Consider the following 144,179-nt stretch of genomic DNA (forward strand, 5'->3'; position numbering starts at 1 on the left):
CAGTCCTTACTTTGACAAGGTTAGCTTTGGAGTGATTGAGGGAAGTGTAATAGGGAGTAGGTCAAGAGGGTGTCTAGGTATAAGTAGAAGCTATTTCTTTTAGTTTTAATTTGTATTTATAAACAGGAAAACACTGACAAAAACCTTAGGATAAGAGGGGCACAACTCCACACAAGTCTCACCACCAGAACTGCATTTTCCCTCCCCTCCCCTGATAGCTTTCCTATTCTTTAACCCTCTGGGAGTATGAACCTAGGGTAAGTATGGAGTGCAGAAGGTGGAAGGTCTGGCTTCTGTAATTGCTTCCCCACTGAAGATTGGCATTGACAGGTTGATCCATACTCCCAGCCTGCCTCTTTCTTTCCCTAGTGAGGCGGGGCTCTGGGGAAGTGAGGCTCCAGGACACATTGGTGGGGTCATATACCTAGGGAAGTCCAATTGGCATTATGATTGCATCTGGATCCTGGTGGCTGAAAGAAGAGTTAACATATAAAGCAAAAAAAAAAGTATTGACTAATCATGAACCTGATGGCTGAAATATTGCAGATGAAGATTTGGGGGTCTCCATTTTGTACATAGTTTGTAGGCCTATTTTAGTTATATTCCAGCCTCATTGATTCTATTCTCTCTGCCCTCTACTGCTTTCTGGAGTTCATCTATTTTGTTGCCCTGCTCTGATACTGTTTTAGCTTGTTCAGCTAGTTGCCTTCTTAGCTCAGCGATTTCAGCTTTCAGCTGTCTAATAACCATGAGATAATTAGAATTTTCTTCCATATTCTCATTTGTTGTTCCTGCATTTCTGATTATAATTTTTTCAAATTCTTTACTCACTCCTGTTATTATTTCCTTAGCTAATGTTTGGATGTTGAACTCATTGTTTTGTGCTTCACCCTCTGGAGGACTTTTAGCTGGACTCTTGTCCTGGTTCGAGTCTCCAATATTTTTTCTTGTTGTTTTAACCATTTTATATAAGTTAACAGTTTTTTCAATCCCTGAGTTGGAGTTCAGTGGTGTAAAAGCCCTTTTTTTTTTTCCCCTTGTAGGCTATGGGAGCCTGAGGGCTTTTAAACTATCAATAGGCTTCTTAGCTTAATCACTGACTCCTGACCAAGAGATAAAGCAGGGTGTGGCAGAGATAATCCAGTGGTTATGCAAAGAGACTTTCACAGCCCCTCAGCTATGCCACAGAGGTATAGGTCATCTGAGTTTCCCGGTTAGATCTCTGTACCCTGGTGTCCCTCCCTGTTGCTGCTCCAGATTCTGAGGGTAGTAGCAATGGAGACTCAGAGTTGCACTTGGTGAGTCTCTGGGGAGTCCTTTCCTCCCTTCAGCTGTCCCCTTGTTGGTGGAGCAGACTGGAGGTGATGTTTCCACTGACAAACTGTCGAACTGTTAGCAGTCACTTAATCTCTCCTTAGACCCCTCTCTCCTTTCTGTCACCAGCCACGCGTGTTTGTACTCACGGGTGATTTACTGGGTTTCTGTGGTCATTCCAGTCCTGTCTTGTTTCGGTCTGGGTGGTCTCCTTTGGTATTCCTAGTTGATCTGGGAGAGGAGAGGAGAGGAGAGAAAGCGATCTGCTGCTCGTAGCTCCGCCTCCGGAAGTCGAATCTATTTTAGTTATATTCCAAAGGGCCCATGACTATACTATTTTTTTTTCCTGATCCTGGCATCTGATATGCAGGTGGATCAAAGTTATTGTCAGGGGAGATGATGTCATGGTTGGAAAAAGGACCAGAAAGCTGGATCAGGGTAGAGAGTAGCTCCCAAATCTGGGAAAGGTGTATAAATATTATTGACTGTAAACCCCATTGATTTGATCTGATCTGGGGTCCATATTCAGCTTAGGAGCCTATGTGACCTCTGCATCCCTGTATATCTGAACTTACATTCTGTGGTCATGAGTAGGAACATTCCAAGCTGCCCCAGTTTCAGGACCCATCTTCCTCAGGTGGAACATAGAGTATATTGTCCAGCCTCCCTTTGGAGGATTGAACATTCTCTACTGCTGTTGGTCCACATTGAGGGCAAGGCCCTATGGAGGCCAACAAAGGGGTCTATTGTGTTGTTCCTGATGGAAATGACCGGTAACAATGGAGAGAAGATCTATTCGAGGTCTAGGCCCATCATATCTATTTGGGAATCTCAGGACTCCCTAACTAGGGCCCCAGCAGATGGGGTGGCCTGATAGTGACTAAAGAGTCATCATTAAAGTATACCAATCTCTCTCTTGCCCTTATTCAGCTTTTGTAGTCCTTACTTTGATAAGGTTAGCTTTGGAGTGACTGAGGGAAGTGTAATAGGAAATAGGTGAGGAGGGTATCTAAATTGAAGTAGACACTATTTCATTGGGAACTTTATGCTGTCCTTTTAGGTCTTTCTACTCTCTTGCTATATGTGTTGACTCACTGCAGACTAACTATTGCACACTTTTGCTTTCAGGTATATGTTTTGCCCTAATTTATGGGTAAATGTGAATATCTGCCCTATCTCATGGGACTTGGTCTATATCTAGGTTTTGGGACTTTGTTAGGAAGTGAACCACCTGAAATAGAATTAGGGAATCCTATGAAAGGAAAGGTCTTGTGTGAGTAATGAGGCTGAAGGGTTGATATTCCATGCCTGACACTTCTGGACACAGTCTGAAGTGAGGCATGCTGAGGTGGTACTCATTGCATTGATTACGTTGGGATCAGCAGATACAATATCATTTGGTATGAATTGAGAGAAACATGGAGGAAAGTGAGCCCTACCCTAGAGGTTCCAGGACTGGGAGAAATTTAGGTTTTTATAGAGGAAGCGGGAGGTTCCTGCTGTCTTAGAGTGTAAGAAGGCAATGGATAGTTATTGCTGTAATCAAATTATTTGGCAATCAGCTTAACTTTCAAAATCCCTTTGTTAGGATTTGCTGTATCATACACGACCTCACCATAATTTATGTCCTTTGACATTATTTGTATATAGTTGTGTCTTAAAGAGTAACACCACTAGTTGAGTAGAAGCTATTTTACTAGGTACTTTATGGTGTCTTTCTAGGTCTTTCTACTTGCTTGCTGCATGTATTGACTCACTGCACACTATTGTGCACTTTTGCTTTAGGTATTTTTCCCCTAATTTTTATCTTATTTTTAATTTTTTATTTATAAAAAGGAAACATTGACAAAACCATAGCATAAGAGGGGTACAACTCCACACAATTCCCACCACCAGATCTCCCTTCGTATCCCATCCCCTCCCTTGATAACTTTCCTATTCTTTAACCCTCTGGGAGTATGGACCCAAGGTCATTGTGGGGTGCAGAAGGTGGAAGGTCTGGCTTCTGTAATTGTTTCCCTGCTGAACATGGGCGTTGACAGGTCGATCCATACTCCCAGCCTGTCTCTCTCTTTCCCTAGTGGGGTGGGGCTCTGGGGAAGCAGAGCTCCAGGACACATTGGTGGGGATGTCTGTCCAGGGAAATCTGCTTTTCATCATGTTAGCATCTTGAACGTGGTTTTTGCCCTACTTTATGGATACATGAGTGCATATGCTCTATCTCATGGGACCTGGTCTATATCTAGGTTTGGGGGATTTGTTAGGAAGTGAAGCACCCGAAATATAATTAAAGAATCCTATGAAAGGAAAGGTCTCACCAGAGTAATGAGACTGAAGAGTTGAATCCATGCATGATGACTCTGGACACAGTCTGAAGTGAAGCTTGCTGAGGTGGCACACACTGCATTGATTAGGCTGGGATCAGCAGATGCAGTATCAGTTGGTATGAATTGAGAGGAGCATGCAGGAAAGTGAGCCCCACCCTAGAGATTCCAGGACCGAGGGAAATATGAGCTTTACAATGGAAGTGTGAGGTTCCTGTTGTCTTGGGATTTAATAAGGCAATAGATAGTCATTGCTATAATCAGATTATTTGGCAACTGGGTTAATTTTGAAAATCCCATTGTTAGGATTTACTGTATCATACTTGACCTCACCATAATTTATGTCCTTTGACTTTATTTATATATAGTTGTATCTTATAAAGTAACAGCACTGGTTGCTTCTTTTCTCCCTGGTCTAAGCTTTTAGGAGAGTCAATATTTCAAAAAACAAATCATTATTAGAAATGTATTAGCAATTTGAGTCCACTGTTATAATTCAGTTTGGTTACCAGTTTGAAGTCTTAAGTGCTTAGATTGAAGGAATCTTCAACTCAACTTATGGTCTGTGCATCAAAAAGTTTGAGACATTCAATCAATTTTCCCCTCTAATATTAAATAGTGATTTAATATTAAATATTAATTAAATAGTGATTTATGAGCCTACAAGTTCATGGGAGTGTATATCAATATGGTTACCACCACCTAAATTCTTTGTCTCCCACCCCGAAGCTGAACATCTACCCTCACCTCCACTCAGAGATTTTTTTACTTTGATGCCATGCTTCCCTTTTAGTGATGGAATAAGAACAAAGATTCCTGGTGAAAAAAAAAAAAAAAACAACTTAGAATCCCAGTGGAATTGAGGTTAAGAACCCTCTGGTCATCTTCTATTATCATTTCCACGCTCTGGGGGTGTGGACCAAATTCTTTCTGGGATGCAGAAGGTGGGATTTCTGGCTTCTATAATTGTTTATCAGCTGGGCATGGAGATTGTCGTCCGTATTTCCAGCTTATTTATATTGTTCCCTAATAGGGTAGGGCTGTGGAAACATGAGATTCTGGGTCACGATGGCAAGATTATCTGCCCTGGGAGATCATAATGTAATAGTTGTAGCATCTGCAACTTGGTTAGTGATGCTGTAAGGTGAAAGGCTGTAAGATATAAAGCAAGAAAAAATGTTTAATAATCAGGGACAAATGAGTAGGACTGGAGCCAATGAGAATAGGGACCCATGTGTGGAAAGAATCTAGATGTCTATCTTAGGTGTGTTCCTAGGAGCCCAGGACCTTAGTTATTTTTGTTCATGCTTGACAGCTAACTTGAAGGTGGGCTAGAGATATTATCTAGAAGGATGATGTCAGAGAGGAGAATAAAACTTAAAAGTTGTGTTAGGGCAGACAGTGGCTCCCAACTTGAAAAAAATGTATAAATACTAGTAACTGTTCACCACATCCATCTGACTGGGAGCCTTTGTATGTTCATATTTAACACAGGGGGTTATGTAACCTCAAAAGTGATCTTGGATGTATTCATATGTATCTTATGTTGTGTTGCTGCTGCATCTCTCTCTATTTACCATATATGATCATTCTCTTTCTTTGTTTTGATCATTGTAATTTAATTTTTTTTCACTTTACAAAATTACATGTCAACAGGGGATTAAATCCACACCATTCCCACCACCAGGGTTCTGAATCTTCAGTCTCCTCACTGCAAGCCACCATAGTTCCTCTAAGGTGTCGACATGGGCCAACCATCTTCCCTACAACTATCTGTCCACATTTATACCTAGTTGTCCCTTTTCCTTCCTGATCCTATCCTCTCTTCCCCTTCAAGACCCTCATGACAACATTACTACCTCCATATTTCCCTCTCCTTTCCCTTCTGTCTCTCTGGGTGCTGATGAAGCTGCAGTTCAGAGCCCTCTTACCTTCCTCCCATCACTTCTCAGCTGGGAGTATGATCAAGGTTGTTTTTGGGGGTGCAGAAGGTAGGAGTTCTGGCTTCTGTAATTGCTTCTTCCATGAATATGGACGTTGATGGGTCAATCCATACCGCCAGCATGTTTCTGTGTTCACAAGTTTCTGTCTTCACAAGCTCTGGAGAGGCACGATCTGGATGTCTCTGTGTGTCTCATGATGCACAGTGTTAATCACTAGATCATTCTGCCCCATGGTTAAGCACTTGAGTTGTCAGAGGTCAGTAATACACCAGGAATTGAATTTTCAACAACTTGTCATTCTCATGCACTGGGACTTCCAAAGTTTAGTTCTAGCCTTCTCCTCACCACCTTTCCCCTGAGTCTTTTGCTTTGGTGAAATACGGCAAACCCAGTGTAAGTTTCACCCTGTGTTTCCCTTTCCTTCTCTTGCTTCTTAAGTGCCACCTATAAGTGGTAGCAGGAGGGAGAACATACCAACGATTTTTATTTAGCTTTCCATTTATTATAGCTTATACCTCACAGGACAAGGGCTCATTCAGGATTTAGTTCAACTGCCAACTTCCTGGTTATACACTTTGAGACTGGGGCAGACCTCTGAGTGGGCCTGCAAGCTTGAATTTAGTCAGGATTGCATCAATTACCTGGTCCCTAGTTCTCAAGGGTTCTACTTTTTGTCCAGCTGTCCATGTCAAATCAAGCCTTGTGTGCAAGTTCTCAAGAAGTGTGATTGCTCCTCTTTCTTCTTGTATATGTATCTGAGTAAAAATCTCTAGGTTCTCTGGAAGCTTACAGTTCAGGTTTGCCATAGCACCATCTGGCCCTTAACCTTGGGTCTCAGTCACATTTTTAGTTATTAGATTTTGTTAAAGGAAGAGATTACTTCACAGATGACTTTAACTTTTTACCTTCTCCTTTTGTTTTCCTTTTGCCATTCACTGTGTGTATATTGGAAGCAGTGTTCCCATTGTCTGCATGTTTTTATTTGTTTGCATGTGGGGACATCAAGTTCTATCAGTAAGAACCTCCTTTACAATTCCCTATGTGTTAAGAAACCTTGACTGTGAGCCTGTGGTGTTTTTTGTTTTGTTTTGTTTTGTTTTTCCTCCAGGGTTATTGCTGAGGCTCGGTGCCTGTACTATGAATTCACTTCTCCTGGAGGCCATATGTCCCTCCATTTTTGTTGTCCTTGTTATTGCTATTGTTGTTGGATAGGACAGAGAGAAATTGAGAGATGTGGGGAAGAAAGAGTGGCAGAGAGAAAGATAGACACTTGCTTCACTGCTTGTGAAGCGACCTCCCTGTGGGTGGGGAGCTGGGGGCTTGAACCAGGATCCTTGTGCGGATCTGTGTGCTGCATGGTCATGTGTGCTAACCTGGTGTGCTACCACCAGGCCTACAGGTTGTTTTTCTTTCTTTTCCTTTCCTTTCCGTTCCTTTTTTTTTTTTTTAATTCTTGTTGTAGTTATTGTTGTTATTGGTGTCGTTGTTGTTGGATAGGACAGAGAGAAATGGAAAGACGATGGGAATATAGAAAGGGGGAGAGAAAGATAGACACCTGCAGACTAGCTTCACTGCTTGTGAAGCAACTCCCCTGCAGGTGGAGAGCCGGGGGCTCGAACCAGGATCCTTATGCCAGTCCTTGGACTTCGCACCACATGTGCAAAACCCTCTGTGCTTAACCTGCTGCGCTATAGCCTGACCCCCACCCCAGCCTGTTTTCCTTAGTAGGGTCACTAGTCCCGTGGCCTCTAGTGGGTGAATGCTGGCAGCTGGTGTTTCCTTAGCCTCACAGATATTAAGGAGCCCTGCTCTGATCACTGCTCTTACAATACCCCCGTGCTTTCCTATAAAATGCAAACTTCTAGAGTGTCTTCCTGACCTGCCTAACCACTGTAGCATGTCCATCACCACCTTTTCTATTAATAGATTTCTTTTATTATCTTATAAGACACTCAGACATCTCTACTTTGTTAAATGTGGAGTTTTAGTTTTTCTAAGCTTTTAAAATTATTTTTTATTTGTGATTCATATTGATTTACAAGATTGTAAGAGGACAGGGTTTAACTGCACACAGCAACCATCACCAAAGTTGTGTATCCCCATCCTCTCAGTGATAACCACCATAGTCCTCAGAGTCTTAGAGACAATGTGTTTGCTTCTTCTTCTCCTTCTACTTTTTTTAAATTCATGTGTATAGCAGTGAAGTTCTCTAATCCTGAGGTCCTTACCTAAGCAATAAACATGTCCTAAGAAGGTATTCTCTTAGTTTTTGTATACTCAATGTTACATTCTTACTTCTTAGATAATTCTCATTTCAGTCTACTTATAGGACCTCTTTCAGTTTCAGGAAAGGGAAAATGAGATTAGGGCCTAATCACTTCACCAATATTGTACCATAGTTGAGAGAATTTCACTGAGTAAAAGTCTGTTCATAAGAACAAAAAACAGTGAATCTTTCTCTTGCAAGATTGGACTTTATTTGTTTATTTATTTATTTTTACATCTTTTAAAAATCTTTTCAGTTAATTAATTTATTATTGAATAGAGACAAAGAGAGATACTGGGGAGATAGAGATGGAATGAGACAGGGAGAGACACTTGCAGCCTTGCTTCACCTCTTGTGAAGCTTTCCCCCTGCAGGTGGAGTTTATTTGGTTTTTAAATGATGATTTTTATTTAATTTTATTTTTAAAAATATTATTTATTTAATATTGGATAGATACAGAAAGCAACTAAGAAGGGAGAGAGAGGTTGAGAGGGAAAAGACAGAGAGACACCTGCCACCCTGCTTCATCACCTGTACAGCTTTCCCCCTGCTGGTGGGGACCAGGGGCTTCTTGTGCGCTGTAATATGTGTGCTTAACCAGGTGCACCACTGCCTGGCCCCTGGACTTGATTTAAAAAAGAGTTTGTAGAAAACTTTGGTGAAGAGTGTGGTGTTTGCTATACACTGTAATCTTACAATATTGTAACCCATTATTAATCACAAATAAACAATGCAAAGAGTGATTAGAAATTGAAGTTTTAGGGACCCTTGAAAGTAATAAAGAGTTTGCTGAAAATAATTAAGTGGAAACTGATAAGTGTATGAGGGTACCTTGCCAAACCACAGCCAGCTAATTGTGAGAAATCAATATGGGTAGATGAATTTAATAAAATTCATTCTGCATCAGATCAACCCTCAGTGACTGGACTGTAAAACCAGCCCTGTTCATAACTTTTCCCCTCCACTTTTATTTGTGATTGATAGTGGGTCACAAGATTTAGCAAAAAGTAAGGCATTAACACCTATAGTTATGAACCTATATAGTTCATATCAGTGATATTATTCAATCATTTCTGTCACCACTAGTAGGCACTAAACTTTTGCCAATTGTGTTTACTAGTCATTCTTCACCACCTTCACTGGAGTAAATTTCATTCTAGATATGAACATATGAATCCTCTTCTTCAGCAACATAGAACTGAGAATGATGCTCAACAAATTGTTTGGCTTTGTATGTTAACTCTCTTTTCAATCACCAGGTTCCAGATGCCACCAGGATGCTGGCTAGGCTTCCCTGGATTGAAGACCCCACCAATGTGTCCTGGAGCTCAGCTTCCCCAGAGACACACCTTACTAGGGAAAGAGAGAGGCAGACTGGGAGTATGGACCGACCAGTCAACGCCCATGTTCAGCGGGGAAGCAATTACAGAAGCCAGACCCTCTACCTTCTGCAACCCTCAACGACCCTGGGTCCATGCTCCCAGAGGGCTAGAGAATGGGAAGGCTATCATGGGAGAGGGTGGGTTATGGGGATTGGGTGGTGGGAATTGTGTGGAGTTGTACCCCTCCTACCTTATGCTTTTGTTCACTAATCCTTTCTTAAATTAAAAATTAAAAAAAAAAAAAAAAAAAGAACTGAGAATGAAGTGCAGTTATACTTCAGTATAATGGCAATGATAAATGTCCTATGGTTGAAGAATATGACAAGTTGATGGAGGGTGTGATGTGCTGATAGCTACAATGGGGTTGTAAGAACCTGTATGTAACTGACAGGAGCAGTATGATAAATTCAACATTTCCCCAATGAAGTGATTTTAAAATGACAACACCAATAATAATGCTAATTCCTACTATAATTCCTTCTATTAACAGAACTTAAATGTTTTTATTTGTGATTTAAAAATTATTAACAAGATTTTAAGGTAACGGGTATAATTCTATACATTTCCCGCCACCAGAGTTCCATGCCCCATCCCCTCCATTGGAAAATTTCCTATTCTTTATCTCTCTGGGAGTATGGACCAAAATTCATTATGGGGTGCAGAAGGTGGGAGGTCTGCCTTCTATAATTACTTCTCTGCTGGACATGGACATTGGTATGCTGATCCATACCCGCAGCCTGTTAGGGCTGTGGGGAGGTGTGGTTCCTGGACACATTGGCTCGGTCATCTGCTGGGGAGGTCAAGGTGACATCATGGTAGCATCTGCAACTTGGTGGCTGAAAGGTGACATGATATAAAGCAAATTGCTCAATAAACAGGAACCCAGTAGTAGGAATAGAGCAGGTGAAACTAGGGGGTCTTTGTGTGGGGGGAAAAAGCTAGGGAGTATATTTTAAGTATGTTCCATTTGGCCCATGACTTTGGCAATTTTTGCCCAACCCTGGTAGCTAACATGCAGGTGGACTAAAAGTATTGTCTGGGAAGATGGTGTCAGAATTGAGAATGCAACTAGAAAGCTGGATTAGGGCTCCCCAATATGAGGGAAGTGTGGAAATACCATTAACTGTTAACCACATCAATGTGATCTAGGGCCCTTGTCTATTCATATTTAGCATAGGAACCTGTGTAACCTCTGAGTACCTGTCAATCTAGGCTCACAGTCCATGGTCACAGCTAGAATAACATGACTTTTGATGTTCTCTCTGCTATTGCTACTACTCCCACCTAACATGACTGGAACACATAGACTATAAATATAGCTTCCACATATATATATAGTCTCACCTGATCTTCACAGCAGCATTATATTAAAGGTGAAAAATGTAGCACAGACAACTTGGAGAACTCATTGAAGACCACACAGCTAGTAAACAGTGATGGCCTTAGGCAAAGAGAAGCCATGGAACTTCTGAGTTTCTATTTTAACTAAAACTCTAGATTCCACATGTGAGTGAAACCATCTGGTCTTTCATCTCTTTACTTATTTCACAGAGCATAATCACCTCCAGTTCCATCCATTTTGTCCCAAAGGACACAGTGCCATCTTTCTTGATTGCAGAGTAGTATTCCATGAAATATATGTCCTATAACTTCTTTATCCAGTCATCTGATGATGGGTATTTAGGCTGCCTTCACTCTCTGGCTATTGTGAATAACGCCCCTATAAACATAGGGGTGCGTATGTCCCTTCTAATTAGTACTTGAGTCCACTGGATAAATGCCTAAGAATTACATGTTTTATACATAGCAGTTCATTAGCTTTTAACCAGTAGCAGTATGAAAAATGTAATTTACATAGAGGGCACCTAAGCAGTCATATTTTAATGACATTGAGTAAGTCTCACAGATATAACTCCTATGAAGATAGCATTAGTCATCATCATCATTTTAGTGATAGTAGGCACACTTTTTTGGTCCACTCCAGTAATACAGACACCACAATGCCGCTATACAGCATTGAGGGCCTTCTTCGGAACTTACTGAACTATTAACTTGATTAAGTGAATAACAATTTTGAGGGAAGAGGAAAAATAAAAACTTTATTTCCCAAGTTCACAGGAATAACATGTTAAGGCTTATGGGGCTAAGTTTCATAATATGCTGTCCTACTCAGTTCATGCAGACATAATAAAATACCACAGATTGACTTGGTGATTTAGATAATAGCAGGTTGTTTCTGACAGTTTTGTGGCATCAGAGAAGCAGGCTGCTTTTCTGGAACTTAGTGAGTGCTCTCTTTCTGACTTACTGCTTCTTCTTCTTTGCTGACATGATCTATAGCATTGCTTCACTGCCCAGAAAGCATCCTCTTTGCCAGTGGGGACTTGGGTGAGTGTGTATGAATATTTTTTTATTCATAGGTAGTAACTCTTATTCATATATGGAGAGGGTGGAAGATGTATATTATAAACAAGGTAATTTGTAGTTCCATCAGATAGATGTATATTGGTTGAAAATCTGTATGGTTTTTATGCACATTTGCAAAAGTCTGCAATAATTTTTATTTTGTTTATGAAAACAGTATTTTCTGTGAATTTATAGATCACTGCATGTATCAAAACAACATTCTGAATGATACTTTTGAATATGAAATGAGCATTTTAAATGAATTACTTGAATTTCAAATCTGATCTGTTTTATCATTGCTCATTGAAGATAGTACATTTTCAAACTCAGACTTTTAAAAATATTTTCTCTTAATTAATTTTATTTATAAAATGGAAATATTGACAAGACTATAAGATAAAAGGGATACATTTCCACATAATACCCACCCACAGAGCTCCATATCCACCCCCCTCCATTGATAAGTTCCCTATTCTTTATCCCTCTGGGAGTATGGACCCAGATTTATTGAGGAAAAGAAAAAATAAGAATCTCTTCAAAGAAAATCTTCACCTTGTGAAATGTTAATTGAATTGTTCTTATGTTTCATTTGGAATGGAAAAAATAAGATTACTTATTGTGAATGAAGTTATTTTATAATTGTTCAAGTACTTTCAACCTTGTGTTCAACTTTCGGGACACCTTTGTGGTCATTCCGTATTACTGCTTTTTCAAATCAGCAATCGCATCCTGCTTTGTGATTTTGTTCCACGCATCAGGGATTTGGCCCCTCCCTTGAAATTTTTTATGATGTGTATTCTCAAGCTGCGATCTGAAGTGACAGACAAACCATTTCCAGTATGGCTGGGTTGATATATCAGGGGTGATGCTCCATGTGGCATATTCTCCTCCAGCCAGTCGGTAGTTCTTATATGGGAATTTCCTGCCATCATCAAAAACAAAATAGCAGTCACTTGCTACAGAAGAAGTACAGAAATCAATGGAAAAGTTGTCTGTGTCGATCCATTTTATTCCATTGATTCCCTCTGGACGGTGGAAAGGAACACTGTGGTCTCCATCATGGTTAGGGATTGTGTTTGTACAAATGGCTCTGCAGAAGGGACACTGTTTCCAGCAGCCACTGAGATGTTCAGAGAGCATTTTCTCAACTTTTTGAACTGTTATCTCTGTATCTATACTCAAACAGTTCTGGCTTACTTCATCCATTGCAGGATCCAAAGCTTCAAACATGGTTTTCTTAAGAAACTCAATATCGTTTATCTCCTGGTGTTCAATGCCTATCAGGTCTTTCCGTGGGAAAATCAGGTTACTGCCCAGGTGATTGCAGAAGAAATCCAACCACCCAGACACAGTGCAGCTTTTATCTTTAGTTTCTGTTGTGGACTGTTCAATAGCATGGCTGAGAACAGTTTTTATGTCCTCTAGATTTAGTTTTAAGAAAGTTTTCATCCTTTCACTTCCTGTTCCTGAAAAATATCTTCTAATTAAGTTTCTGATATAATTACTAAAAAATGATTTTGGATTAAATATATACTGCTGGTAATTTTCAAAATTTTCTTCTTCTGCCAAAGAGATGAGAATGTGTTTCTCCAGGTTAGACCTATTTCCATTGAAAGCAGGGCAGGTTGCTCGCATGTCCCCAGCAATATTGGAGGCAGTTTTCTCCTCTATCATGGTAGAGACTGCCGGGGTGAGCTTCTGCCACAGGAAGTCAATAAACACTTTGACTGATGTTGCTCCTTGACATGAGATCTTAAAACTCATGAAGAAATAATTTTTCTTGCTTTCCAGGTAGTATTTAGGGTCATTTGCTCTCTTGAATGCCTCGTGCATCTCCTTAAACTTCTCTGATGCTCTTTGAAATAAACTCAGAGATAAGTCAATTTTATAGCTATTAGTAAATGTATATCTATCACCAGTGGATGCAGATTGCACTTCTTTTTCTACTATGTTATAGATCTCATGGAAATAACTTGAATTATAATCACACTTCTGTCCCAAAATATTATTAATAGTTTCATTAAAGCTAGAAACAATGCGGTCAGTAGTTACATTTATGGACTCTTTATCCTGGGCTTCTAATTGCTTTGTAATTTCAAAGAAGTACTTATTCAGTTTGGCATGTTTGTCATATATAATTTGAAACTTTTCTCCAGAATATTTCCTGATTGTATTTGCCATGTTTTTCTCCTTTTGGAAATATTGCAAAAGAACATTCTCAGCATCCTTATCAATTGTTGGTTCTGGAGCTGGTTGTAGAGCTGAGGTCACATCATACACCCATGTTTGCCAAAGTTGATTGAATGTCTTATATAGCTCCTCCTCACTCAGTTCTTTGCCTTTGACAGTTGAAGCCAAGTCTTGACTTCTTTTCAGTATTTCCTTTTCATAGCCTGTTTTTTTGCTCTCCAATTTTTCTTGACTTCTTTTAAAACTAATAAGTTCTCTGGCTTTTCTTTGACTGTCAGAAATAAGTGCTTCTTTAAGAGTTAGTAGCTTCATTTCAAAATTTGCTTTCCACTGAACAAGTATTTCATAATCTGGATTTTCACTGAAGTATTTTTCAAATTCTTTCTTAATGGCTTCATGCTTTTCTGTAACTGATGACTCAAATGTACTTTCTGTGAGTTTCCCATTTTGAATTTCATTGATCTGCTGGTTGTGCAAATCGAGGACATGACGCCTCAGCTCCCAGGTCCAGGAGTTATACCTGGTTTCTAGCTTGCTCATGGCCATGACCTCTTGGGTGTTCCTGAAGCTGAAAATGAAGTTCTCACTTACCAGGGCCCTCCACAAGTCTTGAACCCGGAGTTTTACATCTGATATCTTCATGATGCTCCCCCTAGATGTCTCTTTGGCAGTTGTAAGAATATTACTTTTTAGTTCCTGGATATTGTGGCTGTAGCGAGGATTGGGGGGGGCCATTGGGGGGTTACCATCCCAGAGGTGAGCAAAGTAGAAGACTTGAGTGCTGACATCAAACTTAATGACGTCACTGAAGCGTGTGATATCTGAGTACTGTTCTTGTTCAGCTGCTGTAGCTGCCATTTCATCTAACCTCTGCTCTAGCCGCCTTCGTCCTTCCATGGTTTGCTCCTTAGCTGTAACTTCCCCCACATTCTGATGGACAAAGAGACAACTTGGGGATATCTTCACTTGCTTCATTCTCAGAAAGGCTTGGACAACAATTTGTAGGATATCTTGCATTTCTGAAGGGTTTTCCCCAAAAATATTGATGAGAGTCAAGTTTCCAAGTCCAATGACAAAGGTGGCCAACTCATTGTCACGATTCTGGGATTTGCTGCTGAGTTCTGGGGCGCGGAGCCCTTCTGTGTCCACGACAAGTAAAAAGTCAAATCCAAGTTCCTCTGTGAATGTCTCCTCCACCTTGAGGAGCTGCATATATGCCCCCTGGGTGCACCTGCCAGCACTGACAGTGAACTGCAGCCCAAACAGGGCGTTCAGCAAGGTGGACTTCCCTGAGCTCTGCAGTCCCAGGACAGAGAGAACAAACAGTCGCTTGTTCCCCAGTTTCTCAGAGACTTTGTCAAAAACAGCTGCCACCCACTTTAGAGGCACATATGCAGCTTCCCCATCCATCAGCTCAATGGGAACCCCAGATATCATCAGATCTGCAGCAATCTCAGGCAGGTGGAGTAAAAGGTTATATTCTATGGAGGATGCTTCTTCCAGGCCTTCGTAGATCTGACTAATTTCTCTGAGAATGTGCTCAATTCCCAAGGTACAGCCAGTTATCTCCATGGAAATAGCTTCTATTTCCTTTTCCCTTAGTTTCAGGTTTTTGCTCTTTGATGTCTTTTTCTTTTCTGTTTGTACTAGTGTACACAGAGTATTTTTCTTTTCTTTTAGTTTTTCCAAGTGCCTTGCAGTCAGATCATCCAAAAACACACTCAGCCATTGCAGAAAGTAGTGTTTGTTGTGAGATTCAGCATAGTTTTGGAGAACCTCAAGGACAGATCTCATGAAATCATTGAGAGGAAAGGCTGTTATCAGTTGTTGTTTTCTTATGCGTTGTTTTTCTGCCTCTATCAGACACTTGTGTTGTTCAATGCTTCTATTTCCTTTTTCTTTCAAATGATAGAGTTCTTTGTCCTTCTTACACCAGGAATGCCATAGTAGCCCCTGAAGTGGCAGTACCTGTTGTTTCACATGAGATTTACTCACATCTCTAAGTAGTGCCACTAGAGTGTCTGCCTTTTCTTTGGCTTCCTTACACTCTGTGTGATCTTCATCAATAATAAATCCTTGACTGCGAGCAACCCTGGCACAGTCCTCTAAGCTGAGAGTAGTGTCAGAGAGCTCCAGGAGTCGCCTGATTGCCATTGTGAGCTCTTCTGTTAACTCTGCCTCATTTCTGTTCCTGATCCCAATACTCACCCTTTTTTCAGCTGTATTGACTACTTTTTCTCTGTCATCAATCAAGAAGACTATTGACTTTGGTGATGACTTACTCAGTTCTTGGATAAATTTTCGGTTTTCTTTATCATCACCTGAAGTTGACATCAGTAATACAATGATGGAGGAGATCTCGAGAAGAAAGTTGAGTTGCTGCTTGTATACTTTAGCATCTCCGTGAAGATTGGTGAAGGCCACACATTTGTCAAATTTGTCCTCCTCATCTCCCCCAGGACAGAACCAGCAGATTTCTACGACACCCCCCATTAAGACACAGTCTCTGGTGCTTCCTTTGCAATGCCGATGGAAAAAGACATCATGTTTCCGTTTACTGAGAAGACAATTCATGATCTGGGATTTTGAAGCAGAGAATCCATTTCCTACTCTAATAAAGGACACCACTGGGGCAGAGACACGGCACATCTGCTGATTCGTGTAGTTGTACTTCTCATTTGAGAGCTTACTTGCTTGTTGCCAATTTTTCCTAACCTGCCTGAGAGACCAGAGAGAGAATTCAATTTGAGAATTACAGGGATTAGGAATGAGGAGAGGGAGTGCATACTGACATATGGACAGTTTCCCCAAAATATACTGCCTGGCAAAATCATCTGCACAGTGAAGAATTGCCATCTGAATATCCATAGGGTGAATGTGGGGTCTGAGTGTAGAGGCTGAAAGATCACTGTCAGTGTCGCTGTTTTCAGAAAGATCTTCAAATGGATCAAATGTTTCATTTTCATGAGTGGAAGGGGTTGGATAGACTTGATTCCCTTTGTTATTATCATCACTGATAACCAGGTATCTCAAGCTATAATCCAGCATCTGCAGCTTCTGCAGATAATAGAATGGAAGCTCATGTCCAGATCTCGGCTGACTGTTGAATACAGAAGTCTTGTATATCAATTGGAAGTTCTTTCTCTTCATCCTTTTTGGGTAGTAACTTTCAAGGCCCAGATACTGTAGTAGTCCGAGGAAGATTCCATTTTGTAAGACTTGATCCTTGTTTTCTTCAGTATTATGTAGCTCCTGTGGCCTTTTCCTTTCATGGAAGATACTTTTTAGTAGTTTTGCTGCCTCCTCTATTTTCACTGAAGATACACTGACTTCATAATTCCCATCAGTGAGCAATCTCAAGTCTTTCTCCAGGTTTTCCCAGTCATGACCTATCCCATGTGAGGTGAGGACATGCATAACTTCACTGGACAGTAGCTGTCCTATGTGCTTTTTTATAAATTCCAGGCGTTCATTTTTTTCTTCTGGAGCAACAGCTGTGACACCGGCAGTGACTGTTAGACTTGTGAGCACTAGGAAGGCCTGTGCCCTGTTGCTGCAAATACTTTTGAGTTCCTGGTATTTATCATGGGCAGATTGCATTTCATGCACTAGGAATCCTAACTCATGATACTCCAGGAGATGCTGAAAAGTATAGTAGACCTTATGAAACCCCACAGCAGCTGCAATGGAAAGTAGCAAGAAGTGTATGTCTGACTGCTCTTGTTCTTGGAGGTGACTCAAGAAACAGTCAAGAGCCAGGCTAATCACACTTGTTGCCTCTTTTTGAGCTTCCTCCATGATTTCTAGGGATTCAGATTTGGCCTTCACATCCATGATATTATTCTGATTTTTCTTTAAAATTTTTATTAATTCAGAAAATTGGCAGATGTTGAGCTGTTCTTGCTGTGACTCTTTGTGGAAGATCCACTTCAGGATGGAGCGAGCTTTTGGGAAGCTTGTCACTTCATAGATGTGAGGATCCAAGAGGCTGCGCAACTGAGACTTAATCAAGGCAGTATTATGAGTGGGAGACACCTTGCAGTAGTTGACAGTGTTTATCAGGAAATTCTGCAGGCGTGAGTCTGTGAGATAGATGTTAATCCAAGTCTGATAACTTTTCATTTTCTTGCTTAACATTTGCATGAAGTTTACCATTTGATTAAGCTGTTTTCCAGGATCAGAAACCTGCCAGGATTTCACCTCTTCTAGGAATGCTCTAGCTTCTTCATCAGCATTTAGTAAATCCTTTCCTCTATGTATCATGGCGGTGAGGCCAGTCAGAGCTGTGTAGGCATCTTTCAGGCAGTCAGCTACTTTAAGAGGATCCTTAAACTCACTTCTGTGGTTGGAGAGGATGATGTCCCAAACAGGAACCAGCTGAAGTTCCTGGTCAATGACACACCAGGTTTTATTACTGGCAACTAGCCCAGCTTTCCACTGCAAAATGTCACTTGCTTCTGGTGGGCCACCTGTTTGGGCTGCAGATAGTTGGACTTTGGTTTGGTGATTTCTTAAGTGAAAGCTATGAGAATGTGCTTTTGATTGGGAGTTTGACACATCCACTTCTGCTGCAACATTGATCCCCAAACCAGCGTAACTGCCCTTTATGTAACTATCCAAGGCTTCTGCTGATAACTGTTTCACTTCTTCCAGCTGCTCACTTTGGAATCCCTCTGAAATGGCTTTCCACCAGTAGATTCCTCCAAGGTGCAGAGGGCCCTGGTTAGCATGAGAGCCAAACCTTTGGAAAAAGTCTTCAATACTGTATTTCACACTGTCTGCATCTGAAGTCTCACTGATCAGTTCTTCAATTTGTTTCAGTTTCTGGAAAGCAGCATTGGAGAGCTGGAGCTGATCAGCGAGAAAGTGGCAGGAGACCACTGGGACGTAGCATAATGTGGTGGCACAGTAGTATGAGTGCTGAGCATGTGACTGTCCAATTTCACTAGATTCTGAATGTTTGCTGCGATCCATACCAGCTTCCAGGCTACATCCCCAGCCTCCACCCTTGGTCCCAGCAATTGCACTGAAGCCCAGTTTCTCTATTGTCTTGGTGAAGATGGATTTCTGCTGGGAAGATGTAAATTCCTTTGTTTCCATTTGTGTTCCCTGTTCAGGACCAAAGAATGAGAATTTCTCAGGCACTCTGAGCAGCTCCTCTCTCTTCTCTAACAGGCTCTTTTGGGAGCTTGTCTTGAAAATTCCCTGCAGGGCTAGTCCTCCAGATGCCAATCTAATCAGCTCTTTATCAGGGAGATTTTGCCTTTGGGACAGTGTGTCCTCCATGAAGTTAAGTTGTCTCTGCATGATTTCTGTGACTTCTTTTAGGGACTTTTCTGGAGATGGCCAGTAATCCTTGGGAATATCCATTGCCTGCCTTAGCTCTGCCTCATTTTCCCTGACTGATTCTTCCTCTCGATTTCTTCCTTCTGATAGCTGACTTCTTAGCTTCTGCAGAAACTTCTCTGCTTTCTTCTGTGCTTTCTTTATCATTTCCATTGGAGACTCCTTCAGTGGTGAAAGTGTACTTAAATGAGATTGTTTTAGAAGCTTTTCCAGAGCTTTTTCCTCCCAGGGATATTGTGCCTGAGTTTTCAGTTTCTGTAGGTCTTTTTTCCCTAGATATTGTATGGCCTCAGCACAGGTGACACCCAGGTGTTCCTGCAGCTTTGGTAACCAGTACTCAACTGCCAGTCCCACATCTCTCAGCATCTCTTGGAGATTTGGTCTTGGTTTGCTGCTTATCAGGACCTCCTGGTCATTCTCTACTGTGGCCATGACTCTAGGAAGAAAAGACAGATAGTTACTGCATGTCATGAGTTTAGATTGTTAATCTATATTTGCCACATAGGGAAAACCCTCTCCAGGAAATTCAGAGAAACTATATCAATGAAAATAATTTTGACTAACTATCCTCAAATGTATGTGAACCAAAATTTCATAACAGAGGATAAAATGGCATGCACCATGTTGTGTTTTTTCACTGTCTTGATTGGAGAAACCACAATGGATCTCAGTTTTCATAGTAACAAACCTTAAAGACACTTTCTGAGTGCTTACCTCACCTATAGCTAAAAGTTAATTGAGCATAACAACAATAATAACTACAACAACAAGCAAATAAAAAAATTTTAAAAAAGTTAATTGAGCACCAGAATTTCTGTCACTGCCATTGTTCTGGACTATATACTATGTTATATCCATGACAAAGCAACTGTACTATCCATGTGAACTGTTTTGTTGATCCTTCACCATCAGCATTTAATAATAGTTTTGGAAGTTCTATCCATAGTATTATGTTAAAGGAAAAAAGCCAAACCAAACAAACGAAAAAAGTGGAAAAGAAGAAATAAAGCTTCAATCCAGTTTTCCCACCAACATTTGTTGAAGAGACTTTCATTTCTCTATTTAATATTTTGACACCTTATCAAAAATTAGATGTCTATAAGAATGGTGACAATTGCTCAAAATCACTGGTTATTAGAGAATGCGAATAATTACAGCCATGAGATGCCACTTCACTCCTGTCAGAATGCCATGCATCAGAAAGGACAGTAACAAAAAAAGCTAGAGAAGTTATGGGTAAAGGAACCTTCTTGCCTGCTGGCAGGAGTGTAAATTGGTGTTCTCTGTGTAGAGCAGTCTGGAGAGTTCTCAGGACTATAAATGGACCTACCAAATTCCTCTCCTGCCTAAGAAAACAAACACACCCATCTAAAGAGTTCTGTGTACTCTTATTCATGTTTTTTCCTTTATTGGGAGATTAATGCTTTACAGTCACCATTAAATCTGGTAATTTGGGGAATAAGGCAGTAGCGCAGCGGGTTAAGCACAGTAGGCACAAAGCGCAAAGACCTGCATAAGGATCCCGGTTCAAGCCCCTACCTCCTCACCTGCAGGGGAGTTGCTTCACAAGCCGTGAAGCAGGTCAGAGGTGTCTATCTGCATAACATTTATCAGTTTTCTACATAACAATATAACTTCCACTAGGCCCTCTGCCATCCTTTTCCAGGACCTCCACTCATCCCAGAGTCTTTTACTTTGATGCAGTACACAAACTCCAGTCCAGGTTTTGCTTAATGTTTTCTCTTCTGATATTGTTTTTAAACTTTGTATACTCCTATTCATAGCAGCATAATTTGTAATAGCTCCAACTGGAAGCAACCTAGGCTTCCAACAATAGATGAGTGGCTATGAAAGTTGTGATATATATATATATATATATATATATATATATATATATATAATGGAATACTACTCATTTATTAAGAATGATGAATTTGGGGGCCAGGCAGTGGCATACCCAGTTAAGTTCACATTTCACCATGCATAAGGATCTGGGCTTGAACTCTTGCTCCCCACTTATGGTGAAGCAGGTCTGCAGGTCTTCCTCACAAGTGGTGAAGCAGGTCTGCATGTGTCTTTCTGTCTCTTTACCTCTCTATCCTCCCTTCCCTCTCAATTCTATCTGACATGTTAAGTAAAAGTAAAATAGAATAAAAAAAAGAATGAAAAATGAAAGTAAGGTATGAAGAAAAAATGGCCCCTAGGAGCCATGGATTCATAGTACTTGTGCTGAGCCCCAGAGATTACCCTGGTAGCAAAATAAATAGATAAATAAATAAATATGAACTCACCTTCTTCACCTCATTTTGGATGGAGCTTGTAGGAATCATGTTAAATGAAATAAGTGAGAATGAGAAAGATGAATGTGGGATGATCTCACTCATGGGTCTATGATCAGAACTTAAGAAAGTGGAACAGGGTTTCTAGAGGCCTGGCTGTGGAGTAGGACCTGGTTTATATTGTTCCCCTGATAAACTTTAAAAAGTAATGAAAAGGTTAGTGGGAGATAATATAATAGTTATGCAAACAGACTTTCATGCCTGAGGCTCTGAAGTCCCAGGTTCAATCCCCTGCACCACCTTAAGCCAGAGCTGAGCAGTGCTCTGGTAAAAAATAAATAAATAAATAAATAAAGCAATAAAAAATTAAAAAGAAAAAGCAATGACATATCTTCTGAAAAGTCAACAAAAGGCAACTGGACTTCTTCAGACACTCACTAAGCCACAAGTTAGTACAGACACACATGTCACTGGGTAGAAAAGGGGTGAGGAAGAGATTCTTGGAACTCAGAAGCTTTACTTACTTAGTGATGGATAGCGCTGAACTGGAATTGAAACAGCAGAGCTGGTATCAGGATAGTAGATCTGGGTGCTTAACCTGTGAAATCAGGGGCAATACTACATTGAGTTACATACAAGGACTCACTAGTGGTAAAGTGGAAAATCTAGCTATAGTTAAAGTCATCTGACTTTCTCAGGTTCCCATGGCCAGCTAGAAATAAATCTCAGCCAATTTCTGGCCGGCATAGCAAGGGATTACCAGCTTCTATGCTTCAATTCAGAGATTGAGTTAAAGCATCAGCAACTGTTAAAAACAAACAAACAAGCAAACAAACAAAACCCACAAAAGTTCCTAATTCACAACTGTTACTTCTTAGGTAATTTACTTAGCCATAAGTGGATCCAGACTAGTATGATCTGCAAATTGAAAAGGAATGATGAGGGGACTCTGAAAAACTTTAGAAACTAACTCAGCATCAGTGGGGGCTATCTTGCTGTTCTAGTCATCTATTTCTCTCTTCAATTTGAACACAAGAGACCCTCCCTCTCACCCAAAGGGAATGGTGTCACTATTAAAATACAGCTCCACCCATTCCAAAGAAACACCAGGAGATGACTGGCTTTTATTGCACCAAAGTAAAAGACTCTGGGGTAAGGTGGGAGGGTTCAGATCTTGGAACATGGTAGCAGAGGAGGACCTAGTGGGGGTTGAAAACTAGAGAATGTTATGCATCTACAAATTATTGTATCAACTATAAATCATTATCCCCCAATAAAAAAAAAAAAAGGATGACTGGCATTAGGGGTTGAGGAACCAAAGGACCAGAAGCCACATCACACCATAACTGAACAGCAACATCCAGGGCAAAATTTCCAAAAAGAGCAAGTACAGAAATGAACCAGGACAGAATTCCAGAAAAAAAAAAATCCCAACAAGCTGAAGCAGATAAGAATGAGGAAAACAGAGGCGGGACTACAGAGTAGCAGCAGTTGTGTTTCTCTCCTCTCCTCTTCTATTCCCTCCCCTCTCTTCCCCTCATCTCCCCACCCCTCCACATCCCCTTTCCTTTCCTCTCCTCTTCCTGGTCAACTAGGACTATCAAAGTAGATCACCTGGGACCGCAACAAGACAAGATCAGAACCAATTTGGGAAACCACCAAATCACCAGTGAGTGCAAATGTTTGGCTCATGGACAGAGAGAGGAGTCTGAGGAGAGACTCCTGAGGCTAAAACCCATTATCTACTCCCGAGCTTCTGGTAACAGTATGGAAGTTTACCAGTTGAGCTGCCACCTCTAGTCTGTTTTACCAACAAAAATACTGCTGAAGGGAGAAGACTCCCCTAAGACTCACCAAATGCAACTGTGAGTATCCATTGCTACTGCCCTCAGAGGCTGGAGCAGAATACAGGAGGCCCCATGCTTATGTTGGGGGGCAGAGGACTGGCCAGAAAACTCAGGAGAAGATCTACACTCTGGAGAGCCAGAGGTGAGGCTGCATAATGTGAGCCTTTTGACATTATTCTCCTGATGAATTGGGGAGACGGGGTAATAACTGTCACAGAACCAACAGAGTATAATAGGACTTGTTTGGAAACTCACAGGGACAAGCAGTACTGCCAGCTTGGCTCTGGCGTCTGGAAGAGCAGCTGACTTGAGCTGGGGGCTTTGGTTCCTCAGGGTGTGGGAGTCTCTGACCACTGTGATATCTCTCCCTACCCTGATTTATCTCTTGGTCAGGAGTGAGTGATAAAGTGAAAAAGCCTACTTATAGTTAAAAAGCCCTCAGACTCCATAGTCTACATGGAAGAAAAAGAACAAAAGAGAACTTAACAGCCACTTTGCTTCAACTCAGAGACTGAGATAACATTGAAACAACTGCTAATTTCCATAACTGTGAACTCTTTAAGTACCTTACCTAGACACAAGTCAATCCAGGCAAGAGTGATCAGTAGATTGAAAAGTACAGAGAGAGTTAACTCTTAACACACAATATACAATGGATAAACCATGAAGAAACACTGGAGAAATGAACTGGGGCAAAAACCCAGATAAAACCCCTCCCCAAAAGTAGAAACACAGAAGAATGAAGTCAACATCCAAACGCTAATTGAGGAATTAGTCATAGGAGTGAGTAATGAGTTTGAAAGTAAAGTTATCAGAAATGGGGAAACAAGAAATGAGACTCTGAAACAAAACACTAACTGTCTTGAGGTAATTAGAGAACTGAAAGCTGAAATAGCTGAGCTAAGAGCACAACTAGCTGAACAAGCTAATACAGTATAAGAACAGGGTATCAAAATAGCTGAGCTATAGGACACAGCAGAGGAGAGAGAGAGAGTAGAATAAATGAGGGAGAAAACAGAATTATCAAGATTGAGGACAAATTAGAGAAAACTAAGAAAGAAGTAAGAGATTGCAAAGAGAGATTAAGAGATACTGAAAACAACAACAGAGAGATGTAGGATGACTTCAAAAGAAATAATATATGTGACCCCCCCCCCAACTCTTCATCTGCACAACTCCAGCCTTTAGGTTCATGATTAGTCAACAACTTGTTTGGCTTTATATGTTAACTCTTTTTTCAGCCACCAGGTTCCAGATGCTAACATGACACCAACCAGTCTTCCCTAGACAGACAACCCCACCAATGTGTCCTGGAGCTCTGATTTACCAGAACCCTGCCTCACTAGGGAGAGAGGCAGGCTGGGAGTATAGGTTGACCTGTTAATGCCCATTTTCAGTGGGGAAGCAATTACAGAAACCAGACCTTCCACCTTCTGCATTTCACAATGGCCTTGGGTTCATACTCCCAGAGAGTTAAAGAATAGGAAGGGGGGGGGAACCAAGGGGAGGGATGACCAAGGGAGGGGATGGGATAGGAAGTTCTGGAGGTGGGAATTGTGTGTTGTACCCCTCTTATCCTATGGTTTTGTCAGTGTTTATTTTTCATAAATAAATAAAAATTAAAAAAATAAAAAAAGAAATAACTTATGCATTATTGGTTTACCTGGGGAAGTAAGAGAGGGAGGGGAAGAAAGCATATTACAGGATATAATAGCTGAGAACTTCTCCAGTCTAGACAACATCAAAACATAAAGATTCAAGAAGCCAAGAGGGTCCCAAACAGAATTAACCCAGACTTAAAGACACAAAGACACACTATATTTAGAATGAAAAGGAATAAGAATAAAGAAAGGATCCTGAAGGCTGCAAGAGAAAAACAAAGAGTCACCTACAGAGGAAAACCCATAAGATTAGACTTCTCCACACAACACTACAGGCCAGAAGAGAATGTCAAGATGTCTATGGAGTGCTCAATAGGAAAGGCTTCTGACAAAGGCTACCATATCTTACTAGACTATCATTCAGACTAAATGGAGGCATTAAAAACCTTCTGAGACTAGCAAAAGTTGAAGGAATCAACTATCAATAATCCTTCCCTGAAAGAAGTTCTGAAAGGCTTCCTGTAAACAGTCAGATAAACATGCCATATATCAGAACACTCTAAAAACTACAATAATGGTGTTAAAACATCTTAAATCTATAATATCGATAAATGTCAATGGCTTGAATTCATCAGTTAAAAGGAACAGAGTAGGAAGATGGATCAGAAAACAACCCAATTATATGCTGTCTGCAGGAATCCCACCTAACTTAACATGACAAACACAGACTCAAAGTGAAAGGATGGAAAACTATCATACAAGCCAATGGACCACAAAAAAGGGCAGGAACAGCTATTCTCATATCTGATATTTTAGACCTTAAAATAATAAAATTTAAAAAGACATTACTTAATGTTCAGAGGATAAGTCAATCAATAGGACTTAAAAATTATTAGCATCTATGTGCCCAATGACAGTCCATCTAAATACATCAAACATCTACTGAAAGAGCTACAGGAATGTATTAACAGAAATACAGTAATATTAGGGGACTTCAACTCCCTACTATCAAATTGACAGATCATCCAGGCAGAAAATCAATAAAGAAATAAGGGAATTAAGTGAAGAGATAGATAAACTAGAATTATTGGACATTTTCAGAATTACCCCAAGAAACTGTAATACACATTCTATTCAAATCCACATCAGTCATTCTCAAGGATAGACCATATGTTAGGCCACAAAGGCAGCATCAGCAAATTCAAGAGCACTGAAATCAACCCAAGCGCATCTTCTCAGACCACAGTGGAATCAAACTAACACTTAGCAATAAACAAAAAATTAATGAAAGTCTCAAAACACAGAACATAACAGTACACTACTTAACAACTACTGGGTCAAAGAGGAAATTAAGGAAGACATCAAAATGTTTTGCAATTTCAATGAAAATTAGACATGAGCTATCAAAATATTAGGGACACAGCTAAGGCAGTACTGAGAGTGAAATCCATAGCCATTCAGGCACACATTTGGAAACAAGAAAAAAGCTCATGTAAACAACAATCTACACATTAAAGACTTAGAAGAAGAACAAAGAACCATAAAGCAACCAGAAGAACTGAAATAACTAAAGTTAGGGCAAAAATAAGTAACACTGAAAATAAGAAAACCGGACAAATAATCAAGGAAGCTAAACATTGGTTCTTCAAAAGAGTAAACAAAACTGACAAATGTCTAGCCAGACTCACAAAACAAAAAAGAGAGAAGACCCAAATAAATCTGATTGTAAATTAAAGAGGAGATATCACAACAGAAACCACAGAAATTCAACATATCATGTGAGGCTTCTATGAACAACTATATTCCACCAAGCGAGAGAACCTGAAAGAAATTAATGATTTCCTAGCTACCTACAAATTTCCAAAATTAAAGAGGAACTAGAAAATATGAACATCCAATCATAGCCAAAGAAATTGAAACAGTTATCAAAAACCTTCCCAAGAATAAAAGTCCTGGACCAGATGGTTTTACAAATGAATTACACAAAACCTTCAAGGAAAGGTTAATACCTCTACTTTTAAAACTCTTCCAAAAGATTGAAGACATAGGAATAGTCCCTTCCAACTTCTATGAAGCCATCATCACTCTGATACCAAAAGCAGACAGGGACACAACCAAAAAAGGAAACTACAGACCAATATCTCTGATGAACATAGATGCTAAAATATTGAACAATATTCTAGCCAACCGGATACAGCAGTATATTAAAAAGATTATTAATCATGACCAAGTGGAGTTTATCCTAAATATGCAAGGTTGGTTTAATATATGTAAATCAATCAATGTGATCCACCACATCAAAAAATTCAAGACCAAAAAACACATAGTTGTATAAATAGATGCAGAGAAAGCCTTTGACAAAATCCAACATCCCTTTAGGATCGAAACGCTATAAAATTGGGAATAGAGGGATAATCCTCAAGATAGTGGAGTCCACATATAGCATACCTACAGCCTTACTCAGAGGTGAAAAACTGCATGCATTTACCCTTAGATCAGGTACTAGACAGGACTGCCCACTATCACCATTACTATTCAGCATAGTGTTGGAATTTTTTGCCATAACTATCAGACAGGAACAAGGAATTAAAGGGATACAGATTAGGAGAGAAGAAGTCACACTCTTCCTATTTGCAAATAATATGATAGTATACATAGAAAAATCTAAGGAATCCAGCAAGAAGCTTTTGAAAATTATCAGGCAATATAGTAAGGTGTCAGGCTATAAAATTAACATACAAAAGTCAGTAGCATCCCTTTATTGAAATACTAAATTAGAACCAGAAGAAATCCAGAAATCAATTCCTTTTACTATAGCAACAAAACAATAAAATATCTAGGAATAAACCTAATAAAAAAAGTGAAAGACAAATTGATAGCAGCAACAAATGCTGGAGAGGTTGTGGGGACAAAGGAACCTGTACTGCTGGTGGAATGTCATTTGGTTCAACCCCTGTGGAAAGTAGTCTGGAGAACTCTCAAAAGGATGGATCTATGCTATGACCCTGCAGTTCTTCTCCTGGGGATATATCCTAAGGAACCCCCCACACACATCCAAAGAGATTTGTGTATACCTATGTTCATAGAAGCACAATTTTTAATAGCCAAAGCCTGGCAGCAAGCTAGGTGTCCAACAACAGATGAGTGGCTGAGAAAGTTGTGGTATATATACACAATGGAATACTACACAGGTTTTAAAAATGGTGATTTCACTGTTTTTAGCCCATCTTGGATGGAATTTGATGAAATCAAGTTGAGTGAAATAAGTCAGAAATAGAAGAGTAAATATTAGATGATTTTAATCACAGGCAGAAGCTGAAAAACAAGAGAAGACACAAAGCAGAAGTTGGAATGAATTGATGTATTTCAATAAGGTAAAAGTCTCTGATATGGGTGGCAGGAAGGTTCTGGTCCTGGAACATGATGGCAGAGGAGTAGTGGGGGTTATATTGTTTTGTGGAAAACTAGGAAATGTTATGCATGTACAAACTATTGTATTTACTGTTAATTGTAAAACATTAATCCCCCAAATAAAGAGACAAAAAAAGGAATGAGGAAAACATCAAAACATTAATTGTTGAGATGAACATAGGAGTGAGGATAGTTTTTGAGCAAACATATCAGAAACAGAGAAACAAGTGAGAATCTGAAAGAAAACACAAACTTTCTTGAGGTAATTAAGAAGCTAAAAGCTGACATAGCTAAGTTATAAGTCCAACTAGTTGAACAGCCTAATACTGTAACTGAGCATGGTAACAAAATAGCTGAACTAAGGAATGGAATTTTGGGAAGAACAACTGAGGCAAAAAGCAGATTTAGCAAGATTGAGAATGAATCAGAGAAAACTAAGAATGAAGTAAGGGGCAGTATGATTAACTTACAAAGGAAGAAAGCGAGGAAGGGAAAGAAAGCATAATAGAGGAGATAATAGAAGAAAACTTACACACTCTAAACAACAGAAAGGATATAAATAAGAAGCCAAGAGAATCCCCCCTCCCAAATTGACCCAGAGCAACATACATCAAGACACATCATAGTTAAAATGGAAATGAGTAAGGAAAAGGAAAGGATTCTGAAGGCTTCAAGAGAAAAATAAAGGTTAACATACAGGGAAAACCCCATAAAACTATCAGTAGATATCTGAGTGCAAACTCTAAAAGCCAGAAAAGAATGGCAAGAGAGACTGGGTGGTGGTGCACCTGATGAAGCACACATAATACCAGGTGCAAGGACCTGGGTTCATGCTCCTGCTCCCATCTGAAGGGGAGGCCACTTCATGAGCGGCGAAGCAGGTCTGCAGGTGTCTACTTTCTCTCTCTCTTTCTCTCTGCACCCCCCATCCTCTGTCAAATTCTCTCTGTCCTATCCAATAAAAATTAGGGGGAAAAAGAGTCTACCAGAAGCCATGGATTTGTAGTGCCTTCACTGAGCCCCAGCAATAACCATGGAAGAGAGAGAGATGGGGGGGAGGGCAAGATATATATTAAGTGCTAAATGAGAAAGGCTTTCAGCCAAGAATAGTGTATCCTGATAGACTGTCATTCAGACTAGATGGAGGAATAAAAATCTCAGACAAGCAACAATTGAAGCTATAACCAAATCTGTCCTGCAAGAAGTTCTACAAGTTCTCCTTTATATAATAAAAGCACCATCAAAAGTATACCATATATCAGATAGTCTAAAAACTTTAGAATAATGGCATGGAAGCATCTTGAATCCCTAATTTCAATAAATGTCAGTGGCCTGAATTCACCTATTAAAGGGTACATAGTAGGAAGATGGACCAGAAAACACAATCCAACCGTATACTGTCTGCAGGAATCGCTCCTAACTCAACAGGACAAGCATAGACTCACAGTGAAAGGATGGAAAACTGTCATTCAAGCTAATAAACCACAAAAAGGGGAAGAAACAGCTTTTCTCACACCTGACACAATAGACTTTAAAATGAATTAATAAAAAATAAGGATGGACATTACATAATGTTCACAGGATTTGCCAGCCAATGATCATGAACATTCATGTACCCAATGTGGTGCCACCTGATTACATCAGACATCTATTCAAAGAGCTACAGAAACACATCACAGCAATGCAGTAGTAGTAGATAAATTCAACTCCCCTTTCTCCCAAATTGACTGATGGTCTAGGCAGGGAGCAATAAAGAAACAAGATAATTAAATGGGAGATAGAGGGGATCAGATGGTAGCACAATGGTTTAAATGCATATGGTGCAAAGTGCAAGAACCAGCACAAGGAGCCTGGTTTGAGCCCCCGTTCCCCACCTGCAGGGGGATTGCTTCACAAGCAGTGAAACAGGTCTGCAGGTGTCTATCTTTCTCTTCCCCTGTCTTCCCCTCCTCTCTCAATTTCTCTCTGTCCTATCCAGCAATAACAACAACAGCAGCAAGGGCAACAAAATAGGGCAAAATGGTCTCCAGGAGCAGTGGATTGGTAGGCACTGAGCCCCAGTAATAACCCTGGAGGCAAAAAAAATTACAGATCGATAAACTAGACTTTATGGACATTTTCAGACTTCTTCTATCCCGCGAAACTGGAGTATACATTTTTTTTGAGTCCACATTCTCAAGGACAGGCTGTATATCAGGCCACAAAGACAAGTGTCATCACATTCAAGAGCACTGAAATCATGCCAAGCATCTTCTCAGCTTTGGGGCCCAGAACATGTAACATGAGCTAATTCTAGGTCGGCGCCAATAAACTCTTGCTTTTTTGCACCCCAGGTGTCATGGCTGTTGTTTTGTTTCCTGTTTACATTTGGTGCATTGGCCTGGAATCAGGAGAAAGGACATAGAATGGCATGTTCTACCTTCCTTGTCACTGGGGCTATTAGCCAGAGACACTGGAAGAGGCAGGTTCTGCCTCTGGACCTGTTGTTCAGAGGGGAAAGAGACTCCTGCAGTGGCTCATGTAAGCAACCCTAGAGCACAGTGGAATTTGGATGGGGTGACAGGACCAGAGATAGGAGGTAAAGGAGCACCGCTCGACTGTTGTGGTAAATACCCAGGTCTAAGTGGAAGTCTGTCTCCACTGGACTGAAGGGGAAGTCTGATCAACTCCCAGGGTTGCCCTAGTAATCCCATTGTGATGTATGGCAAAGAATTCTTCAAAGATTTCTCAGAGAATGGTAATGCAAAACTTCCTGTCTATAAAGATAGATTGGCCCTCTCTTGATATAAGATGGCCATCAGATGACTCCCTAGACAAAACATAAAGCCATCAAAGCTCCTGGCCATTCTAGACAGCATGCAAAAATTAAATAAGTTAAAACACCTCATTGCAGAGGTTAAGTGGGTGTGATTGTTTACATATCTAAATTACTGTTTTAATTGGTTAAAGAAAAATTTGAGATAAATACATAATAAAATAATAGTACATATTTGTCCCGTCCTGAGGGACCTTCAACGTGGGTTAACCTAGGAGAGGGAGTGAGGACAAGGAAAGAAAGGAGAGGGAAGGGGACAAGACATGCGAGAGAGAGAGAGAGAGAGAGAGAGAGAGAGAGAGAGAGAGAAATGAGACAAGTCAGGATTCGGATCAAGTCTGTTTATTAGCACCAAAGGTGCTGCTTTTAAGGCCAGGGCAAGGGGGGAGTTAGCAGTTGGGGACTGTTGATTGAAGTGGTATGTTGCCATGGTGATCAGCATTATCTGGAAGGTCCTGGGTGATTCATGGGGAAGTGGAGTTGGGAGACAGAAACTTATCTTTTAGGCAAGGCCGGCTGTGAACAAAGACTCTAAGGAGTAGAGAAGCAGGGACTTATCTTTTAAGCAAGGCCTTCTGTGAACAGAGACTCTGTGGCCATGCCAATAGCAATCTTGAGGGCACATGTGGCTCCCCACAAATATTTAATAAAAAATTTAATTAAAATATGAAACTAGATAGACTAAGTCTGTGGCATATTAAGAAAGACTAATAAATACTTAATAATAATAATGATAATAATAATGATTATTAAGCTTATTGACCCTGAATACCGTTCAAATTCTGTTATAGTTAAATAAGCCTCTTAAGTAACTTAGTAATAATAATGATTGCATTACTATTGTCATTTAAGTTCTTTATATTATATGATACATATTTATAAATTTTATATAAATCATACTAATCTCTTATGGAAAATATAAAACAATTTCAAGGGTTACAGCATGATTTAAAAAATTTAATTAAATTCAAACCAAAGCAAGATTAAACTGGAGTATAATATCTTTCTATAATAAAAGACAGCTAAGAGGGCTGGGTGATAGGGTGCACCTGGTTGAGTGGATATGTTACAATGTGCAAGGACCCAAATCCAAGCCACCTGCCCCCACTTGTAGAGGGAAAGTTCATGAGTGGTGAAGTAGGATTGCGGGTGTCTCACTTTCCCTCTCCTTCTCTGTCTCCCCCTGCCCTCTCAATTTCTGACTATCTCTATTCAATAGATAATAATAATAATAAGTATAATAAAATACAGCTATATATTGATAACTATTCCCAGGTGCTTAAAAGACAATTTATGGTCTTTCCAATCAATAATAGAGTAACTCAGACTATGGTAACTCAGACTCTCCTAGAAAGCCTAGGCTCTGCATGATTCCAGGGTATGACTGCATGAGAATTTATATGACTGCATGAGAATTGTAAACAAGTTGCCAAAGCTATTTAGAGCACTAAAGCCAATGTAAAAGCTACAAAAAAAAAAAAAAGGCACTACTTGGAGAGAGAGCAAAGTACTAGACTCTAGGCAAATAAGAAAGAGTCAGAACAACTGGGTGCAGACATTTCTGTATAATAAGAGGTAGCCATGTGATAAAGTCATTTTTTGTAACTTTTAAAAATTATCTTTATTTATTGCTTATAGACAATAAGAAATTGAGAGATAAGGGGGTGATAGAGTGGGACAGAGAGACACGTATAGCACTGCTTCTCTATTCGTGAAGCTTTCTTCCTGCAGGTGGGGATTGTGGGTTTGAATGTGGGTCTTTGCACATTGTAACGTGTGCACTCAACCAGGTGTGCCACCACCCAGCCCTGATAAAGTTATTTTAAAATATAAACTGCTATAATCTTCTCAAGCAAAAGACACCCAAAACACCAAGATATACTCTTTAAAGAATAGAAAAGAATAGGAGGGGGGTTCAATAAAAGAGAAAAAAAAGGAGAAATGGCCGCCAGGAGCAGTGGGTTTGTAGTGCAGGCAACAAGCTACAGCGATAACCCTGGAAGCACTATGTATCTCCTAACTCATATGTGGGATATATAGTAAAGGAACAAAGAAATCTAGACAAAAACAAACTGAAGTAGTCCGGTAGATGGCACAGTGGATAAAGTGTTGGAATCTCAAGCATGAGGTATCAAGTTCGATCCTTCTCATTAATGAAAAAAACTTTAAAAATATTTATTAAACAAACAAACAAATTGAAGACTCTAAAATGGGACTGAGTTTATCACAGTGTATGTATGGCAGGGAGAGGTGTTAGGTCAGGAGAAAGGGTCAGTGAATGTTGGGGAGAGAGAGGGACCGTGACACCTAGGTGGTGATAGCACAATTTGAAGAAAGGTCAAATTGTCCACCAAACCACATGCAGTCTTGTAACTCACGAAGTGGTACCTCAGAACAACTGTGCTATATCCATGTAGCAGACTAACAGTAGAAAGGAAATGCCATTATAACTGTGCTTCATGAAACCAGTCAAAAAAATAGAGCTCGTATTGTAAGCCTGCATTTACATACATGTCTATAAAGTGAAAGTGAGTTACAAGGACTGAAAACAGATCATTGGTTGCCTCAGAGTAGGGATGTGTAAAAAGAAAGCATAAAGGAATATGAGGGAACAGATTTGGAGAGGTAGAGATTTACAAGGTTGGTATCCCAGGGGTACATACAGTCGTATCATTCCCAAGCTAGGTGTTTTACAATAAACTATTTATATGTATATAGGTTTATTTTTCTAAATCAGAAGTGCTTTGGTAATATTAGATAGCTTTTTAAAAAAAGTTTTATTTGTAAAATGGAAACACTGACAAGACCAAAGGATAAGAGGGGTATAGTTCCACACAGTTCCCACCACCAGAAGTCTGTATCCCATCCCCTTCCCTGGTAGCAGAAAGCTTTTTTTTTTCCCTTTATTTTTATTTTTAATTTATTATTATTTTTTTACCAGAGCACTGTTCAGCTCTGGCTTATAGTGGTGTGGGAGATTGAACCTGGGACATTGCAGCCTCAGGCATGAGAGTCTGTTTGCATAACCATTATGCTATCTACCCTACGCCCAAAAGCTTTTTTTCTTAATTGTATTTGATAACAAAACGTAAAGCCACAGCCCTTCAGGTTTCTAAAGAACAAAGTTGCCTAAGCTGATTAATTTGTTAAGGCAGAAATTAATAACTGTCACCAATTTTATTTCTTTTCTTTTCTTTTTTTTTTTTTGCCTCCAGAGTTATTGCTGGGGCTCGGCGCCTGCACCTGGCATCCACTGTTCCTGGAGCCTTTTTTTTTCCTTTTGTTGCCCTTCTTGTTGTGCTTATTATTGTCGTTGATGTTGCTGTTGCTGTCATTGGATAGGACAGAGAGAAATGGAGAGAGGAGAGGAGACAGAGGGGGAGAGAAAGATAGACACCTGCAGACCTGTTTCACCATTTGTGAAACAGGTGGGGAGCCAGAGTCTGGAACCGGCATCCTTAAACTGGTCCTTGCGCTACTGCTCGACTCTTTCTTCCCCCCCCCCCCTTTTTTTTTTTTTTTTACAAGGCTGAATTGGTTAGAAGTTGTGGTAAATCATTGTTAATCTTCTATAACAAATAATAGCAAATAGAACCCGTGATAGCATCATGAGTTATGCAAAGAGACTCTCAGGCCTGAGGCTCCAAAGTCCCAGGTTCAGGTTCATTCTCCCACATCACCATAAGCCAGATCTGGGGAGTGCTCTGTTAAAAAAAAAAAGGAAAAGAAAAGAAAAAGAAAAGAAAATAAACTTTCTTCTTTTCTTCTCTTCTGTTGTCTTCCAATGAAGGTAAAACCTAGTAAACAGCTATACACAGTGATTTGCTATGTATATGGAAACATCATTCTCCAGATGTCCAGATTCGATAACTTCAAGACCCCTGTGCTTATTAAGGCAATCAAATGCAATGAAGCCCACACTCCTTGACAAATATTTCTTTGAAAAGAAAGGATGGAGGAATGCAGATTTGGGCCCCACATATTCCCTTTTGGGCCACACAAACGGAATCCCTCTTCTTTGCCAAAGCCAGTGTGGTTAGAAGAATGGCAACGGCAAGGGTACTTTTGCTTTCTCTTTGAAACTGATATTAATAAATAATGCAACTCTCTTGTAAAAAAAGTATATACATATATAGACTAGCTCCACTTTATTGCTCTAGACTAGCTCTTTCTTGCTTTCTGAAGGGATGAACTGGTTAAAAAGAAAAAGTGGACCCGTATTCAGCATAGGAGCCTATGTAACCTCTGCATCCCTGAAGGTCCGAACTGACATTCTGTGCTCTTAAGTAAGAACATTCTAAGTTGCATCTATTTCAGAAACCATCTTCCTTAGATGGTAAATAGAGTATGCTATCCAACCAAATTTGGAGAATGCAGCATTCTCTACCATTATTGATCCACATTGAGGGCAAGGTCCTAAGGGGCCCCCTGAAGGGGTCCATTATGTTGTTCCTGATGGAGATGAGCAGTGACAGTAGAGAGAGGGATCTATTTGAGGTCTAGGCTCATCTTGTCTGTGTGGGAATTCGAGGACTCCTCGACTAGGGATATTTCAGCCTTTAGGTTCATGATTAGTCAAAAACTTATTTGGTTTTATATATTAACTCTTTTCAGTCACCAGGTTCCACATGCTAGCATGATGCCAACTGGACTTCCCTGGGCAGACAACCCCACTAATGTGTCCTGGAGCCCCACTTCCCCAGAGCCCTGCCCCACTAGAGAAAGAGAGAGACAGGCTGGGAGTATGGATCAACCTGCCAATGCCCATGTTCAACAGGAAAACAATTTCAGAAGCCAGACTTTCCACCTTCAGCACCCCATAATGACCCTGGGTCCATACTCCCAGAGGGTTAAAGAATAGGAAGGCTGTCAGGGGAGGGGATGGGATATGGAGTTCTGGTGGTGGGACTTGTGTGGAGTTGTACCCCTCTTATCATGTGGTTTTTGTCAGTGTTTCCTTTTTATAAATAAAAATAAAAAAACAAAGAGAAAAAGTGGCTTTCAGGTTTCTGTGACCACTAGTTGGCTCTGCTGAGCTTCCAAAACTGCAAAAAAACCCCAAAAACAATCATCTTCATAAGACCTCTCTGTTAGTCCCTGCATAACCTGTAAAAAATGATTCATATATTACTGACTGATTTCATTAATAAAAAGGCTGAAATCAAGAATATAATAAAACTAACTAATGCTTTTTTTTTTTTTTAAAGAAATGTGGTCCAGGACTAATAATATATCACTAAATGTTATCCAACTAACTTGATATATTAAGGCTTAATTTAAAATATCCTTATTTAAAAATTGTAATATTGAATATGATGCCTTTATTATAATTGTGTTTATTATTCAGGAATTAACATATTATAGAACCAGAATACCATCTAACTTGGTTTTTTATGACTAAACTTAATAGGTTTAATAGATGTCTAGATTGTTTTTATGTGACGTTTCTTGACTTAAGTCAACCTTTACAAGTTAGAGTTTAAATAAATAAGTAAAATGTATCTTGTGCCATTTATTAGGGTTGGATGATGGTCTACCCAGTCTGGTCTACAAGTTACTGTGTTTGAAGACCAGGTTTAACACAATATCTCCACAAGTGTGTGTGTGTGTGTGTGTGTGTGTGTGTGTGTATACGTATACTTCACTAGTGATAGATCAGTGCTTCAGCTATCTCTCTTTCCCTCACACCCCCAGTTTCTCTCAGTCTCTATCAGAATAAAAGAATAAAAAACCTGGCCACCAGGAGTGGTATACATTGGCTGTGAGGAACTGAGCCCCAGCAATAACCCTGGGGGCAAGAACAAAAGAAAGACAGTTAAGGGGACCAGGTGGTGGTGCACCTAGTGGAGCACACACAACAATGCAATGTGTCATGACCAAGGGTCCAACCTCTGACCCCTACTGTGAGGGGTAGGGTGGGGGAGTGGAGGGTTATGACTTTCACAAGTGGTGAAGCAGTGTTACAGATGTCTATCTTCCTCTCTGTCTCCCCCCCTCTCTCAATTTCTTTCTCCAAAATAAATAAATAAAATGGTAAAAACTAAAGTTGTATACATGTTCTATAGTACTCATGAAACATTCTTGAAGATAGGCCCTATGTTGGGGCAAAAAGAATTGTCAATAAACTAAGGTAGATTGGAATCACAGCAAGTAACATTTCAGTTAAAATGGGATAAGCTAGAAATTAACCATGAGCTCTCCTCTCCTCTCCTCTCCTCTCCTCTCCTCTCCTCTCCTCTCCTCTCCTCTCCTGGATAAACCAGGAATACCAAAGGAGACCACCTAGGACCAAAACAAGACAGGACTAGAACACTACAGGAACCCACCAAATCACCGGTGAGTGCAAACAAGTGTGGCTGGTGACAGAGAGGAGCCTAGGGAGAGATAAGTGGCTGGTAACAGTCCAGCAGTTTATTGGTTGAGACACCACCTCCAGTCTGTTCCACCAACAAGGGGACAGCTGAAGGGAGGAGAGGACTCCCCAGAGACTCACCAAGTGCAACTCTAAGTCTCCATTGCTACTGCCCTCAGAATCTGGAGCCCCCGCAGGGAGGGACACCAGGGGACAGAGATCTAACCAGGAAACTCAGGTGAAGACCCATACCTCGGTGGCATAGCTTCTTCTTCTTCTTCTAGCGTTTGTGGTGGCATAGCTGTGGGGCTGTGAAAGTCTCTTTGCATAACCACTGGATTATCTCTGCCACACCCTGCTTTATCTCTTGGTCCTGAGTCAGTGATTAAGCTGATATGAGAATCCGGCATGAAGCCCAGCCAATCTTGGCGTTACTCTCGATCGCACCCTGTCATTTCACGAACATCTCATAAAAACTGCAGCAAAGGTGGGTGCAAGGAATAACATCATTGCAAGACTGGCCAGCTCCTCATGGGGCGCGAGCGCTTCCACACTACGATCATCATCTCTGGCATTATGCTATTCCACTGCAGAATACTGTGTCCCAGTATGGTTCCGTAGCCCCCATGTCCACTTGGTCGATTCCAAATTATATTCCTCTGTGAGGATAATTTCTGGAACCATCCGTTCCACCCCGGTTCCATGGCTGCCAGTTCTTAGCAACATCGCCCCGCCAGATATTTGTCAGGATGCGGCATCATCTAAGTTCATTTCCCACGTCTACGCTCGACCGACCTGCCAATATACGCGGATATCTTCGCCCACCCTGTCCAACGCTTGATGTCTCGTCATCCAATCTGGTCCCCTACGCCTACACTGAACTTCTCTGTTCCAGACTCTTGGAAACAGAGTTGGCAGTCAGCTGAGGTAAAGAACAAACACCTCATCACAGACCCCTGCAAGCGTCAACCCGGCTTTGACCTAGCACGTTATGATTGGGCCCTCCTCAATCGCTATCGAACAGGCCATGGCCGATGCGCCGCTATGTTCCATCTCTGGGGAGCCAGAGACGACCCGAACTGCCCCTGTGGCTCCAGACAGACTATGACCCACATAGTCAATGACTGCCACCTCTGCAGATTCAAAGGAGGTCTCGAAACTTTACATCAGGCTCAACCTGACGCTGTTGACTGGCTATGGAAGAAGGGCAAACACTAGAAGAAGAAGTGATTAAGCTAAAAAGCCTACTTGTAGTTTAAAAGCCCTCAGGCTCCCATAGCCTACAGGGAAGAAAAAAAAAGAGGCTTTTAAATCACTGAGCTCCAACTCAGGGATTAAAATACTATTGAAATAACTGTTAACTTCCACCACTGTGAAGCCTTTAATTACCTTACTTAGACACAAGTCAATCCAGGCAATAGTGATCAGTAATTTGAAAAGTACTGAGAGAGGGAACTCATAACATAATATATAAAATGGGTAAACCAACAAGAAGAAATATTGGAGGAACGAACCAGGAAAAGAGTCCAGCTAAAAGCCCCCCAAAGGGTGAAGCACAAAATAACGAGTTTAACATCCAAACACGAGCTAAGGAAATAATCACAGGAGTGAGTAAAGAGTTTGAAGGAATTGTAATCAGAAATACAGGAACAACAAATGAGACTCTGAAAGAAAACACTAATTATCTCAAGGTTGTTAGAGAGCTGAAAGCTGAAATAGCTGAGCTAAGAACACAACTAGCTGAACAAGCTAAAACAGTATCAGAACAGGGTCACAAAATAGATAAACTCCAGAAAACAGCAGAGGGCAGAGAGAATAGAATCAATGAGGCTAAAGACAGAATTAGCAAGATCAAGGACAAATTAGAGACAGCTAAAAAAGAAGTAAAAGATCTGAAAAAGAGATTAAGAGATGCTGAAAACAACAACAGAGTCCTATGAGATGACTTCAAAAGAAACAATATACGCATTATTGGCTTACCAGAGGAAGAAAGAGAGGAAGAGGAAGAAAGCATTCTTCAGCCCATAATAGCTGAAAACTTCTCTAGTCTAGACAACATCAAAGACATAAAGATTCAAGAAGCCCCGAGGGTCCCAAACAGAATTAACTCAGACTTAAAGACACCAAGACACATCATACTTAGAATGGAAAGGAATAAGGATAAAGAAAGTCTCCTAAAGGCTGCAAGAGAAAAGCAAAGGAAAACCCATAAGATTAGCAGCAGACTTCTCCACACAAACACTACAGGCCAGAAGAGAATGGCAAGGTATCTATTGAGTGCTCAATGAGAAAGGTTTTCAACCAAGAATACTATATCCTGCTAGACTTTCATTCAGACTAGATGGAGGCATCAAAACCTTCTAGACAAGCAACAGTTGAAGGAATCAACTATCACCAAGCCTGCCCTGAAAGAAGTTCTGAAAGCTCTCCTATAAACCGTCAGACCACCATAAATAGGACATATATCAGAACACTCTAAAACTCTACAAGAATGGCTTTAAAATATCTTCAATCTTTGATATCAATAAATGTTAATGGCCTGAATTCACCTATTAAAAGACACAGAGTAGGAAGATGGATCAGAAAATACAACCCAACAATATGCTGTCTACAGGAAACCCACCTAACTCAATAAGACAAACACAGACTTAAAGTGAAAGGATGGAAAACTATCATACAAGCCAATGGCCCACAAAAAAGGGCAGGAACAGCTATTCTTATATCTGACATGATAGACTTTAAAATAGATAAGATTTAAAAAGATAGGAATGGACACTAATTAATGCTCAGAGGATCAGTCAATCAAGAGGACTTAACAATTATTAACGTCTATGCACCCAATAAGAAGCCATCTAAATATATCAAACTTCTACTGAAAGAGCTACAGCAATATATTAACAGCAACACAGTCATAGTAGGGGACTTTGACACCCCACTCTCTCAACTTGATAGACCATCCAGGCAGAAAATCAATAAAGACATAAGGGAGCTAAATGAAGAGATAGATAAACTAGAGCTATTGGACATTTTCAGAGTCATTCATCCCAAGAAACTGGAAGACACATTTTACTCAAATCCACATGGGTCATTCTCAAGGATAAACCATGTGTTAGGTCACAAAGACAGCATCAGCAAATTCCAGAGCATTGAAATCATCCCAAGCATCTTCTCAGACCACAGTGGAATTAAACTAACACTTAACAATCAACAAAAAATTAGTAATAGTCCCAAAATGTGGAAGCTTAACAGTACACCTCTTAACAACTTCTGGGTCAAAGAGGAAATAAAGAAAGAAATAAAAATGTTTCGAGAGCTCAATGAAAATGAAGACACAAGCTATCAAAATATTTGGGACACAGCTAAGGCAGTACTGAGAGGGAAGTTCATAGCTATACAAGCACACATTAGGAAACGAGAAAAAGCACAAATAAACAGCCTGATTGCACATCTTAAAGACCTAGAAGAAGAAGAACAAAGGAAGCCTAAAGCAACCAAAAGGACAGAAATCACTAAAGTTAGGGCAGAAATAAATAACATTGAGAATAAGAAAACCATACAAAAGATTAACATAAGTAAATGTTTGTTCTTCGAAAGAATGAACAAAATCAACAAACCTTTAGCCAGACTCACAAAACAAAAAAGGGAGAAGCTCCAAATAAATCGGATACTAAATGAAAGAGGAGATATCACAACAGACACGGCAGAAATTCAACATATCATGTGAGGCTTCTATGAACAACTATATGCCACCATACTAGAGAACCTGGAAGAAATGGACGATTTCCTAGATACCTACCAAAGATACCTTCCTAGATAACTTCCAAAACTAAGTAAAGAGGAAGTGGATAACATGAACAGGCTCATGACAGCCAATGAAATTGAAACAGTTATCAAAAATCTTCCCAAAAATAAAAGTCCTGGGCCAGATGGTTTTACAAGTGAATTCTACAAAACCTTCAAAGAAGAACTAATACCTCTACTTTTAAAAGTCTTCCAGAAGATTGAAGACACTGGAATACTCTCTGCCAGCTTCTATGAAGCCAACATCACTCTAATACCAAAAGCAGACAGGGACACAACCAAAAAAGAAAACTACAGACCAATATCTCTGATGAACATAGATGCAAAAATATTGAACAAAATTCTAGCCCACCGGATACAACAGTATATTAAAAAGATTGTTAATCATGACAAAGTGGGGTTTATCCCAGGCATGCAAGGTTGTTTTAATATACGTAAATCAATCAATGTGATCCACCACATCAACAAAAGCAAGACCAGAAACCACATGGTCATATCAATAGATGCAGAGAAAGCCTTTGACAAAATACAACATCCCTTTATGATCAAAACGCTATAAAAAATGGGAATAGATGGAAAATTCCTGAAGATAGTGGAGTCTATATATAGCAAACCTACAGCCAACATCATACTCAATGGTGAAAAACTGGAAGCATTTTCACTCAGATCAGGTACTAGACAGGGCTTCCTACTATCACCATTACTATTCAACATAGTGTTGGAAGTTCTTGCCATAGCAATCAGGCAGGAGAAAGGAATTAAAGGGATACACATTGGAAGAGAAGAAGTCAAACTCTCCCTATTTGCAGATGACATGATAGTATACACAGAAAAACCTAAGGAATCCAGTAAGAAGCTCTTGGAAACCATCAGGCAATACAGTAAGGTATCAGGCTACAAAATTAACATTCAAAAGTCAGTGACATTCCTCTATGCAAATACTAAGTTAGAAGAAATTGAAATCCAGAAATCAATTCATTTTTCTATAGTAACAAGAACAATAAAATATCTAGGAGTAAATCTAACCAAATAAGTGAAAGACTTGTATACTGAAAATTATGAGTCACTACTCAAGGAAATTGAAACAGACACAAAGAAGTGGAAAGATAGTCCATGTTCATGGGTTGGAAGAATTAACATCATCAAAATGAATATACTATCCAGGGCCATCTACAAATTTAATGCTATCCCCATCAAGATCCCAAGCACATTCTTTAAGAGAATAGAAAAAATGCTACAAATGTTTATCTAGAACCAGAAAAGACCTAGAATTGCCAAAACAATATCGAGAAAAAAGAACAGAACTGGAGGCATCACACTCCCAGATCTCAAATTGCATTATAAGGACATTGTCATCAAAACTGCTTGGTTCTGGAATATGAATAGACACACTGACCAGTGGAATAGAATTGAGAGCCAGCCCAGAAGTGAGCCCCCACACCTATGGACATCTAATCTTTGACAAAGGGGCCCAGACTATTAAATGGGGAAAACAGAGTCTCTTCAACAAATGGTGTTGGAAACATGCAGAAGAATGAAACTGAACCACTGTATTTCACCAAATACAAAAGTAAATTCCAAGTGGATCAAGGACTTGGATGTTAGACCACAAACTATCAGATATTTAGAGGAACATATTGGCAGAACTCTTTTCCGCATAAATTTTAAAGACATCTTCAATGAAACGAATCCAATTACAAAGAAGACTGAGGCAAGTATAAACCTATGGGACTACATCAACTTAAAAAGCTTCTTCACAGCAAAAGAAACCACTACCCAAACCAAGAAACCTCTCACAGAATGGGAGAAGATCTTTACATGCCATACATCAGACAATAGTTTAATAACCAACATATATAAAGAGTTTGCCAAACTCAACAACAAGACAACAAATGACCCCATACAAAAATGTGGGGAGGACATGGACAGAATATTCACCACAGAAGAGATCCAAAAGGCTGAGAAACACATGAAAAAATGCTCCAAGTCTCTGATTGTCAGAGAAATGCAAATAAAGACAACAATGAGATACCAATTCACTCTGGTGAGAATGTCATATATCAGAAAAGGTAATAGCATCAAATGTTGTAGAGGATGTGGGGTCAAAGGAACACTCCTACACTGCTGGTAGGAATGTCAGTTGGTCCAACCTCTGTGGAGAACAGTCTGGAGAACTCTCAGAAGGCTAGAAATGGACCTACCCTATGATCCTGAAATTCCTCTCCTGGGCATATAGCCTAAGGAACCCAACATATCCACCCCAAAAGATCTGTGTACACATATGTTCTTAGAAGCACAATTGGTAATAACCAAAACCTGGAAGCAACCCAGGTGTCCAACCACAGATGAGTGGCTGAGCAAGTTGTGGTATATATACACAATGGAATACTACTCAGCTGTAAAAAATGGTGACTTCACCGTTTTCAGCCGATCTTGGATGGACCTTGAAAAATTCATGTTAAGTGAAATAAGTCAGAAACAGAAGGATGAATATGGGATAATATCACTCTCAGCAAGTAGTTGAAAAACAAGATCAGAAGAGAAAACACAAGTAGAACCTGAAATGGAATTGGCATATTGCACCAAAGTAAAAGACTCTGGGGTGGGTGGGTTGGGAGAATACAGGTCCAAGAAGGAGGACAGAGAACCTAGTGGGGGTTGTATTGTTATATGGGAAACTGGGGAAAGTTATGCATGTACAAACTACTGTACTTACTGTTGAATGTAAAACATTAATTCCCTAATGAATTAATAAAAAAAGAATTTAACCATGAAAAAGGAAGTTAGAAAAAAAATAATCACATATGTATGTGGGGATACAGTGGGTTGAGCCTGATTGGAACCTGGGATACCTCTCCATGAGAATGGAAGGAATTCACCTATAAGTCTCCCCACCCTCCCTGACCTCCATCTTGTTAGACCTTGAGGCTGTAACCATTCCCCCTCCACCTGGTCTGGAGACACCTGATTTGCTCAATGGAATGTGGATAAACCCAAACACCACCTTCCTCATTCTTAAGTCCCATGCCCCAGGTAAGGGGAAGTCAAGAGCTGGAGTCATTGAAAGAAGCTAGAGTCTAAAAATATCTGACTGGTTCTTGCTGTCAAGTGTTTGCCCCTATTTGGTTTGTTGCCTCGGCACCCTGCCCCAGCACCTGGCTTCTTTTTACCCCATATAAACTATGCCTTTTTCATCAATAAATGCACTATCCCCTACCATAGTGTCCAGAGTCGGCACTCTGCCTGCTCATCCCCCACCGTGGCCTGTTCTCCTTCTCTACAACATCTTTCTGGTGGCCAATGGAATGGTGGGTGTGGAGTGGACAAAGCAGGTCTTCCAGAGCTTGACCTGCATATGTGGAGAACAAACAAGAACCTATTCACTAACTATGGTGTCATTGAGGAAATAAAGAAAATTAAAAGTTCTGGAAGCAAAGTGAAGATTTGAACTACTAGAAGCTATGAGTGCAACAAGAGTGGTACTGAGAGGGAAGGTCTTAGCAGTGCAGGCTCACACCAGGCTACAGAAGATCTCAAGTAAATTCTAACCTCACATCCTAAGGAACTGGAAATGAAGAGTAAACTCCAAATAATCAGAAAGAATGGAATTATAAAAATAGTATTGGAAATTCATGAAACAGGGACCAGGTGTAGAGGTACACCTCATTGAGTTCAAGGCCCTGCCTCCCTCCTGTAGTGGGGATGTTTCATGAGTGGTGAAGCAGGTCTGCAGGGGTCTCTCTCCCCCTCTCCCTCCACCACCCCTCTCAAATTTTCTCTGACCTATCAAATTAAATAGAAAAAAAAAAAAAGGAAAATGTTCATTGGGAGCAGATTTCAGGGACAAGCAGTACCTGGTTATCTGTCCTACTCCACTGTCCTCAATTAATTCTGCTGGGCTTTTGAAAAAGTTATGACACATTTTTAACAGAAAAACAGAACAAAGTGTGCCAGGTGGCAGTACACCGGGTTAAGCACACATCGGACGAAGTGCAGTGAAAGAATCTTGGTCTAGGGATTCACTTCACAAACAATGAAGCAGATCTGCAGGTATCTTTCTCTCCCCCCTCACTGTCTTCCTGTCCTCTCTCAATTTCTCTCTGTCCTATCCAAGAAGAATAAAAATGGAAACAGATGGCCTCCAGGAGCAGTGGATTTGTAATGCTCACACTGAGCCCCAGCAATAACTTTGGAGGCAAGAAAAAAAAAAGACATTATGGTTTTTCCAACAACCCAGTAGACGCTTCCCCATTAAAAAATCCTTTCAATTTTGACCCATACTCCCACAGGGGTAGAAATATTAGGGGAACATGACTAGGGCTCTGAAATCCAGTTCCATCAGGAGCCAGACAGAGAAGAAGAAAAAAAGAAAGACATTCAGAAGTAGTAATAGGTGAATAGGTGTGACTCAAGAAGGAACAACTATAGGAAAAAAGGGCAAATATATATACAGATACTCATAGAAATAATAGTCAACCCATATCTGTCACCTTAGGAGAACCACTTCAGTTTTCAATGGCGAGGATGGGAACACAACTCTGGTGCTTGGAATGGTGTGAATTATCCCTTTGTTATTTTGTAAATCACTAATAAGAAAGAAATCCTTTCTGTTTGGTTTTGATAATTGCAACTCAGTATCTGTTTGAATTCTCTTAATTTTAATAGCAAAGTCTCCTCATTTCAGCAGTCTTTTTCCTCTCTCCATCTCTCTCTTTTTTTCCCCCTTTTGTTACTCTTGTTGTTTATCATTGTTGTTGTTATTGTTGTCATTACTGTCTGTTGTTGGGTAGGACAGAGAGAGAAATCGAGAGAGGAGGGGAAGACAGGGGAAGAGAAAGACAGACACCTGCATACCTACTAAACCTCCTGTGAAGCGACCCCCCTACAGGTGGGGATCTGTGGCTCGAATCAGGATCCTTGTGCTTTGCACCATATGCTCTTAACCTTCTGCGCTTCTACGGGACACCCCATCTCTGTCTTCTAAAAGACTATTCAGAGCCTGAATTTATTTATTTATTAGTTTACCTATTTATTTACCTATTTGCCACTAAGTCATTGCTGTGGCTTCACTGCTTGTGCTGAATTTGTAAACTAAAAGAAAAAGACGGGGTTGGAGGATTATTATTAATAATTAACTTGGATGATGTGCTGTTTCGCGGTGTGCATGATCCAGATTTGAGTATAGCCCCCAGGCCACTCAAGGAATCTTTGGTGCCATGGTCTCTTTCACAATCTCTGTTTCTCTCTAATATGTCAGAAATTAAACAAACAAGGGCAAAAAGCAGCCACTGAAAGTAGTGGGGTCAAAGTGCAGGCACCAGCAGTAATTGGTGGTGCGGGGTGGGGGTGGGACCAGAAAAAAGAAATCGTCATAGAGATCAGTCAGAGTCAAAAAGAATTATGACATTCTTAGTCGTGAAAATACAAGGCTACATTGTTATTGCTAACAGCTCCAAATCCAGGAAAATTAGTGCATTGTTTAAACAAGAAAGAATTTAGTAATTTTCCTTAAAGTTAAATCCAGATAGTTCAACTGAGATCTTGCTTGTGCTCCACTAGCTTCAAGTCTGCCAGGATGGAACTGGGGTTGAAATTCTGTCTATCTGGTTTCCCTTCTTCCTCATTACTTACCTGTCTCTTGAAGACCAGACTTCTGTCTTCAGTTGCTCTGCAGAGACCTGCTTCCAGAGTAGCTTCTTCTTTGGACTGTGGAAGGCTACCAATACAGACAGACTCTTATCTCTGGCAGAAGGGCCTGAAGTTCCTCCTACTTTAGGAACTAGTTTCACTATTGCTTTTGTTGATTGCTTTCTTCTTCTTTTTTTTTTAATCATCTGACTTAAAGAAAACCTGTTTGTTTTGTTTCTATTGTGTTTCCTGTGTTAAATGACTGCAACAGAAAGTCTTATATTGACTCAATAGAAAATATTGTATTTTTTGTATTTGTAAATATTTCATTTTTATAAGTTAATGAAAGTTGGAAAACCTCTTGCAGGACCAAAAATACTAAATCAGATTCATAAGCAAGTTCATTCCAGGACATTAGCCTCATGTTTCCTTTTGGCCAACACCCAGTACATAGAACTGACTTTTAGTTTCATTTCTTGGTATCGTCTCAGTTGCTGGAAATGCTCCCCCCACTTTTTTTTTTTTCTGTCAGATTATTCCTCAGCTCTGGATTCTGCTTGTGCTGTGAATTGAATCTGGGAGCTCAGAGTCTCTGGCATAAATGTCACTTGCATAACCATTATGTTGTCTCCCCACCCAGAAATGTTGGTTTTTAACAGAAAAGTGTGTCAACTGAATTACTTTGTGAGTTGCTTTTCTTTTTCTCAAGGCTTCCTGTTTTTATTTATTTATTTATTTATTTATTTATTTATTTATTTATTTATCTGGGGATTAATGTTTTACAGCCAAAGGTAATTACAGTAGTTTGTACATAAGGCTTTTTGTTTTCTGTCAGTTGCATAACAGGTTTTCTGTGGAAAATTCCGTGTTTTTTCATCAACTTTTATTTGTCGTTAATGTTTGTTACAAGATTGTAAGATTACTATGTATAGTTCCGCACCATATCCACCACCAAAGTCCTTTACTCCTACCCTTCTAGCTCACAAAGATAAGTAAATATATGTTTTCATATATATTACAGTTTGCTTGCTTATGTTTGGTTTGGATTTTTTTTTGTCAATTTTATGTAAATGAGATCTCTACATTCCACACGAGTGAAACCATCTGGTAGTTGTCTTTTATCTTTTACTTATTTTGCTAAGCATAATCACCTCCAGTTCCATCCAAAGGACACAATATCATCTTTTTTGATTGTCAACTAGTATTCCATGGAATATATATCCTATAACTTTTTTTAGCCAGCCATCTGATGATGGGTATTAAGGCTGCTTCTACATTTTGATTATTGTGAATAAAACAGCTATGAATGTAGATGTACACATATCCCTTCCAATTAGTGCTTGGATGTTCAGTGGATAAATGCCTAAGAGTGGTATTGCTGGGTCATGAGGTAATTCCATTTTTACTTGCTTAAAGACTCTCCATATAGTCTTCCAAAGGGATTGTACCAGTTTGCATTTCCATCAGCAGTGAAGCAGAGTTGCCTATTCTCCACAGCCTCTCTTAACACCTGTGCTTTCTTGGTTTGCTGATATAAGTCATTCTCTCAGGTGTGAGATGGTATATCAGCATAGTTTTTAATTTGCAAAGTGGAGTGAAGTGGGGAATTTCTTCCTGTGTCTGTAGGTCAGCTGTAAATTGGTGGGACAACAGCAATGCATACTCAAGAAGTCACAGCTGTAAATTAGGTGTTTTATTTTATTTTAAATTCAGTCTGATTACCAATTTAAAGTCTTAAGCATGCATTAAAAAGTTTGAGATAGTCAATCAATTCTTCCCCTATCATATTAATTAAATAGTGATTTATGAGACTACAAGTTAATAGGAGTGTACATTAACACCATTACCACCACCAAAGGACTATGTTACTCTCTATCTCCCCACCCACCCAGTGAAGGTGAACATCAATTCTCATCCTCCACCCAGAGATTTTTACTTTGGTGCTCTACACCAAACTCAGTCAGATCCTGCTTTGAGTTTCCCGTTCTGTTTTTCTTTCTCAACTTCTGTATATGGGATCATCCCATACTTGTCTTTGTTTTTCTGACTTATCTCACTTAACATAATTCTTTCTAGCTCCTTTTTTTTTTTTTTGGAAGATAGCTGATTTTTAATTTGGAGAGACACTCAATGTTAGTTTTAAAAAAAATTTTTTTTTTAGATTTTTATTTATTAGAGAGATAGGATGAGAGAGAGAAAGAACCAGACATCACTGTGGTACATGTGCTGCCAGGGATTGAACTCAGGACCTCATGCTTGAGAGTCCAATGCTTTATCTACTGTGCCACCTCCTGGACCACTGTTAGCATGTTTTTAGCATTAGGATGCACTTGAAATTTAGGCATCATTTAATAACAATCTAAAACTAGTGGGGCGGGTCTCTGGTTGGAATTGTGTGGAGTTGTACCCCTTCTACCCTATAGTTTTGTTAATTTATCCTTTCTTAAATAAAAAAAAATAAAAAACATATGTATTGATCTTTGTATCTGAAAATACTCACGTTGTATAGCTGAAACTGATAATATTAAGAACATAACTAGAGGAGTATCTTGATTTCTATTTCCTAGAACATACACAGAGATTGATTACAAACTCATACTTCACAATTTAGATGAGCTTGGAGTATTATAGCACTCTTTCCTCCCATTTACCTTAAAAATATTTTTGGGGGGATGAGAATATACTTTATTCACATATAAGGTGAAAGAAAAAAAATAACTGAGGATGTAAAAGGAAAGGAAGAGGGGTAGAACTTGCTCTCTGGAAAGCACTGGACCAAGTGGTCCAACACAAACTGGACATATGTGAATAAAATATGTTTAGCATATGGAAGGCATGCTTTTAAGGACTTCCTCACTAAGTATTTCTAGCAGCTAAGTATAGGGATACCCAAGCAGTTTCTCAGTGAGAGAAATTGACAGTCTGTGGCTGTTTTGAAATCAATAACAAAAACAATAACCACCGAGTTTCTGTGTTGGAGTTTCTTAGATCTTAGTTCAAATTCTATGGTCGCCTGAGCACATTACCTCTGCAGTTTATCTATTATGAACGTAAGCTGTCATGCAGCATGAGACATTAATTTGATAACTTATTAGATAAAATATTAAACTCATTAATGCTTCTTCCCCTTATTCATATTTTGAGAAAAATAAATATCTCCTATAGATGTGTGTGTGTGTGTGTGTGTGTGTGTGTGTGTGAGAGAGAGAGAGAGAGAGAGAGAGAGAGAGAGAGAGAAAAGGCAGAAAAGCAAAGAAAGAGAGTGTGAAAGAGTGTACAGACTGAAGCTTCATGCAATGGGGGCTGAGGTCCAACCTAGGTCATGAACATGACAAAGCAGCACACTATCCAATGAGCTATCTTCTAAAGTTCTTAAGGGGCTTAAGAGTTCTTGAAGCCTCTAAAAGAGTTACCATGGTGATGGCTGTTATGGTTCCATACTCTGTTGTCTGGCTGTCATGCTTCCAGACTCTGGTGTCTGGATGTCCTGGACTTTTAAAATTATTATTATTGCTGTGAGACTTGATTTCAAAAAAAATTTTTACTAATGATTTAATAATGACTAACAAGTTTGTACGGTAACAGAGGTACAATTGCATACAGTTCCCACCACCAGAGTTTCCTACCCTATCCCCTCCACTGGAAGCTTCTCTATTCCTATTCCTCTGGGAACATGGACCAAAATTCTTTATGGTGTGCAGAAAGTGAAAGGTCTGGCTTCTGTAATTGCTTCTCTGCTGGTCATGGACATTGGCAGGTGGATCTATACCACCAGCCTGTTTCTATCTTTCCCTAGTGGGATAGGGCTCTGGAGAGGTGAGACTTTGGGACACATAGGTGAGGTCTTCTGCCCAGGGAAGTCAGGATGGAATCCTAGTAGCATCTGCAACTTGGTGGCTGAAAGGCTTTAAGATATAAAGAAAGACACACTGTTTAATAAACAGGAACCCAAAGGTATGGATAGAGCAGATGAAACTGGGGGTCTTCTTGTGGGAAGAAGCTAGGAAATCTGTGTTAGGTATGTTTCAGGTGGCCCATGACTTTAGTAATTTTTTTCCTGATTCCAATAACGAACATGCAGTATTGTCTGGGAAGATTGTGTCAGAGTTAAGAATAGGCCTAGAAAGCTGGATCAGGGCAGAGAGTAGCTCCCAAATATGAGAAAAGTACATAAATACCATTAACTATTAACCCCATTGATCTGACTTAGGGCCCACAGATAAATTCACATTTAGTACAGAAGCCTGTATAACCTCTGAGTCCCTGTCAGTGAGATTTTTGATTTTTGATTAAATCTCCTTAACTGTTATTGGTCTGGTTGTATATTTTATTTTTTTTTAAATTTTTTCTCTTTTTTTGATGTATTTATTTATAAACTGGAAACACTGACAAGATAAGAGGGGTACAATTCCCACCACCAGTGGTCTGTATCCCATCCCCTCCCCTGATAGCTTTCCTATTCTTTAACCCCATGGGAGTATGGACCCAGGGCCATTATGGAGTGCAGAAGGTGGAATGTCTGGATTCTATAATTGCTTCCCCACTGAACGTGGGCATTGGATCCATACTCCCAGCCTGTTTCTCTCTTTCCATAGTGGGGCAGGGCTCTGAGGAAGCAGAGCTCCAGGACACATTGGTGGGGTCGTCTGTCCAGGGAAGTTCGCTTGGCATCATGGTAGCATCTGGAACCTGGTGCCCAAACTTCCCAGTTTTGAAGCAACCTCCTTAAAGAACTCAGGCAATGCATTATCTCCAAGTCACCATCTTAGCTATGCCTTTAAAAAATTTATCACCTTTATTTACTTACTGGATAGAGACAGCCAGAAATTGAGAGGGAAAGGGGTAATAGAGAGAGAGAGAGAGAGACAGAGACAGAGAGACAGCTATAGCCCTGCTTCACCACTTGCAAAGCTTTCTCCCTGCAGGTGGGGATTGGGGGCTCAACCCTGGATTCTTTTTTTTAAAAATTTTTTATTTAAGAAAGGATTAATGAACAAAAACATAGGGTAGGAGGGGTACAACTCCACACAATTCCCACCACCCAATCTCCATAACCCACCCCCTCCCATGATAGCCTTCCCATTCTCTAGCCCTCTGGGAGCATGGACCCAGGGTCATTGAGGGTTGCAGAAGGTGGAAGGTCTGGCTTCTGTAATTGCTTCCCCACTGAACATGGGCGTTGACTGGTTGGTCCATACTCCCAGTCTGCCTCTCTCTTTCCCTAGTAGGGTGTGTCTCTGGGGAAGCTGAGCTCCAGGACACATTGGTGGGGTCTTCAATCTAGGGAAGCCTGGCCGGTATCCTGGTGGCATCTGGAACCTGGTGATTGAAAAGAGAGTTAACATACGAAGCCAAACAATTTGTTGAGCAATCATGGATCCCAAGCTTGGAATAGTGGAGAGGAAGTGTTAGGGAGGTACTCACTGCAAACTCTAGTGTACTTCTGCTTTCAGGTATATATTTTGCAGTAGTTTATGGATACGTGTGAACATATGCTCTCTCTCACAGAAACTGGTGTATATCTAGGTTATGGGACTTTGTTAGAAAGTGAACTACCTGAGATGAAATTAGAGTGTACTATGAAAGGAAAGGTCTCACCCGAGTAATGAAGCTGAAGGGTTGTCATTCCACACGTGAAGTCTCTGGACACAGTCTGAGGTGAAGCATGTTGAGGTGGCAATCGTTGCGTTGGTTAGGTTGTGATCAGCCGATGCAATATTATTTGGTTTGGATTGGGAGATGCATACGGGAAAGTGGGCCCTATCCAAGGGTTCCAGGACTGGGAGAAGTAGGGGCTCTCTAGTGGAGATGTGAGGTTCCTGCTGTCTTAGGGTTCAAAAAGACAATCGACAGTTAATGTTATCATCACATTATTTGGTAATTGGGTTAACTTTGAAAAGTCCTTTTGTTAGGGTTTGCTGTACAGTATCCAGTATCTTGTATATAGCTGTGCCATTGGTTGCTTCTGATCTACTTGGTCTAGGCTTTTGAGAGAGTCTGCATATCAATTACACAGCCTATATATTGAAAAGATTCAGTTTGTGTTTTGAAAAACTTCGAGACATACAATTAATTTTCCCCCTCTCATATTAATTAACTAGTGATTTATATGACTACATTTTACTAGGAGTGTACATAAACACCATTCCCACCACCAAAAGACTGTGACCCATCCCTCCCACCCACTCCCACCCCCCACTGTCCCAGGAAGCTGCATGTCTACTCCTCACCACAGGGTTTTTACTTTGGTGCCCTACTTACAATTTGGTCAGGTCCTGCTTTTAGTTTCCCTTTCAGATCTTCTTACTCAACTTCTGTTGATGAGTGGGATCATCCCATACTCATCTTTATCTTTCTGACTTAGCTCACTTAACATAATTCCTTCTAGCTCTGTCCAAGATGGGTCAGCGAAGGTGGGTTCATTGTTCTTGATAGCTGCATAGTATTCCATTGTGTATACATACCACACCTCAGCCACTCATCTGTTGTTGGGCACCTGGGTTGCTTCCAGGTTTTAGCTATTATGAATTGTGCTGCTATGAACATAAGAGTACACACCTCTTTTTGGTTGGGTGTTATGGAGTCCTTGGGGTATAACCCCAGGAGAGGAATTACTGGATAATATGGAAGGTCCATGTCTACCCTTCTGAGAGTTTTCCAGACTGCTCTCCACAGAGGCTGTACCAATTTACATTCCCACCAGCAGTGTAAAAGGGTTCCTCTGTCCCCACATCCTCTCCAGCATTTGTTGCTGCTGTCCTTTTTGATGTATGCCATTCTCACAGGAGTGAGGTGGTATCTTAGTGTTGTCTTAATTTGCATTTCTCTGACAATCAGTGACCTAGAGCAGTTTTTCATATGTTTGGTAGCCTTTTGGATCTCCTCTGAGGTGAATGTTTTGTTCATATCCTCTGCCCATTTTTGGATGGGGTCATTTGCTTTTTTGGTGCTAAGTTTGCTGAGCTCTTTATATATTTTCGTGATTAGTTTCTTGTCTGATGTATGGCATGTGAAGATCTTCTCCCATTCTGTAAGGGGTCTCTCTGTTTGTTTAATAGTTTCTTTGGATGTACAGAAGCTTTTCAATTTGATGTAGTCCCATTGGTTTGTTTCTGCTTTAGTCTTCCTTGCAATTGGGTTTGATTCATCAAAGATGTCCTTGAGGTGTAGGTGGGAAAGTGTTTTACCAATGTTTTCCTCTAAGTATTTGATTGTTTCTGATCTGACATCTAGGTCTTTGATCCATTTGGAGTTGATTTTTGTTTCTGGTGAGATAAAGTGGTTGGTTCAATTTCATTCTTCTGCATGTTTCAACCCAGTTTTCCCAGCCCCATTTGTTGAAGAGAGCCTCCTTTTTCCATTTAATCCTTTGGGCCCCCTTATCAAAGATTAGATGCCCATAGGTGTTGGGATTTATCAACCCTGGATTCTTGCTCCCGGATATTTCACTTCTTTATGATTCAAATTTGCTAGGTTGCATGTTTCTAGGAATTATATAATGAGTAGTTTTCTCAGATGCAACATGGAGATAAACCAGGGTATTTATTTACTTTTCTTTATTGGGGTGATTAATGTTGTATAGTTGACAGTAAAATATAGCAGTTGGTACAAACCACAGTTTATCTGTATATTGCTTTATTGATATACATAGAGGTGTTTTTTTTTTTTTTTTTTGACTTTTAGGTTTGTTTGGATAAGACCACTAAGAAAAATTATATTGCAAACTTATGTGGACAAAGTTTTTCACTTACCTAATGTACCTAGGAATACAATTTCTGGATTAAGTAAAAATACATATTTGAGTTCATAACCTATTTTTTTTTAGTGGAGTTTAAAATAAAGGGAGAATTAGAAAGTTCAATTTGTGTTCTTAAGCATTAGATGAAAGACTTCAGAGAGTCTTGAGGAGTCAGAACTCATGGGAATGCAGTGTTTACTTCAAATCACAGGCACTCATTTTAATAACTTCCTCTTAGGAAAATCAACCATGCGGGCCCTTGGAGAATTTAGGTTTATGTCTTTGAGATAAGTGGATAGCAAAGGCTTAAGGTGCAGAAATATTTTGAGTATCTTGGAATAGAAATCCAGTAAGAACTGCCTACTGGGATCTGGATCTTCGGCTGTAGGTTTCACCATGCTGTACTCATCCCTTGAAACCCCTCACTAGTGACTCCACTGTTGTGTAAGTATCTCAGTCCAGCTCAGCAGGTGAACATTGGGAATGGATGTGTCCAGTAAGCTGGGTATCTTCAAGAGTTTCAGCACCATTTGTAAAGACTTGGTCTTTCTTTTTCAGTACCATCTTTTTTGGGGGGGCAAAGGCTGAGGTACCTATATTTAACTCTCTTTGCTGAGCCCTTAGTATAAAATATGCCTTCAAGGTTCCGGCAAGCATCAGAATCAACAAAGAAGATCCATCAAACCTACAGACTAATGGTAGCTTCCCACACCAATCTCTCTTCCACTGGACTCCACCAGATACCCTGCTGATTCTGTTCTCTTCTTCTCCTACTTCAGGACTATAGCTATAGGGAGACCTGGTTTTTTATTTTGACAATTTCTGAGCCTAGAAAGTAAGATGAATATGATAGCTATTTGAAGAATTGTTATCCTAAGGCACAGTACCTTGTTCTGTCATCTTCTACTCTTTACCATGGTGTTATGGAAAGAAAGGGTTTGTACAATTTACAATTTTTTCTCCTTTAGCTCAAGAAGAAACAAAATCCTTATGCAAATTTACCCATTCCCAAACTCAGGTGAACATGCATAATTTTTCCTGCTTGTCATTTTTATGGGCATCTATTCTGATGTATGTCTTTTAAACTTATCTCACACTTTGCTATTTCTGGTTGTGCTGTGTTGGTGTTGGAATCTATGCTCAAAACCATGATTTGCTAAAGATTTTCATGCCCAAGACTCCCTAGCAGTACCATAAGCCAAAGCTTATGTTTTGGTCCTCCTTTCTCATTTTTAGTCTCTCAATCTTGAAGCCAATATATAAATAAATATATATTTTTAATTTTTTATTTATAAAAAGGAAACGCTGACAAAACCATAGGATAAGAGGGGTACATCTTTGCACAATTCCCACAACCAGACCTCTCTCTGTATCCCATCCCCTCCCCTGATAGCTTTCCTATTCTTTAACCCTCTGGGAGTATGGACCCAAGATCATTGTGGCATACAGAAGGTTGAAGGTCTGGCTTTTGTAATTGCTTCCCTGCTGAACATGGGCGTTGATAGGTTGATCCATACTCCCAGCCTGTCTCTCTCTCTTTCCCTAGTGGGGAAGGGCTCTGGGGGTGGGGCGGAGCTCCAAGGCACATTGGTGGGATTGTCTGTCCAGGGAAGTCTCATCAGCATCTTGCTAGCATCTGGAACCTGGTGGCTGAAAAGAAAGTTAAAATACAAAGCCAAACAAATTGTTGAACAATAAATATTTTTAAGAGGGAAAAACATTAATTTTTTTCAGTCACACATATATTTGGCAATGCAAAGTTTAGCAACAAGATAAAAATTAGTGACTAGAAAGTGTAAGTGCAAGGAAATTTGTGTGTGTTTTAATCTATAGTATATTTTAACATATTTGGAAGTATAACAATAGAGGCTAAAATAAAGTCATATAACAAAAGAGACAACTTTTATTGATCAATATGTATATATAAAATGAACAAAAAGCATAGAAGTTCTACTATTAATTCTTTAAGAATACTGTAGATTTGGGACTGGCAAGAAAGCTCACTTAAATAGTGTCCTTGCTTTGTCATGTGTGCAACCCAGGTTTGAGCCTAGTCCCCACGAAGGAGTGTTCGATGCTGTAGTGTCTCTCTTCTCTCTATATCTGTATCTGCCTTTTTCTTTTTTTGGCCTTCAGGGTTATTGCTGGGGCTGGGTGCCTGCACCACAAATCCACTGCTCTTGGAGGCTGTTTTTTCCCCTTTTGTTGCCCTGTTGATTTATTGTTGTTGTGGTTATTATTATTGTTGTTGGATAGGGCAGAGAGAAATGGAGAGAGGAGGGGAAGACAGAGAGGGGAAGAGAAAGATAGACACCTGCAGGCCTGCTTCACTGATTGTGAAGCGACTCTCCTACAGGTGGGGACCTGGGAGCCTGAACCGGGATTCTTATGCTGGTCCTTGCTCTTGGCACCACCTGCGCTTAACCTGCTGTGCTACCTCCTGGCCTGCTATATCTGCCTTTTTCTTTCTGAATCAGGCTGGAGTGGTGAACCCCTGATGATGACAAAAAAAAAAAGGTCATGTAGATTTCTTGAGGAATTTGGGTTTAGAAGATGATTGATAATTGTTGATTATCCATTGAATAAACTATATGAAGTCTTCATGTTTATTCACATCATGTTATATTTTTCCTTGTCTGAAGACCAAAAGAGATTTATTTATTTTTTTAAAAATGTATTTTGCTAATGTATTTAAACTGAAGTGGCATAAAATTATAACATTATGTAAATTTCAGGATGTATCATTGAAAGTAAATATATGTATATTCTGTATTAAGCTCACCAATGAAAGTCTAGTTCTATTCCTCACTATAGACTTATCCTCTTTATTCGATTTACTCACCCTTTTTGTCTTCTCTTCTTAATTTCTATATGCTGACTTTTGAAATATAGGTTAATACGTTTATAATCTATTTTGTTATATTTTATGTTGGAGAGATGTAGCATTTGCTTTTATAAGAGTCTAGTAAATAAACTATATATTTAGAAATTCTTCCTTTCCCAACAAGTTAAAATGCCATAGTAACTATTATGGCATATTAACTTTGTGAGATTCCTAATATAAGGTAATCTGATCCTTGCATTGCTAGACTATATCTCACATACAATGATGTATTATTTTCTTATTGTGTTACTGAACATTAATATTCTATAATAGAATTTGTAAGATATTCTTTAAGGCATTATTTTATGGATTTGGGTTTCTTTTTTATTTTTCATTATTTTATTTGTTTACTTTTGGATACAGAGAGAGAGATATTTAGAGAGGAGGGGGAGGTAGAGATGGAGAGAGACAGAGAGACACCTCCAGCCCTGCTTCACCACATGTGAAGCTTTTCCCCTGTATGTGGGGACCAGGGCTTTGAACCTGGGTCCTTGCATATCATAATGTATGCGCTTAACCATGTGTGCCACCTCCTGGTCCCCATGGACTTATTTCTTACTTCGGTGTAATGAAGTAAATTTTTTGGGGAGTGGGATTAGAAATCCTCCTGAGAGGAAAAAGAGCTTTGGATCTTTATTTTTTGAATTTTTAAAGATTTCTTTATGGGGGATTAATGGTTTACAGTCAACAGTAAAATACAGTAGTTTGTATATGTATAACATTTGTACGTAACTATGCAACACCCACTAGGTCTTCCTCTGCCATCACCACCACAGAGTCTTTTTAATAAGGTAAAAATTTTATAAAGGGTAGTTCTTGCCTCTTTATTGTCTGAAACAGCTGGAAATCCTTAGGTAAACAATCCAGCTTAACTATATTGACTTCCTCAGGAGCCAGCTCAGGTCCCATGCCATATTACCTGGTTTAGGTCACTGAAAGTTGTCTTTCTTGAGTGTGGTTAGTTTATTTGGAAAGTGACTCCAGAGTATGATGTAAAGGAACAGTAATAATGAGACAAGAATGAAGTAAACACCAATAAAGTATGGGTTATCGACACTGTTACTATAAACCATGCAGCCTCAGTTGGGACAATACAGCTTTCAAGGTCCTTTGAAGAAGTAAATCTTAAGTATTACCATGGTTTGTGTCCCTCTAAAGGGCTACAGTACATAAATAGATATGCGATATACCCGTGTTACTAAAATTTTATGAGGGATGTTGATTAGGAAAGAGTAATCATGCAATAATAATAATAGTAATAGTGTATAATACTAATAAAAGAGGCATAGACAGTAAGGGCTTTAACTCCATAGACCTCAACTTCTAAGAGGCATACAGAATGTCTGCCTATACTGAATGGGTCTGGCATATCTATTCAACAATTTCCATTGCCTGATGGTTAAGGGTTATGTTTCGCTTCACTGTCAATGCTCTGGACAGAGTGCTGAAAGTCAGGTGGAGTTGGGAAGGGGGATCTTTGAGGCAGAATGTCAGTGGTATCAAATCAAAATTATTTACTACTACTGATGCTGTAGAGTTGTAAAAGTTGAGATTTTTGTGTCACAGGGCTGCAAAAATGCTCTTGTCCAAACTGAATATTCAAGCCCCTAATTGGTCCTGGCTTCTTTTACTTGAACAAATCACTAGACACTAAAGTCTTACGTTACATTTCTGAATGCCACTTTGTTTTCATGCTAATTTTCTTCTTTGTCATGTATTTGTACAAGGACCTGGATTATGGTTCATAGTTTCTTTTCCTTCCTTTATTCTGTATAGCTACATAAGTTTCTTTATTTAAAAAAAACTATGGAAAAAAAAGAGGATGAGGATAAGTAATAAATGTAATTAAACATTTGACTCACCATCTCATATCTGAGCTCCCTACTTTATCATGAATAAATTTTCCCTGACCTCTGTTTTCATTTTAAAATAGAAAAGCAAACCTTGTTTTATTGATTAAAACTGAAATCACTCTCAGACAGCTCATTCAGGTGACTTCAAATCACTTCTTGAGAAGAAAAAAATGGACCCAAATAGAACTATCATAATATATCTTTATAATAATTTAACAACACATAAATATATTAACAGGTTTACTAAAAAAAACTTATTAAGCATGACACTTACCTATGTGGGTCAAACATGAACACAATGTGTTTAAAACCTGTTTAAACTGGTACAAACAAACAGGACTAAGTAGTACCCAGTAAGAATCAGCAAAAAGTCAATCTCCTAACAATGTGATTTGTTAGTACTATAATTTCCTAAAAGCTTGTAAAAATCAAACACTCAGAATGCATCTATTCTCTTTCTGGTGATAGGTTAACAGGAGTGAACATCAATGGGAAAAGAAAACCAAACAACTGTGACTGAATTTATCTTGCTGGGACTTTCACAGGATCCAAAGATTCAGATACTGCTCTTCTGTGTTTTCCTGTTCATCTACCTCCTCTCTCTATCTGGAAATCTTCTCATAATAATCCTTGTCCAGTTTGATTCTCGACTTCACACCCCCATGTACTTTTTCCTCAAAAACTTATCCTTTGCAGATCTCTGTTTCTCTACAAGTATTGTTCCCCAGATGTTGGTCCATTTTCTTGTAAAAAAGAAAGCCATTTCCTTTGTTGGATGCTCTCTACAGATAGTTGTCTTCCTCTTAGCGGGGTGTACAGAGTGTTCGTTGCTGGCAGTTATGTCCTATGACCGCTATGTGGCTGTCTGCAAGCCATTACACTACTCTGCCATCATGACCCAGAAGGTTTGTGCCCAGTTAGCCATCGTGTCCTGGATTAGTGGGACATTTGTGTGTTCAGTTGATAGTGCATTTACACTGTGTCTTCCCTACCAAGGACAGAATGTCATTAACCACTACTTTTGTGAACCTCCCGCCCTCCTGAAGCTGGCTTCAGCAGACACTTACAAGGCTGAGATGGCCCTCTTTGCAATGGGTGTGGTCATCCTCCTAGCTCCTGTCTCCCTCATCTTTGTTTCCTATTGGTATATTATCTCCACAGTGATTCGAATGCAGTCAGGGGAGGGAAGGCTCAAGGTATTTTCCACCTGTGGCTCCCATCTCACTGTTGTGGTCCTCTACTATGGCTCTGGAATATTTGCTTACATGAGACCTAACTCAAAGATGATGAGTGAAAAGGATAAGGTCATCTCTGTGTTCTACTCAGTTATGACTTCCATGTTAAACCCAATTATTTATAGCCTGAGGAATAAAGATGTGAAGGGGGCTCTCAGGAAGTTAGCTGGGAAATAGTCTGACTTCAGAGGCTATGGCTTTTGATATTTTTCCTAGATGTCTTGGACACCGTGGTGGAAAACAGTAGCTCTACTGTTCTCATCCTTTTCTTCCCTTGCTTTATTTGCTCCGGAACTGAGAAAGAGCTGATCACGTGTTCTCTTTAGGAGCTTCATTCTAAAAGACAATGATTGAGTGGGACATTAATCTTGATAATTTCTATAGTCACAGAATCACAATACTTTAAAAAATATGGTCTACATTGTTGTAAACTATTATATATATGATGTACATTATCCAAAAAGATTTTTATCTCATTTTAAAATTCTAAGTTTGAAGGGATCATGCTTACATTATCTAACTAGCTTATTCTTTAACTTCCTCTGAGACTGTCTCATTTAACCTACTTACTGAGTTCAAAATGCTATAATGTCTGGGAAATACAATACAGTGACTTTCTTTGTACTTGCTATGCTCTTGGTCTGAAGGCCTGTGCCAAGGAACCTTAGCACATCTGACTCTCAGTCAACATGCTGAAATTATTGATTCATTTATCAGCTGTCCACATGGCTTCCTCAAACATTCAATAAAGGCAGTTCTCTTTTCCATTCTCTATTTTCCTGTTATTCTTACTATGTTTATAGAATTTATCTCTTAAGTTTTTTTTCTTATATATAAACTCCCTGATTAAAGTTGATATTAAAGCCACAATTAAATAAAGATGGAATAATAAAGCTAGGGAAGAGTTATCCAAGATCTGTCATGAGAATCTGGTCATAGGTTTATATCATATATATATATATAAAAGAGAAAATTCAAATAAAGAATATTCAGTAGTGACAAATTAAAAAAGATAGCTGAGAAGGATGAAGATTATTTTTAAAGGGAGACTGCCCAAAAAAGGAGAGATGACGTAGTTGCATTGAGACAGCAATTTCATTTTTTTTTTTTTTTTTAGCTATTAAGTCACTTTCTGTTGGGAATAAAAATAGTCACCTATAAAATCAATATGGGATTAAGTTAGACAGTGTTTAGTTTCTCTTCCAGTTCTGAGTAGATTCCTTACAAAAGATATTCACATTGTCAACAGATGTATCTCAAAGTCACTGGTAATTAGAGAAATACACATCAGAATAACAAGGAGACACCACCTTACACCTTTGAGAATAATCTACATCAAAAAAGGGCAGAAACAACAAATGTTGTATGTGTGAAGAAAAATGCAAATTGGTCTAGCCCCTGTGGAAAGCAGCCTCGAGCTTACATAGGTCATTAGAAATGGATCTTTCAAATGATCCATCAATTCCTCTTCTAGGCATCGATCCTGAGAAAAACAAAACACCCAAACAAACCTAAGGACACCTATATCCTTATAGCAACACTATCTGGTATAGCCAAAATTTGGATACAACCCAAGTGTCCAAGGACCGATAAATGTTTAAGAAAGCTGTGGTATATATACACACTAGAATACTACTCAACCATAGCAATTGATAATACCTTCTCTTTTGCTAAAATATGAATGAATTTGGAGATAATTATGTTAAGTGAAATAAACGAGGAGACAAATGAATACCAGATAATCTCCCTCATAGGTAGGGCCAAGAAATAAAACAAGGAGTAATAGAGGAAAAAAGATTTAATTGGCTGTGATCTCTCACAGCAAAGCAAAAACTCAGTATTAGGGGGCAAAGAGGGAGTTAGTGGGGGCGGGGCTAAGAACCCACTGCTTTGTGGTAAAGGGTCATACATAGGGCAGGTCCATTTCTAGCATTCTGAGAGCAGGCTGGGGGGGGGGTTATTTTAGGTCAGTCACTTAAATTATCTATTTAGTCTTTTTTTTTTTTTTTAGCAGCCCCTGTAAATGGATACTAGAAAACATGTCCTCAGGCCTTAGAGCTCATTTAGTAGGTGAAATTGGCAGGAGTGAGAGATGAGGCGTGAAGCCCATGAGGATTCATTAAAATCTTGTTTCCTGCTTGTAGCGCATTCATAGGAGGCCATGTCAGCTGAGAGGATAAGACCACGATCCTCCCCCAGGACAGGGTCTGAGTTCATTGTTGCCCAAGAGACAGTGAGGTCCAGACCAGAATGTCTCCTTTGGGCAGCTCCCTCACACCTTTGTGTTCAAATTCCTGCTGTGCTGACGTTTTACTTTAGACCCCAGCAGGATAGGAACACGGAAAGTATGAGTACCTGGACTGAGGAACACAGTCAAAACCACAACCATGCTTTATCACTCACAGTGTGGATGAGAGAAGTTGGTAGAAATTTAGTTCTTTGTGTCCTGGAACTGCTATGTTTTCAGCTGCCAGTTTGCATTTTTCTATATTCCAAAGAGGACTTCCGTCATTGTTAATTGGAGGAGTCTTATGACCTCTCATGTCACACACAGCCTTTCACACCCTTCATCCCATCCTGCCAGAAGAACTACTCTTTCTTCATCTTCTAGATTATTTTCGTTTCTTACCTGGATCACAGGAAGGTAGGTATAGTCTAGAAGTGATCTTCCTCACTTGAGACAAGAATCTGTTTCTGTTGCGAGGAAATTGTGTGAGCCTAAAAGTTCTAACAAATGGAGTCAAGATGTCAGTTCTCTGCTCTCTTATATCAGTTTTTCTGGTGTTTAGACTTTGTTTAAAGCTCACACCTTCCTATTCCAGGCACCAAGTTCACGAATACAGCTACTATAGTACTATTCCACTGGTAAGATCTGAATTTCTATATATCTCTTATTAGTGTCTTGGTAAAAGTCCCAGTGCTTACCTTTGGACCTGGGTTGTCCTGGCCTTACTGGACTCAGGAGGGCCCTTGAAACATTGGCACTTTAAATGAGGGTTTTGTAGGGTCAAGTGAAGTGCCTTTTCTACATACTTGATAATAATGTCCAAAGTTACAGAAAAGGCCAATTGAATTCAATGAATTTTTTAAAAAAATCTGAGTAATTGTACACAGAAATGCCTTATAAGAATGCTTACCAATATTTGGCTCTACCTTGCCTATTGATTCGGTCTGACCATTTACTATGAAGGACAACAGTGTCCCTCTGTTATTTCAGTTTCTTATGAGTTCTCGGGGTCTGAGGTCCCCACCACCAGTACTTTTCCAGAAAAAAACATTTTACCCTAGAGGTATTGAATGTATGTTCTTTGGTCTTTATATATTCAGATAACCTTTCAGGAATAGGACAAGAGAGTGAAAATGGAGGGAAAACAGGGGTCTGTATCAAAGGCTGGAGCTTTGAAATTCTGTTCAAACTCCTGCTGTAGCAGTCTAAACAATGTGCTCAGTTAATTGCTTTTTTCATTTATTCATTTACTGTTTTTATTTGGTAAGGACTAAAGTATTTCAAGTCAAATATTTGCAGGAAAAGTGCCAGAGTTGTCTTTTAATGTCTATTAGTTATTGTTAGTAGGGAAAGAATATCTTTCAGTTAGGATTTTTGTTTAAACCTATAAAGTTGGCTTTGTGAGGCAAGTGAAAGATCTTAGACTCAAGAAATGATGAGACAATGTATTGAAGAGATGTTCTTTTCTGACTGGCTTCTTGCCCAGTCTTCATTGTGGAAGAAGTGCAGGGAGCATATTCTTGTACTCTTGTTTTGGTTACTGACTTTTACAATTCTACTCCCTCTCTCTGTCTTTATATCTGGACTTTTTTACTTCCTTATTCAACTTCTATTATACCTCAGATTATAGCTTCCAGAAATGACATAAAAGTGATTATATAGGGGGTCAGGTGGTAGCGCAGCAGGTTAAGCACACATGGCGCAAAGTGCAAAGACCAGCTTAAGGATCCTGGTTTGAGCTCCCAGTTTCCCACCTACAGGAGGGTCACTTTATGAGCAGTGAAGCAGGTCTACAGGTGTCTGTCTTTCCCTCTCACTCTCTGTCTTCTCTCCTCTCTCCATTTCTCTCTGTCCTACCCAAGAATAATAACAACAACAATAACTACAAAAATGATAAAAAACAGCAAGGGCAACAAAAGAGGGAGAATAAAAGCCTCCAGAAGCAGTGGATTTGTGGTACAGTCACTGAGCCCCAGCAATAACCCTGGAGGCAAAAAAAGTGGTTATATAAATCTTCCTTCTCTGACCCCTCAGTGCTATGGATTCATAGTATGTTTGACTTTCCTACCTATATTAATCATCCTTATTGCATTTATGCATGTATTTGTATAATGGATATTACTCTACATCATTTCCATAAAACAAACTGTAGTTCCTGATACATTACAAGTCTTTATCAAGTATTTATTAACTTTAGTACAGGACGTGATATAGGGATAGAGTGATGGACTTGTAGTCATGAGGTCACAGGTTTGATCCTGAACATTATTTGTGCTAGAGGGATGTTCTTGCTTTTTTTCCCTCTCTCTCTAATGTGTCATTAGTCACTCTCTCATATAAAATAAAATATTTTAAAAGATACTGATTTAGTAAAAAGAGCTGTATCAGATGGACCTTCTAATTTCAGTATTTTTTGAACCTACCACATAGAGACCCCTATGGACCAGAATTATGATGTAGATAGAAAATGCAGGTATAGGAGCAAAGAGCACAAAGAAAAGATGAGCATTTTTGTTGTGAATTCTTCTCTTGACTAGAGTGACCCTTAAGTCTTCCACCCAGCTTTAAAGTACAAAGTTTATAAAGAGTAAGTTAAGATGGTCTGGGAGATGGCACAGTGGATAAAGCACTGGACTTTCCTGAGTAAGGTCCCTGGCAGCACATGTACCAAAGTGATGTCTGGATGTTTCTCTCTCTTCTCCTATATTTCTCATTAATAAATAAATAGGGAGTAGAGCGGTAGTGCGGCCGGTTAAGTGCACATGGCACGAAGCCCAAGGACCAGCGTAAAGATAGCAATTCGAGCCCCCAGCTCCCCACCTGCAGGGGAGTTGCCTCACAGATGGTGAAGCAGGTCTGCAGGTGTCTGTCTTTCTCTCCCCCTCTCTGTCTTCCCCTCCCTTCTCCATTTCTCTCTGTCCTATCCAACAATAACATCAATAACGACAATAAAAACCACAACAATGATAAAAAACAACAAGGGCAATAAAATGGAAAAAATAGCCTCCAGGAGCAGTGGATTCGTGGTGCAGGCAGCGAGCCCCAACAATAACCCTGGAGGAAAAAAAGTAGAATATTTTTGAAAAGAGTAAGTTAAGTGAATACTATCCCCTACATTGGTACACTTCCATTTTCCCTTCCTCAAACCTTTCTACCAAAAGCATCATATAATTCGGGGTTGAGTAAGACTAGCACCTGTCCTCATATTAGTGGTATGGTAGGCTGGAGGAATTTCTTCTTCCTGTTTGGAGTCTTTGAACTTCTTCCAAAAAGTCTTCTCTTGTTGTTTTCCCCTCCTTCCATACATCCACAAATGCCAACTATTTTTTTTTCTGATTCTTTCTCAGCAAGCATCTCATCATTACTTACAAGCAAGAAATCACCTTTTCCTCTCATTTGCCTTCAAAATATATACTATTATAGTCATTCATATCAGCCCAGAATTCTTTTTCCTTCCAGGTGACTAATGATATGCTCACCAAGTACTTAGAAATAATTCAAAAATGAGATCAAGTGGCTCAAGAACCAAACAGCTTCTGCTTGGTGAACTAGTAATAGAACTGGAAATTGAAGACAGGTCCTACAGCTAGGAGAGAAGATATGGTAGATATTTTTTATTAAAGCAAAACCTGAATAGGAATCCAAATATATTTTAAGTGGTTTCAACGTAATGAACAGTGCTTTATTTTACTATGAAAATAAATATTTTTTTTTACCAATGTACATAAATGTTTGCATAGGAAACTTATCTTAGAAATAGTATTTGATGGATTTATAGATAACCACTAATTACCAACAATTCTGTACACAATTCAGGATTTATCACAATTCAATAAAAAGATTTAAAATTACAAAGTTAAAAGATAAATACAGCTACCAAGAAAAACAGGTACTATCTCATGGAATATCAGGGAGTCAGCCCCTAATGATGTGAAACAGAACAGAAGGAGGAATTGCGTTAGAAGGATTTTCATCAGGACTTCATCTAGTTCTCAGCAGTTAAAGAAATAACGGAGAATGGAGCTCTGGAATGCCACTCTGGGAAGTGACTTCCTATTGATGGGCATTCTGAATGACAGTGGGTCTCCTGAGCTGCTCTGTGCCACCATCGCTGCCCTGTACATGTTGGCCCTGACCAGCAACAGCCTGCTGATCTTGGTCATCACAGTGGATGCCCGGCTCCACGTGCCCATGTACCTCCTGCTCGGGCAGCTCTCACTCATGGACCTGCTCTTCACGTCTGTTGTCACTCCCAAGGCCCTAGTGGATTTCCTGCGTGGTGACAACAGCATCTCCTTTGAAGGCTGTGCCCTGCAGATGTTTCTGGCACTGACCCTGGGTGGTGCCGAGGACCTGCTACTGGCCTTCATGGCTTATGACAGATATGTGGCCATTTGTCATCCTCTGAACTACATGGTTCTCATGAGGCCAAGTGTGTGCTGGTTTATGGTGGCCACATCCTGGGTCCTGGCATCCCTGAGTGCACTAGTACATACTTTGTACACCATGCACTACCCCTTCTGCAGAGCCCGGAAGATCAGCCACCTGCTCTGTGAGATTCCTCCTCTGCTGAAGCTGGCCTGTACAGATACATCCGGATATGTGTTCCTGGTGTACGTGACAGGTGTGACCTTCCTTTTGCTGCCACTTTCTGCCATTGTTACTTCCTACACACTGATTCTGTTTACTGTGCTGCACATGCCCTCCACTGAGGGCAGGCAGAAAGCCCTTGTCACCTGTTCTTCCCACCTGACTGTGGTTGGAATGTTCTATGGAGCTGCCACGTTCATGTATGTTCTGCCCAGTTCCCTCCACAACCCCAGACAGGACAACATCATCTCTGTCTTCTACACAATTGTCACCCCTGCCCTGAACCCTCTTATTTACAGTCTGAGGAATAAGGAAGTCATGGGGGCCTTGAGGAGGGTTCTGGGGAAATACATTCTCTAGACACAGGCCTGACACAGTTCCCTAGTACATAGTGGTTGTGGGTAGAGTTTTAATTTCAATGTCATGTATTAGTGAGAAATAGCAGTTGGTTTAGCCTTACTAAGTGCTGATAGCTTCTTGACATCAGAGGACTGTTCTCCACTGAACTGAATTCTTAATTACTGGAAAGCAGTATCCTCAGAAGTAATTTGATGGCTTTTAATTAGTCAAATGGTTATTTGAATCATTAAATGAAAAGAATAATAAGCATATAACACTATTTGTTGTCCAGAATTAAGAAGCAATACACAATATTTACTAAAACAGATCTATGATGAAATAGTGGAAAGGAAGCATGAAACATTGTTATGTTTATATATTATATATTATTATAAAATTAAGAGTTAAATAAGGAAATGATAAAATAGAATTTAGGGGGTAGAAGGTAGTGGCTCAGTAGATACCTTGCACAGAAGCCTGGGTTCAAGCTCCAGGTGTCTCTCCTTTCTCTCTATCTATATGTTTCTCTCCCTTCAGGAAAAAGAAAGCAAAAAATAGAATGTGAAAGAACTTAGGTTTGGGGAGTCGGGCTGTAGCGCAGCGGGTTAAGTGCAGGTGCCGCAAAGCACAAGGACCGGCATAAGGATCCTGGTTCGAACCCCGGCTCCCCACCTGCAGGGGAGTCGCTTCACAGGCGGTGAAGCAGGTCTGCAGGTGTTTATCTTTCTCTCCTCCTCTCTGTCTTCCCCTCCTCTCTCCATTTCTCTCTGTCCTATCCAACAACGACAACAACAATAATAACTACAACAATAAAACAACAAGGACAACAAAAGGGAATAAATAAATAAAATAAAATAAAATAAAAAAGAACTTAGGTTTGAAGGAAGGGTCAAATTTTATCTTTGGTTACATTACAAAAGTGGAATTAGTGGTATATTGATCATATAATGATTTTGAATTCGTAAAGAAATTATATTAATGATAGTCATCTGTTGTATATATTGCTTTAGTTTTTTTTAAAACAACTGTAGATATTTAGACATGTATTGAAAACCCAAAACAATAAATGTAATCTATATTTTAGGTTAGTATATGTATATTTATATGTCTATATCCATCAAAAGAAAGGATACATAATTTATCTTACTTTGTAACTTAGATATGGTTTAGGTCATTTGAATTATTGCCTAAGTTAAATAAGATAGTCTTAGGATTTGGAAGGAAATTTGTAACCAGACCTGTGGACTTAGAGCTACTCAGTTAAGGTCTAAGATATCCTAGCTCACATATTCAGAATTATACTGAAAACAGTACTCTGTGTAAACGCAGAATTACTCAAATGCCCTTTATAGAACTCATGCTAATTGTTTCATACATACAGGTAAGGCATGGTATAGATTTAGAAAAATGTATAACTTAAACAAATTTATTATAAAAGTTGAAAATGTTAGAAATTGAGGAAAAATCAAACTTTTGTCTATATAATTTTCCTCTTGATTTTTCTATCTGTGTATATCATTGGTGGAATTTTGTGTGCACACTGATTAAAGGCTTGGCTTTTGTCATTTAAAATTTGAGGATCTTCTTCCTTGTTAGAAAGAGACACTACAGGGACCAGGTGGCAGTCCACTTCTTGAGAGTACACATTACAGTGCACAAGGACCTGGGTTCAAGACCCCAGTCCCACCTTCAGGGGGGAAGCTTCACAATTGGTGAACAGCTACAAGTATCTCTCTCCATCTTGGTCTCTCCCTTCCATCTCAGCTCCTCTCTGTTTCAATACAATGAATACATAAATACAATTAAAATTCATAAAGGGCATAATAGTGTGGGGAAAGAATGAATGATGGAGAAGGGGGTCTGAGTGCTTGAATGTGATGTCTATTCTCCTTTTATCATCTGTGCATCTTGAATTTGTCATTAAACTTTTCATACCTTTTCAGTTTGCTCATTTAAAAACTGACAATGACTATAAGACTCTGATAAACATGATATTTCATAGAGTATTGAATAAGACAGTGTTAGTTACATCAGATTCTGACAGATAGTGCTTAACATGGTAGCTACCATATGGATAAACACTCATGGGTCTTAAATAAGATGAATTTTATGATGGTGTAATATTCCGTTCTGTGAGTCCTTTGTAATATATATTTATGCATTTGTACAAATTTATGTTTGTGTTCTGCCAACTATCATATGTAAGGGTCAGATTTTCAGATTTATAAAAGTGTAATTCCTAAGATATAGGCTAAAAAGTTATTTTAAATACTTGTTATAAACAACTGGACTGCTTTTCATTTGTTAGAAGTACTTTTTGAAAAAAAAAAACTATAATGAGCTTGGAAAGGTGAGGAAGGACCTTTAAGTTCTGATGGGTAAAAGAGATGCCACACAGAGTAGAATATATGATATTAAGTTTTTTGCCTTGTACTCTTTGGACTTCTGTTTTCTGAAGATAATCTGGCACATAAACCACATGCCTGGTCTTCACTAAATCTTTTATAACAAAAGAATAAAAGAAAGAAAAATTATGCTGTCTAAAGGCAGAGCTGTTGGAAACACTGGGTGAGCAAAGGAACTATGGGACATGGACATTAATTAGCATATGGCTGATGTCAGTCTGACATTAAGAGTGTATGACAGAAGCACAATATTCAAACTGATCAGGAATTGTGGGTATGAGGGATTACTTAAATGAGTGTCTGGCAGAAGTTGCTCTCTTCGCCTGGCTGTATTTGTCTTCTGGACCAATGATGCTATTTCCCTTGGGGCCTGCACTTGTAGCTGAACACTAGTGAATTAAGCTTAAGGATTCGTGGCTCCTGTCATATGTTTAGTTAGCCTTCTCCTGACTGTTTTCCCAGTGTGGTTTTTATGTAACTAAATAAACCTGCATTTCTATAAACCCCATAAGAAAAAAGAAGTACTTTTTGTTTTGGCTAGGGTTGTATTTTCATATGAACTATACTTAGTCACTTCATAAGCAGATCAATAGAGAGAGATAGAGAAAGGTTTCTTTCTTTCTTTCTTTCTTTCTTTCTTTCTTTCTTTCTTTCTTTCTTCCTTCCTTCCTTCCTTCCTTCCTTCCTTCCTTCCTTCCTTCCTTCCTTTCTTTCTTTCTTTCTTTCTTTCTTTCTTTCTTTCTTTGCCTTCAGGGTTTTTGCTGGGGCTTAGTGCCTGCACCATGAATCCACTGCTCCTGGAGGCCATCCCCCCCCCTTTGTTGCCCTTCTTGTAGCCTTGTTGGTTTATTATTGTTATTGTTGATGTCGTTTGTTGTTGGATAGGACAGAGAGAAATGGAGAGAGGAGGGGAAGACAGAGGGGGAGAGAAAGATAGACACCTGCAGACCTACTTCACTGCCTGTGAAGCGACTCCCCTGCAGGTGGGGAGCTGGGGGCTGGAACCAGGATCCTTATGGTCCTTGTGCTTGGTGCCATGTGCTCTTAACCCACTGTGCTACCGCTGGATCCCTGAGAGAGAGGTTTCTACTTATACTACACATTTTGTAACATACTATAAAACTAACATATACATATAAGGATTAATTTTACAGTATACAAGATATATCTTGGTAATTTAAATAGGGAATGATCATTTTAAACAAATAAATATAAAACTTTTGAAATACCACGCCTACAGTCATCTTTAGTGTACATAGAAATATATGGTGATATTGTTTTTTCTTTTCTTTTTTTTTTCATGAATGTTATTACTGGAGCTCAGTGACTGCACTAGGATTCCACCACTCCCAGAAGCCATTTTTCCAAAAAAACTTTTAACAGGACAGAGAGAGATTAAGAGAGAAAGTTAAGCAACTGCAGACCTACTTCACCACTGGTGGAACCTCTGTCCTGCAAGTGGGGAGCAGGGGCACAAACTTGGGTTCTTGGGCATGGTGTGCCTAGCCAGGGGGGTTCTACTGCCTGGCCCCAGATCTTGTCATCTTTACAACTTTGTTTTGTACTTTTAAATACAGAAACATTTTGTTTTTAATTTATCTAGTATTTTGAAGGAGGTGAAGAGTCAGAACACTGTGACACCGTTTTGATGGAACTCAGTTGCTCGCCCATGGAAGACCTTGCTTTAATGTTGAACCTCTGTCTAGAGGCACTTGGGCAGCTTTCATGAGCATTGTCATTCTACAGTGTCACAGCTTTGTGTAATTATTTTGATTTTTTTGCATAATACTTAGAAAATTTCCTACAGTTTTCAAGTATCATTGATAGCTTTAATAAAAACACCCAGACAGACTAGTTAGTGGCACACCTGGTTGAATGTTGGTATCAAGCACAAAGATCTGAACTGGAGCCTCTGCTTCCCCCCACCTGCAGGACTTCATGAGTTGTGAAACAGGTCTGCAGGTGCTTATCTTTCTATATCCTTTTCTTTTATTAATAAACAATTTTACTTATTTGTGAATAGAGACAGGGAGAAATTGAGAGGAGAGTGGGAGATATGGAGAGAGACATCTGCAGTTCTGCTTTACCATGAAGCTTTCCCCCTGGGGTGGGGACCAGGGCTTGAACCAGGGTCCTTGTGCACCTGCTTAACCAGGTGCACCATTGCCTGGCCCCTTTCTATATCCCTTTTTATCTCCTCTTCCCCTATCAATTTCTTTCTGCCCTATCAAATAAAAAATAAAAATGAAGAGGAAAAACGGCCACTCATTCCTAGTGCTGGCACCAAGTTTCACTCGGTGGCAATAAAAAACAAAGCCAACAAACAAAAAACCACTAAGACAAATACTCATGTGCTGGACACACAAGACAAGGATCAATGAAGATAAGGTCTCATAATTGTACACGACACAAAGCTGTCTTACTAAAGTGCAAATGTTTTAGGAGAGGAGAATCATCAAAGAGGAGAGTAAAAGTGCCTGCCTTTGCCATAAAACCCACCTATTTGCAGCAGAGGACTGGCCATGAAAAAGACTCTTGCTTTCTGGTCTGTTGTGTCAGCAATTTGGAAATGAGCCATCAGCACATCCCACAGGGAAAACTAGAAATGCATCACCTTTGATATCATTTATTGATAGACGAGTGCAATACATGGCCAGGAGCAAACCCAAGAGGATACATTAACACAGTGTCTTTCATCATTCTAGTTGAGAAGGCATGAGTCTTTGAACAAAGGATTAGAATAGAGAAGGAGATATTGGGGTGATGACTGAGTCAGAGCAGCCTCCCTCAGAAAGGGGCCCCGGTTCAGAGTAGACCCCAGAGACACTGACTCCAGCTACGGCAGCGTCTCCTTTGGGCAACTCTCCCAATATCTACTTGCTCTGGATTCCTGCCGCCTTTGTCTTGACTCCTGAGCCACAGTGAGAGAGAATGAAGTCTGAGCACCTGAACCTGACAGCTCAGTGTGACAGCAGCTGCAGACAGAGCTAGAGAAAGTCTCCTAGGAAGGCTGGGGCGGAAGCGGTTTGTTTTCTCTTCAGGTGAGCAAACAGGAAAGTTGTGGTGTTGCTTCACAGAAACTGCCCACAGACAGTATCGTACTAGATCTGTCTGTAGCTACCACATCTTCAGAGTAGACCTGCAAGGAATAAAAGAAGAAAGCTTCTTGATATTTTGATCACTGTCCTCAGATATAACCCAACACAGTTAAGCAAGACAACAAGATAAGCCCCCAGATGCTAGAATATTGTTTTTGTTGTTGTTTTATGTAGAGCAAGATTATTTGATTTTTATAAGAAATACAGACTTAGGCTTGAAGTATAAATAGTTTATGCAGTGATCTCTTAATGTTTAGCTATACTTTTTAACCCTTTCTCCATTTTCATAGTTCATTTTTCAACATAATGAAAAAGTCAGAAAATTAGATCTCAGATATGAAGTCAGTTATCAGGGGGTAAGGCACCAACTCATTGACTTCTTCCTGCCTGTGCTCAGTGTCCTTATGTTAAAAGGGTGGTGGTGGTGGTAATTAGTACAACTATCTTCATTAAAATGATCACTGACTAATTAGGGGCTAGGCAATTAAAGAAATAACGGAGAATGGAGCTCTGGAATGCCACTGTGGGAAGTGACTTCCTGTTGATGGGCATTCTGAATGACAGCGGGTCTCCTGAGCTGCTCTGTGCCACCATCACTGCCCTGTACATGTTGGCCCTGACCAGCAACAGCCTGCTGATCTTGGTCATCACAGTGGATGCCCGGCTCCACGTGCCCATGTACCTCCTGCTCGGGCAGCTCTCACTCATGGACCTGCTCTTCACGTCTGTTGTCACCCCCAAGGCCCTAGTGGATTTCCTGCGTGGTGACAACAGCATCTCCTTTGAGGGCTGTGCCCTGCAGATGTTTCTGGCACTGACCCTGGGTGGTGCCGAGGACCTGCTACTGGCCTTCATGGCTTATGACAGATATGTGGCCATTTGTCATCCTCTGAACTACATGGTTCTCATGAGGCCAAGTGTGTGCTGGTTTATGGTGGCCTCATCCTGGATCCTGGCATCCCTAAATGCTGCAGTACATACCTTGTACACCATGCACTATCCCTTCTGCAGAGCCCGGAAGATCAGCCACCTGCTCTGTGAGATTCCTCCTCTGCTGAAGCTGGCCTGTGCAGATACATCCAGATATGTGTTCCTGGTGTACGTGACAGGTGTGACCTTCCTCTTGCCCCCTCTAGCTGCTATCCTTGCCTCCTACACACTGATTCTGTTTACTGTGCTGCACATGCCCTCCACTGAGGGCAGGCAGAAAGCCCTTGTCACCTGTTCTTCCCACCTGACTGTGGTTGGAATGTTCTATGGAGCTGCCACGTTCATGTATGTTCTGCCCAGTTCCCTCCACAACTCCAGACAGGACAACATCATCTCTGTCTTCTACACAATTGTCACCCCTGCCCTGAACCCTCTTATTTACAGTCTGAGGAATAAGGAAGTCATGGGGGCTTTGAGGAGGGTTCTGGGGAAATATATTCTCTAGACACAGGCCTGACACAGTTACCAAATAGATAATGATTGTGGGTGAGTTTCAATTTCAGTGTCATGTATTTGTGAGTCATAGCAGTAGTTTTAGTTTTACTAAATACCAAAGCCCTCTTGACTTCAGAGAACTATTCTCTGAACTGGGTTCTTAGATAATGGAGAGCCGTATATTCAGAAAATACTTTGGACTTGCTAGTTTATTAGGTAAATGGTTGTTTGGTTAATTAAATTGGAAATGACAGTAGTTTTGTAACTCTATTTGTTGTCCAGGATTAAGGAACAATCCATATTTATGACATAGAATCAGTCTCTATCATGAGATAATGGAGAAGGTTTCAATTAGAAAAATTTTATATTGCTTAATATCAAAATTAAAATTCTAAAAATATGAATAAAATAATGAGGAAAGTCCCAGATTGGAACTAAGGATCAGGGCTTATCCAATTTGTAGAGATATAATTAATGGGGTATATATTTAGAGAAATATTTACAGTTATTGTTATAAAGAGCCAACCTGCCTTTAAAACATTGGAAGTATTCTGGCCTTATATGTTGAATGACTGTCTCACTATACTCTTTATGTGTTCTCTTACCACATGGACTGTCTTTCATAATTAGATCCGCTGAATGTAACAGACATTTCTATTGATATGAAATATTTTACCTTACTCATATTTTGTAGCTCTTTATAAGTAATTGTTTTGAACAAGCTGATAATTATTTATATGACAATGTTAATTTTCTGTATACTGTTTAACTACATGGTTAGGTTTTGTTGTTTCGTAAGCATTAGCTTATGAATATAGTTCATTTTTGTATTTTTTAGGCACATACCTTTACTCTTATTCTTATATTTACATTCTTGATTTCAGATTCACCTAATAATTTCACTAATTTATGTTTAGTTTTTAATCTTTGTGCAATTTATTTGGAATAGAATGTATGGTAAGTTTTCAAGTTTATTGTATTTCTAGTTTATTTTTCTATTAGAAATATTTTAAATATTTATTTATTTGATTGTTGGTTTATTGGATAGAGACATAAAAATTGAAAGGGAAAAGAGAGAGAGAGAGAGAGAGAGAGACCTGCACACTGGTTTAGTGCTCATGAAGCTTCCTTGCTGCAGGTGGGGTGGCAGAGGGTGGGAGGAAGGTTAGACATGGGTCCTTGCACATTGTAACATGCTATTTGGAGTTTCTTCAAAGTATGGTATTTCTTTACACAACAGGAGCTATATCTGTACTAGTTCTCTAACTTCAGTTATCTGTAAGGATTCTACTCTTTAAAATAGCTTTTTGATTTTTGTCTTCTACATATCATTCTGAATGAACTTAAAGGTATTAAAACCCTTTATTTTGACATTAGTTTAAAGTGCTATTTGAATTATAGGATTATAGAATCACACCTTGATGTGTACATATATATCCTTCATACCCACCATAAAAGTTCTGCACCATTCACACTGACACCACATTTAGCTACTTCCTCTGTGATCCTTCCCCTTCCCCTATACTAACCACCATATTCTTTCAGAGTTGAAGAGTTATTTTGTTGTGTTTTGATGGTTCTCATTGTCGCTTTGCTATTTGATATATGTTATAAAATAAAAGACATTACCTGGTCAACTTTTAGTGATTGGTTATGTAAACAAACAAAAAGCAAACATTGGTATACTCACTGTGATAATAATTCAATCGGCAATTAATTTGGAAAATTTGACATTTTTTTAATACTCAAGTTACCCTACAAAGAATGTGGTATGTATGGCACCATTCTAAAACAACCTGTTTGTTACTCTCTAAAAATACCATTTCACAATTTCCCTCAGCCTACAACTACACATAATACTGTGTAGAAAAAAAAAGAAAATGAAGTAGTAATTTCTCATTTTGCGCTTCAAGATTTACCCGCATATCTGCACAATATATTTTGGTCTTTGAAAGAGAGTCCATTGGGGCCCAAATGTTCCACTAGTAGTCTTTATACCTAAATTTATTACTAATCTGTGAATCTGGTCTTGGTATTCTTGTTTCTACTCTGGATGGCCTCTCTCTTGACTGGAATATTTTCTGCATACTGCAAACATGCTTTCTACTCCCATCTCAAGTTCTTTTTTCCCTAATCTACATTCCCACCTCCATTTAGGATCATTCTCAGAGCAAATCATCTTGAAAGACAAGCCTCTACCCATAGTTTCCATCTTTTCTACCATTCAAGCTCATGATATTTTTTTAAAAATATTTTTTATTTATTCCCTTTTGTTGCCCTTGTTGTTTATTGTTGTTATTGATGTCATCATTGTTGGATAGGGCAGAAAGAAAAGGAAATAAGAGAGGAAGACAGAAAGGCAGAGAGAAAGACAGACACCTGCAGACCTGCTTCACCACCTGTGAAGCAACTCCCCTGCAGGTGGGGAGCTGGGGCCTGGAACCAGGATTCTTAAGCTGGTCCTTGTGCTTTGCGCCACCTGCGCTTAACCTGCTGCACTACCCCTGACTCCCAGCTCATGATCTTTTAATGAGGCTTCTCATTCACACTTTCAACCCCCTTCTCTCAGACAGAGATTATATGACTGATCTTCTTGACAAAAAAATCATAGTTTATATATTAAGTAAATCAATAAGCGTGAATTTGAATATTATCCATGATGATCAAAGCCATAAAATTTTTAGAGATTAAAAATTTCATTCAATAGGCAGTACAATAAATCTTTGTAACCTGTATGTCTCAGAAAATTTAGAAAAGTGTAGAGTTACTTCCAATATTTCTAATCAGAGTAGCTTTATCACTGATACTTTTGTTTCCAGCTCTGAGTGTGTATGTGTGCTCTGTGCTTTTCCCTAGAAGCCATTCTGCTTTGATTATACCGCCACCTTTAACTGCAGAAAAGCTGGTGTGCACTTTGCAAAACTCTTCGTTTTTAATTTTAACACAGATCATAAAGATCTGAGATATACAGGTGGGAAGGAGAGAGAGAGAGAGAGAGAGAGAGAGAGAGAGGCAGGGAGAGAGAGAGGGAGAGAGGCAGAGAGAGAGAGAGAAGGAGAGAGAGAGAGGGAGAGAGAGAGGGAGAGGGAGAGGGAGAGGGAGAGAGAGGGAGAGATGCACTAGACACCTGCTCAGCTCCAGTTTATGGCAGCTCTAGGGATTGAAACTGGGACATTGGGGTCTCAGACATGACAGCACTGTGCTATCTTCTAGGTTCTCCCTCAGTGCTTTCAAAAATTTCTCAGGCCGGCAGCAACAAATGCTGGAGAGGTTGTGGGGACAGAGGAACCCTTTCACACTGCTGGTAGGAATGTAAATTGGTCCAGCCTCTGTGGAGAGCAGTCTGGAAAACTCTCAGAAGGCTAGACATGGACCTTCCATATGATCCAGTAATTCCTCTCCTGGGATTATACCCCAAGGACTCCATAACACCCAACCAAAAAGAGGTGTGTACTCTTATGTTCATAGCAGCACAATTCATAATAGCTAAAACCTGGAAGCAACCCAGGTGCCCAATAACAGATGAGTGGCTGAGGTGTGGTAATGTATACACAATGGAATACTATGCAGCTATCAAGAACAATAACCCACCTTCGCTGACCCATCTTGGACAGAGCTAGAAGGAATTATGTTAAGTGAGCTAAGTCAGAAAGATAAAGATGAGTATGGAATGATCCCACTCATCAACAGAAGTTGAGTAAGAAGATCTGAAAGGGAAACTAAAAGCAGGACCTGACCAAATTGTAAGTAGGGCACCAAAGTAAAAACCCTGTGGTGAGGAGTAGACATGCAGCTTCCTGGGACAGTGGGGGGTGGGAGTGGGTGGGAGGGATGGGTCACAGTCTTTTGGTGGTGGGAATGGTGTTTATGTACACTCCTAGTAAAATGTAGTCATATAAATCACTAGTTAATTAATATGAGAGGGGGAAAATTAATTGTATGTCTCGAAGTTTTTCAAAACACAAACTGAATCTTTTCAATATATAGGCTGTGTAATTGATATGCAGACTCTCTCAAAAGCCTAGACCAAGTAGATCAGAAGCAACCAATGGCACAGCTATATACAAGATACTGGGTACTGTACAGCAAACCCTAACAAAAGGACTTTTCAAAGTTAACCCAATTACCAAATAATGTGATGATAACATTAACTATCGATTGTCTTTTTGAACCCTAAGACAGCAGGAACCTCACATCTCCACTAGGGAGCCTCTACGTCCCCCAGTCCTGGAACCCTTGGATAGGGCCCACTTTCCCGTATGCCTCTCCCAATCCATATCAAATAATATTGCATCTGCCGATCACAAACTAACCAACACAACAATTGCCACCTCAACATGCTTCACTTCAGACTGTGTCCAGAGACTTCACGTGTGGAATGACAACCCTTCAACTTCATTACTCGGGTGAGACCTTTCCTTTCATAGTATACTCCAATTTCATCTCAGGTGGTTCACTTTCTAACAAAGTCCCAAAACCTAGATATACACCAGTTTCTGTGAGAGAGAGCATATGTTCACACATATCCGTAAACTACTGCAAAATATTATGCCTGAAAGCAGAAGTGCACTAGAGTTTTCAGTGAGTACCTCCCTAACACTTCCTCTCCACTATTCCAAGCTTTGGGTCCATGATTGCTCAACAATTTGGCTTCGTATGTTAACTCTCTTTTCAGTCACCAGGTTCCAGAGGTCATCAGGATGCCGGCCAGGCTTCCCTAGACTGAAGACCCCACCAATATGTCCTGGAGCTCTGCTTCCCTAGAGACCCATTCTACTAGGGAAAGAGAGAGGCAGACTGGTAGTATGGACCGACCAATCAACGTCCATGTTCAGCGGGGAAGCAATTACAGAAGCCAGACCTTCTACCTTCTGCAACCCACAATGACCCTGGGTCCATGCTCCCAGAGGGATAGAGAATGGGAAAGCTATCAGGGGAGGGGGTGGGAAATGGAGATTGGGTGGTGGGAATTGTGTGGAATTGTACCCCTCCTACCCTATGGTTTTGTTAATTAATCCTTTCTTAAATAAAAAATAAAAAAAAATTTCTCAGGCTGGCAAAATAGCTCAGTTGAATAGTGTGCTGCTTTGCCATGCGCACAACTCAAGTTCAAGCCCGGTCCCCACCACATGAAAAGTGGATTTAATGCTGTGCTTTCTTTCACTCTATTTCTGTCTTTCTCTCTGCCTCTCTGCCTATCTCTCTCTCTCTCTCTCTTTCTCTCTCTCTTTTAGCCTCCAGGGTTATTGCTGGGGCTCGTGCCTGTGGCCATTTTTCTGATTTTTTTTTTTTTAATAGGATGGAGAAACTGATAGGGGAAAGGGAAGATAGATAGAAAAAAATGCCTGCAGACCTAATTCACTGCTTGTGAAGCAACACTTGCAAGTGGGGAGTCTGGGGGGTTGAATCAGGGTCCTTGCTTAACCTGCTGTGCCATGGCCAACCCTCCGTCTCTAACTGGAAAAAAAAAGAGAGACACAGAGAGACTTTCTCTCTTTTCATATTATTACTATCAAAGTTCAGTTACCATCTTACTGTATTTTTGTTTAGATTTTAATTCTTATTTAACTTACTTGTTTAGTGGAGAAATAAGCAAAAAGACTAGAGCACCACTCCACCATTTTATGCAATTCCAGGACTGAACTTAGGTCCTCACCATGGAAGGCATGAACCTTACTGCTGAATCGACTCTCCAGCACTAACTCTTTTATACCCAGGTACACTCACAAGATTTTCATCAGCATTCACTACTTTGTGTGTTTATCTTTATTTTTTTCTGCATGAAACTTAGGAAACACTGCACTCCTTTCAAGTATCATGGGTGGCAGACAGTCATAACCCTGAGACACATACTCATGGAAAAGGCACATGGGACTATTAGTGGTCCATGTACAGGAGACCTTATAATGACAAATACCACAGAGAAAAGCTTTATGAAGTGTTCTAGACCAAATATATGACAAAAGAGGTGTGGAAAGAAATAAAGTATACCCCACTTTTGCCACAAAATTCAACTATCCGGGGCCAAGGCTGACTGAAAGGGTCCCCTGCTTTCTGGTCAACTGAGTCAACAATTTAGAAAGAAGCCATCCGTATATCCCTTAGGACAAATTCAAACTCAAGTTCTCTTAGCTGATATAGTGAAAGAATGGTGCAATAATATGGGCAGGAAAAAATATATATCTAAGAGGATTCTACTTTTTTTTTTAATCCAGCCACTTAAAAAAATTGTGATTATAGTCCTCTGCAAGATTGTAAGATTACAGGGCATAGTTCCACACAGCACACACACAGCCACAATTCTGTGCTGCATCCTCCCAAGGAAAACCACCATTCTTCTTTTTTTTTTTTTTTTTAAAGTTTTTATTTCAGAAAGGATTAATGAACAAAAACATAAGGTAGGAGGGGTACAACTCCACACAATTCCCACCACCCAATCTCCATAACCCACCCCCTCCCATGATAGCTTTCCCACTCTCTAGCCCTCTGGGAGCATGGACCCAGGGTCGTTGAGGGTTGCAGAAGGTAGAAGGTCTGGCTTCTGTAATTGCTTCCCCGCTGAACATGGGCGTTGACTGGTCGGTCCATACTCCCAGTCTGCCTCTCTCTTTCCCTAGTAAGGTGTGTCTCTGGGGAAGCAGAGCTCCAGGACACATTGGTGGGGTCTTCAATCCAGGGAAGCCTGGCCAGCATCCTGGTGGCATCTGGAACCTGGTGATTGAAAAGAGAATTAACATACGAAGCCAAACAAATTGTTGAGCAATCATGGATCCCAAGCTTGGAATAGTGGAGAGGAAATGTTAGGGAGGTACTCACTGTAAACTCTAGTGTACTTCTGCTTTCAGGTATATATTTTGCAGTAGTTTATGGATATGTGTGAACATAAGCTCTCTCTCACAGAAACTGGTGTATATCTAGGTTATGGGACTTTGTTAGAAAGTGAACCACCTGAGATGAAATTAGAGTGTTCTAAGAAGATTCATTAACATCCTGTTTCTTTGACCAATGTAACTGGCTAGGCTATTCCAGTTGAGAAAACAAGTACTCCTGAACACAAGGCTAGAAGAGAGTAACAGAAATGGCATCATGGTTGTTGATGTTTCTTACAGAGTCAGAGCAGCCTCCCTCAGGAAAGGGCCCCAGATCACTGTAGACCCCAGAGACACTGACTCCAGCTACGGCAGCGTCTCCTTTGGGCAACTCTCCCAGTATCTACTTGCTCTGGATTCCTGCCGCCTTTGTCTTGACTCCTGAGCCACAGTGAGAGAGAATGAAGTCTGAGCACCTGAACCTGACAGCTCAGTGTGACAGCAGCTGCAGACAGAGCTAGAGAAAGTCTCCTAGGAAGGCTGGGGCGGAAGCGGTTTGTTTTCTCTTCAGGTGAGCAAACAGGAAAGTTGTGGTGTTGCTTCACAGAAACTGCCCACAGACAGTACTAGCTCTCACTCTGTGACCATATCTTCAGAGAAGATCTGCAGAAGAAGAGAAGGAACAGAATTGTCCCTGACACTTCCCTGATCTGAATCAACAGATGTTTAAGTCAACTTGACACAAATTATACTACTTGGATACTCCTAAAAAAAAAAAAATCCCATCTTTCTTACTCATTTCTTTTGGAGCATCTTGACCCCCGAAACAAATTCCCAGGGCAGTTTATGTGATTGGTAGCTGAGTTTCTCACCACTTGAGGTAAGGATTTTGCCCTTTTAGAGGACAGTATGTAGCTTCTAGAAATGTTGAATTTAAAATTGAAGTCAACAGGCAAATATTGGATGACTTCCCTTATTGGTGGAAGCTAATAAGGAAGTATGAGGAAAACATAGGTTGAAACTTGGACTGGATGTGCTGTATTGCAGTAAAGCAAAGGGCTCTGAAGGAAGGGGTTGTGGGGAGAGGTAGGTAAAGCATTTTGGACTCTGTACATGATGGTAGAGATAGATTTAAGCTGGTGGTGAGAGTGATGTATAGACACCTATCACAGGGAGATAAGAAATTGTACACATGTGCCAACAACTGTCTTGTAAACCACTATTTCCCTAGGAAAAATGATTTTAAGACATAAAGGCCAAAACAGACCCTTGAACTTGAGCTATTGCTTTGTACTCTGTTCCCACGCTGATTCTGTAGTCTTGGATTTACACACCGTGAGGAGGAATAAATGGTGACTGGTGAAAGATCCCAGTTTACAAGTTTCCTCTCAGTACCTGTCTGTAAACTCCACAGGCTGAGATGGTCTCTGATAGTGTGTGTGTGTGTGTGTGTGAATCTGCCAAGAAATAATATCGTAGGGCTATGTGAGAGCAGATTATGTGATTGTGATATGCTCTAGTCACCTTTAACCCAGAGGAGATTAACGAGACCAGTGAAATCTTAATGTAGACCACAAAATAGTGAACCTGTTGGTAGAATAACACTTCATTTACATTGTTTTTTAAACTTTCTATTAGAATATATTAATTTTTAATTTTTATTTATAAAATGGAAACACTGACAAAATCATAGGATAAGAGGGGTACAACTCCACAGAATTCCCACCATCAGAACTCTGCATCTCATCCCTTCCCCTGATAGCTTTCCTATTCTTTATCCCTCTGGGAGTATGGACCTAGGGTCATTATGGGGTGCAGAAGGTGGAAGGTCTGGCTTCTGTGATTGCTTCCCCGCTGAACATGGGTGTTGATAAGTCAACCCATACTCCCAGACTGTCTCTCTCTTTCCCTAGTGGGGTAACTTACATAGTTTTAATCCTTATTTGTAGTTGGAAGTATCTGTCCAATTCCCACAACTCATGAAACTGGTTTCTGTCAATCTCAGGTCTGTATGTCTTGTTTTCTCTCTGGAATTAAGTACCACCTTCCCACTGTGCTACTCCAGAATAGAAGCCCTTCTCCTCAGTCACTGTTGCCCAAAATCTAGTAACTACCTTATGGCTACTCTGTTCCTCAGATAGCAGATTAAGTGTTTGGGTCAGGAGGAAGAGAGTAAAGAGAATTGTATGTATGGTTACAATGTGCAGTACACATTCTTTTGTTGACTACAACTTCACCATTACTCTTAAACACAAATGCTCTGATCTTCCTAGCCTTGTCTGCTATTGACATTACACTTCTGATTTCCAAGAGCCTCACATTTTGTCGTAACCTTTAAACAGAGAGAGGTTTTCAATATGTCTATTGGCCATCTAGATATCTTCTTTGAGGAAGATTCTGTTTATGCCCTCTCTCCGTTATTTATTTATTTATTTATTTATTTATTTATTTATTTATTTTGTTGCTTAGTTTTGTAAGCTATATATATATGTGTGTATATATATATGTTTCTTTTAATTATTTTTATTTATTTAATAAGATTATTTTGTTTTGATTTTAGCCTTTTGTATCATATTTATGCACACAAATCTTCTCCCATTCAGTAAAGTGTCTCTCATGGATACGTAGGACTTAAGAAGCAAAGAAAGAGAGGGCCAGGCACTACTGCAGAAGTTTAAGCACACAGGGTGCGAAGTGCAAGGACCAGAGTAAGGATCCTGGTTTGAGCCTCTGGCTCCCCACCTGCTGGGGGATCACTTCACAAGTGATGAAGCAGGTCTGCAGGTGTCTTATCTTTCTCTCCCCCTCTCTGTCTTTCCCTCATCTCTTGATTTCTCTCTGTCCTACCCAGCAACAAACACGCGCGAGAGAGAGAGAGAGAGAGAGAGAGAGAGGGAGAGAGAGGGAGAGAGAGGGAAAGGGAGAGGGAGAGGGAGAGGGAGAGAGGAGAACCAAAGAAAGAGAAAACACAAGCTGAAGCTGGATTGGGTGTGGTCTGGTGCAGCACAGTCAAGAATTTGCTGTGGTGTGTGGGTGTTGTGGGAAGGGTTTGAAGGAGAGAAGGTTGAGAAAGCATTGGGCACCCAGTACAGTGTAGTGAAGAGGACCCAAGTTCCTGATGGAAGTGGTGTGTGCACATCTAATACAAGGACATAAAGAATTTAGTTGTATGACGGCAACAAATTAGAAAAAAGGGGAAAAATAAACAAACCTACCATGACTGCACTGATTCGAGAGAGTTATCTTAAACATCCCAAACACACCACCACTTAGTCTCAATCTACAGTCTGTTTCCAAAACTTGGGGAATGTACGATTGGCCAAGAGAGATGACTAAGGTGAACATACTGTCTCTTTCAATGAGGACTGTGTCTGCTATTTCAGGGATAGAAACAGTTGAAAACACAACTATCTGGAAAAAGAAGTGGAAGTCATTTATTCACAGCTTTCCTGTTTCTGTTTTAGAATATGCTATTCAAAATGTATCACTGACTGGGTATTTAAGTCATTCAGTAAACTGCTAACACCTAGGGACAAGTATAACAACATGGATGCTGGAATATTGTTTTACTACTGACAAACAGATGATTTGATCTTGCTTGAAAGATACACTTTAGGTTTAATGTGCTAATTCTTTTAAAAAAATTTTCCCTTTTGTTGCCCTTGCTGTTTATCATTGTTGTTGTTATTATTGTTATTGCTGTTGTTGTTAGATAGGACAGAAAGAAATGGAGAGAGGAGGGGAAGACAGAGAGGGGTAGAGAAAGACACCTGCAGACCTGCTTCACTGCCTGTGAAGCGACTTCCCTGAAGGTGGGGAGCCGGGGGGTCAAACCGGGATTCTTATGCCAGTCCTTGTGCTTTGCACCATGTGCGCTTAACCCACTGCACCACCGCCCGGCTCCCATGCTAATTCTTTTATGGAGTGCTTACTTAATGTTTAGCTTTAGCTACCTCCTTGTTCGCCATTTACACAGTTCTTTATTCAAGATAAAACTAAGAATCAGATATCCTGAGATCAATAGGTAGAGTAAGTTCACTGGGAAAAGCAGCAGTTTGTTGGCATATTATTGACTACCCTTAGAACATATCTGACTATTTTTGATGTTACAAAATTACATGACACAACAGTTTTACATGGCCAAGCAAAAAGACAAAAGTTAGTGAGATCAATTTTGTTCCAGGAAATTAAAGAAACAACCAGGAATGGAGCTCTGGAATGCCACTCTGGGAAGTGACTTCCTGTTGATGGGCATTCTGAATGACAGCGGGTCTCCTGAGCTGCTCTGTGCCACCATCGCTGCCCTGTACATGTTGGCCCTGACCAGTAACAGCCTGCTGATCTTGGTCATCACAGTGGATGCCCGGCTCCACGTGCCTATGTACCTCCTGCTCGGGCAGCTCTCACTCATGGACCTGCTCTTCACGTCTGTTGTCACCCCCAAGGCCCTAGTGGATTTCCTGCGTGGTGACAACAGCATCTCCTTTGAAGGCTGTGCCCTGCAGATGTTTCTGGCACTGACCCTGGGTGGTGCCGAGGACCTGCTACTGGCCTTCATGGCTTATGACAGATATGTGGCCATTTGTCATCCTCTGAACTACATGGTTCTCATGAGGCCAAGTGTGTGCTGGTTTATGGTGGCCACATCCTGGGTTCTGGCATCCCTGAGTGCACTAATGTATACCTTGTACACCATGCACTATCCCTTCTGCAGAGCCCGGAAGATCAGCCACCTGCTCTGTGAGATTCCTCCTCTGCTGAAGCTGGCCTGTGCAGATACATCCAGATATGAACTGCTAGTGTATGTAATGGGTGTGACCTTCCTCTTGCCCCCTCTAGCTGCTATCCTTGCCTCCTACACACTGATTCTGTTTACTGTGCTGCACATGCCCTCCACTGAGGGCAGGCAGAAAGCCCTTGTCACCTGTTCTTCCCACCTGACTGTGGTTGGAATGTTCTATGGAGCTGCCACATTCATGTATGTTCTGCCCAGTTCCCTCCACAACCCTAGACAGGACAACATCATCTCTGTCTTCTACACAATTGTCACCCCTGCCCTGAACCCCCTTATTTACAGTCTGAGGAATAAGGAAGTCATGGGGGCCTTGAGGAGGGTCCTGGGGAGATATATATTGGCCTTGCACTGTACCATTTAGTATGGCTCATGAGTTCATTTCAAAATTCTTTCAATTCAAAGAAAAGGTTTCTCCAAAGGGGAAAAAAGTGATTTACCTTATAATTCATTGTAAAAACAGTGTAGCTTGAAATACATATTTAAACAGAAAAGTAAAATATAATATGGCTTTAAAAATATCTTTTTGAATTCTCTACCCACAAAATGATTTCTAAGGTATGTGTCACATTCTGTTTAAAATTTGTGCTCTTTCCCCGACGTAGTTCTGAGTTAAATGAGGCTGAGAGACATGATCTGTGACCACGGCAGTATATATACACAGCAGTGTCTCATCTTTGACTCTAGAACTTCTTTTAAAATAATAAAATTAAGTGTAGTAGAAAACCAGCTACAATCTCTTTATTAACTGATAAATTCTGTATATATTTAGATATAATTCTTTCATTTTAATGCAATATACTTTTAACTGAGTTGTGCAAGTTAGAATCTTCTTTTCTTTACTTAAACAATTACAGAGAATATTTCTATGTTATATGGTAGCTGTGGTAAAGAGCTAGGAGTCAGTTTTTAGAATACTATGGTTTAAATTCAAGTATATTCACTTACTCATCTAACTTTGAGCATGTTACTAACCTTTCTGCACCCTTCCATATTGTGGATAACAATAAGCTGTCAATAGTCATAAAAGCTGCTTCATAGTTGTGAGGATTAAAGACATTTATAAACCTAAATGTAAGATACTATTACAACTCATGGTCTGTGATGAGTAATAAATCTAAACTCTTACATGGATAAGTAGCTTTGAAAATACAGTGGCATAACATGACATTATATGGGACCTTTGTGTTAGAATAGGCTATTTTGTCACCATTATAGGTTGAAAGTTGTGTGTTTGTGTGTGTGTGTGTGTGTGTGTGTAAGCAAAGTTGACGTCTGGGTGTGTGACTATTTTATTTTAAACCTTAGAATAAAATTTTATGAGTGGACTGATCAGAAACATGGTAAAAATATACCTACTTAGTATTCTGAGTAAAAAGAGGAATTCATTTAAATTATTATGCATTTTGCATTTTCAGATATTTTTTATTGACCACTCACTTTCTCATGATAAGCTTAACATACAAATAGTTTTTCACTAATTTGTATATAACACTCAATTCATTGTTTTAACTTTCATAATTTACTTGTTTATATTTTTCTTTTTTTTTTTAATTTTTTATTTAAGAAAGGATTAGTGAACAAAAGCATAAGGTAGGAGGGGTACAACTCCACACAATTCCCACCACCCAGTCCCCATAACCCACCCTCTCCCATGATAGCCTTCCCATTCTCTAGCCCTCTGGGAGCATGGACCCAGGGTCGTTGAGGGTTGCAGAAGGTAGAGGGTCTGGCTTCTGTAATTGCTTCCCCGCTGAACATGGGCGTTGACTGGTCGGTCCATACTCCCAGTCTGCCTCTCTCTTTCCCTAGTAAGGTGTGTCTCTGGGGAAGCTGAGCTCCAGGACACATTGGTGGGGTCTTCAATCCAGGGAAGCCTAGCCAGCATCCTGGTGGCATCTGGAACCTGGTGATTGAAAAGAGAGTTAACATACAAAGCCAAACAATTTGTTGAGCAATCATGGATCCCAAGTTTGGAATAGTGGAGAGGAAGTGTTAGGGAGGTACTCACTGCAAACTCTAGTGTAATCCTGCTTTCAGGTATATGTTTATATTTTTCTTACTGAATTGTTAGAGTTTACTACAAATGAGAGATACTGATACTTTGATTGCTATTTTATTTTAATAGGATTTTATCTAATTTGTTATTGAACTTTTTACACAGTGACATCTATTGGTCTTGTCCACTTAATCTCAATGATTCATGTTGGGGTGTAATTTTCTATTCTATTTAGGCCATAATCTATATATCTTTTTTAAAAAATTACTTTGAAGTTTACTTTTAAATTATATGGTGAGATTTTGGTTTTTTTTCTAAGTTGTCACTTTCCTGGCAATATTTAAAAATATTTCTTCCCTTTTCATTTATGTCAATTATTTTTATCACATATTACACTCTATTAAGCATGTTATTAAGTTATATTTATATCTTTCTGATTCCTTTCCATTGACTCCTTCTGAAGATACTTGAACTATCATCTACATCTTAGCAGCTCACTGCTCAAGTTGATAATCAATACTCAGATATTCCCTCTAAAACAGTTTGCAAACTCAGTATTGTCTCCAGCCTTAAAATCACTGCTTCATACGTTCAATCTCAGCTTTCCCCATCCTGTACTCAGAGCAGAAGGTGTAGTGTGGGGTAAGAAAGAGAAGGGAAGAGAGGGCAGCTCTTGTCTTCTACTCGGTAACTTCCCGCCCACCTGTGTGTGTCTGAACATTCACACCTGTTTTCCCAATTGCAGCTGTCTACCAAAGTCTCACTCCTACAGAGTCTCTTTAATCTTAAATATTTTCATCCTCTTTTGTAGATCATATTTATTATAGAAATCGCTTTGATTATTCCATCATAAAGTAATCCTTACTCTGACTTTACATACCCTTTAAATTTTGACGCATTTAATTTTGCTTTTCTTAGAAGGAAAAGAGAGAGAGAGAGATGCATTCAATATTCGTTTCCCCTTTCCTGTTTTTCTACTCACTTTTAAACCTACTCCCATTCACTCTCTTATCTCTTTTCTTTGGGAAGGTCATCATTAATGTTCCAGATAAAGTGGTTATCCCTTCGTCCACCTCTTTCAGCCAGTGAATAGCCAGTCACTTGACTACCTTCTTCATCTTAATTGTTTCTTCTCTTGGCTTCCGAATAAAACTAGCTGCTGGCTGTCCTCATTCCTCCACAGGGTACCTTCTTCTTAATGAAGCCTCTTCTCTTCCTGAATTTGAAAGTTTCACCACAGTGTTAATATAAAGCTCCCTTTCTTCTCACATAGTAAATCTCATCCCAGGTAACTTCATCTATTAAATACCATCTGCTTTTTTTTGTTTTGTTTTGTTTTGATTTGATTTTCTCTTACATGTGCTATGAGATTTTCTTTTTTAAATTTAATTTATTTATAAAATATAAAATAGAGAATATTAACAAAACCATAGGATAAGAGGGATAAAATTCCACACATTTTCCACCACCAGAGTTCCATGTCCCATCCTTTCCACTGGAAGCTTTTCTATTTTTTATCTCTCCGGGAGTATGGACCCAGCGTCATTATGGGGTGCAGAAGGTGGAAGGTCTGGCTTCTGTAATTGTTTCTGCTTTCAGAAACTACAGATTTATACCTCTAATTACCTTCTCGCTATATCCAATGAGTACTTCCACATAGCCAGGCACATGACTCTTAGTTCTCCTGATCTGTTTTTCCTCTTCTTTTAAAGTCTAAGTCAGTGCCATAATTGATCAACCCCAGTGAATCCACTTGGCCTCCATCTACACAGAGTCCAAATAAATGTATTTCCCTTGATCTCCTTTCAATATCTCAGTCCCAGTGACCATAGTCTGTTTCTCAACAATAACTTTTTAATAGGTCTAATTTCTAATTTCTCACTCTTACCTCCACTACTACCTGTTTTTTTCTCTGGTAGACATCTTGGTTGCCATAAACCTAAAGAGTACCCTGTCATGTTTCTGGATGATGCATATGATTTTGCCCCATGTCTTTTTGTGTGTGTGTGTGTGTGTGTGTGTGTGTGTATCTATATTTAAAGTACAGACAAGAGAATCCCTTACACTCAGTCTATGCTAATCCCACTAAAGCCTTCCTATCCACCCTCTTGTTGTCCAAAATTTCCCCAGCTTTAGGAAGAAATAGTAGTTATTCTTCTGGTCAGAATTTTTTAATGCTAATTTTCTAATCTGCATTGCTTTCTACTTATACAGACTGTATTTTAAAGTTACTAACTTGTCTAAGAGGCTACCAATCTAAGTGGCAGCAACCCCAAACTGAAGGCAGACTCAAAATATCATTGCAACAATCATTATGAGAAGCTTCTTTATTTATAATTTTGTTGTCCTTCCTGTCTTCATCTTCCAAATTGAAATCTCTCTGAAAGCAAGGATGAGAGCAAGGATGTACTTCACAATTTCATCTCTATAAAAAATCTATGAATACGGGCTGGTGAAATAGCTTACTGGGATAGTGTGCTGTTTTTCCATGCACGTTTGAGCCTGATCCCTACTGCATTGAAGTAAGCTTCACTGCTGTGGCCTCTTTCACTATCGTTCTGCCTCTCTGTCTCTAAAAATAAACAAATAGATAAGTGTAGCATAGTGTCTGTTGTAACAGTGTGAAAAGATACAGGTGTGATTGCATGTGTGTAAAATCACCAAAGAAATAGTGACATATCAAGGGGAAAAGGGGGAGAGATGGAAAGAGGAGAGAAAAAAAATAAGAAGAGAAACAAAGAAATAGTGACATATGCCGTGCTCTCAGGTGAAAAGATTTAATGCTTTTATTTAAATGTACTTTATTTTTTAGTAACTCATGAATTAAATGTAATAACTATAAAAATTCAACTGGCATTTTAAAAGGTATCTTTAAATAAGCTAAAAATAGGGAGCATATAAATTATCAAGTAAGTTTTGAAATTTTTGAATCAAACAGGTGCAGAAATTAAAGGATGCATCAATGTGCTTATTGAAAGTTAGTATGTATTATAGCAAAGTGTCAAAGTAATGGAAGAAAGAATGAGTAAAATATATAGCAAATGTCTAAATATTTAGGAAAAAGTACCAGATTAACATAAACTCTCCTAAAATTCAAATGTTTTTAAGATATAGTAGTTAAAAACAAAGGCTTGTGGGGGGCCAGGCAGTAGCACACTGGGCATTTTTTTATTTTTATTTTTTATTGAAGAGTAGTACTCTTTTTTATTTTAAATTTATTTACAAAATGGAAACACTGACAAGACCATAGGATAACAGGGGTACAGTTCCCACCGCCAGGACTCCATATCCCATCCCCTCCCCTGATAGCTTTCCTATTCTTTAACCCTTTGGGAATATGGACCCAGGGTCATTATGGGGAGCAGAAGGTTGAAGGTCTGGCTTCTGTAATTGCTTCCCTGTTGAACATAGACGTTGGCAGGTCGATCCATACTCCCAGTCTGCCTCTTTCTTTCCCTAGTGGGGTAGGGGTCTGGGGACATGGGGCTCCAGGATACACTGGTGGGGTTGTCTGCCCAGGGAAGTCCAGTTGGCATCATGGTAGCCTCTGGAACCTGGTAACCAAGGACACCGGGTTAAGCACACATCGTATGAAGCACAATGACCCAAGTAAGGATCCTGGTTTGAGTCTCCAGCTCCCCACCTGCAGGGGCATCACTTCACAAGCAGTCTATCTTTCTCTCCCCCTCTATTTTACCCATATCTCTCAATTTCTGTCCTATCCAATAAAAAATGGGGGAGGGAGACTTGTATTGGGATGCCTGCCTAGTCTATTCATGTCCTTCTGTCCTTTTTTCCCTCTGTCATTCATGTGGGGCCACATGACTGAGTTTCAACAAATAAAATTGAGCAGATGTGATATTCTCTCTCTCTCTCTCTCTCTCTCTCTCTGTCTTTCAGATAGGGACAGAGGACAGTGAAAGAGACTACAGCATTGACATTCCTTCAGTGCAGGCAGGAGGGCAGAAGAGGATGGTTCCTGCATATGGCAAAACCACACACAATCCAAGTGAGCTATTTTACCAGTCCTCATGCTCTTTTAAAACTACTAAATCTAGCAAAAAACAAAACAAAACAAAATATTTTATCTTCTTTAATAATGGCATGCAGAGGATCTTGACAATGGCAAATAATAGGGCTTCTCTTAGCTACGATCCACGTACCTGCTAAAATAAATGAAATAGCCCAGAGTGGTGAAGTACTGGTGATGACACAAGTAATGTTAGGGAAAATAGTTGTTTGAAAATTATTTACAACTGTTTCTTACCACATAACTGGGTCGAATAGATATGGTAGGGGCATACATTGTCTAAAATAATTACTTGATCCCTTCATAGAGAAAATGTACTTATCATCATTTTAGAGCAACTACTGATTTTTGCTTCAAATAAAGGGAGACTACAACTAACACATGAAGACAACACAGGAGAATCTTTTTTGAAGATGAGGTTAGGAAAGTGTCTGTTGCTAAAAAAGTCAAATGTGTGCAATTCTCCTGATGATCCACCTTATAACTCCATTCTTTTTTTAAATTTCTTTATTGGGGAATTAATGTTTTACATTCAACAGTAAATACAATAGTTTGTATATGCATAACATTTCCTAGGTTTCCATAAAACAATACAACCCCCACTAGGTCCTCTGTCATCCTTCTTGGACCTGTATTCTCCCCACCCACCCACCCACCCCAGAGTCTTTTACTTTGGTGCAATACGCCAATTCCAGTTCAGGTTCTACTTGTGTTTTCTCTTCTGATCTTGTTTTTCAACTTCTACCTGAGAGTGAGATCATCCCATATTCATCCTTCTGTTTCTGACTTATTTACTTAAATGAATTTTCAAGGTTCATCCAAGATCGGATGAAAACGGTGAAGTTACCATTTTTTTAATAGCTGAGTAATATTCCATTGTGTATATATACCACAACTTGCTCAGCCACTCATCTGTTGTTGGACACCTGGGTTGCTTCCAGGTTTTGGCTATTACAAATTGTCTGCCAGAACATATGTGTACACAGATCTTTTTGGATGGGTGTGTTGAGTTCCTTAGGATATATCCCCAGGAGAGGAATTGTAGGATCATAGGATAGGTCCATTTGTAGCCTTCTGAGAGTTCTCCAGACTGTTCTCCATAGAGGTTGGACCAATTTACTACATTCCCACCAGCAGTTCAGGAGGGTTCCTTTGACCCCACACCCTCTCCAGCATTTGCTGCTGTTACCTTTTCTGGTGTATGACATTCTCACAGGAATGAAGTGGTATCTCATTGTTGTCTTTATTTGCATTTTCCTGACAATCAAAGACTTGGATCATTTTTTCATGTGTTTCTTGGCCTTTTGGATATCTTCTGTGGTGAATAATCTGTCCATGTCCTATACTTGTCACTCCCCACCATACCTTTATCTGGTTAATTCTTTCATCAAACAGTTCTCAACTTGATAGTAATCTTTCATGGAATGTATGATATATGTATCTGAAAGTCTAGTGACATATACAATTTCATAATTTTTCTGTAATGTAATTTCTCAATTTTAATATCAACTAAATTTACCAATTAAAAGTTTTTTATCATTATACAAATCTGAGCTATTTGGTCATCATTAATCAATTTTTTTCTCTGATACCACTATTCAGTTTCGCCTTCTGTTTGTCTGATTGTTGCTGCTGTTTCAGACTTGATTTGCTACACTTCCTCTGTCTTGAGATATTGATATCTCCAAGGTTCAGTCTTGGATTCTTTCCTGATCTCTTTTCTAACACCAAGTCTCATCTAGAATTGCATTTCAGAATTACCTTGGGCATTTTACAAAACATGGGCATCATGTCCATCTTTGCCAGCCTTAGTGACATTGTCAGTGACCTTCATTGACTTTCTCCTTATTCCCTTTTATCCTTCCTCTGTTCCTTCCTACTTCCCGTCTTCTCTCCCTCCTTCTATACTATTCTCCATCCTCCCTATCTTTCTATTTTCTGTCTGTACTTTCCAGATAGTTCTTACCCTGTTCTGTCTATTAAGATGCCTTGCTTTGATAATCAATTTGATTGATTGATTTGAGAGGAGATGGAAAAATAGTAGGATGGGGAAAGTGAAAGAAACAGATGAAAGTAAGAAAAATTTGAAGAAGTCGTTTCTATTCACATCTCTGAATTGTCATTATTAACACACACACATAGTTAAAGATGGAAAGAAATCAGAAGTAATAATTTCTTATAGTTAAAAGATTATTTTCTAGTTATTCTTCTGAGAGCCCCTTTGACATCCTTGTTCCTCAGACTATAAATGATGGGGTTTAGCATGGGTGTGACAGCTGAGTAGAACACAGAGATCATTTTATCCTTTTCACTCATTATCTTGGAGTTGGGCCTCATGTAGGCAAAGATTGCTGAGCCATAGAACAGGACCACCACAACAAGATGGGAGCCACAGGTAGAGAACACCTTGAGTCTCCCTTCCCCTGACTGCATCTGCATCACAGTGGAGATTATATTCCAGTAGGAGACAAGGATCAGGGAGACAGGAGCTAGGAGGATGACCACACCCATGGCAAAGATGGTCATTTCTGTGCTGTAAGTGTCTGCAGAAGCCAGCTTCAGCAGGGCAGGAGGCTCACAAAAGAAATGGTTAATGACATTGTTGCCTCGGTAGGGCAGGCGCAGTGTGAATGTGGTGTCCACTAGAGATACAAATGCCCCGCTGGCCCAGGACCCTAAGGCCAGCTGGACGCACACCCAGTGGGTCATGATGGTGGAGTAGTGCAGGGGCTTGCAGACAGCCACGTAGCGGTCATAGGACATCACTGCCAGCAGTGCACACTCTGTACACCCAACCAGAAGTAAAACAACAATCTGTGTGGAGCACCCAACAAAGGAGATAGCTTTCCTCTTTACCAGGAAATGGACCAGCACCTGGGGGACTGTGGTAGTTGAAAAACAGAGGTCAGCAAAGGACAAGTTTCTAAGGAAGAAGTACATGGGTGTGTGGAGTCTGGGGTCTGTGTGAATGAGCATGATGATGAGCAGGTTTCCCAGCAAAGTCAGCAGGTAGATGATGAGAAAGAGGCAGAAGAGCAGGACTTGTGTCTGTGGGTCCTGAGAAAGGCCCAGGAAGACAAATTCAGTCACAGAGCTTTGGTTTTCTTCTCCCATAGATACTACTGCTGTTCATAGGTCAGCACCAAGGAAAGAAACAGTTATCAGTTATAAAAGACTCTCTACACTTAGAGATTTTACTAAGCAGTATCTAAAGTAGGTTTTTATTTTATGGCTGTCAATACACTGACAACTTATATATAATTAGAACTGAAAGATATACAGTTATATAATAAGTTCTCAACATAACAGTAATATAAGGTGATTTTTTTTTAGTCCTTACAATTTAATATAATTATTGGTCTTCTCTCTTTGAATTTGTTAGTAACATTAGAAGGACAAAAATCATCTTGAATATCAGATATGACCAAACCTTGATTTGTTACTTAGATGCTTAGTAGACTGAACTATCATCTATTCTTTTTTTCCCCTACTTTTTATCAGTGATTTGTTATGTACATTTGGGAAGGAAGTAAGTTGATGTTATTTCAAAACATTTAAATATTTATTCCATGAATTGATTCAGTCTATGAAAGTGGATTATTTTTCTTGTATATTCCCTTATATTTATTTTTACTTATTCTATTTAAATATTTTTATATTCCAGGAATATATATATATATATATATATATATATATATATAACAACTATTTCATTATATTTCTATGTAATCCTAACAAAACACTTCAAGGGAGAAATGGGAGATAAAGGTGTAGTAGTCTGTTGCACCTGACTTTTAATTTTTACCGTTTATTTTCAATGTCAGGAAGATGCTGAGAACATCAGAAAAAATAGTGACTTCTTGGTAGTTTCACCTGGAGCATTCTTTAATTATTCCCTAATCTATACCCCATACTCTTTTTGTCTCTCTTCGAATAGGCCTTTTGACAGTGATAAAACTTGGATGGTAGTATCAGTTATGATTAGTAATTTCTTTGTATTCACTTTCTAATTCTGTCTGGTTCCTCAGAACCAATTTTCCATCTGGTTATACTAACGCTTCTGTATCCTACATTTTTGGTTTCTTAAACATTGTAAGGCTTGGGAAATAATTCATCTGGGAAGGTGCCTGTTTTGTTTTGAGTGTAACCCAGATTAGAGCTGCTGGTGTAGCCCATGGGTGAACTACTGCAGGGCAGAGAGCTCTGTGCTTTCACACGTCCCCAGCCACTGCCTCTCCATCTTGCTTTCTATCCAAAAAAGTAGGCCCAGAGCAGTGAAGCCCCCAAACAGACACACCTGCCCCCACTCAGGGGGAAAGAAACTGTAGGAAACATTCAGCTTTTGCCTATATTCCTCTACCCCACCTCATTATCCACTACATAAAGTCGAGTCCAGAAATCTGCTCATTTTGAGGGTTTTAGCATTAATCCTCTAATACAGTTATCTGTAGTCACAAAAGTAGCTATCAGGAATACCTAAATAACTTTTCTGTCACTGAGGAGATGAGCCTTGTCCAAAAGGCAATAGGAAGAATTAAAGCATCGTATATTGAGGATAAAGATAGTTTGCAGATGAGATTGCACATATTAAATAAAAATGATTGGAGCCAGTGATGGTGCACCTTGCTGAGCACACATATAACCATGTTCAAGAACCGGACTCCATGTCCTCAGTCCAAGGGGAAAGAGGAAAGTTTCATGGACACTGAAGCAGTACTGCAGGGGTCTCCCTCTCCCTCTTTCCCTATCCCTTCCCTCTCAATTTTTCAGTCTCTATCCTAGTTAAATAATATTTTTAAAAATAAATAAGATAAATCAGTGAATTCAAGCTATGATACTGTTCAGGAATTTGAGACAGATCATCATTTGAGTATTTTTGTTACATATCTAAAATAATCAAATTAAAATTCTAATAATACTTTTCTTCAGAATGACAAACATAACAAACTCTATGTAAGAAGCATTCAGGAACCCACAAAACAGCCTGCTAGTTAAGTGTGTTACCTTGTCATGTACACAGCCCTTGTTCAGGCGTGGCCCTCACTACACTGAAGGCAACTTCACAACTTCAGTGCTGTGAGTTATTTATTTATTTATTTATTTATTTATCCATCTCTCAACTCACTATCTTTTTTTTAACCCTTGTTCAGGTTTGGCCCTCACTACGCTGAAGGGAACTTCAGTGCTGTGGGTTTTTTATTTCGGTTTCTTTTTCTTCCATCTCTCACTCACTACCTTTTTTTAGCCCTTGTTCAGGTTTGGCCCTCACTACACTGAAGGAAACTTCAGTGCTGTGGGTTTTTTATTTTGGTTTTTTTTCTTCCATCTCTCACTTACTGTTTTTTTTAGCCCTTGTTCAGGTTTGGCCCTCACTACACTGAAGGCAACTTCAGTGCTGTGGCTTTTTTATTTATTTATTTTTTCTTCCATCTCTCACTCACTCTTTTTCCTTTTTTCCAGAGCACTGTTCAGCTCTGACTTATGGTGGTATGGGAGACTGAGCATGGTCTTACTCACTATCTCTATCTGAAAAAGTGCAGAGAGGTAAAGCTCCAGAGAAAACAAACAAACAAAAAAAACCCAGTAAAATTAATATTTAAAAAGAAGCATTCAGGATCTATTTAAAGAAATCCATGAAACAAAACTAAGTGAAGACATTGATTTTGTGAGTGTCAACATCATGGTCCTATGATTTTAATATAATCAAAATTAATTCATGAATTCACTGAAATTCATTGTGAACTATTTATAGAGAATTTAATAAGCTTATTTAAAAATTTTATATAGATGACTAATTTCATGTTACAGAATTAGAATTAGAAAAGGAAAATGAAGAAGTGGAAGTGTATCCTACTAAATATAAGTATTTAGTAAAATTTTCTCCCTTATTAATACAATACAGGCTGAAAAAATATGAAATATTTTATCAGTAATTGTGATAGAACTGAAAAGGTCCTAAGGTGTATGAAAATTCAATATAGGACAAAGGTGGCATCTTTAATAAATCTATTAATTAAAAAAAAGACATCAGACAATTGCTTATCCACTTTAGAACATTATATACATATCTGTTTATGTCTGTTTATACACGTGTGCCATACATGTAGGTATAGCTAGTTATTAACCCAAAATTCAGTAAAAATCTAGTTAAAACATCTAAGCTGGGAGTCGGGCTGTAGCGCAGCGGGTTAAGCGCAGGTGGCGCAAAGCACAAAGACCGGCATAAGGATTCCGGTTCGAACCCCGGCTCCCCACCTGCAGGGGAGTCGCTTCACAGGTGGTGAAGCAGGTCTGCAGGTGTCTATCTTTCTCTCCCCCTCTCTGTCTTCCCCTCCCTCTCTCCATTTCTCTCTGTCCTATCCAACAACGACAACAACAATAATAACTACAACAATAAAACAACAAGGGCAACAAAAGGGAATAAATAAATAAAATAAATATAAAAAAACTTAAAAAAAATCTAAGCTTTCTATGAAATTACATATTATATACTTTGTCTATCCAGCTCTATCTACCTATCATATATCTATGCAGTTTGAGGAGGAGGACAACTTTTCTAAAATGTACATGTATTCACACAATTATAAAATAGAATATATAAAGTGAGATATTTAAAATACTAGGCTTCTATCTAATTCATTCTACTGTAATCAAATTTTAATTAAAAAACCTGGAAAATTGGGAGTTGGGCTGTAGTGCAGCGAGTTAAGCGCAGGTGGTGTAAAGCACCAGGACTGGCTTAAGGATCCTGGTTCGAGGCCCTGGCTCCCCACCTGCAGGGGAGTCACTTCACAGGCGACTTTCCTCTGTCTCCCCTCCTCTCTCCATTTCTTTCTGTCCTATCCAACAACAACAACAATAATAACTGCAACAATAAAAAAAGAACCTGGAAATTTAGGAAAATGTATCTACAACATATTTAACAGATAAAGATTCATTTACCCAAAAGTCATGAAACACGATGACCTTCCCTAAATGTAATGGTCTTCCCTGAAATTAAAAATATAACTCCTCAAAACAAACTATATATATATATATATATATATATCCTATGTGACCCAATAATTCCATTTCTGGATCTATGTGTTCAATGGAAACAACATCTGTATTTCCAATAGCTGCCCTGCTCATTGTAGCATTATCACAGTAGAAAAGTTACAGGACCAATGCCAGTGTCCATTGATGGATGAATGGAGATGATGCTGTGAGCTCATGTGCACACACATATACAATGAAATAACATCCAAACTCAAAATGAAGATAATTATGTCATTTGTGACAACATGGGTGAAACTGGAGAATATTATGCCAAGTGAAACAGTTTGAAACAGAAAGACAAAGTTTAAATTATTCAGGATGAATAATTTCTGTAGGTTTCATATACGATATGGTTTGTTAGTGAAAGTATATTGTATACTTGAAACATGCTAGAGTTAAGAGTAGATCTTAATTGCTCTAAACCACACAAAATAAGGTAAGTGATGGACATGTTAATACTTTGACTGATAATGTCACAATGTATAAACATAGCAAAATATTACATTGTACCTTTTTTTCTTTTCTTACATTTTATTAATTTTATTTGATAGAACAGAGAGAAATTGAGAGGGGAGAAGGAAACTGACAGGGGAGACAGAGAGACACCTGTAACCCTGCCTCACAGCTCGTAAAGCTTTCTCCCTGCACGAGGGGGCCAGGAGCTTGAACCCATGCTCTTGTGTATGCTAATACATGCGCTTAGTCAGCTGTGCCGCCACTCAGCCCCACATTGTATACCTTAAATATATGATTTTATTTGGCAGTTGTGCTCAGTAAACTGCAGGGGAAGTCTACACATTCACAAAATAAAATTTAAAGATAAACAACATGAAAAGGTCATGGTTATTTATACAGCATTCCAAGATGTTTTTCATTAAAGAAAAAAAAAAATCACAATTCTCCACAGCCTGGAGGTGAAATCAACCAAATCACCATCAACAGATTAAAGAGTCCATAAAATGTTGTATATACGTATAATAGGAGATTATTCAGTCTTAAAAATATCAACATGAATGAATCTTAATGACATTATGTTAAGGGAAATCAGCTAGATGCAAAAGAACAGGTAGTATGTGATTTCATTTATAAGAGTTATTTAAAGTAGTGAAAGAAATGCACACACTCAGTACAGTGGACGACAAGTGCTGGGGTGGGTGGTCTGGGAGGTGGTGCAGTGGATAAGGCACTGGACTCTCAAGCATGAGGTCCTGGGTTCAATCCATAGCAGCACATGTACCAGAGTGATGTCTGGTGTTCTTTCTCTCCTCCTATCTTTCTCATCAATAAATAATTAAAATCTTTTTTTAAAAAGTGCTGGAGTGGGGGGAAGAGGGACAAATGGGAAGTTGTTCAATGAGCATTAGTTTTGAAATACGAAAATATTCTTAAAATCTGTTAGAATTATGTATAACCTGCTGAAATATGTTTACCATTGTGAATTTTGTTATCATATTTTGCCATGATTTTAATGAATGCTTTTTCCTAAGGCAAAGGGGTTGATGAGGAAAGCAAAATAACCACACCATTCACTGCATGTAATTTTTGTTTATGCTCTTATTCTTGAATTTATCCAATCTGTGCTCAGCACTGGCTGCCAATAGTCTCACGCCTTTCAATCTTAATTAATTTCTGTGTCCTGGGTACTTGGCAGTGGCAAATTTGGTTAAATTCACACATCACCATATGTAAGGACCCTTGTTCAAGCAGCCCCTGCTCCCCAGTTGCAGGAGGTAACTTTCACAAGATGTAAAGCAAATACCCTAGGTCTCCCTCTCTCTTTCTATCTTCCTTTCCAGAGCAGTGAATTTTTAATATAGGCACCAAGGCCCAGAAATAACCCTGGTATCAAAATAATAATAACAACAATGACAAAAACAATAATAATAAATTCTATGTCCTTATGGGAATCAGATAAACTCTATAATTCAAATAATATCTTTTTCTCACTTTATGTCTGTTTCAGCCTCTATGGCAACTGACATAGTTTTACTATATATATATATATTTTTTAATATGCAGATTATGACCTAGAGTAGGTAATTATGTCCTAAGTCACTGAAAGAAGGTAGACAAGATCACTAAATTTCACTGCATAAAAAAAGTCAAATAACAAATATGATAAAATAAAAGGGTCAATTCAAACCTATGATGCTGTTAAGGAATTTGACTGATACAGATAATCATTTGAATATTTTTGGTTATTTATCAAAATAACCAAATTAGAATTCTAGTAATAGTTTTCTTCACAGTGATAAACACAAAAACTCTATACTTAAGAAGCAGTCTCTAGAAGTCAGAGGGAAAAGAGAAGCAGAAGAGTGAAAGCCAGCTCACTTCAATGATCAGAATTCAGACTGCATATTCCTCAAAAGGACTGATTTTGCATTAGTCATCCTACCCACTCTCACCTGGATAAATAGCAGGAGACAAGCACAGGACGGTGAAAGCCAATGCAGAGATAAGATAAACAAGGGGAGGAAGGCTGATTTCTGTAGTCTGCTAATCCACATTCTAATGACAGCCTCCACTGAGCATCACCCCATACTCTGAAGGTTGGAATAGCATATGGGATGTGCTTATTTCTGTTTCATGAATGAAAGTAACATTTTATTAAAAATCCCAGATTCATCAAAGAACCCATCTGGAGGATTTTCCTCACGAAGGAAGTCTTTAGCCTAAAGTCCTATGAACTCATGTAAACAAGGCATTCCCCAGAGCAATCAGTGCTGTTAATATAGTTTTTAAATTTTTCAGCAGCGAGAGGTACCCTGGGGCATGTTGTTCTGTAATCATAAACTGAAAGATCTGTCTCTCATCATCTAATTCATACTGTTATTTCTCAAACCAGTAAATAACTCTGGGGTCTGTATATTATTAGCCAGAATTTTCATACTTCAAAGCTCTTGTTAAACAGTGCCTGACCTAAATATCTGTTTGATGCCTCCTGCCAACCCCTTATTAGCCTTTCTTTCCTTTCCTCTTTCTTTTTCTTCCTTTCTTCCTTCCTTCCTTCCTTCCTTCCTTCCTTCCTTCCTTTCTTTCTTTCTCTCTCTCTTTCTCTCTCTCTTTCTCTTTCTTTCTCTCCTTCCTTCTTTCTTTCTTCCTTTTATTCATTCTTTATTTTTTTCTTCAAAGATTTCACCACTCCAAGTTTCTTCAGGTAGAAAGGGGGGCAGGTGGTGGCGCACCTGGTTGAGGGCACTTGTTACAATACACAAGTACCCAAGTTCGAGCCCCTGGACTCCACCTGCAAGGGGGCAAGCTTTGTGAGTGGGGAAGCAGTGCTGCAAGGGTCTCTGTCTCTCTTCCTCTCTAACTCTCCCTTTCCTCTCAATTTCTGACTGTCTCTATCCAACAAATAAATAAAGATAATAAAAAATAAATAAAAAGAAAGAGAGAGAGAAAGATGCTAAGGCACTAAAGCTTCCCCCAGTGCAGCAGGAGTTAAACTTCAAACTTCATGGCAGACCAGTCCCCTTCCCATGAAATATCTTGCCAGTCTCCAGGTATAACAATGTCGCAAAACTTGCTCTCCCATTATCTTTCCTTTTTAAAAGGCATTTTATTTTTCTTGCTTTCTTTTTTTTATTGAGGTAATGCCAGTTTACAGGACTATATGTGTTTCAGATATATACTTTCACCTGTAATGAAACTGCATTGCCACACTGTGCCCATCACTAAAGAGCCCATCAGCCTCTCCTGAAGCCCTGTGAACTACTTTCCTTCAATTCCCCCCCTCTGCCTTTGTAGCCCGAATTTTGTGTCAGTCTCAGGGTTTGTTTCCATTTGACTTTGTATATATATATATATTCCACATATGTAAGGCCAGCTTGGCCAATTCTAACTAATTCCTGCCTCTGTCTCTCTCCAACTATTCTTACTATTGTGTTTGACTTCAACTTTGCAGTGGAGGTATAATCCCAAGGTGGAGCCTCCAGTTACTGTTCAAATGAAGGTTTTCTTGAAGTTTTTCAAATACATAATAATATTGTGTATTATTAGAATGAAAGCAGGATTTAACATACATAGTCAAAGATGAAAGCAAATTCTGTAATCTTGTATTTACCAGCCCTCCCTCTTTAATCACCCCTATCTTCAACTAGTATGAAAGTGAAAGGCAGAAGATGACATTCCTCTTTTTCTGTATTTTATAAAAACTTTCACACGTGTCTTACATCACCTCCTCCTCTCCATTGCTCAACCATAGTTAATACCATCATCTTACTCCTGGGCTACTATAGTCAATTTCATTGTTACTTATTGGTTGCATTGCTTATATGCTTGTTTATTTACAGTCCATCCTGCATACGTCAATCAGAGTGAACCTTTAGAGTGTAATGCCAGGGTGTTTTATAGTAAAAATACAACTAGTCACTTTTTCTGGCTCTCATGGTTTATTGGATTGAATTGCATCACCAAAATGCAATGGGTACACAAGGAAGATCATGGGCTTGGGGGAACTGAGGTCAGTGGGGCAAACATGACTTGATTAGAGTCTTCTTATTTTATCTGGATTACACCTTTGCTCATAATAAGAGAAATGATGAAGTCAGAGCAGAAGTCAAATTGAAAATGCATCAAGTAAATGATAAGGCACTTTCCTACTCTTACAACTTCATGAAAAGATGACCTGGCTATGGCTAGCACACTCTCTTCATCGGGAAATAGTCCCCACAATGTCTTTTGATAATATGGTAGGATGAGTCAAAGATAATACATCTGACAAATTCAGTCCAAATTCACAGACTGTTTGTGTCATGGAATGTCTCTGGGAACTCTAGAGCAATAAACAAAGGGAAAAAATAGCCAAAGTTGTAGTATTGGACACTTTGGATAAATAAATACTTAACATTTTTTCATGGGAAACTGTAGAGTCTAGCATTCTGACATCACTTAAAATTCCAAATCTGTGGATGCCTATAGATAATTAATGTAGGAATGAGATAATACCAATAAGATGTTGTAGAATTTTTAGACTACAGGTAATCTCTTGGTGAAAATGTATTAGTAAGTCAAGTTACAACATAACTGATGCTACTTAATATTTTTAAGTATTTATGAAGTCTACACATGGTGACATGTGCTCCACAGCCCAGATCCATCTGAAATCTATAAATGAATGTTTATTATAAAATATAATGTCAGGGTTATGCAAAGAGACTGTCATGATTAAGGCTCCAAGGTCCCAGGTTCAATCCCCCTGCACCACCATAAACCATGGCTGAATAGTGCTATATGGTTAATATATGTATACTAGGGTACCTGATTGGCCTCTAATGATACATTGCTGTAGAGAGAGTTAAGAGAAAAAGCTGTAGAGATGTTAAACATGTTGGAAGCTCTTCATCCTCACAATTCTTTACTTAATATTTTCTTTATTTATGATAGAGTACAAAACAAACTGAGGGAAACGGTATAGAGAATCAAAGAGACAAACAGACACCTGCAGCAATGTTTCACCATTTGTGAAGTCCCCCTCCCACAGATGGAGGTCAGTCACTTGAACTTGGATCCTTGAGCAGTCATGTGTGCCCTCAACCAGATGTGCCAACATCTGACCCCCATCCTCAAAATTTTTCATCAGTATAAGGAGCATTACTGTTGAACCCTATCATATAAGTACTTTCCTAAATGCTTCCTTCACGTCCTTGTTCCTCAGGCTATAAATGAATGGGTTCATCATAGATGTTATGACTGAATAGAAAACAGAGATTACTTTATCCCCTTCATTCATTACCTTGGAGTTGGGCCTCATGTAGGCAAAGATTGCTGAGCCATAGAACAGGACCACCACAACAAGATGGGAGCCACAGGTAGAGAACACCTTGAGTCTCCCTTCCCCTGACTGCATCTGCATCACAGTGGAGATTATATTCCAGTAGGAGACAAGGATCAGGGAGACAGGAGCTAGGAGGATGACCACACCCATGGCAAAGATGGTCATTTCTGTGCTGTAAGTGTCTGCAGAAGCCAGCTTCAGCAGGGCAGGAGGCTCACAAAAGAAATGGTTAATGACATTGTTGCCTCGGTAGGGCAGGCGCAGTGTGAATGTGGTGTCCACTAGAGATACAAATGCCCCGCTGGCCCAGGACCCTAAGGCCAGCTGGACGCACACCCAGTGGGTCATGATGGTGGAGTAGTGCAGGGGCTTGCAGACAGCCACGTAGCGGTCATAGGACATCACTGCCAGCAGTGCACACTCTGTACACCCAACCAGAAGTAAAACAACAATCTGTGTGGAGCACCCAACAAAGGAGATAGCTTTCCTTTTCACCAGGAAGTGGACCAGCATCTGGGGGACTGTAGTAGTTGAAAAACAGAGGTCAGCAAAGGACAAGTTTCTAAGGAAGAAGTACATGGGTGTGTGGAGTCTGGGGTCTGTGTGAATGAGCATGATGATGAGCAGGTTTCCCAGCAAAGTCAGCAGGTAGATGATGAGAAAGAGGCAGAAGAGCAGGACTTGTGTCTGCGGATCCTGAGAAAGGCCCAGGAGAATAAATTCAGTCACATAGGTTTGATTTTCTTCTCCCATAGATACTACTGCTGTTCATAGGTCAGCACCAAGGAAAGAAACAAATAGTAGTCAGTTATAAAGGACAATTTGAGTAGCTTATGTCTTTTACCAGTAAGTATTCACAGTTCACTATTGGTCTTAATAAGGATATTATTACAGAATAGATATGAAGACATATTTTACTCTTAAATTATAAGAGAAAATGGTATCAGAATGAAAGGAGGAAAAATAGGGGTAAATAGCTTAGTTCAGTGGTCTTTTCTGTCATGGAGGATGGAAACTAGACTTTCAATCATTTTTTGTAGTGCATGCAGATGTCATATTTAATGTTATATAAATAGCTGAAATATAAATGACATAAGCATTACTTTAATAAAACATCTTGGAAAACAGAAATAATAAATTCAGGATCCATAACACATTATTGAATAAATAAACCATTTTTTGTGAATTTTTTTAAACCTCTCCCTTTCGTGGTTGTTCGACACTGAATTGAACTGTTCTACTTGTATTCAACTACACCTCAGTCATGTTCTCTAAATCCTACACCTACTTATTACATCTGATTTGTTTTTCTGAATGGATATATCCTGTATAAAAAAAAAAAGAAACACTCACAAAAATGTTATCACTACAATTTGTTATGTCTAATATCAACTTTATATTATGCTTGTAACTCTTTTGAGTATTCCAACTTATGCAAGCATATTCATCAAAATTTTCACCTCTTCTCTGTTTTTTTTTTTTTTTTTTTGGTGGGCTCAAGAAAAAAACATATATACATATCTCCAAGCTTCATGTCTCTTCACAGTAGCTTTCTGGTCCCGCTTATATTAATCACTATTAATTACTTAGAGACATCTTTAATATAATCACTTTCTTAAATTATTTACACAGTCTTCAAGACACATTTGACTACTTTTTTCACAATATCCAGAAAAGGATGTGTTCATGTCTCCTTTCATGAGAGAAAAGTTGTCACATACATACAACTATTTGCTCACATTTGTTTTCTTAATTTAGTTTATTTTATTTACCACAAGGGTTTCACCACTCCAAGTCAATGTTTGTTCAAATAGAGACAGAGACAGTGGGAGAGAGGGAAAGATACCATAGTAATAAAGTCTCTTCCAGTGTGGTGGGGCCAGGTTTGAACGGGGGTCATTCTCATGACAAAGCAGACACACTATGTAGGTGAGCCTACACTTGCTGGCCCAACTTGATTGTCTTCTTGAACTGGATTATTATTATTTTTTATAATTTAAAAAAAATTTATTTTCCTTTTGTTGCCCTTGTTTTTCATTGTTGTTGTAGTTATTATTGTTGTTGTTGATGGTGCTGTCATAGATAGGACAGAGAGAAATGGAGAGAGGAGGGGAAGATAGAGAGGGAGAGAGAGAGATAGAGCCCACTCTCTGTATCTGCAGGGGGAAGCTTTATGAGTCGTGAAGCATTGCTGCAGGTGTCTGTCTTTCTCTCTCCCTTTCTGTCTCCCCACTGTCTCTCAATTTCTCTTTGTTTTTATTTAAAAAGATGCAAAAAAATATAAAAGTTCCTAGAAGCAATTGACTTTTAGTGCAGGCACCAAGCCCCATAGCTAAATCTAGTGTCAATTAAAAAAAATTAAGTAAGGAGAAGAAGAAAGAAGAGAAGGGAGGAGGAGGAAAAGAACTTTAAAATATGAGTTCAGTGAACTAGCAGGACTCATCTGAGACGTTGGCCCAGGGACACATTAATTTAGAAGAGAAAGCTGTGTCGATGATTGAGAGGATGAAATCTGATTTATGCTTGGGAATATATTGACATAGAAACCTGCTTGATTAATCATGATAATAAAGAAATGGCTGAACTGTGAATTAGTGAAAAACATGAATTCTGTGTGACAGGTGATAACATATGAGAATCTATGGATGTCTACTCAAAGGAAACAGCATACTCATGCAGCCCTATGGGGTCATCTCTCTATTATCTGACTTTCTGAGTTCCCCACGACTGGAGTTCAGGCTGCATCCTGAGCCTACCTACTCCTAGAGTACAAATCTTAATGGGCTAAAAGGAAAGAGGATAAATAGCTTAAAGGGAGACATCAAAGAGCAGAGAAGAATCTGGAAGTTAGATTTGGTACAAAAGGAGAGGCCCAAGAAAGTTGTTGCACTCATTTAGTACCACTGATCAGTAGCATAACCCTCCCCCCCACATTGGACTTGCAAAATAAGATGTGTAAGGCTTAATGTATCAAGAAAAGAAGGAAAAAATAATAATATGCCTATGGGAGCCACATGAAAAAGAAAGAAGGGCAAGAAAGTGAAAGTCAAAACCCATTCCAAAGAACAGAATCAAAATTCCATACTCCTTGGAAGGGCTAATTCCTCCCTAATCATCCTCACACTCTCACCTGGAGAACTGGCAGGATGGTGGGGTCAGAGGTGAAGTGACAAGCTAGTGAAAGAAGGAGGCCTGTAAAATGCTAATCCATCTTCCAGCAGCAACCTTTACTGTACAGAAGTTAGGAGCATCAGCTGGCATGTGCCATATTCTATCTCAAGAAAGGAAACACCCTTTGTTGAAATCACAATTCACTGAAACCAGTCTGGAGGATTTTTCTGAAGGGAAATCTTTAAGCCTGAACCTTTAATTGCTACAATAAACAGGAAATTCCCTGGAGAAGTCAGTGGTAACTTTTTTTTTTTTTTTTTTGCTTTTTACAATGAGAGATGCCCTTGGGCATTTTCTATTGTAACCATAAAGGAAACTTGAATCTCATTATCTGATGTCAAAAATTACTCCACTGTTTCTCAAAATAGTTTAAGGACCTCTGGGGTCTTCAAGATCTGTCAGAATTTTTAAAATATAGATTTCAGTGGTCGTGTTAACATAAAGGACTGCTGACATACATATGTGCTGCCTCACCTGAATGAAGCCCCTCTTCACAAAGGAAGAATTCCTAGGAGATTTCTGCAATTGTACTCAAAGTGCATTCACTTTAAACTGCTAACAGGGAAAAATAAAACCAACTGGAGATATGCAATATATTCTGAGATGGAGATGTCATGACTTTACAATGAGGTTTTAATTGCAGTTATTTAACGTAGAAGATTGTGTAAAAACTAAGTCAGCATATAACACAAAAGTTAAGTCTCTACAATGGGAAAATCTTTGGAGTTATGGTCTCTCTGCCTCTCTCTCTAGCTCTCTTGCTATCTCGCTCTCTTGCCCTCTTCCCTCTATTTGAAATAACTTACTGAAGTGAAATTCCAATGGTGACAAAAATAAATAAAAGCCCAAGAGAGATTTCTTGATTTTTCCACAGATGAATGCAACAGTGCTTTGTGTACTCTCTCCTTTTCACACAAAAAAAGTAGAAATAAAAATAAAACATTTAGAAAAAGGAGGTAGCTCATACTAGAACATACTCAAGAGCCTCTGAATTCCACCTCCAGCACTGCATAGGTGAAAATTTAACTTCTACCTATTTTTTTTTAAACTTAAAAAAAATTTTTTTTATTATTTTTTTTTTAGAATTTCTTTTTTTTTTTAATATTTATTTTATTTATTTATTCCCTTTTGTTGCCCTTGTTTTATTGTTGTAGTTATTATTGTTGTTGTCGTTGTTGGATAGGACAGAGAGAAATGGAGAGAGGAAGGGTAGACAGAGAGGCGGAGAGAAAGACACCTGCAGACCTGCTTCACCGCCTGTGAAGCGACTCCCCTGCAGGTGGGTGAGCCGGTTCGAACCGGGATCCTTATGCCGGTCCTTGTGCTTTGCGCCACCTGCGCTTAACCCGCTGCGCTACAGCCCGACACCCTTAACTTCTACCTATTAAGTCACTGACCTCTAAGACTCATCTGATGGAGGGAGAAGTCATCAAAAACCCTGGGAAGCCTCATCTAGCCTCTGTGTTCACAAAGAATGTTGTTTAGGCAGCGTGTGTGTGTGTGTGTGTGTGTGTGTGTGTGTGTATCTATGGAATTTCCCCCACTATGTTGGTCTCGTTGAATAGTTATGATGGAGGGGTATAACTCTCAAAGCCTAACACATTTACTTGTTACCTTATCCTTTGTGAGATTTTTCTGGCCCTTTCTTAAAACATTAAACACTTTTTTGGTGGTATCTTATGTAATGGAAAACTGGAACTTGAATACAAAATAACAGAGAATAATTTCATTAATTTGGGTCTATGAAAATATCTCCTACTCAAGTATAAAATCAATGTACTCCTCCCTCTTGACCCGCCTTCTTGTGTCCATTCTTACTACTCTAAGCTATACATTTTCCTAGTTAATTCTGTGTTTAATTATTTTGGTTTTGATCATTGCAGTGCATTGCTCATCTCTGGCTAGTAGTGGTGCCTGGGGTTGAGCCTCTCACATGTATGTACTGTGTGCTACTGCTGAACAGTCATAGTCCCCCCACTTTAAGGATATTTATTGAGATATTAGTGATTTACAGTAAATGCAGCTGTTCATACATGAGTAAAACATCTCAGTTTCCTGCAAAACACTCTTACCTCCAAAGCAAGGTCCTCCAGCACCAGGAACTAGAAGACCCACCGTCTACCCCTGAGTCTTTTGCTTTGGTGCAATACACCAAACCTAGTCCAGCATTCTACTTTGTATTTCCCCTTTCTTATTCTTATTTCTCAACTTCCTTCCATGATTTCATATTCATCCTGCTCTTTCTGGCTTGTCTCACATAATATGATTCTTTCAAGTTCCATCCAAGGTGAGGTGAAGATTATTAATAGCTGAGTAGTAGGCCATTATGTAGATATTTCTTTATTTTTGTGAGAGGAAAAAGACCATAGCTTTTCTTGTCTTTGTTATAAGGTAGTGCTAGGAAATGAACTTAGAGCCTCTGGTGTTTCAAGTCCTATGTACTAATGTTGAACTATATTCAATGCCCAATATTTATTTATTTATTTATTGTTATGAGAGAGGAGAATGAGAGAACCAGAGCACTGCTTTGTTTTAGCATCTGGCATTAAATGTCAGGCATCAAGTTTGTGTCCTATGGGGCTTAATCACCTCCCAACCCCCTATCTGGTTTATTTTTCATCATTTAACTTTTTTTAAAAATCTTTTTTATATTTATTTTATTTATTTATTCCCTTTTGTTGCCCTTGTTGTTTTATTGTTGTAGTTATTATTATTATTGTTGTTGGATAGGACAGAGAGAAATGGAGAGAGGGAGGGGAAGACAGAGAGGGGGAGAGAAAGATAGATACCTGCAGACCTGCTTCACCGCCTGTGAAGCGACTCCCCTGCAGGTGGGGAGCCGGGGGCTCAAACCGGGATCCTTATGCCGGTCCTTGTGCTTTGCGCCACCTGCGCTTAGCCCGCTGCACTACAGCCCGACTCCCCATTTAACTTTTTAAATGTTTTATTTACTTATTTTTAATGAAAGAAAGATGCAGAGAGGCGGTCGGGGGAGAGGGGAGATGGAATAGACCAGAGCACTCCTCAGCTCTGATTTATGGTGGTGCTGGGGATTAAACCTGGGACCTCAGAGTCCCAGATGAAAGTCTTTCCATAACCACTTGCCGTTTCCCAGCACTCATCCTTTAACGTTTAACTGAGTAGTCTATCAGGAATGCATTGTATAAGAATGTGATTTTGTTTAATCCTACAGAAATGTTTTTGTCAATGCTACTATTGACCAAATGAACAAATTTGATAGACTCTAACTAATTATTACATAAATCTAAGCTATTTGGGAGTTATTACCAGAAATCCCCCTTGCCAATTCTGACAATGCTACTTTATCTATTTCTCTCTCGCTTTTATAATATACACTACTCATTTTTAAATCATTTCTGTTGGGGGCTTAATTGTTTATAGTGCAGTCATTGACAAATGGGTATAATTTCTCATCTACCTGTGGAAGTTCTCTGAAGAACAGTCTCCCCCACCAATTAGGTCCTTTTCCAAGATCCTGCACCAGGACTCCAAGGTTCTCTTCACCTCCTCTCACCCCTTCCTTCCCCAGAATCCTTTGCTTTTGTGTAATATGCCATACCCAATCCAAGTTAGACCTTGTGCTCTCCCTCTCTGTCTTTATTTCTTAAGTGCCATCTATAAGTGAGATCATTCAGTATTTGTCCTTATCTTTCTGGCTTATCTCATTTAACTTGATGTCAAGTTCATGCAAGATGAGATAAGAGAGATGACTTTATCATTTTAACAGCTGGGTAGTATTACACCATTCATAATTACCACGATTTTTGGCCTCATATCTGTCACTGGACACTAGCTTGCTTCCAGGTTTTGTTTAATACAAATCGTACTGCTGTGAACATAGGTGCACATAGCTTTCTCTGGTAGGAGTTTGTTTCCTCTGGGAAAACCCCCGAGAGAAATTGCTGTGTCATAGAGCAGGCCCACTTGTAGTGTTCAGAGAAATCTCTAGACTGTTTTCCACAAAGGCTGGACTGACTTACACTCCCATCAGCAATGCAGAAGTATTCCATTTTCCCCACATCTTCTACAGTATTTGCTGTTTCTGTCCTTTCTAATGTTATGGCATTTTTTGGGGGGTGAAAGGGATATCTCATTGTCTTTATTTAAATTTCTCTGATAATCAGTGCCATTGAGCACTTTCTCATATCTTTGTTGGCCCTCTGAATCTCTTCCTCAGTGAAGTTTCTGTTCATGTCCTTGTCCCATTTTCTAACTGGGTTATTTGTTTTTTGTTTCTTTCTAAGTTTACTGAGTTCTTTATATATTTTGGTTATTAGTTCTTGATCTGAAGTATTTTGTATAAAGGTTAAAGATCACTCCCACTTTGTAGTGCCACCTCTCCAGATTTAAAGGAGGTCTCGAAACTTTACATCAGGCTCAACCTGACGCTGTTGACTGGCTACGGAAGAAGGGCAAACGCTAGAAGAAGAAGAAGGGGAAGGGGAAGGGGAAGGGGAAGGGGAAGGGGAAGGGGAAGGGGAAGGGGAAGGGGAAGGGGAAGGGGAAGGGGAAGGGGAAGGGGAAGGGGAAGGGGAAGGGGAAGGGGAAGGGGAAGGGGAAGGGGAAGGAGAAGGAGAAGGAGAAGGAGAAGGAGAAGGAGAAGGAGAAGAAGAAGGAGAAGAAGAAGAAGGGCATCTTTCTTTTGGGAGCCTCAGGCATGAGAGTTTCTTTGCATAACCATTATGCTATTTACCATCTGCACTGTCTTTTTGTTTGGGTGATGCTACCATTTCCTGTGCAAAATGTTTTCAGTTTGATGTAGTTCCATTGGTTTATTTTTGTTTTTGTTTTCTTTGCTACTGGGTTTGACTCTTTAAAGACATTTTTGAGCCACAGATCATGAGGTGTTCTGTTATTGTTTTCTTCTACATATTTGATATTTTCTCATCTAATGTCCATGTTTTTGATTCACTTCAGTCAGGCAGAAGGCAGAATTGACCACTATCACCATGACTGTTCAGCATAGTCTTAGAAGTCCAGTCATAGCAAGTAGCGAGAGAAAAGAATTAAAGGGATACAGGTTGGAAGAGAAGTAATAAAATTATCACTATTTGCAGATGATATGATTGTACATATAGAAATCCTACAGCCTCTAGTAGAAAACTTCTGGAAATTATTGAACACTTTAATATATTAAACACTTTAATATATTATTGACACTTATTAAAGTGTCAGGCTACGAAATCAATATACAAAAAATCAGTGGCATTCCTCTATGCAAACACTAAACTAGAAGACATCCAGAAATCAATTTCTTTTAGTATATCAGTAAAGACAACCAAATATTTTAGTATACAATTAACAAAGAAGTTAAATATTTGTAGACGGAAAATTATGATCCTCTCTTCAAGGAAATATTATTGATAGAAAGAGATACAAGGAAATGTAAATATGTATCATGCTTTTGAATTGAAAGAATTAACATGGGGCATGGGAGGTAATGCAGCAGGTTAAGAACACATGGCGCCAAGTGCAAGGACGGGAGTAAGGACACTGGTTCGAGCCCCCCCCTCCCCGGCTCCCCACCTGCAGGGGGGTTGCTTCACAGGTGGTGAAGCAGGTTGCAGGTGTTTATCTTTCTCCCTCCCTCTCTGTCTTCCCCTCCTCTCTCCATTTCTCTCTGTCCAATCCAACAACAACGACAGCAATAACAACAACAATAATAACAACATCGATAAACAACTAGGACAACAAAAGGGAAAAAATAGCCTCCAGGAGCAATGGATTCATAGTGCAGGCACCGGGCCCCAGCAATAACTCTGGAGGCAAAAAAAAAAAAAAAATTAACATCGTCAAAATAACCACTCTCCCCAAAGATATACACATATTTAATAACATCCCCATCAAGAAAACACCAAATTTCTTTAGAGAAATAGAACAAAGACTATATAAATTTGTCTGGATTCAGAAAATCCCTAGGATTAATAAACAAATCTTGAGAAAAAGGAACAAGACTGGAGGTACTATACTTCCTGACCTCAAACTGTACTACAGAGCTACTGTGATCAAAAACACCTGATCTTGAAACAAAATAGACACACAAACTAGCAGAATATATTGAATGCCAAGAAATAGCCTCCACACCTATGGACAACTAGTTTTTGATAAGGAAAGCCAAAACATTAACTGAAGAAAGAAGTCTCTTCAACAAGGAGTGTTGGGAAAATTGGGTTGAAATGAACAAACAAATGAACTTGGACCACCATTTCTCTTCTTCTGCTCCAGGATTGACTTACTACTCTTCATCTACCTTGAAATATTTGTAATTCCAAGGTTTTATCTTGGATTCTCTTCTGTTATTTTTCTTGAACTTCACATCTAGAATCACAAGTCAAAATTGTCTAATGTTTTACAAAACATGGGCATTGCCTTCATCTTTGCTACCATAGTGTTCTATAGTAGAACTAAGTAAACATGTTAATTTTAAAATAACTTTTTTGGGAGCTGGGTGGTAGTGCACCTGACTGAGCGTATAGCATCATGCACAAGGCCTTGAATTTAAGCCCCTTGTCCTTACCTGCAGGGGAACGCGTCCCAGATGGTAAAGCAGTTCTGTAACCATCTCTTTGTCTCCTCTTTATTCCACCCTTCCCTCTCAATTTTTGACTATCTCGATCCAATAAATAAATAAATTAATTAAATAAAGATAATTTAATAAAGTAAATAAATAATTCCTCCAAAAGTGCAATGCATACACTGGGCTTTCTGGTTAAATTCCTGGGTACACATCCTATGGTGTATTCAAATTTCATTTATATTTCAATATAAGTGAATTACAGCTTTATTCATTCATTCAGACCACTATTTTTTGATCAATAGCAATGGATGGCAAATGCAATACAAAAATTAAAACAGAGGTGGCAAAATAGTCTTTACTCTCATAGAAGTTGTATTCCAGCAGTCAGGCATTAAACAAATTATCACACAACTCTCTTTTTTTAGTTATTCAATTAAAAGGCAGCACCTAATTTTAATGTACTTGAGGGGCTAGACAGGGGCATATCTCATTGAGCACACACATTGTCATGCACAAAGACCCAGGTTTGAGCCCCTGGTCCCCACCTGCAGGAGGGAAGCTTCACAAGTGAATAATGGTCTGAATGAATGAATAAAGCTGTAGGTGTCTCTCTGCCTTTCTCCCTCTTTATACTTTCTTCCCTTCTCAATTTCTGTCCACAAAATTAAAAATAATAAATGAACACTTTTTAAAAAAGAATCACTTGAGGTTTCATAAACGGAAGATTTCTGGGATCCACTGCCCAAACTCATCCAGTATTGAGAAGTATTATTAACAAGCATCTCAGGAACTATTTCAAGTGATGTCTAAAATTAGGCTCTCCACGATAAAACATTAACCCCCCCAATAAAGAAATAAGAAAACAAACAAAATTAGTATCTCCACTATAATTGCATTACCAAGATATACAACAGCTTCCATGCATCCTCCTTTAGACATTAACCTTATTTTCCATAATTTGTCATATAAGTTTTGCAATCTTAATAATTTTCAGAGTACATTATGAATAAATTCACTGGTTTTAAACTCAAAGTAATTCTTGATCTACACTCTTGCCTCACTTTTCAATGTTATATCTCACTACTTTCCTAATACTACACATACTTCTAGAAAACTTCTGTTTATTTCCCTGATATGTACTCTTTTTTATTTCAAAATATTTATGTTTAGAATCCAATATTAGGTTAAAAATAAAGAACACAAAATGATATATTTAATTCTTTTAGATATACCTAGACTGTATTATTCATTCAGCTATCTTTGATGAACACACTCAAGAATGGAGAAATTATACTATTTTCTAGCCCTGTACCAACCTCATGCTTCATGCTGTGGTTTTTTTACTCTCTTTCTGTCTCTCTTTCTCTGTGTGTGTGTGTGTGTGTGTAGAAAGAATAATGAAAAGAGGAAAAAAGAACAGGAAGAAGAGAAGAAGAGAAAGAAATCACACCCCTTTCCAGAAACTTATTTTTCTAAGCAGGATATTTTTTATTTTTAATTGATTATTTGTATTTTAATTTATAGTTATATATTTTGTGTGGATTATTTCTTTGTTATCAAGTAGTGATTGTGTTTACTGACCTAACTTTATTCTCTCCCTTCCTCTCCATTCTACCTTTTATACCCCACCCCCCATTTTCTCTCCTATTCCTTTCCCTTTTCTTCACTGCAATTTACACCAGTGTCTACCAAGGTGCCTTAATTTATTGTGGGATTTGGGATTTATATGAGAAAAATATAACAATATAAGAATCTAAAAAAGGTGAAGGAATGGGATGAAATTAAGAGTTTAATGGAAAATCGCGACTGCAACACTGAAATTACAATCATAATCATCATCAGAGATTTCCACCATCAAAGATACTATTTTGCAATCATTTTCCTGAGAGCTCCTTTAACATCTTTGTTCCTCAGACTATAAATGACGGGGTTCAGCATTGGTGTCACCAATGAGTAGAATACTGAAATCATTTTATCCTTTCCACTCATTATCTTGGAGTTGGGCCTCATGTAGGCAAAGATTCCTGAGCCATAGAACAGGACCACCACAACAAGATGGGAGCCACAGGTAGAGAACACCTTGAGTCTCCCTTCCCCTGACTGCATCTGCATCACAGTGGAGATAATGCGCCCGTATGTGACAAGGATCAGGGAGACAGGAGCTAGGAGGATGACCACACCCATGGCAAAGATGGTCATTTCTGTGCTGTAAGTGTCTGCAGAAGCCAGCTTCAGCAGGGCAGGAGGCTCACAAAAGAAATGGTTAATGACATTGTTGCCTTGATAGGGTAGGCGCAGTGTGAATGTGGTGTCCACCAGAGACACAAGTACTCCACTCACCCAGGACCCTAAGGCCAGCTGGACGCACACCCAGTGGGTCATGATGGTGGAGTAGTGCAGGGGCTTGCAGACAGCCACGTAGCGGTCATAGGACATCACTGCCAGCAGCGCACACTCTGTACACCCAAGCAGAAGTAAAACAAATATCTGTGTTGAACATCCAGCAAAGGAAATGACTTTCTTCTTTACCAGGAAATGGACCATTACTTGGGGGACTGTGGTAGTTGAAAAACAGAGGTCAGCAAAGGACAAGTTTCTAAGGAAGAAGTACATGGGTGTGTGGAGTCTGGGGTCTGTGTGAATGAGCACGATGATGAGCAGGTTTCCCAGCAAAGTCAGCAGGTAGATGGTGAGAAAGAGGCAGAAGAGCAGGACTTGTGTCTGTGGGTCCTGAGAAAGGCCCAGGAAGACAAATTCAGTCACAGAGCTTTGGTTTTCTTCTCCCATGAATATTGACCACTGTATTTAGGTCAGCATCAAGAAAAGAAACACATAGTTGTCCATTTGGGGGAAAAAATTCAGATTTCCTGAGTTATTTTTTCCAAATAATATTTAGACTGTGTTATTGATTTCCACTCCTAAATGCTCCTATATGAGGAGCCGGGCAATGAATGGCACACCTGGTTAAGTGCACACACTATAGTGCACAAGGACCGGGGTTTAATCCCCTGGTCCCCACCTTCACAAGTGGTGAAGCAGGGCTGCTGGTGTTTCCCTGTCTCTCTATCTCTTCTCCCCCTCTCAATTTCTCACTGCCTTTATCCAATATATAAATATAATAAAAAAACAAGATTTAAAAAAATTAATTAAAAAACAACTCTATGTCAGAAAATATAATAGTTATTTAGTTCAGTAGTCCCATAGTTGAAAGAGGTTATTTCTGATTTTTCTTCTCCTTGAACCTTCAGTAGTATGTTGTGAGCAAAAGTCTTCCTGAATCTTCTTGCCTTGGGAAGACTCCTCTCAGTCCTAAGAACTGTTCGTCCTTTTGGTATGTAGATTTGGGAAGGAAAAAAATTAACTTCACTTTAAATATATTTTATTTAAATATTTAATATTTTAATATTTCTATGTACCAACCTGATATAATATATGAAAGCCAATTTTTTTTTATCATACTAACAAAATAATTCCAAGGGAGGATTCTTGTGTAGAAATGAGAAATTAAGGGCAGATGAATAGTCTGTGAACATGGCCCTTTATCAAATTCTTCTATAATTTGTTTTCAATGTGAAGATGGTGCTGAGGGAATCATACACACACACACACACATACACACACACACAGTAGTGCCCCTGTTATTTTGCAATTTTGTAAATCACTAATAAGAAAATAGTAATTGGGGGCCAGATGGTAGTGCTGGCGCACCGGGCTAAGCACACATAGTATCCTGGTTCCAGCCCCCTTGTTCCCCATCTGCAGGGGATTGCTTTGCAAGCTATGAAGCAGGTCTGCAGGTGTCTATCTCGCTGCCTCTCTGTTTTCCCCTCCTCTCAGTTTCTCTCTATCCTATCCAACAACAGAAACAATAATGGCAACAATAACAACAATGGAAAAAATATACAATATGGCTAACAAAGGATTTTTAAAAAACTGTGTGTGTGGAAAAAAAAAAGAAAGAAAATTAAAAAAAAAAAACACCACTGTGTGGCTGGGAGTATGAATCAACCTACCAACGCCCATGTTCAGCGGGGAAGCAATTACAGAAGCCAGACCTTCTACCTTCTGTAACCCATAATGTCCCTGGGTCCATACTCCCAGAGGGGTAAAGACTAGGAAAGCTTTCAAGGGAGGGATGGGATATGGAGTTCTGATGGTGGGAACCGAATGGAAGTGTACCCCTCTTATCCTATGGTCTTGTCAATATTTCTACTTTATAATTAAAAAAAAACTCTGTCTGTGTGTATGTGTGTGTATGTGTGTGTGTATGTGTGTGTATGTGTGTATGTGTGTGTATGTGTGTGTGTATGTGTGTATGTGTGTGTATGTGTGTATGTATGTGTATGTGTGTATGTGTGTGTATGTGTGTGTATGTATGTGTGTATGTGTGTGTATGTATGTGTGTGTATGTGTGTGTGTATGTGTGTGTCTAGGAGCTTAAGGATGTGCTGTTGCACTAACCTGGGCCACATTTTCATCCCAAAAGAGACCATATACATGTCTAAAAGTGTCTATTATGCACACATGTAATGCAAGTATAAATAACAAAATGTCCCAAGTTAATTAATAATCAAATTTTCAAATCACATTGTTTTCTGTGAAGTCAAGTAATCTTGTACATATGTATGTATGTATAAGTGTACCACATATTTGCCTACATATTCATTTATTAAAGAATCTTTTGGTGAACAAATTTTCCTAGACATGTACACAAACACAAACACACACACAAAGAAATCATAATGAAAAATTATTTTTAAAAACTTCATAATTTAAATATATGAAGCTTTTATGCAAGGGGTATAAGTGTGGACAAAATGCATTATCAATATAAAACTGAGAAAAATATTTTTTGACAGAGGGCCAGCAAGATACCTCATCTCCTGTTGAATGTGGCTGTACCACATTTACATTATAATCTGGCACCTGTTATTTCACCCTTATCTCTTGCTCCTTCATATCCTCCTTTTTTTCTTCTGTGATTGTTGGATCCTGTATCTTACTGGTGTTTCTTTGTATTTTAGTACATCTTAATCATGTTCTTTAAACTTCCCCCTTAGTAGTTACTTATAATTTTTCTTATTATGCTTATCTGTATACCAAACATGAAAACAATAAAAACAAATATAATTGGTAGTATTGCAAAATTGAAAAGGATCATTTCAGCTTCATCACATTCTTATTAGCTCTTAAATTTTCAAATTCTCTGAGTGATTAAACCCCTGACAAAATAATAATCACAGATTTTTGTAACTTTCTGAATTTTTCTTTCAGAGTCCCATTTGCTGTTTCTCCATTTCTGATATTACCATCAAAAGCTTTCCTCACTCCTGTGATTATTGCATTAATCAGTATTTTGATGTTTTTGTCATTCTTATTTGCTTCTGGCTTGTTGGAATTTTTTTCTGGGCTTCTGTCCTGCTTCATTTCTACAATGTTACTTTTTGGTTTGATTACTGTATTTGGTGTCTTTTGAAATTTTTGTCCTGGATGATACTGTTTGCGTGTGGTGTGAACTGGCTTCTGGTCTGCTAGTTTCTGGACCCCTGATGTACTGTCTTAATTTTGATACTAGGTAGCAAATAATCTTCAGTTCTTCACCTCCCTTTCACACTAAGTACCGGTCACATTTAAATAAATAATGATGAATTTGATATGAAAGGGAGGTGATGAGACATCAGAACCTGTATATGGTTGTACACACAGAGTAGAGGCTTCAAAAATCATTGTGTTCCATCAGCTCTTTGTCTTAAGAGAAGAAGATATCGAGTATTCCAGAATACGCTAGCTAGATATAAGTGGCCCAAAGAAATGAGGAAGGAATTTCTTTAGGAGAAATATTGAAATAGCCAAAGACACATGAACTTTTGGTGCAAAGGAGAGGCAGTGGGTATCCAGCAACCTTTGCTTCCTGTAGTATCCCTGGTTAGTGGCTCAATCATCCCAGAAAAAAAATTGCAGAATAGGGTTTATGAGGCTACTACAAAAAGAAGAAACAATGTTCTTTCCAAACACATGATAAAAGAGGGAGAGTTATGAGGATAAAAGACAAAGCTTACCTCAGTGAATAGAATGGAAAATCTCTGCTCCCTAAAAAGATGAATTTACCTCATAACCATCTTAGAGAGTTGGTATGACTTGAACACAGAACAGTAAGTTCAGTGATAAAGAGATAGTGAACGGCGAGTGTCGTCTTTGAACTCTGTTGTTCTATATCCTACAAACAATTTCCATTGTAGTTTATTAACTATTCCAAAGGTTGGGACATCATCTGGGCAGAATCTTAGCCTAAGACAAGGGGTCACATTTTACTAAAATCCCAAATTCACCATGGAACTTTTCCTGAAAGGTAGTCATTAAGCCAGAAGTCCTAGGAGGATTCCCTGGAGCAATCAGTGCTCTTAATAGTTTCAACCTTTGTATAATGATAGATGATACCCTGGGGCATTTGTCACTGTCATCACAATTTGAAATACTTGTATCTCATCATTGGATGTTAGGAATTATTCAGTTTCTCAAACAAGTAAATTCTTCTGAAGACTCCAGGTTGTTCCACAGTATTTTTAAATAGATGTGTATGTAGTATAAAAGACAACCAATGTAAGTTCCTTTTGCTGTATCTGAATGAAGCTGACAATCCTAAATAAGAAGTTTATGGAATTAGAAATCTTTTCTGAGTGTATTCAAAATGCTACCTTAGATCTCACTCTCTGGCAGAAGTTGAAAAACAAGATCAGAAGAGAAAACACAAGTAGAATCTGAACTGGAGTTGGTGTATTGCACCAAAGTAAAAGACTCTGGGGTTGGGGGTGGGGTGGGGAGAATACCAGTCCAAAAAGGATGACAGAGGACCTAGTGGGGGTTGGATTGTTATATGGAAAACTGGGAAATGTTATGCATGTACAAACTATTGTATTTACTTTCGAATGTAAAACATTAATTCCCCAATAAAGAAATTAAAAAAATAAATAAGTAAAAGCTCAGTGAGTATCAACAACAACAACAAAAAGCTACCTTATGCTTTTGGAAAAGACACAATTACCAAGGAACTTCATAGTGCAGTTTCAATTGTCAAGATTGTTCGAATGAACACTTTCTTGAAGTTACTCATATACAGAAGAGTGTACTGAAAACTATATAGATATAAACCCTTAGCCTATATCTGCAGATATGTGAACTGAAGGAAATATGCTGAGGCCTGACCCCTACCTGTTAGCGAGCAAAATCAAACCACCATCCACTGCAAGGAAGCAAAAGATGTTTATTCACGAATTGCAATCCGGGCCGAGTGGCAACAGACAACAGTCTGCCAGCTCAACCCTGAACAAAGCTCAAGCCATACAATTTATAGGAATTCAGACTACACTCAGGGAGGGGGAACACATCACCTTATGAGCCTATATCCAATCATTTCAAACTTAGCAAAAGCCTGATCCATTCAGATCAAGGCATGGGCTAGTTCTAAACATCACACCAGACCAATAGGTCCCGGCCAAAGTGGGGGTCACCACATTCTTTTGTTCTTTGTTGGGACCACCTGACCATCTGTTTGCAATCTATCGGGCCATCATTTATCAGGCCATCTGTTTTTAAGTGTCTGGTAACAGTATTCTGTTGCAGAGGTCGTGAGGAGGCCTGCTCACTACAGGGTCTGTCAAAATAATTGATGGCCTCTTAGGTTCTGTCGAGGGGAAAAGGGCAAGGAATTTTCCACCTCACTGGGCAGGAGGGCAAAAAGCAACTATATTTAAACTATTCTTAAAACTCAAACTCAAAAAAGCAACTATACTTATAACTATTTTAGAGTTACTGCCTCTAACATTCCCCACTAGTCTTAGCTGGGAATCAAATCCTTGATTCATCATCTTCTTCTTCTGAGCTGTATTGCTCCTCGACATACTGAGACTCCAGTTGCATAACCTTCTCAGTTCTCCTTTTAATCAAGGAGATCAAAGACCTCCATAGACAAGGCCCCAGGGTAAGAAGTAGAAGTAGGGTGATCAGAGGCCCTGCCAGGGAACTAATTAGTGTTTTTAACAAAGAGGGCCAAGAAAATAGGTTTTTGAACCAGCTGTCCTAGCTCAGGTCCCTTAGACGGTTATCCCTATCTTCTATTCTTTTCTTGACCTCGCTTAAAGTTTTCTTCACCATTCCGGAGTGGTTGGCATAAAAGCAACAGGCCTCATTGAGGGCCACACATAACCTATCCTGTTTCATGAATATCAAATCAAGCCCCCTACGATTTTGCAGGACCACCTCGGCCAACGAAGATAGGGACCCTTCGAGAGATTCAATAGTGCCCTCTAGTGTGGCCATATCCTGATTGATCTGCTGATCTAATTGTACTAGAGTAGTCTCCTTAGCTAGGGCCGCAGCTCCCATTGCTGCTGTCCCTGCTATGGCTGTCCCCACGAGTACAGGAACTACTATCACGACACACTTCCGTCTTATTGGTCTGAGGTAGTCTGTTCCTTGCCGTTCAAGGTGTGCCCACCCTTCTTCGCCATGAGAATAGTATACATGGGGCAGGATATGGGCCAAAACACAGAGGTCCTCTTTGGTCATTCCGTAGGGGGTGATGCAGGGGGTCATGCCCGAAGTACAGGCCCACCAAGTCCCCTCAGGGGCTTTGAGGAGGGTTGCCCACTCTTATTAACTTTAATGGTTAGGTTGCAATTTCCCCTGTACAGGGAGGAGTCCAATTTATAGTTGGCTGTGATAATACAAGTTCCTGATCCCTGGATATCTCCCAGTGTCATGTGGGGCTGTACTCCCCACTTACATTCTGGGCCCTTAGAATTGCTAGAGTATAGAGCCAGCTTCCTTATGTCTCCCTTTTGGCTACCTATTCCTGCAGAGGCGGCCACACCTATGTAATAAGGAGGCTCAGGGTGTAAACACAGCTAACAGTTTCTGGTTATGTTAGGGTCAGACTCATTCAAAAGGTAATACATTAATTCTACAGTTCTCACTAGTGGCTTTACCCTGGGATGCAAAGGTTCTGCGTCAGTCGGTTTAGTGCCACTTGGTGCAACGTCAGTCTGATCCCCATTAGTCTCATTCTCTTCTCCCATCCCTAAAGAGGGGGAGAGAGTAGGTCAGGGGTCTTCTCCCAAAATGATGGGTCTCAAGGGCCCAATAGGATTCTGAGTCCATGGCAGCATCCGCAGTTGAATAGTGAATAATGTCCCAAAGTCCTTTTCAGAAAAAGGAATCTTAATGCCCCACATTCTCCCTCTCATCCATGAATCAGTCTCATTCCAAGTTTTGACCATCACCTTCACAGGGTTACAGTCTCCAATATAGCAAGTACCTGGTTAGGTCGGGCCACCTGGTAGAATCACTCTTGTGACTTTCAGGTGCTTATCACCATCCCTTCCTGGAGATGCTGTTAGACATTCCCCCCACAACCCACAGAAAAAAATATGGTTCTCCTCTACATTTGGTGGGGCTGTCTTCTTTGGGACATACATAATAGGGTCTGTCCCAAAGGCGAGCCTCCAGGTCAATGGAGCCACACCTCCCATCTATGGTAGTCCCTCCGGTTGCAGTCTGGCCGGCATAGATTACCCTGGTCCAGTTGGCACCAAATAGATCACACAGATCAAGAATGAATATAGGCTTCCTGGCAGTTAGTTGGTTGGCGACCATCTTTCCCTCCTTGTTTTTCAGCTCCCATACGTACAGAGAGGACACTCGGGGGTGGGAGGCATGTGAGTTTGGGCAGTGGCAGAGGTAAAACAGAAGTGCACCAGGCAAAACACACACACAAGTTAGCAGGAGACCAAGCGGACCTTCATTGGGTCCGGGGTGGGTACGGCACACCATTTCCTCAGATTCTCTATTTCCTGGGGGTCTGCCACAGATTTCTTCAGGCGAGTATGATAAATCCAGTGTCATTTCCCGGCAACCTTAGCAGCAGTTGGTGTGCTCAGGATCACGGTGTATGGTCCTTCCCATCGGGCTTCGAGATGGTCAGGATGCAGCTTCTTCACCAGTATGGAATCACCAGGCTCAAACAAGGGGACTTGGCCTCGGCTTTCCTTCCTCCGGGTCCCAGGCTTTTTGTCCCGGACAGCGGCTCTGGCTTTTCCTTGCACCACCTGCAAGGCCTGTAGGGACTTGAGGAGTCTGCCCCGTGACACTTTGGCCAATTTTTCAGTCTCAACCCGGGGCACCAGGGTTGGCAGTTTACCATACACAATCTCAAATGGAGTAAATCCAGACACGTATGGGGTATTCCTGCTTTTAAGCAAAGCAAAGGGTCAAAGGGAAATCCAGTCCCCGCCAGTCTCTATTTTTAACTTGGTTAAGCTTTCCTTAATAGTCCTATTCATTCTTTCTACTTGCCCCGAACTCTGGGGGCGGTAAATGCAATGTAACTTCCATTTAATTTTTAAAATTTCTGCCAATTGTTGGGTGACCTTGGCAATGAATGCCGGGCCATTATCCGACCCCAGTGAATAAGGGAGCCCAAACCTAGGGATAATTTCAAAGACCAGTTGTTTCACTACTACCTGGGAAGTCTCTTTCTTAGTGGGGAAGGCTTCGGCCCACCCTGAAAAGGTATCTACCATGACTAAGAGATACTTATATCCTCCTTGAGCCACAGGCATCTCAGTGAAGTCCAATTCCCAGTGTTCTCCAGGATCCCCCCCCCCCCCGCCACCTGGTTCCTGGTCCTTTCACTTGTACTGGGTTAGCGTTGACTCTGGCACATGTTGCACAGCGACCTGCCACACTCTGGGAGATCCTGTGCAAACCAATTATCAAATAAAATTTACTGATCAGTTCAGCTAATTTGTTTCCCCCAAAATGGGTACCTTGGTGCGTTTGAGAGACCACCTGTCTTCCCAGTGGCTGGGGTAATAGAATCCTATCATCCGGGAGGACGATCCATCCTTCCTCATTTAGTCTCCCCCCCAGTCTCCAGCTCATCTCCTCTTCCTATTTTGAGTACACTGGTTTCTGTCCTTTTGTCACTTCTCCTGGTATAGGGGTAGCCACCACCAGTTGGGCCAGGGTCCCCACTAGTCTTTGGGCCGCTTCCCTAGCTGTCTGGTCTGCCAACTGATTGCCTTGTGAGACTTCTGAGTCATCCTTCTGGTGTCCCTTACAGTGGATGACAGCAACCCTCTCTGGCCCCCAAACAGCTGCTAGCAGGGCCAGTATCTCCTGAGCATGCTTGATAGCTTTTCCCCCGGCCGTCAGCAGTCCTCTCTCTTGATACAACGCCCCATGGACATGGACAGTGGCAAAAGCATACCTGCTGTCAGTGTACACATTTATCTTCTTCCCTGCTCCCCACTTGAGTGCTTGAATGAGTGCTATCAGCTCCGCCTTTTGGGCTGATGTCCCTTGTGGCAAGGATGGAGCCCACAAGACCTCCCGGTTGGTGACCACTGTGGCACCTGTATACCGTACGCTGTCTTCCACGAAGCTGCTCCCATCCTTGTAGAGGGTTTCCTGTGCGTCCGGTAGTGGGACGTCCATCAGGTCAGCTCTCAACGAGGTCAGGGCTTCCAAGATTTCTCCACAGTCATGGGTGGCGTCTTCCTCTGGGTTGGGGAGCAAGGTAGCTGGATTTAAGGCTGCAGTCTGTTTGAAAGTAATGCAGGGTGGGTCCAACAACAGTACCTGATAATGGGTGACCCGAGAATTGGTCATCCATCGGTCTGGAGGGGAGCGAAGTAAGCTGGCCAGATTGTGGGCTGTGGCGATTTCTAGGGTCTGCCCAAAAGTTAGTTTGGTAGTCTCTTTCACCAGTAGGGCGGCTGCTGCCACTGTCCTCAGACATCCAGGCCATCCGGCCGCTACTGGGTACAGTTGTTTAGACAGGTAGGAGACAGGCTTCTTCCAGGGTCCCAGGGTTTGAATGAGTACTCCCTTAGCCACACCGGCACTTTCTGCTACAAACAGCTGGAACGGTTTGTTCAGGTCTGGGAGACCTAGAGCTGGGGCACTTACCAGGGACTCCTTCAGTGCCCGGAAAGCCCTTTCCTCTGTCTCAGTGCATTTCAAAGGAGTGTCGCCTCCTCCAGTGGCAGTGTAGAGGGGCTTTGCTAGTTCAACGAACCCTGGGATCCATAGCCTACAGTAGCCTACTGCTCCCAGGAATTCCCGGACCTGTCTCTTGGTAGTGGGGGTCGGGATCTTTAGGATAGCCTGGATTCTTCCCTCAGACAGGGCCCTTCGTCCCTCTTTAATTTGGTAGCCCAGGTAGGTTACTTCTTGGGTACACAGCTGAGCCTTTTTGGCCTATACCCGGTACCCCAAGTTCCCCAGTACCTCGAGTAGGTCTCTGGTTGCCATTTCGCAATCCTCTCGAGATAAGGCAGCAATCAGCAGGTCGTCCACATATTGTAGGAGGCTGCACTCAGGGTGCTCACTTCGGAAGGTCAGTAGGTCATCAAACAAGGTAGGAGAGTTTTTAAAACCTTGGGGAAGTTGGGTCCAAGTTAGTTGTCCTGACTCACCTTCCTCGGGGTATGTCCATTCAAAGGCAAAGATAGGTTGGCTCTTTGGGGCCAAGGGGAGGCTGAAAAAGGCATCTTTCAAATCTAGGACACTATACCAGGTTTGATCAGGTGACAGTAGACTGAGGAGAGTATAAGGGTTGGGAACTGTGGGATGAATGGTCTCTACCCTCTTATTTACCTCTCGCAGATCTTACACTGGTCTGAAGTCATTCATTCCAGGCTTTCGGACTGGGAGAAGGGGTGCATTCCAAGCTGACTTGCACCAAGATACCAGCCTCTTTTAGGCATCTAATATGGTTCCTGATACCATGCTGGGCTTCCCGACTCATGGGATACTGCCGGACTCGGACTGGGGTGGCAGTGCTGACCAATTGGACTATTATGGGGGTCACATGCTTAGCCAACCCTGGGGGGCTGGTCTCGGCCCAAACTCTTGGGATCTCCCGCTTCCACCTTGTTAATAGGTCCAGGTTGCCTACATTCTGTGGTGCTTCATAGAGACGATATTTCTCCCTTACTGGCATGGTGAGCAAAATTCGGCCACCTGCTTGTACTATTGGTCCTTCATTTGTCTCAAAGGAAATGGTGGCCTGTAGCTTATAAAGGAGATCCCTACCTAACAGTGGCTCAGGGCACTCGGGTATCACCAGGAAAGAGTGAGTAATAGTCTTCAGGCCAGGGCCAGCGACTCTTCCTATGGACTTTGGGTAACTCCTTGCCTCCCCAGTGGCTCCTATAATCTTAACCTTATCCCTTCCAGTGGGTCCAATTGGTTGTTGAAGTACTGAGTGGGTGGCCCCGGTATCCACCAAAAAATTAATTACTTTCCCCCCTACCGTGAGTTTTACCCTAGGCTCCCGGGGGCTGGAGGAAACCTGAATTACTCAGTCTAAAACTAAGAGGGGGGCTTCCTTCCCCATCCTCTTTCCCTCCTCTTCTTTTCTTTTTGGACATTCTTTCCTCCAGTGCCCTTCTTTCTTGCATAGGGCACACTGAGTCTTTCTCAGTCCTCTTAGGGGTTTATCTTTTCCCTTCATCTGCCCTATTTCTCTCACATACCTCCCTCTTTCCTCTCTATTTCCTGTTTCCCTAGCCAAAAGGACCTGTGCCATCTTGTTATTCAGTTCCAGAGTGGCTTTTGCGGGGTCCTCTCTATTATCAAAAACCTTCTGTGCTACAGCCAACAGCTCCGAGAGAGACTTCCCCTCAAAACCCTCTAACTTCTGCAACTTCTTCCTAATATCTGGGGCAGATTGGGCCACAAACTGGAGGGCGACTGCCTGCACATTCTCAGGGGCCTTGGGATCTGTGGGCGTCCAGGTTCGGTATACCTGGTACAACCTCTCCAAGAAGGCAGTCGGACTCTCGTCTGCACCCTGCTTACACTCGGTCACCTTAGATAGATTGGTGGGTTTCCGACCCGCAGCCCGGATACCCCTTAATAGAGTCTGGCAGTACCTGGTGAGGGCCTCATACCCGGTGCTTGTGTTGGGGTCCCACTTAGGTCGGGATTGGGGGAACACCTCCTCCACCTCGTCCTGGTCAGTGGGAGGCTCTCCCTTTTTATCCCGGACCTGCTTCTTTCCCTCAATTTTAATTCTCTTCCTTTCTTCTAGAGTGAATAGGGTACTCAGCAGCTGCTGACAATCATCCCCAGTAGGTTGATGAGTGTAAAAAACGGACTCAAGTAGGGTTGCCACCCCTTCTGGGTCTACAGAGAAAGGAGGGTTTTGATTCTTCCAATTATACAAGTCAGAAGTGCTAAACGGGACGTAAGTTTGGAGGGGCCGTCTTGATGTATCTAATTCCCCCACCTCCCGTAAAGGAAAAGTCCCGACTGGCATAGACTCTGACCTGAACATAGTTCCCGTTCTGGTATGAGGTGGGCTCAGGACCCCTGATGGTAACCCAGAAGTGGAATCGGGTTCAGGAGCTGTAGCCCCTGTAGTGCCAGCATATGGTGGAGGGTTCTCATCCCTCCTCTTTCTCAGTCGTATAGGGGATTTGGGCTTAGCGGGGAGGACAGGAGGAGCTGTAGGCCTCCTAGGGAACCTATCCCCCCTCGTGCCTTTGATCACCAACACTCTCGATCTGCTTTTGACCTTCTTTTTTCCTTTGGAGTCGCCCTGACACTCCTGCAGATACCTTGGTTTATCATTAGCAATAGTCATCCAGATATCATTATATGGCATTTGGCCAGGGTGCCCGGGATTCCCAAAGATCACATCGTGCACTGCCGTGCACTTTCCCAGGTCGAGACTTCCCGTGTCAGGCCAGCCAACCTCAAAGGTTGGCCATTCCCTTTCACAGAACTTCCTCAGTGTGAAGGCGTCCACCTGGGCTCCAAACCCAGCGGCTCTCCTGGAAAAATCTGAAAAATTTTTAGTCAAACATTCAAGGGGGGTGAGCAAGCTGGTTTTGGACTGACTCTGTCCCATCTCCTCGTCAAAGTGGAACAGAAGGGAGACAAACACTGTAACAAGAATCACAGCGATTAGACCAAAGATTCCTCTCACTCTTCCTTGTGCTTGCTGGCCAGCACACCATACACTCTCACACGTTCTCTCACTCTCAACCGTTTTTCCTACTAACCCAACGGGTGTCCACCTGGGACTTTCTCCCTTATCTAGACTGCGTGGAGCTTCTATAAATGAGGACTCCAGTTTTCCTACCCAAGAGTTCCTTTTTGGAGCCTGTTGGTGTCTGGACACAGAAAGATGGCTGACACAGAAAGAGACAAACAGTGAGTGTTAGAAAAAGAACTGACATCCGATGGATGCCAGACAATCATCTATGCTCGCCTGGCCGGGCCCCTCGCGGGACCTTAAGGAGTCTTAGCTTAGGAGTAGTTGTATAAACCCCTGCCTTGGTCTCAGCAGGCTGAGAATCTCCACTGAGCTGAAACGACTCTACGGACGCGCAGGTTGGAGCCCAATCAAGCCCCGTAGTCTTTCGACCGTGAGGCACGCAACAGGCACGCTACTATTCACATCAAACCATTCACTCAGTCAAGGGAGGGTGATTACCTGTCTGGCCGCCGCTACTAAGGTGTCACAAGTGAGGCCTTCAGGAGTCACTGGAGAGTAGCTCCGGCCAGACCCATCAGTTGCACTAACAAGGTCAACCTTTTCGCAAATCGCCAAAGAGGAGAGAATACAGACACAACAAATGGCCACAAAAGACAGAACTAATATCCTGGGCTGTCAAACCCTATTTCAGATCCTTAGGGTGTGGACCCTGCTTCAGATCCAGTTATCACCCAACCCTGGGCTGTCAGACCCTGTTTCAGATCCAGTTATCACCCAACCCAAACAGCCTGGAAGTCGTCACTTCCCAGCGCTTCAGTCTGGGATTTCAATGCGGCGTCCCGCAATCCACAGACCCAGGCCCTGCGGGGACACACAAGCACACAAACGAAACGGTACCGTGCACAAAAATCAGGCCTGACTTACCGGTGCCAGGCAAAAGCTTCCAAGGTTTTTCCTAGGATCCGGACCCGGGATGGGGTGTCCTCAGGAACCTCTGTCTGAGGAGATCTCACTGGGGCCTCCAAATGTTAGCGAGCAAAATCAAACCACCATCCACTGCAAGGAAGCAAAAGATGTTTATTCACGAATTGCAATCCGGGCCGAGTGGCAACAGACAACAGTCTGCCAGCTCAACCCTGAACAAAGCTCAAGCCATACAATTTATAGGAATTCAGACTACACTCAGGGAGGGGGAACACATCACCTTATGAGCCTATATCCAATCATTTCAAACTTAGCAAAAGCCTGATCCATTCAGATCAAGGCATGGGCTAGTTCTAAACATCACACCAGACCAATAGGTCCCGGCCAAAGTGGGGGTCACCACATTCTTTTGTTCTTTGTTGGGACCACCTGACCATCTGTTTGCAATCTATCGGGCCATCATTTATCAGGCCATCTGTTTTTAAGTGTCTGGTAACAGTATTCTGTTGCAGAGGTCGTGAGGAGGCCTGCTCGCTGCAGGATCTGTCAAAATAATTGATGGCATCTTAGGTTCTGTCGAGGGGAAAAGGGCAAGGAATTTTCCACCTCACTGGGCAGGAGGGCAAAAAGCAACTATATTTAAATTATTCTTAAAACTCAAACTCAAAAAAGTAACTATACTTATAACTATTTTAGAGTTATTGCCTCTAACACTACCCTCACTGAAAGAACTTCTCTCACTGAAACAGACTGAAAGGGACATACTGGGAACAAGCAGACCCCTCAACCACAGAGGAAAAACTTATCTTACACCTGCCTGCACTGGACACATCTGACCAGAAATATCTCTGAATAGATCATAAATCCTATTAAGACCACCAAGCCTTCCCACTCTATAAATAATCCTGAACCAAGTATAATAATCCTGACCCTATGTAAGACCCACTAGCATGTCCCAGTGTGGGCTCCTCAGCTCCCCTTGACTGGGCTGTCTTATTTATATCTTCAGCCAGGCCTTTTTTTTTTTTGGCCTCCAGGGTTATCCTGGGCTTGGTGCCTGCACCAGGAACTCACTGCTCCTGGAGGCCTTTTTCCCATTTTGTTGTTGTTGTTGTTGTTGTTGTTGCCTTTGTTAGATAGGACAGAGAGAAATCTGCCTCACCGCATGTGAAATGACCCTGTCTCCCGCCACAGGTGGAAGCTGGGGGCTCGAACTGGTAACCTTATGCTGGTCTATGCCCTTCGCGTCATGTGAGCTTAACTCACTATGCTTCACCCGCTGCGCTACCACCCAGCCCCCTAAGCCAGAACTCTTACAGCTCTCCCAGCTACTATAACTGGGCTTCTCAAGCTCTACCCCACAACTACATTTAAACTTTCCTTTGTCTACCCAACTAACTCCACTAGTTTCATTTGTGTCTCATATTTCTAACAATCACCAAGTTAAAAGCAGAGGAATAAAAAAGGGCAGGGAATCCTTTTTGGCTTAATTCTTAATATGAGAGCAGAACTAGGTTTCCTATTAAAGATCAAGTACAAGGGAATCGGTTGGTAGTGCAGCTGGTTATACATACGTGGCGCAGTGGCTAGAAGCCCAAGGGCAGGCTTAAGAATCCTGGTTTGAGGCTCCCTGGCTCCCCACCTGCAGGGGAGTGGCTTCACAGGTGGTGAAGCAGGTCTGCAGGTGTCTGTCTTTCTCTCCCCCTCTGTCTTCCCTTCCTCTCTCCATTTCTCTCTGTCCTATCTAACAACGACGACATTAATAACAACAATAATAACTACAACAATAAAAAAAAACCAAGGACAACCAAGGGAAAATAAATTAAATATATTTAAAAAAAGATCAAGCACAAAAAGTTAATTAATTAGAAAGGATTAAAGGTGTCATCTCATTGCACAGAATAATTTCTGTTATGAAGTTAATTCTCACATGCCAGTCATTCTCTCCCCCTCCCTTCTAGTTCTCAAAAGACAACTTATTAAGTATTGGCATAATAAAGCTGAAAAAGAGAAGAAAGTACATCTGTGAAATACTAAATGAAGACATATTTGTCTGTTTTTTTAGTGTTTTAATAATGATTAACAACATTGTAACATAACAGGAATATATATATATATATTTCTATACAGTTCCCACCACCAGAGTTTTGTGTCCCATGCCCTTCACTGGAATCTTCTCTATTTTTTATTCCTCTGGGTGTATGGACCAAAATTCTTTATGGGGTGCAGAAGGTAGAAGGTCTGGATTCTGTAATTGCTTCTCTGCTGGACATGGACGCTGGCATGTCGATCCATACCCCCAGCTGTGTTTACCTAGTTGGGTAGGATTCTGGGGAGGTGAGACTTTGGGCTCAGGCAAAAACTACTAAAGTCATGGGCCTCTTGGACCCAAGATAGACTTCTTAGCTTCTTCCCACCTAAGGACCCCTAATTTAACCTGCTGTATTCCTACCTTTGGGTCCTGTTTATTAAACAATTTGTTCTGCTTTATATCTTACTGCCTTTCAGCAACCAAGTTACAGATGCTACTAGGATTTCATTCTGACTCCCCTGGGCAGACGGCCTCACCAATATTTGTCCTAGTCAATCACTTGCCTTAGCCTTTGATATTCTGAATGACTGTGAGTGTTTGCACTTGTAAATGTCTTAAGCCTGGGGGTTTCCTTTGGCCTTGTCAGTCTTGCAAAAGCCATACAATTTCTTGCCACAGCACCAAAGATGTCTGTTGGAATATTGTATTTGGGGGAGGAGGACTGGCATATGTTTCCTCAGAATTTAAAAAGTTCATCACATATTATCTCAACAAAGAATTGAGGAGAGAGCATGATTTTCAGGAATTTGAACTTTATTTGGGAAAATTGAGAACATTCACATATCAGGCAGAGAAAGAGACACACACACACACACACACACACAGAGAGAGAGAGAAACAGAGAGACAGAGAAAGAGGGAGAAGCTCCAGAGCTCTCTTACATGTTGATGGGACTCTCACTTACAGCTGAAGAGCCCAATGGAGGGAAAAAGAGGGGGTGGGGTGGGGTGGGGGGAAGGAGAGGGAGAGGGAGAGGGAGAGAGAAAAGGAGAGGGAGGGAGAGAGAATATGCCCCCAAAGCAGCTTAATCACATGGTGATCTAAGCAGAGAGAGCATGAGAGAGCGAAAGAGAAAAGTGGACCTTGTACTCACATGGTGCTGGGCAGAGGAGCCTGAGGCACACCCACATGTCTAGCTTTAAACACCTAAGCCCCGCCTCCACCTTTCCAAGCCACACCTGTCACCACTCCCATTTGCTGGGTAGCAGATTCCTTCTGCCAGAAGTGTGTGCCTGGGGAATATGTGTTCCAGCGCGGTGCCGCAGTGTCCGTGGTGCCGCAGTGTCTGCCTTCTTAGGTACTTCCTGTCCCTGAACAATATGATATTCCATATCTTCCTGATAAAGAAAGTATCCCTCTCGCACCAGTACAGAATAATTATATAGCAGTATGTGGGGAGTTGAAAGAGAGAGAAAGAGAGAGAGAGACTGAGAGAGAAAACCAAACCAAAACAAAAAGCAATTTATAGTATCAGAGCTTCTAGGTAAAATTGTAATACGTATTTTCTCACAAAAAATTGCAGAATCTTACATATAAGTATCAGGTGGAATTCCAAGACCTGTGTATTTCTCTAGGTGATACTGTTATGGGACAAGACTGACAACAGCTATGAAGGATGCTTAGCATAGCCCTTACAAAGCTGATTGCCTAGCATCATAGGTCTGCTATATGAGAGACTTAATGTAAATGATGTATCTACAGGAGACGCAAAGGGTATTATCTCTGTGTATAAATGGATTTGTGAAGCAATAACGTGTATTAATATTCACATAGTCAACTAAAATTTATAGTATAATATATAAAACTACGAGGCTAGAAAGTTGCAATGAATAATAAGCATGAATGAGATCCATAAGACAAAACAGAAATATCCAGTTTATATTGATTTCTGTGTGGTCTTTATTGATTTTTTTTTTCAGCCAAGATTTAGTTTAAAAAGAATGCTATTGAATCTGGTGAATCAGGAACCACTGTCCAGACCCATTCTGTACTGGTAACGGTTTCTAGTCTTTACATGTGAAACTATGGACCCACCATGATTACATTATCAGGTAATAAAATGGTTTCCAGGTGTTCTTTTTAAAACATTACCTTTATTTTCCAGTGCTACCCCACAAATCCCCTAGTCTTCAGCATTTTCAGACTGCCATGATGTGCATATTCTTTATTTTGGAATTCAAGCTATAATTATCAATGTAGGCTTTTGTCCTTTTTAATCTTATATCTTATTATTTTTGTAATGTTATCCATACTCTTAGGAAATTTCTGTTTGCTGTTTTTTCTACATGCTCTTTTAAATTTCAGAAATTGTCATATTTAAAATCAAGGCCATTTTAAAAAAAGTTTTTAAATTTAGTTATCATGGGATAGAGACAGAGAAAAATTGAGAGGGAGGGGAAGATAGAGGGGAAAAGAGACAGAGAGACACCAGCAGCCCTGCTTCACCACGTGTGAAGCTTTCCCCCTGCAGGTGGGGACCAGGGGCTTGAACCTGGATCCTCATGCAATGTAATGTGTGCAGTTAACCAGGTGCACAACCACCTGGCCCATCCAAGGCTGTTTTAGAAACAGCACAAGGGAGGCAGTGTGATAGCTCACTTGAGATGGTACCTGCTTTGTCACACAGAATATACATATGAAACCCCCCAGTACACTACATATGAGTATTGTGGCATAGGAAAGCTTTTCTCTGTCTGCCTCTCTCTCTCTCTCACTTTCTATAAGAAAAATTTTACTAGGATCAGTAAAATTTTGGAGAGGGCTAAATGAAATAATAACACCATACAAATTCATATAAACGTACCAAGAAATGTAGTATTAGTTCAAAATGTATTTGAGGACATAATAATAAATTATTTTGTTTTTCAGAAACTTAATCATTTAGGTTTGATTTCTTTCCTTGTTTATTAAGTTGTTTAGTGTGTGTAACTGTGCATCTACGCCTATTTTGGTTTCTGTGCTAAATTACATGGGCACAGGGAGTAATGATACTGTATATGGCTATTTAACCACCTCCCATTCCCCATTCCTCTCTCCCTATTTTTTTCCACCCAAAATTTTTCTTTTACTTTTTTCCTTTATCTTTCATCATTGTAATTCCCACCAGTGTCTATCAAGATAATTTAATTTGAAGGATGACTAAATGAACTATCTAAGAAGAGAAAGAAGGATGAACATGGGAATATTAGATAAAAATGACAGAAGCTTAAAGGAAAAACACTTCAGTCCACATCTCTGAAATGTTCATTACCATCTGAGTTTTCTACTTTCCAAATGGCTACTTTGCAATAATTTTCCTGAGAGCCCCTTTGACATCTTTGTTCCTCAGACTATAAATGATGGGGTTCAGCATTGGTGTCACAAAACAGTAGAACACAGAGATTACTTTATCCCCTTCATTCATTACCTTGGAGTTGGGCCTCATGTAGGCAAAGATTGCTGAGCCATAGAACAGGACCACCACAACAAGATGGGAGCCACAGGTAGAGAACACCTTGAGTCTCCCTTCCCCTGACTGCATCTGCATCACAGTGGAGATTATATTCCAGTAGGAGACAAGGATCAGGGAGACAGGAGCTAGGAGGATGACCACACCCATGGCAAAGATGGTCATTTCTGTGCTGTAAGTGTCTGCAGAAGCCAGCTTCAGCAGGGCAGGAGGCTCACAAAAGAAATGGTTAATGACATTGTTGCCTCGGTAGGGCAGGCGCAGTGTGAATGTGGTGTCCACTAGAGATACAAATGCCCCGCTGGCCCAGGACCCTAAGGCCAGCTGGACGCACACCCAGTGGGTCATGATGGTGGAGTAGTGCAGGGGCTTGCAGACAGCCACGTAGCGGTCATAGGACATCACTGCCAGCAGCGCACACTCTGTACCCCCGAGTAGAAGGGAAACAAACATCTGTGTTGAACATCCAGCAAAGGATATGGCTTTCCTCTTTACCAGGAAATGGACCAGCAGCTGGGGGGTTGTGGTAGTTGAAAAACAGAGGTCAGCAAAGGACAAGTTTCTAAGGAAGAAGTACATGGGTGTGTGGAGTCTGGGGTCTGTGTGAATGAGCATGATGATGAGCAGGTTTCCCAGCAAAGTCAGCAGGTAGATGGTGAGAAAGAGGCAGAAGAGCAGGACTTGTGTCTGTGGGTCCTGAGAAAGGCCCAGGAAGACAAATTCAGTCACAGAGCTTTGGTTTTCTTCTCCCATGAATATTTACCACTGTTTTTAGGTCAGCATCAAGAAAAGAAACACATAGTTGTCCATTTGGGGGAAAAATTCAAATTTCTGAGGTATTTTTTCCAAATAATAGACTGTGTTATTGATTTCCACTCCTAAAAGCTTCCGTGTGTCAGAAAATAGGACAGTTATTTCATTCAGTAGTCTCATAGTTGAAAGAAATTTGTTCTGTTTTTCTTTGCTTGAATACTTCAGTAACATCTTGTGGGAAGAAATCATCCTGAAAATGGTACTTCTTTATGCCTTGACAGGAGTCCTCTCAGTCCTGAGAAGACTGAGTGCTACCATAGTGCATTTTTTGGAGTTGGGCATATCTGGGAAGGAGAGAAAAATTGACATAGCTTTAAGCCAGTAATATTTCATAATTTTACGATGGCTGATAATTTTTATCATCATTATTTTTACAAAATAGTCCTGAAGAATTATGGTATAGGAAGGAAGAATAAAGGAAGTTGTGGTAGTCTTTGAACCTGGTCCTTAAACTAATTCTTTTGCATTTTGTTTCCTATATGAAGAGGGTGCTAAGAGAATTAGGAAAAAAAATAAAAAAGAAGAAAATGGATGTATGTTATTGTATAGTTGACCTTTTTTTTTTTGTATCAATACTTGTAACCTGTCTTTAATTAACTACCATATCTTGGTAGTCTTATTAATAGTTTCTCTAGGTTTACTTTCTACTTTAAAATCCCTTTGCAAGGAGCCAGAGAGACACGTCACTCAGTGCCTTGTCAGGTAGATGACGCTGGTTCAAATTTTCAGATCACAGAGAAGGTATCATGGTGTTGTGCTGCCTATCTATCTATCTTAAAAATGACCAAGTAGTGACACGCATACATAAGGTACCAGAGCCACTAGTTACTAGCCAGTAAAATAAATAATTAAGTAGGTAAAAATTCCTTGTAAGGGGAATTGGACCATAATGCAACAGATTAAGTGCATGTGGCACAAAGCACAGGGACCTGCGTAAGGATCCTGGTTGTAGTCCCCGGCTCCCCACCTACAGGGGGTTGCTTCATAATTGGTGATGCAGGTCTGCAGGTGTCTGCCTTTCTCTCCCCCTTTCTGTCTTCCCCTCCTCCCTCCTATCCAACAGTGATGACATCAATAACAACAATAACTACAACAATAATACAACAAGGGCAGTAAAAAGGAATAAATAAATATTAATTTAAAAAAATTCCTTGTAAATTATCAGGCAGTTTTTAAATATAAGTCTAAGAACAAGGGGCCGGGGAGGTAGCACAGTAGTTATGCAAAAAGGCTTTTATGGCCTAGGCACAAAATGTCCCAAACTCAATCCCCAGTTCCAGCATAAGCCAGAGCTGAGCAAATCTCTCTTCTCCCAGGTACTCCATTGATAATACACATATTACATTCTGGGGGCTGAGAAATATCTAGTTTTTCTATTTCCACAGACTTTTTGCAAGCTCAGTACTTAGTCCCTTTGTGCTTGGAGAAAACCAGATGCTGTAAGAGGTGAATATTCATGGTAATCTGATCCCTTGCTACAGACAGACCTCTCTTTAGCTGGCAACATCTTTATCTCCCTCATAGCTGATTTGAGAGAGAAGGGTAAGTGGCAAAAGGTGAGATTCCATGTACAAGAAATTTACTATTGAGAAATCGAGAGAGGAGGGATAGAGAGGGGAAGCAACAGAGAGACACCTGAGCCCTGCCTCACCACTCATGAAGCTTTCCCTCTGCAGGTGGGGACCAGGGGCTTGAACCTGGGTCCTTGCGCACTATAAGGTGTGCGCTTAACCAGGTGCCTGGCTCTTTTGGTTAATGTTTTGTAAGTATTTTTCTTCTTTTTGATTTTATTTCTTTATTCTTTTTACCACAAACACTTGACTTTTCAAGTCCTTTCAGTCTCATTTTTATTTCCATGACTTTATTGAAACCAAATACACTCTTTACTCCACACAGTGGCCCTTTCTCACCCCCATCTGCTGCAGTCTCTAGGGCCTTTGGCATAATTTAACTAAGATATTTCTTATAAGCTCTCTTTTCTTTGATTCTTATATAGTGTCTTATTGTTTTTCTTCTTGTATTCAACTATATATTAATCATTTCTCTAAACTTCACTCCAGAGTTGTTACTTTTGGTTTTTTTCCGTGTGATGGTCTGTATTCCATGTAGGAAAACAATAAAAAAACAAATGTAGTTGATACTACTACGAAGTGGAAAAGATTTGTTTTAGACTCGGCATATTCTTCTTTATTATTTTTCAGTTTCAGATTCTTTGAGTTGTTGGTCCCAAAGTAATCATCATAACGTTTGATGTCTTTCGTAATTAAAAAATAGTTTATTAATATGTTTTGCTTATTTATTTATTTATTGGACAGAGACAAAGAAAAATCGAGAGAGGGAGGGGATGACAAAAAAAGAGCAACACCTGTAGCCATGATTCACCGCTCATGAGGGCCCCCATTGCAGGTACACACAGAAGCCATGAACCTAGGTCCTGTGCATGGTAACACGTGCTTTCAACCAGGCACCCATAACTTCCTTTTTTTTTTTTTTTAGTTTGACTTTTTTTATTTATAAAAAAAACAACAACACTGAGAAAACCATAGGATAAGAGAGATACAACTCCAGAGAATTCCCACCACCAGAAAGCCTTAATTTTATTTTTATAGAAGAGAATTTCTTCTCTTATTATTTATTTATTTATTTATTATTGGATATATCGAGACAGGGAGAAATTGAGAAGGAAGGGGGTGATAGAGAGGGAGATTGACTGAGAAATACCTGCACCCACTCTTGAAGCTTTTCCCCTGCAGGTAAGGACCAGGGGCTTGAACCTGAGTCCTTGCTTGCTGTAATGTGAGCGCTTAAAGAGGTGCCTGGCCTCATTTCCTTAATTTTTTATACTAGGTGTTAGCCCCTCCAAAAATATCTGTAGTCCTCCAAATTCCATATTCCTTCATAGAAACAATCTAGCCCTTGGCTGGAGCCAGCTGTCAGAGGCAGAGAAGAAACTACAGGTAAACTTTTGGTACCAAGGGTAGGTGGCCAGAGTGTATTGACAGTATCCCTGCTCATTAACTTACTCCTACCAGAGGGAAGTACAGAATAGGGCTTTGAAGGCTACTTCTCAGCAGCAGCAGCAGCAGCAGCAGCAGCAGCAGCAGCAGCAGCAGCAGCAGCAGCAGCAGCAGCAGTAGCAGCAGCAGCAGCAGCAGCAGCAGCAGCAGCAAAAAGCAACAGTATCTACAAACTGGTAGAAAAGAGAGGGGACAGTAGAATGAAAGGCAAATCTTACCCCAGCAAACAGAACAGACATTCCAATCTCTCTATAGGATCAGTTTCCCTATTAATCATTTTGCTTCTCTCACCTGGAAGGCTGCCAAGACATAAACACAGAACAGGGAGTGCGGTGATGAAGAAATAAGTTAATGGATGAGGAAGAGTGTGGTCTGTAGACTGTGTTGTCCCCTATTCTAGATTCAAATTTCATTGCATTTTGCTAACTATTCTGAAGGTTGGGACATAATCTGGTCTGAGTTCTTAGACTATGTAAAATAAGAGGTGACATTTTATTAAAGTCCCAGATTCACCAAGGAACCACTTAAGTAAATCATTAAGCCAGAAGTCCTAAAAGTAATGCAAGCCAGATGTTCCCTAGAGCAATCAGTACTCTTAACAGCTTTAACCTTTGTGCGATGAGAAACACCCTGGGGCATTTTTCTTCTTGTTCACAAACCTGTTCTCTCATTTTTCTGAAATTAGTTTCTCAAACTGGTAAGTAAATATTCTTCAGGACTCCAAGTTGTCCAGCGTTATTTGAAAATAGGTGTTTGCGTAACATAAAAAGCAACTGACCCAAGTCTACTCTTTACCATCCAGAGGATGTTTCTTCAACCCCACCCTCTAAGTCAGAACTTTCAATGGAGTTAAGAACCCTTTTTCTGTAATTCTATTAAAAATGTGTTATCTTCAACTTTGAGATGATACAACTACACAGGAGCTACAGAGTACTTCTGAATTGCCAAAAGTATTTAAACAAAGGCTTTCTTGCTACTACTCAAAGACAGAAAACCTTTGTGAAAACGAAATACATATGTAAATTATTACTCGGTGCTAACAATATGTGAAGATCAACGGGAAAGAGTTAAAAGTGTGTGTGTGTGTGGGGGGGTGGTCCCAGTGCTCTGTGCTGCATAGAAAGGGCCTTTGGTGTTGAGGGAGGTCTGAGTGTTTGGAAAGATGTGAAGTGGACACTTGAAAGAACACTCCTGCAAAACGACATATTCTCAATAAAATCAATTTGAAAGAAAACACACACACACACACACACACATGCACACCCAGCTAGAATAGAACACAAATCCATGCTAACAAATGTGAGAGGGAATTGTTAATTTGTGGACCAAATTTTCCAATTTTAAATCTCCATCATGTACAACTGTGTTCATGTTAGAGACATAGTGAGATATTACTTCTTGTTATATATACATCCAGTGAGTCCATTTCTTTATTTCATCTGCTTCTCCACTTGTAAAATTGGGAATTGGTAGACAAAGTCACAACACCTAGGGGTTACTGGAAAGCAGAGTTTTTATTTCTGTTAGCGAGCATAAATCAAACCACCATCCACTGTAAGGAAGCAAAGATGTTTATTAACGAATTGCAATCCGGGCCGAGATGGTGACTGGTGTTAGTCTACCAAGCTCGACCCCGAACAGGGCTCAAACCATACAATTTATAGGAATTCAGACTACACTCAGGGAGGGGGAGCACATCACCTTATCAACCTACATCCAATAACAGGCTATAGCAAACACAAGATCCAATCATTTCAAACTTAGCAAAAAGCGGGGTCCATACAAAGCAAAGCGCGGGCTATTTTCAAATATAGTAAGATCACACAACCAATAGAATTCAACCAGGCACATCCTCCTGCCATCGGCTATGACCACCCATCCGGTAGACAGCACACCACAAAGTCTGTTCAAAGGTCCTGATAAGGCTTGTCCCCATGTAGGGTCCTTCGAACAATGGGTGGCCTTCACTGATGAGGTCCTGATAAGGCTTGTCCCCAGGCAGGGTCCTTCGAACAATGGGTGGCCTTCACTGATTAGGTCCTGCTTATTCAAGGGGGAAGGGGCAAGGAATTTTTCTATTTCTCTCAGCAAGACATACTAAAAGCACTTAACAAACAACTGCATAAAAAGGGAATTTCAAGGCTACTGCCTTTTACAATTTCTGGCACACCAGACCCAGAATCGGCTAACACCAAAAAAAAAAAAGCTTCTGGGCCCTGATGTGCTGTAAGATTTTCCCTTTTTGAATATGGGATGATCTCGCTCTCAGGAAGAAGTTGAAAAACAAGATCAGGAAAGAAAACAAAAGTAGAACCTGAAATGGAATTGGTGTATTGCACCAAAGTAAAAGACTCTGGGGTGGGTGGGTGGGGAGAATACGGGTCCATGAAGGATGATAAATGACATAGTGGGGGTTGTATTGTTAAATGGGAAACTGGGGAATGTTATGCATGTACAAACAATTGTATTTACTGTTGAATGTAAAACATTAATTCCCCAATAAACAAATAAATTAAAAATTTAAAAATATATTTTTTCCCTTTTATAGATAAAGAAAAGTTAACAAAAATGATTCATTATTTTGCATATAAGGACTGAGAGATAGGCAGAGGTCATAAAGGTCAAAGGCGGTCAGGATTTTACAAACACCAAAGCTGGCTTTAAATCTGCCAGGGCTTTTACAAACACCAGGAGGAAGAGGGGGCTTGGTTAGAATTTATGGGTGGCCTGGAGGAGCCTGATACAATTGCCATTAATTCTATTATACCCTACTTCAAACTATCCCATCCCTACTTAAGAACATCATTTGTGCCTTAGGCTACAATTAACACAGCTCAAGATTTGCAAGGAATAAACCCAGAAAACTCTATTGAATCATTTTCTGAGTGATCAGGTTGCCTTCCAGCATGGTATGAGTGGACCTCACCTGCCCCACTAACAGTAACTCTATAAGCATGAACCACACACTCAGGTTAAGATTTTCTTTAGGGAAATGAGCCTGCAACCTTCTAGGTTCTGCCAGCAACTCATTTTTCTTGCATTAACATTTGCCACTTGATTCACTGGCATCTCCAACACCACACATGGAACTTTCCTTTCTGGTAATACCTTTTTTTGTTTTAAATCAAGTCAGCCAGCTATAAGCGGTTCATGCAAGCAAGTTGAGCTCTCTTGTTCACCTTATCAGGAGTGGCAACAGCCGCCAGGTGTGTTCAACTGCTTTATGAGAGCTGATCTGTGGAGGACATGTTTGGACTCCAGCAGCTGCCAACGTCTATGTATCTCAGAGAATCTCCCTTCTCTTCCCTCTGCAGCACCAGTAGCTACAAGCACTTTGCTGGTGAAGAAAAATGGTTCCTGGCTAGGAGTTTTGAAGGGTTCCTCCAGCCCACTGGACTCCAAGTCTGGGTAAGTCCCTGTTGTGCACAACCGGAAATCCTCTGTCCTCCTATTTGGGCATTTTAACCATAGCAATGTGAGGTCAGTTGCAGACCATTTGGCCTTTGGTGTTTGTGGCCTCTGGGTTATTTGTAGTACCCTCCGGTAGTGTGAAAAGAATTTGAGACTTGGCTCCTCCATGCAAGGCTTTGGAATCCGAAGAGATCTGTTTGGTTCTGAATCTTATTTTTGTTCTGTTGGTTTTCCTTTGCTACATTGTTGGAGAATTCTATACCATCAAAGCCTGTACGGATGTGTTCTAACTGACTGGACTGTCACCACTATAGATCTACAACTAAAACGAAAATGATTATTGTTTGTAATACTATTTGGCCTAAATATATTTATTAGAATTTGAGGAGAGACTACCAATGAATCTATCTTTAGGCCATAATACCATTTGATTTGAATTGTTGTGCCAAAGGTCTGAGAAAAGGATGGAAATGGAATTGCAAACTGGTGAATTGTATGTCCAGTTACCTCTCTGTGTGTCTTTTCTAGTTGATTGAGTTTCACATTGTTACTAGGATCTGTTTTGGTTAACAGTCTTGGGCTTCATTTGAAAACATGCCTATCTTTAAAAGA

At 40.1% G+C, this 144,179-nt stretch overlaps 9 protein-coding genes across 11 annotated transcripts; 4 read left to right on the top strand and 5 right to left on the bottom strand.

Annotated features, from left to right (window-relative positions):
* Positions 1–11,618: 11,618 nt before the first annotated feature.
* Positions 11,619–47,246, bottom strand: LOC103117645 (interferon-induced very large GTPase 1-like). 3 transcript variants are annotated; one of them, XM_016190263.2, is made up of 4 exons: positions 46,909–47,246; positions 44,495–44,626; positions 21,975–22,048; positions 11,619–19,605 (listed from the first exon to the last, which is right to left on the bottom strand). In XM_016190263.2, the coding sequence occupies exons 1-4, from the start codon at positions 47,109–47,111 to the stop codon at positions 12,335–12,337; spliced, it is 7,680 nt and encodes a 2,559-aa protein (XP_016045749.2). In that variant the 5' UTR covers positions 47,112–47,246; the 3' UTR covers positions 11,619–12,334. The 3 variants fall into 3 exon arrangements, with proteins under 3 accessions (XP_016045749.2, XP_060032950.1, XP_060032951.1); XM_060176967.1 differs by lacking the exon at positions 44,495–44,626; XM_060176968.1 differs by lacking the exon at positions 46,909–47,246 and having other exon boundaries at positions 11,619–19,607; positions 44,495–44,558.
* Positions 47,247–59,868: 12,622 nt separating this feature from the next.
* Positions 59,869–60,792, top strand: LOC103117644 (olfactory receptor 2D3-like). Its single transcript, XM_007527742.1, has one exon. The coding sequence runs from the start codon at positions 59,869–59,871 to the stop codon at positions 60,790–60,792; it is 924 nt and encodes a 307-aa protein (XP_007527804.1).
* Positions 60,793–66,859: 6,067 nt separating this feature from the next.
* On the top strand, positions 66,860–67,792 carry LOC103117643 (olfactory receptor 2AG2-like). The gene has a single exon (XM_007527741.1). The coding sequence runs from the start codon at positions 66,860–66,862 to the stop codon at positions 67,790–67,792; it is 933 nt and encodes a 310-aa protein (XP_007527803.1).
* Positions 67,793–73,776: 5,984 nt separating this feature from the next.
* Positions 73,777–74,709, top strand: LOC103117642 (olfactory receptor 2AG1-like). Its single transcript, XM_007527740.1, has one exon. It carries the CDS (start codon positions 73,777–73,779, stop codon positions 74,707–74,709), a length of 933 nt encoding a protein of 310 aa, XP_007527802.1.
* An 11,004-nt stretch (positions 74,710–85,713) lies between these two features.
* On the top strand, positions 85,714–86,664 carry LOC103117641 (olfactory receptor 2AG1-like). Its single transcript, XM_007527739.2, has one exon. It carries the CDS (start codon positions 85,714–85,716, stop codon positions 86,662–86,664), a length of 951 nt encoding a protein of 316 aa, XP_007527801.2.
* Positions 86,665–94,519: 7,855 nt separating this feature from the next.
* LOC103117699 (olfactory receptor 2D3-like) lies at positions 94,520–95,443 on the bottom strand. Its single transcript, XM_007527808.1, has one exon. It carries the CDS (start codon positions 95,441–95,443, stop codon positions 94,520–94,522), a length of 924 nt encoding a protein of 307 aa, XP_007527870.1.
* Positions 95,444–104,978: 9,535 nt separating this feature from the next.
* On the bottom strand, positions 104,979–105,899 carry LOC103117698 (olfactory receptor 2D3-like). Its single transcript, XM_007527807.2, has one exon. It carries the CDS (start codon positions 105,897–105,899, stop codon positions 104,979–104,981), a length of 921 nt encoding a protein of 306 aa, XP_007527869.2.
* A 10,819-nt stretch (positions 105,900–116,718) lies between these two features.
* LOC103117640 (olfactory receptor 2D3-like) lies at positions 116,719–117,642 on the bottom strand. The gene has a single exon (XM_007527738.2). The coding sequence runs from the start codon at positions 117,640–117,642 to the stop codon at positions 116,719–116,721; it is 924 nt and encodes a 307-aa protein (XP_007527800.2).
* Positions 117,643–135,824: 18,182 nt separating this feature from the next.
* LOC103117639 (olfactory receptor 2D3-like) lies at positions 135,825–137,079 on the bottom strand. The gene has a single exon (XM_007527737.2). The coding sequence runs from the start codon at positions 137,077–137,079 to the stop codon at positions 136,156–136,158; it is 924 nt and encodes a 307-aa protein (XP_007527799.2). The 3' UTR covers positions 135,825–136,155.
* Positions 137,080–144,179: the final 7,100 nt, after the last annotated feature.

Source organism: Erinaceus europaeus, chromosome 17 (assembly GCF_950295315.1).
Source record: "Erinaceus europaeus chromosome 17, mEriEur2.1, whole genome shotgun sequence".
NCBI lineage: Eukaryota > Metazoa > Chordata > Mammalia > Eulipotyphla > Erinaceidae > Erinaceus > Erinaceus europaeus.

What these genes read in the sequence shown, in the direction of transcription:
- LOC103117645 (XM_016190263.2), bottom strand. Translation starts at nt 47,111, where the DNA reads ATGATTAAAAAAAAAAGAAGAAGAAAGCAATCAACAAAAGCAATAGTG. An exon ending in GTCTGGTCTTCAAGAGACAG is followed by an intron (nt 44,627 to 46,908) that starts GTAAGTAATGAG and finishes CCACATATGCAG; the next exon opens with GTCAAGCTCTGGAAGACCTG. An exon ending in TCAGCGCTATCCATCACTAA is followed by an intron (nt 19,606 to 21,974) that starts GTAAGTAAAGCT and finishes TTCTTCCTAGAG; the next exon opens with TCATGGCCACAGTAGAGAAT.
- LOC103117644 (XM_007527742.1), top strand. Translation starts at nt 59,869, where the DNA reads ATGGGAAAAGAAAACCAAACAACTGTGACTGAATTTATCTTGCTGGGA.
- LOC103117643 (XM_007527741.1), top strand. Translation starts at nt 66,860, where the DNA reads ATGGAGCTCTGGAATGCCACTCTGGGAAGTGACTTCCTATTGATGGGC.
- LOC103117642 (XM_007527740.1), top strand. Translation starts at nt 73,777, where the DNA reads ATGGAGCTCTGGAATGCCACTGTGGGAAGTGACTTCCTGTTGATGGGC.
- LOC103117641 (XM_007527739.2), top strand. Translation starts at nt 85,714, where the DNA reads ATGGAGCTCTGGAATGCCACTCTGGGAAGTGACTTCCTGTTGATGGGC.
- LOC103117699 (XM_007527808.1), bottom strand. Translation starts at nt 95,443, where the DNA reads ATGGGAGAAGAAAACCAAAGCTCTGTGACTGAATTTGTCTTCCTGGGC.
- LOC103117698 (XM_007527807.2), bottom strand. Translation starts at nt 105,899, where the DNA reads ATGGGAGAAGAAAATCAAACCTATGTGACTGAATTTATTCTCCTGGGC.
- LOC103117640 (XM_007527738.2), bottom strand. Translation starts at nt 117,642, where the DNA reads ATGGGAGAAGAAAACCAAAGCTCTGTGACTGAATTTGTCTTCCTGGGC.
- LOC103117639 (XM_007527737.2), bottom strand. Translation starts at nt 137,079, where the DNA reads ATGGGAGAAGAAAACCAAAGCTCTGTGACTGAATTTGTCTTCCTGGGC.